General features: G+C 40.0%; 21 protein-coding genes and 2 long non-coding RNA genes across 35 annotated transcripts; 8 read left to right on the top strand and 15 right to left on the bottom strand.

The window, feature by feature from the left end:
- The first annotated feature begins 349 nt into the window (after positions 1-349).
- LOC133835321 (V-type proton ATPase catalytic subunit A) lies at positions 350-4,557 on the top strand. Its single transcript, XM_062265328.1, has 5 exons — positions 350-484; positions 1,884-1,984; positions 2,053-2,750; positions 2,813-3,790; positions 3,870-4,557. The coding sequence occupies exons 2-5, from the start codon at positions 1,909-1,911 to the stop codon at positions 3,960-3,962; spliced, it is 1,845 nt and encodes a 614-aa protein (XP_062121312.1). The 5' UTR covers positions 350-484; positions 1,884-1,908; the 3' UTR covers positions 3,963-4,557.
- A 565-nt stretch (positions 4,558-5,122) lies between these two features.
- LOC133835320 (V-type proton ATPase catalytic subunit A-like) lies at positions 5,123-7,676 on the top strand. Its single transcript, XM_062265327.1, has 2 exons — positions 5,123-6,373; positions 6,436-7,676. The coding sequence occupies exons 1-2, from the start codon at positions 5,252-5,254 to the stop codon at positions 7,519-7,521; spliced, it is 2,208 nt and encodes a 735-aa protein (XP_062121311.1). The 5' UTR covers positions 5,123-5,251; the 3' UTR covers positions 7,522-7,676.
- A 17,919-nt stretch (positions 7,677-25,595) lies between these two features.
- On the bottom strand, positions 25,596-34,345 carry LOC133835329 (protein YIPF5). Its single transcript, XM_062265338.1, has 6 exons — positions 34,142-34,345; positions 33,856-34,073; positions 33,752-33,786; positions 31,607-31,717; positions 31,259-31,443; positions 25,596-26,141 (listed from the first exon to the last, which is right to left on the bottom strand). The coding sequence occupies exons 1-6, from the start codon at positions 34,234-34,236 to the stop codon at positions 25,979-25,981; spliced, it is 807 nt and encodes a 268-aa protein (XP_062121322.1). The 5' UTR covers positions 34,237-34,345; the 3' UTR covers positions 25,596-25,978.
- Positions 34,346-35,316: 971 nt separating this feature from the next.
- On the bottom strand, positions 35,317-38,828 carry LOC133835323 (V-type proton ATPase catalytic subunit A). The gene is made up of 5 exons (XM_062265329.1): positions 38,713-38,828; positions 38,206-38,315; positions 36,585-37,282; positions 35,541-36,518; positions 35,317-35,481 (listed from the first exon to the last, which is right to left on the bottom strand). The coding sequence occupies exons 2-5, from the start codon at positions 38,279-38,281 to the stop codon at positions 35,389-35,391; spliced, it is 1,845 nt and encodes a 614-aa protein (XP_062121313.1). The 5' UTR covers positions 38,282-38,315; positions 38,713-38,828; the 3' UTR covers positions 35,317-35,388.
- A 460-nt stretch (positions 38,829-39,288) lies between these two features.
- On the top strand, positions 39,289-47,680 carry LOC133835318 (serine/threonine-protein kinase mTor). The gene is made up of 5 exons (XM_062265325.1): positions 39,289-39,884; positions 39,950-40,167; positions 40,227-40,802; positions 40,859-41,598; positions 41,785-47,680. Exons 1-5 carry the CDS (start codon positions 39,659-39,661, stop codon positions 47,435-47,437), a joined length of 7,413 nt encoding a protein of 2,470 aa, XP_062121309.1. The 5' UTR covers positions 39,289-39,658; the 3' UTR covers positions 47,438-47,680.
- A 452-nt stretch (positions 47,681-48,132) lies between these two features.
- Positions 48,133-54,231, bottom strand: LOC133835319 (ubiquitin conjugation factor E4 B). Its single transcript, XM_062265326.1, has 9 exons — positions 53,789-54,231; positions 52,794-53,070; positions 51,239-52,717; positions 50,567-51,138; positions 50,074-50,470; positions 49,897-50,009; positions 49,239-49,563; positions 48,836-49,178; positions 48,133-48,772 (listed from the first exon to the last, which is right to left on the bottom strand). Exons 2-9 carry the CDS (start codon positions 52,962-52,964, stop codon positions 48,498-48,500), a joined length of 3,675 nt encoding a protein of 1,224 aa, XP_062121310.1. The 5' UTR covers positions 52,965-53,070; positions 53,789-54,231; the 3' UTR covers positions 48,133-48,497.
- A 489-nt stretch (positions 54,232-54,720) lies between these two features.
- Positions 54,721-59,857, top strand: LOC133842313 (uncharacterized protein CG7065-like). Its single transcript, XM_062275367.1, has 2 exons — positions 54,721-56,811; positions 58,134-59,857. The coding sequence occupies exons 1-2, from the start codon at positions 54,792-54,794 to the stop codon at positions 59,687-59,689; spliced, it is 3,576 nt and encodes a 1,191-aa protein (XP_062131351.1). The 5' UTR covers positions 54,721-54,791; the 3' UTR covers positions 59,690-59,857.
- A 70-nt stretch (positions 59,858-59,927) lies between these two features.
- LOC133848037 (frataxin homolog, mitochondrial-like) lies at positions 59,928-60,341 on the bottom strand. Its single transcript, XM_062283406.1, is given in 4 exon segments — positions 59,928-60,042; positions 60,044-60,061; positions 60,063-60,121; positions 60,168-60,341. Coding segments are annotated over 4 exon segments (366 nt in total).
- Positions 60,342-60,538: 197 nt separating this feature from the next.
- Positions 60,539-61,600, bottom strand: LOC133846396 (uncharacterized). Its single transcript, XM_062281365.1, has 4 exons — positions 61,416-61,600; positions 61,139-61,353; positions 60,964-61,076; positions 60,539-60,903 (listed from the first exon to the last, which is right to left on the bottom strand). Exons 2-4 carry the CDS (start codon positions 61,351-61,353, stop codon positions 60,554-60,556), a joined length of 678 nt encoding a protein of 225 aa, XP_062137349.1. The 5' UTR covers positions 61,416-61,600; the 3' UTR covers positions 60,539-60,553.
- Positions 61,601-61,823: 223 nt separating this feature from the next.
- LOC133835335 (uncharacterized) lies at positions 61,824-63,108 on the bottom strand. 3 transcript variants are annotated; one of them, XR_009893545.1, is made up of 4 exons: positions 63,071-63,108; positions 62,526-62,602; positions 62,292-62,458; positions 61,824-62,213 (listed from the first exon to the last, which is right to left on the bottom strand). It is a non-coding gene; the product is annotated as an uncharacterized LOC133835335 (long non-coding RNA). The 3 variants fall into 3 exon arrangements; XR_009893546.1 differs by having other exon boundaries at positions 62,526-62,589; XR_009893544.1 differs by having other exon boundaries at positions 62,526-63,101.
- Positions 63,109-63,209: 101 nt separating this feature from the next.
- Positions 63,210-64,549, top strand: LOC133835327 (large ribosomal subunit protein bL28m). The gene is made up of 3 exons (XM_062265336.1): positions 63,210-63,385; positions 63,500-64,314; positions 64,374-64,549. Exons 1-3 carry the CDS (start codon positions 63,365-63,367, stop codon positions 64,438-64,440), a joined length of 903 nt encoding a protein of 300 aa, XP_062121320.1. The 5' UTR covers positions 63,210-63,364; the 3' UTR covers positions 64,441-64,549.
- Positions 63,816-66,473, bottom strand: LOC133835325 (GDP-mannose 4,6 dehydratase). The gene is made up of 3 exons (XM_062265334.1): positions 66,137-66,473; positions 65,571-66,006; positions 63,816-65,372 (listed from the first exon to the last, which is right to left on the bottom strand). Exons 1-3 carry the CDS (start codon positions 66,308-66,310, stop codon positions 64,792-64,794), a joined length of 1,191 nt encoding a protein of 396 aa, XP_062121318.1. The 5' UTR covers positions 66,311-66,473; the 3' UTR covers positions 63,816-64,791.
- A 119-nt stretch (positions 66,474-66,592) lies between these two features.
- On the top strand, positions 66,593-69,434 carry LOC133835324 (sorting nexin-32). Of its 3 annotated transcripts, XM_062265330.1 has the most exons (8): positions 66,593-66,722; positions 66,887-67,231; positions 67,291-67,412; positions 67,519-67,963; positions 68,022-68,204; positions 68,598-68,615; positions 68,824-68,933; positions 68,990-69,434. In XM_062265330.1, exons 1-8 carry the CDS (start codon positions 66,717-66,719, stop codon positions 69,081-69,083), a joined length of 1,323 nt encoding a protein of 440 aa, XP_062121314.1. In that variant the 5' UTR covers positions 66,593-66,716; the 3' UTR covers positions 69,084-69,434. The 3 variants fall into 3 exon arrangements, with proteins under 3 accessions (XP_062121314.1, XP_062121317.1, XP_062121315.1); XM_062265333.1 differs by lacking the exon at positions 68,598-68,615 and having other exon boundaries at positions 68,022-68,195; XM_062265331.1 differs by lacking the exon at positions 68,598-68,615 and having other exon boundaries at positions 66,594-66,722.
- A 53-nt stretch (positions 69,435-69,487) lies between these two features.
- LOC133835328 (uncharacterized) lies at positions 69,488-70,613 on the top strand. The gene is made up of 2 exons (XM_062265337.1): positions 69,488-69,859; positions 69,920-70,613. Exons 1-2 carry the CDS (start codon positions 69,641-69,643, stop codon positions 70,577-70,579), a joined length of 879 nt encoding a protein of 292 aa, XP_062121321.1. The 5' UTR covers positions 69,488-69,640; the 3' UTR covers positions 70,580-70,613.
- LOC133835331 (cytidine deaminase) lies at positions 70,602-71,488 on the bottom strand. The gene is made up of 2 exons (XM_062265342.1): positions 71,174-71,488; positions 70,602-71,109 (listed from the first exon to the last, which is right to left on the bottom strand). The coding sequence occupies exons 1-2, from the start codon at positions 71,319-71,321 to the stop codon at positions 70,679-70,681; spliced, it is 579 nt and encodes a 192-aa protein (XP_062121326.1). The 5' UTR covers positions 71,322-71,488; the 3' UTR covers positions 70,602-70,678.
- A 619-nt stretch (positions 71,489-72,107) lies between these two features.
- On the bottom strand, positions 72,108-73,285 carry LOC133835332 (cytidine deaminase). The gene is made up of 2 exons (XM_062265343.1): positions 72,724-73,285; positions 72,108-72,663 (listed from the first exon to the last, which is right to left on the bottom strand). Exons 1-2 carry the CDS (start codon positions 72,791-72,793, stop codon positions 72,230-72,232), a joined length of 504 nt encoding a protein of 167 aa, XP_062121327.1. The 5' UTR covers positions 72,794-73,285; the 3' UTR covers positions 72,108-72,229.
- Position 73,286: 1 nt separating this feature from the next.
- Positions 73,287-74,361, bottom strand: LOC133835333 (cytidine deaminase). Its single transcript, XM_062265344.1, has 3 exons — positions 74,119-74,361; positions 73,867-74,059; positions 73,287-73,516 (listed from the first exon to the last, which is right to left on the bottom strand). Exons 1-3 carry the CDS (start codon positions 74,180-74,182, stop codon positions 73,294-73,296), a joined length of 480 nt encoding a protein of 159 aa, XP_062121328.1. The 5' UTR covers positions 74,183-74,361; the 3' UTR covers positions 73,287-73,293.
- A 103-nt stretch (positions 74,362-74,464) lies between these two features.
- On the top strand, positions 74,465-75,311 carry LOC133835330 (transmembrane protein 222). 2 transcript variants are annotated; one of them, XM_062265341.1, is made up of 2 exons: positions 74,465-74,614; positions 74,681-75,311. In XM_062265341.1, the coding sequence occupies exon 2, from the start codon at positions 74,739-74,741 to the stop codon at positions 75,261-75,263; it is 525 nt and encodes a 174-aa protein (XP_062121325.1). In that variant the 5' UTR covers positions 74,465-74,614; positions 74,681-74,738; the 3' UTR covers positions 75,264-75,311. The 2 variants fall into 2 exon arrangements, with proteins under 2 accessions (XP_062121325.1, XP_062121323.1); XM_062265339.1 differs by having other exon boundaries at positions 74,512-75,311.
- LOC133848028 (RNA polymerase II transcriptional coactivator) lies at positions 75,307-76,181 on the bottom strand. Its single transcript, XM_062283397.1, has 3 exons — positions 76,169-76,181; positions 75,788-75,882; positions 75,307-75,731 (listed from the first exon to the last, which is right to left on the bottom strand). The coding sequence occupies exons 1-3, from the start codon at positions 76,179-76,181 to the stop codon at positions 75,450-75,452; spliced, it is 390 nt and encodes a 129-aa protein (XP_062139381.1). The 3' UTR covers positions 75,307-75,449.
- LOC133835326 (myb-like protein X) lies at positions 76,066-77,541 on the bottom strand. The gene is made up of 3 exons (XM_062265335.1): positions 76,505-77,541; positions 76,319-76,447; positions 76,066-76,244 (listed from the first exon to the last, which is right to left on the bottom strand). Exons 1-3 carry the CDS (start codon positions 77,390-77,392, stop codon positions 76,191-76,193), a joined length of 1,071 nt encoding a protein of 356 aa, XP_062121319.1. The 5' UTR covers positions 77,393-77,541; the 3' UTR covers positions 76,066-76,190.
- A 1,100-nt stretch (positions 77,542-78,641) lies between these two features.
- Positions 78,642-79,190, bottom strand: LOC133835334 (male-specific sperm protein Mst84Dd). Of its 2 annotated transcripts, none has more exons than XM_062265345.1 (2): positions 79,032-79,190; positions 78,642-78,973 (listed from the first exon to the last, which is right to left on the bottom strand). In XM_062265345.1, exon 2 carries the CDS (start codon positions 78,865-78,867, stop codon positions 78,694-78,696), a length of 174 nt encoding a protein of 57 aa, XP_062121329.1. In that variant the 5' UTR covers positions 78,868-78,973; positions 79,032-79,190; the 3' UTR covers positions 78,642-78,693. The 2 variants fall into 2 exon arrangements, with proteins under 2 accessions (XP_062121329.1, XP_062121330.1); XM_062265346.1 differs by having other exon boundaries at positions 78,642-78,976; positions 79,032-79,151.
- Positions 79,191-80,337: 1,147 nt separating this feature from the next.
- On the bottom strand, positions 80,338-131,419 carry LOC133834895 (uncharacterized). 7 transcript variants are annotated; one of them, XM_062264664.1, is made up of 7 exons: positions 130,079-131,418; positions 115,734-115,775; positions 91,143-92,906; positions 87,846-88,608; positions 86,530-87,272; positions 84,428-85,766; positions 80,338-83,564 (listed from the first exon to the last, which is right to left on the bottom strand). In XM_062264664.1, the coding sequence occupies exons 3-7, from the start codon at positions 92,840-92,842 to the stop codon at positions 81,414-81,416; spliced, it is 6,696 nt and encodes a 2,231-aa protein (XP_062120648.1). In that variant the 5' UTR covers positions 92,843-92,906; positions 115,734-115,775; positions 130,079-131,418; the 3' UTR covers positions 80,338-81,413. The 7 variants fall into 7 exon arrangements, with proteins under 7 accessions (XP_062120648.1, XP_062120650.1, XP_062120651.1 ...); XM_062264666.1 differs by having other exon boundaries at positions 86,530-87,260; XM_062264667.1 differs by having other exon boundaries at positions 84,986-85,766; positions 130,079-131,416.
- LOC133850617 (uncharacterized) lies at positions 97,338-100,846 on the bottom strand. Its single transcript, XR_009895671.1, has 2 exons — positions 98,632-100,846; positions 97,338-98,507 (listed from the first exon to the last, which is right to left on the bottom strand). It is a non-coding gene; the product is annotated as an uncharacterized LOC133850617 (long non-coding RNA).
- Positions 131,420-137,512: the final 6,093 nt, after the last annotated feature.

The following is a 137,512-nucleotide window of genomic DNA, read 5'->3' as shown; positions in this document are numbered from 1 at the left end:
CTGGATTAAAAGCTTGATGGTGACTTTAATTAAAAGACACTTTATTTAATATAATAAATAATAATACTAATTTAAATTAAATATATATTATTTGATTATAGGAAAATCTACGTGTGCCTGCCATAGAATAACCCCTACTTGCTCTCTTTTCGACTCCATCATCTAGATTTTTCACTCTGGCAACTCTCAAACAGCGCTGCGCTTCGATAGTGAAAGCTCTTGCTGGTTACGCACCGATAGCAGCTCACAACTCACATGCAAAGCTGCGAGCGAGCCAAAGCTTTGCGTTAAAGCTTACGCGCATATGTATTTGCGATCGTTGGATCCCCGTCGACTTCCATACACACACACATACACATACAAAACGATGTATTGGAACTTTTCGAAGTTCGAGCGACAACTTTGCTTACGCTAGTGCTCAGTCGGTTTTAGTTCTGTCGGAGTAAAGCAGCAACGTTCGCAAGTGGAACGTCAAGATAGAAACGTAAGCCCCAAAAGCAAACAAGAAAAAAAAATCAAACACACACACATAAGCGAACAGCGAAAAAAGTAATTTAGAAGCAGTTTTAAAATTTAATAATACTATAAAAAACCAAAGCGCAGGCTTACAACTTGATTAGGTGAAGCGGCGAAAGAAAGTGAAAAAACAAGAGATGGAGAAAAAAGCTTGCATTTTGCATGCGTATTAGATAATGAATGCAACACTGCAGAGCCAAAAGCAAACAGAGGAAAAAAACACATAACAACTGTACGACGAGAAAAAATTAAAGTGCTCATAAAAAAACACAGAAAAAATACGGAATGAAAAAACTACAATTTGTTGAGTGAAAAAATAGTTGCACAGTCAGCTGACCTTCCGCTCGCGCCCGCCCCAATCGTGGGTCTTGTGATCTTAAGCTTAATAAGTCTGCCCACCCCAAATTGACAATAGCAAATTTTTTTTAATTCGGTTTATTGTTGGAGCTGCTCAACATTAAAGCCGAATGCAAAATTCAATATGGTGGCGCACTTGTTGTAGTTAGTTCTGCATTTTTCCATTTGTCAGCTGACAACATGACAGTAGTCTTGTGATCAACGTCAAAAGCCAATTGTCAAATATTCGAGTTCGAAAAAGAGAGCGAGTGTGAGTGAGAGCGAGAGTGAGCAAACGTTCGTAGAGTTTGCTGAGCGCAGCTCAACGCTACACTCACTCTCCGCTCTCTGAAACTCTTACTCTCCCCTTAGTTAACTAGATAACAAAACTGGAATCGCCCGCATTTTTTTCTTTGCTGCTCGTTATTCGAATATACGAAATTAAAAGAAAGAAAAAAGAAAAGAAAATACGTCTAGCAACTGATAGTTATTGTGCAAACTGATTTAGGCTGGTAGAGTTTAGTTTTCTTAAACTTAGTTATTAGTACTCTTCTCTCCCTTTAATTAAAAGTTATCAATGTCATGGAAATCGCTTTTCGAACTCGCGCAAAGCTCTGTCACGTGAAATAAAAGCTCTGCTTATTAACTTTTATTCATTCAACTGGCATAATTTTGCTGAATAGTTAAAAAAAATACGAACACTCTGAATTACGTTGCTTGCAAACGAAATTAAGCAAAATTTAAAACAAAAAAAGTGTATATAGATATCTGTGTGTAATCAAATAAAAGTTAGTTTCTTAACCTATATGGGGGAGTTGCCAAACTATACTACTATTAGCAGCGTGCGCCTTACATTAACCTGTTGTCAGCTGACAGTGATAAGAAATTTTTCAACACATTCAAATGCGAGTATAAAGTGAAAACTCTTTAGTCCGAACTGAATATCTTATTAATAGTGCCCACTAAGCGGTTTTCACTGTATTTAACATAAAATAACCTTGTTTTAAACAATCCTCAATATTTTCTTACAGTTGTAGTGCCAAAATATAAAACAAAATGTCCAACTTGAAGCGTTTCGATGACGAGGAGCGTGAGTCCAAATATGGCCGCGTCTTCGCTGTGTCTGGCCCTGGTGAGTAACCATCAACACCGGCTCCTCAACTTCATCTTAGCTAACTATTTCGTCACTACTCCTCGCAGTCGTCACCGCCGAGGCTATGTCCGGCTCTGCTATGTACGAGCTGGTGCGTGTCGGCTACTATGAGCTGGTGGGTGAGATCATTCGTCTGGAAGGTGACATGGCCACCATTCAGGTGTACGAGGAAACCTCCGGTGTCACTGTCGGCGATCCCGTGCTGCGCACTGGCAAGCCTCTGTCCGTGGAGTTGGGTCCCGGTATTATGGGCAGCATTTTTGATGGTATCCAGCGTCCATTGAAGGACATTAACGAGCTCACCGAATCCATCTACATTCCCAAGGGTGTCAATGTGCCATCTCTGTCCCGTGTGGCCAGCTGGGAATTTAATCCCCTCAACGTTAAGGTCGGCTCTCACATCACCGGAGGTGATCTCTATGGTCTGGTCCATGAGAACACCCTGGTCAAGCACAAGATGATTGTCAACCCACGTGCCAAGGGTACAGTGCGTTACATTGCCCCCTCGGGCAACTACAAAGTCGATGATGTTGTCCTCGAGACTGAGTTCGATGGCGAGATCACCAAGCACACTATGTTGCAAGTGTGGCCCGTGCGTCAGCCACGTCCCGTCACCGAGAAGCTGCCCGCCAATCATCCCCTGTTGACCGGCCAGCGTGTGCTCGACTCTCTGTTCCCTTGTGTCCAGGGTGGTACCACCGCCATTCCCGGTGCCTTCGGTTGTGGCAAGACTGTCATCTCCCAGGTATGTCAGCCACCCTGTTGCCTCTATTTACAACTGTCACTCATTTCAAACACTTTTCACAGGCCCTGTCCAAGTACTCCAACTCCGATGTCATCATCTACGTCGGTTGCGGCGAGCGTGGTAATGAGATGTCTGAGGTATTGCGTGATTTCCCCGAGCTGTCTGTTGAAATCGATGGCGTCACTGAGTCCATCATGAAGCGTACCGCGCTGGTGGCCAACACCTCCAACATGCCTGTCGCTGCTCGTGAAGCTTCCATCTACACAGGTATCACGCTGTCCGAATACTTCCGTGATATGGGTTACAACGTCTCCATGATGGCTGATTCCACCTCCCGTTGGGCCGAAGCCTTGCGTGAAATTTCTGGTCGTCTCGCTGAAATGCCTGCCGATTCCGGTTACCCAGCCTATTTGGGTGCCCGTCTCGCCTCCTTCTACGAGCGTGCCGGTCGTGTCAAGTGCTTGGGTAACCCTGAGCGTGAGGGTTCCGTGTCCATTGTCGGTGCTGTGTCGCCACCTGGTGGTGATTTCTCTGATCCCGTCACCTCCGCCACTCTGGGTATTGTCCAGGTGTTCTGGGGTTTGGATAAGAAGCTGGCTCAGCGCAAACATTTCCCCTCCATCAACTGGCTCATCTCGTACTCGAAGTACATGCGTGCTCTGGATGATTTCTATGACAAGAACTTCCCCGAGTTTGTGCCCCTGCGTACCAAGGTCAAGGAGATCCTGCAGGAGGAAGAGGATCTTTCCGAAATCGTGCAGTTGGTCGGCAAGGCCTCGCTGGCTGAGACCGACAAGATCACCCTTGAGGTAGCCAAGCTGCTGAAGGATGATTTCTTGCAACAGAACTCCTACTCGTCGTACGATCGTTTCTGCCCCTTCTACAAGACCGTCGGCATGTTGAAGAACATCATCGACTTCTACGATATGGCTCGTCACTCTGTGGAGTCGACGGCTCAGTCCGAGAACAAGATCACCTGGAATGTCATCCGTGAGGCTATGGGCAACATTATGTACCAGCTGTCGTCCATGAAGTTCAAGGTATGTTTTCAATACTACTTGGGTTTTCTTCAGGCAGCAAACATTATATTATATATTTTTTCTTTAATTTACTTTCAAGGATCCCGTCAAGGATGGTGAGGCCAAGATCAAGGCTGACTTCGAGCAACTGCATGAAGATTTGCAGCAGGCCTTCAGAAATTTGGAGGATTAGAGCGCATTGGCCGTACTTTTACACCCTAATCTTATATTGTTATGTAGTTAACTTTTAAATATGGCAACAACAAAAACACGTTCATATTGCTGCGTACAGTTCCGTCAAAAATAATTCCGTGCAACAAAAGAAGATTCCACAAAAAAAAAAAAAAAATGAGTGAAAAAAATTTAACGAGAGAAAAAACAAGAATTGAAATGAAATTACTACTATTGTTAACATTCCTCTTCTAAAATAGCCTGCGAGCTGAAAACATTCCGGCCTGCGGTTGCTATACAACTTCTTTCCCATCTACTCCTTCAACCCCCAAATGGCCATGCTCAAAGAACAGCAACAACAACGTTATTAACGTCCTTCTATGTACTTCCATACACACATACACTCGCACAAACACACACACACACATACGCAAATACAAATGCATGCATAGTATTATTGTTTAATGAATGGAAATTCTTTTGTTTATTTGTGAAAAAAAGTCATATTTTCTCTTTGTTTATTTGTTTGTTTGTTAAACTTATGTAAATATTTAAAGTATGAAATATTAAATGTACGAATAAAGTGCAAACAACAAATACATTTAATGTAATTGAAAGTCAAATGGCTTTTCACTATTTCTCCTTCTAATCACACACACCTCCAAGACGAAGAGTGACCCTCCAACATCTTCCCCCATTCTGGACTCATACTTACGGATTGCCTGCAGCTGCAGTAATGAAAGTCAAGTTGTGCAAATATTCATCACGTGATAATGAGGAATTCAAATAAATGGCGAAAATAACTAATTAAATGGCTGCTCTCTCACCATCTTGAAATGAAAACTAAGAAACAATTAACAACAATAAATATGAATCGTGCAATGAAAACTATTAAATTTATAATTATTGTAGTAATTTCTTTGCACATTGTATCTCAAACCGTATAACTATGAGAATTCGTGATTGTATTGTTAATTCGTGATAAGAAAAAAACCGTTTTCTAGGAAGGAAACATAGGGAGAAGACTGCAATTTCATCTATTTGATCAATTTGCGTTACATAATATTATATACATATTATGTATTGCAACAAGTATCTTTTAATGGACAATTATGTCTACTTATTATGTAATTTTACAACTTTTTTGTATATCACCCAAAAAAATCAGGTAATATTTTTAAATTCTGACAACCAACATATATTCTTACTTTATATTTATATTCAATTTTCTTTTATAGGAAAACAACTATAATCACTTCGTGTAACTAAATTATTTGTCGTTGTCAATTGAAGAAGACACCAAATCGCATAATGGATAAACCCTTGTGTCAATGCTCAAATAAGAATTACTGTCGAAAGCATCAAACAAAACCAGAGAAGTCTGAAAAGGAGAAGGAAAAAGAAAAAGAAAAGGAAAGAGAACGAGAACGGGAAAGAGGGAAAGAAAAGGACAAGAAGGCGAAATCATCACTACTGGAAAAAAAGCCATCGATAAATATCAGGGAGAAAACGGAGGAACTGGAGTATGTCCCCACAATGCGACTGGATGGCACGACAAACACTTCCTTCATCAGTGACACTTCGATTCACACATCGGAACAAGCCATACAAGAATCCACGGTCAGGCTGCGTGAGACTTTCGAATCGAGGCGCTTGACCTCACGATCGGTGACATTAGTTGAGTCCCGAGATCCCGACTATCAAAAAGGTCGTGTGTTCGGTGTCTCTGGCCCTGTGGTCAATGCGGAGAAGATGGCCGGCTCTGCGATGTATGAGTTGGTGCGTGTGGGACACTTTCATCTGGTGGGCGAGATCATACGCTTGGAGGGCGATATGGCCACCATACAGGTGTATGAGGAAACCTCTGGCGTCAGCGTGGGCGATCCTGTCTATCAAACGGGAAAACCTCTATCCGTGGAGCTGGGTCCCGGCATCATGGGCAGCATTTTCGATGGTATTCAGCGACCATTGCGCGCAATTAACGAGCTGACCAATTCCATCTATGTACCCAAAGGCGTCGATGTGAAGAGTCTGTCGCGTACCACTGATTATCCATTTGAGCCGGCTAAGTTAAAAATCGGTGATCTCATCACTGGTGGTGATATCTATGGCTATGTGAAGGAGAATTGCATGGTGGAGCATCGCTTGATGCTTCAACCCCGTGCGCAGGGCAGAATCTCCTGGATTGCACCACCTGGCGATTACAATGTGGATGAAGTCGTTATCGAAACGGAATTCAACGACCACGTCACCACGCATTCCATGCTGCAGGTGTGGCCAGTGCGTAAAAGTCGTCCAGTTGTTGAGAAACTGCCCGGCGTGAATCCGCTGCTAACTGGCCAGCGTGTGCTCGACGCCTTTTTCCCCTGTGTCCAGGGTGGCACCACAGCCATTCCAGGTGCCTTTGGCTGCGGAAAAACTGTCATCTCCCAGGTGAGATTAGCTCTAGCTGCATCTGAACTTTTTAGCTAATCTTGTTTCTGTCTGCTTCCCAGACGTTATCAAAGTACTCAAATTCCGATGTTATCGTCTACGTTGGTTGCGGCGAACGTGGCAATGAGATGTCCGAGGTACTGCGTGATTTTCCCGAGCTTACCATCGAAATTAATGGTACCCAGGAGACGATCATGAAGCGCACAGCGCTGGTGGCTAATACCTCTAACATGCCGGTGGCTGCTCGAGAAGCTTCCATCTACACTGGCATCACGATATCCGAGTACTTTCGTGACATGGGCTACCACGTCTCTATGATGGCTGATTCCACCTCCCGTTGGGCTGAGGCATTGAGAGAGATCTCTGGCCGACTCGCTGAGATGCCTGCCGATGCCGGCTATCCCGCCTATCTGGGTGCTCGTCTTGCTTCCTTCTACGAGCGTGCTGGTCTCACCAAATGCCTGGGCAGCCCGGATCGCGAGGGATCCGTGTCGATTGTAGGTGCTGTGTCGCCTCCCGGTGGTGATTTCTCTGATCCCGTCACCTCTGCCACGCTGAGCATTGTGCAAGTGTTCTGGGGTCTCGACAAGAAGCTGGCGCAACGCAAGCACTTTCCCTCGGTCAATTGGCTGCAATCGTACTCCAAATATATCCGTGCTCTCGATAGCTACTACGAGGAGGAGAGTCCCGAGTTTGTAGAGCTGCGTGCCCTGGCCAAGCAGGTGCTGCAAGAGGAGGAGGACTTGGCCGAAATCGTGCAACTGGTGGGCAAAACATCACTCAATGAATCCGACAAGATTACGCTCGAGGTGGCGCGAATGCTGAAGGATGATTTCCTGCAGCAGAATTCATACAGCGTCTACGATTGCTTCTGTCCCTTCTACAAGACTGTGGGCATGCTGAAGAACATGATGGCGTTCTACACATCTGCCCTGCAGGCCGTGGAGCACACAGCTGGGCAGGAGGCTCACGTCACCTGGGGCCTTATCCGTGAACGCTGCGCCCAAGTGCTTTATGATTTGGGCACCATGAAATTCCTTAATCCCAAAGACGGCAAGCAAGCCGTTGAGGAGAAGCTGGACCAACTATATAATGTTGTTATCAAATCTCTACAGGATCTCGAAGAGAATGTTGCGTCTTACGTTTAATTAAATTTCATAGGCGCTAAGAATGTGATGCTCTCAGAAATCTATTGTAATAATTTAGTGTAACTTTTAGTGTATTATTGAAGTAATATTGTTCGGTATCCAAAAAGCAAATTAGGCTATAAATATTTATGTGTTTACTATTGATAATGTATGTAGTTGTTGCTTCTAGCCACATATAAATAACACATCGCTCAATAAGTCCCCGGCCTGACATAAAGGGGGGCAGTAGTAAGCAAACATCGATATTTTTTATGGATAGTGTCAATTATCATAAGCTCTGTGTAAAAATTTTACAACTCTGCGACCACGTGCTTTTAAGTTACAATTTTTAAAGTGAAACAACCTTTGAGTTTTTCTACAATATGGAAAAAAAGGGAATTTCGTGTCCTCATTAAACACTGTATTTTGATGGGAAAGAATACGGTAGAAGCCGAAATTTGGCTTGATAGGCATTACCCGGATTCTTCTCTAGGAAAATCAACCATTTAGGATTGGTATAATGAATTTAAACGTGGTCGTGTGGTCACCGAAGACGCTGAGCGTAGCGGACGCCCAAAAACAGCAGTTAGGCCAGAAAATTTCGCAAAAATATGAAAAATGGTATTGGCCGATCGCAAATTAAAATTAAAGGAGATAGCTGATGCCTCAAAGATATCAGAAGGCTGTTTGTTTACGATTTTGCATAAACATTTGGATACGAAAAAACTCTACTCAAAGTGGCTGCCGCGATTGTTAGCACCGGACCAATAGCAACAAAGTATCGATGCTTTCGAGGCGTGTTTAAGCATGTTGAAGCGCAAAAGAACCGATTTTTTTCGCCGTTACGTAACCATGGACGAAACATGGATACACTACAATACTCCAGAATCCAGTCGTCAATCTTCTGAGTGGGTGGTAGCCGGTGAAAGCCGTCCGAAGCGTCCCAAAACACAAATATCGTCGGGTAAGGTTATGGCGTCCATATTTTGGGATGCATATGGGATTTTGATTATAGACTACCTGGAGAAAGGTAAAACAATCAACAACGAATATTATATAAAGCTGTCAGATCGACTGGGCCAAGCGATTTAGAAAAAACGTCCACATATGGCAAAGAAGAAACCGCGGTTTCATCAGGATAATGCACCGTGTGACAAGTCTATGGCAAGAATGCTGAAATTAAGCGAATTGAGGTTCGAACTAGTGCCACACCCATCCTACTCTCCAGATTTGGCCCCCAGCGACTACTGGCTTTTTGCAGATCTCAAAAGCACCTCCAAGGCGAGATATCGATCAAATGAGGAGGTGATTGCCGATACTGAGGGCTATTTTGAGGGTAAAAGTTCATCCTTCTACAAAAATGTCATCGAAAGGTTGGAGAAGCGCTGGACTGACTGTATAGCCTTAGATGGAAACTAAATTGATGAATAAAAGTAAATTTTTAGAAAAAAATGTGTTTTTCCCTCTCAGGCCGGGAACTTATTGAGTGGTGTGTTAAAAAATGTTGCCTATCATAAAGGCGCAAAATACATTACATTTATTCGTTTTTTTATCCATAGCTCGATCAAATCCTTAAGGATATTTCTAGTACATACCGTTTTTTATTCAGGACATCATTCACTTTTGAATGTCATTTAATTATTTTAAAGTTACAAAAAAATGAATGTCAAAATTTTACAAGGGTATAGAAAAAATTCAAAAATGGCGGAAAATCTGCATTATCTCGGACATTTGAAGGACGATCGGGATGTCCTTTGGCGCAAGAATAGTCCTAGTCAATATAAACTGATTGGTGCATTCAAAAGGACGAAAGTCCTGCAAACAGCCGTGTTACAAGGACATTTTTCTATATAAAAAATAGCTATTATCTCGGCCGTATCCTGTCTGATCCTTGCGAGTCGTGTGTCAAACAAAAAATATTGATGAGGCCTATCATCCTGCCAAAGGACATTCAAATCGTCCTTCCCGTTATTGAGATATCCTACAATTTGTGATTTTCACATACTTCTCTTCGTTCTGAGACTGAAAAATTACGAGTGTTGGATTCGTAGATGACATCATGTTTTTTTGATGCCAATCGATAGAGTTGGTCCTTGTGATCCTAACAATGTGTGTCCTTTGAGAATGCGGCTGAAAATGGCCAAAATATAACTATTTTATTCACCTAAGTACTTTGTATGGGGGCCCCTAAAAGTATGCAATGCAATCGAAAAATGCTGACATAATTTTCGTCTTTTGGTCATAACTCTGCCAAATCCTTAAGGATCTGACAAGGACACATTTTTTTGAAATTAGGGTGACCAGAACTATCGATTGGCATTCAAGGATTTTAAGGATCTTTTAAAATAAAGGATTTTAAATTTTTGTAAGAGATCAGCATATCAAAAAAGGGCAAATTAAAGGACGATCGTGATGTCCTTTGGCATAAGGATACCTCTAATGAATACAAATTGACGGACATACTAAAAAGGACGAATATCCTGTAAACAGCTGAGTTAAAAGGACATTTTTAAAAACGACAAATATGGTATATCTCTGCCGAATCCTGTCCGATCCTTGAGAGTCCTGTGCCAACCGAAAGATAATTATGATGCCAATCATTATTAGCAATAGGTGTCCTTTGAATATGCGGCAGGATGTGGCCAAACTGACATTAATTTGGTATTGTATGTGTGCCCCTAAAAGTATGCAATAAAAAGAAATAATGATGTGGAGGATAAAATCCGTTGTTAATTTAAATTTCAAAAAGCGTTAATATAAAAACTCATTACTTAAATACTTTGTTGTAGTCCCTAAAGTACCAAAAAAGCCAATTCATGAAGTAAAATACCAGGCGACCATAAATCAGCAGCAAGCAGTAATACGGAAAGTCCAAAGCGCCACGTGCTCCCGCTCTGAGAGAATCGCGGAGTTCTCAGATGCTGCAGGGTGAATCCACTTACTAATTTATTATGTTGGCCTGGTGAGAAATCGTGCCCAAAAATTGTAATTTTCGTAAATTCTACCAGGCGCACAGAAGAGACTAGAAGGTAACTGTAGACAAATTCACTTGCGCCAAATTCTGACCAATCAGATGCAAGCTCTCACTCACTCCCTCTCTTAGGATCCACACTCAAATGGAAGCTTTCGTCGTCCCACTCTTAGGATCCACATAGAAGAGCACGCTCTCAGAAAAATTGACCTATGGCAGCAGAGCAAATTTGGCTGCATTTCTAGATCAATCCACTTGCTACTCTATTATGTTCGCCTGGTATTTCAGTTGCTCCACAAGGTTTTTTTGCAAGGAATCTCGTCGAGATTGTTGTTGTTTTTATTTGGAACGCATTGTAATCGATTAGCTGTCATTAAACAAGCGTTGTTCAGCTGAAATTAAATACTTACGCTGTTCTGATCCATATTGAATTGATATTATATGTATGTTGATCTTTTGTTAGATGTTTTTATTTTTCAAGAGTCGAAACAAAATTGTTTTGTTATACTTTATTTATTTATACAAAGTAAAATAATTTCTAATTCAACTTAAATTAATTTACGGTTATCTTCAATCAATTTTTCCGCTTCGCTTTGAGCTGCCAAGTCGTCGCGTCCGCTCATTAGCTTTTGCTTGCGAATGCAACACCGAATTGCAAAAGTGATTTTTGTTTTTTTGTTGCGTTGCAACTTCAACCGCATCCTTCCATTTGCATAAAAGTCTGAGAGATATTTAATCCTTTTTTGCCAAATGTTCGGCAAATTCGTTGGATAATTTTCGCCACGCCAGGCAAATGTCGACGAAAATTCGTTGATTTATACGAAAAGTTTGTTAATGCGCTCAAAAAAGCAGCAGAAGCAGCATCAGCAACAGCGGCAGCTTTGGCTTTAGCTTTAGCTATGGCTTTGGTTGAAACACGCCCCCGAAACTCAGCCACAATTTCCGTAGCGCACCGAAAATTTGCCAAACCGACGTCAACCCTGAAGCGAACAAAAATGCAGAGATCGATTTCGATTCAATTAGTGGAAATTAAATGTAAGTATACTCAGACACACACACATGCACATACATATATTTTTGTTGCAATGCATTCGTATTTGTACGTTTGACTTTGTCGATAAGCTGTGTGGTGGGAGGGTGACGCTGAGGGTGAGGGTGAGGGGCGAAAGGCATTGCGATGATTACATTTCCGCACTCAGCGCTCAGCTCGGCACCGCAGCCAAGTAACCAACTCAGCCATAAAATGAGCGCAGCAGCAGCAGCAGCAAAAAAAACCAATGACGACGACGACGACGATGAGAATCAAGCCAAAAATCAGTTCAATTGCAAATTGAACATCCCCTTACAACTTCCGTTTCCGCAAGAGAGCGAGAGAGATAGAGGGAGGGAGTAGGTCGCTCAGCTGCCATGACAAACGTGGCGTATGAGCAATGCACACTAATTGGCCGCCGTTCGATGCCGTTTGCCGTTTCGGTTGCCACTGTCAGTGGCATTTGCGAGCTGCCACCAGCCACCATACGAAAACTACCACACTGCCACCCGCACCCTCCCTCCGCCCCTGCGTCACCCACATAACCAGTCAACCACTCAGTTCAGCTGCCATTTTGAGTTGCCAGTTGGCAGCTTTTGGCTTAAAACCGGAGTTGCTGGCGTAATTCAGACCGGGTCGCAGGCAGGGTCACAGCCTCGGCTCAACTCGATGCAAAGTAGAGAGCGAGAGTTGAGATACCAAGAAGAAGAGAAGGAGTGAGAGAGTGAGAGAGAGAGGGTTATTGCATAATTTGAAGGGGTTAAGCCATTGAGCTTTAATGCAAAATTTCAATTGAACGTCAAACAGTCAATTCGCTTTAGCGGCGATAATCGTAAAAGGATAATGGCGCTAAAAGCGCATAAAAAGGCAGCCAAAAGGAGTCAGCACTCCCCATAGAATGAAACAGAAGGAAAAAGACTCACTTGCAGCCAGTAGCTAGCATGTGTGTGTGTGTGTGTGTGCGTGTGTTTGTTTGTGTTTGTGTTTGCGTGGCGTCTGTTATGGCCGCTGTTTGGCATAAGTGTGCACTCAATTAAAGGATATATTCGGGCGCTGGCTAACGGCCGCTTCATCTTTTTTGCCTGCCTAGATAAAGACTAGGCACATCACACACACACACATCTCTTGGGAGTGAGTGTCGAAAAAGATTGTGACAGAGCAGCACAACTCGTAAGCTGCTGGAGAGCAAATAAGGAAAATAAATAACATAGGATTGTAAGCAAAAAAAAAGAAAAACATAAACTATTTGCATAGTCGAAATTTAAATATCCTACCGAAAACATATCCTACAAAAAAGTAATCACATTAGAGTTATTTAATGTTCGAGACTTAGAAAACTTTATTGATGTTAAAACAGAATTAAAAAAAAGTTTCCTATAGATAAGCTTGTTCAATTTATGTTTAAAAGTTCAACACTAAATTGAAAAGTATTAAGACTTTTACTGCTGTTAATTCTCTTTACCTATAACTTAAACTACAATCAAGTCCAAACTTTTTGAAAGTTAACATAGTATTTTTAAGAATTATAAATGATTTCGATTTATGTTTATTTTAAGTATTTTATAAATGGCAGTTTTCAATAAAGTTGATTTTATTTGTGTTAAAAGAGTTCAACTGAATATTCAACTGAAAAGTTAAGATACTTCTAAGATTGTTAAAAATAAATATTTGAATATTATTTAGATTTGAAAAGAATTCAACTAAATGGAAGACTACAAAGTTGGCTAATAAATATTTGAGATGATAATTATTTGACCGCCAACTTTGCTGCTTTCCATTTAGTGCATTCAAGTGAAATTATCAAGGAAATTTATTGCAGTGTAGCAATGACAATAAAAGTCCTTTGCAGGCTGCATTGCAATAACTAAGAAGTGAACTCCCTCATATGTGACTGTTGACTGGTTTTCTTGGAGAGCTTGTCCCATGTATATTGTTGTTGTTTGGTGTTGCCGCAAGGCCAAATGGTTATCATAAGCAGACGTCAAGGACAAGAGCGTTAGCGTCTTTAGCTGCCATTTTGGGGGCAACTTAATTTGCAACTTATACGCAAAAGCCTTTTGATTCTGTTATTTTTCGAGCTGGCGCTGCAAAAGTCTTGATTCCCTCTCCCTCTCTACTTCAGTCTCTTTCTCTCACTCTGTCGCTTTGCATGTTGACCCATGTTGTTGTTGTTGTTTGTGCTTGATGACGATATGTCCTTTTACGCAGATTTATAACGCCTGCAGTTATTTGGCAAAGTTAAGCGAACCCTTTTCTTTATTTTTTCTCGTTTTTTGTTCTCTTCTTCTTTGGCGTTCTTAGGCCTGCTTTCTTACGCTTGGCTCTACTTAGTTTTGTATGCTCATTGTCCTTTTTAGCCACAGTTACAGCTCTGGTTCTTGTTTTGGTTCTGGCTTCGCTGCTCTTCTCGTTGTTGTTGTTGTTGTTTGATATACTTCTGATTAAGGGAATTTAAATTAAGCCTATGCAAATGCGCCTCCAGCTGTTTTTGTGTGCTCTGGTTGTTCCTTCTTATTGTTGCTCCTGTTGTCGCTTTCGCTGTTATTGCAACGCGCGTGTATCCTGTTTCAAGTGCTTCCCCTACCCTCTCTCTCTCTCTGTACGCTTTCTGTCTCAACATATTAACGCCACTTTACTGCTCTGACCGACATGACACGCCCACAAGCCCCAGCAACATATGCTTAAGAAACTATCATATTTTTATGAGTCTGCAATCGCATTAGACATTATTAGCTTTAATTCTCTGACACCATAAATGTTGTATGCATAAAGTACAATTCTTACAAAAATATATGAATATCTACGTATTCCACATTTAAAATTATTTATATAAGGCAGTAAAATTTTAGTTCAATTGCAGAATGCAATTTAAAGCTCTTGCAAAAATATGTTGAAAAACTCTTACAGTAAGAAGGTGTATAACTTCTTCTTTTAAACTTAACTTAAGAATATTTCTACTACCCAACATTAGTTAAAGCGTATTAAACACTAAACTATTCACAATAATATTGATTAATAAGTTAAAATTATAAACAAGTATGACTCAAAATTACAACTTACAAAATGTGTTCTATACAAATGTTTCACTAAATGAACATTTTTATGCATAAACATATCAGCATACATACTATATTTCAATGTGTAGTTAAGCGCACAGAAATAAAGACGTGTTAAACTTTTATCACCATCGAAATTTTCGAAAAATTGATCGAAAGTTTCACAGTGAAACTATGTGTATAAAATTAAATATTAACTTCCGCTGAAAAAAGGTTTTCATGCTTTTCAGCGCGAACTAAATGCATAATGAGTTTTAAAAAAAATGCTTCCAAGAGCTCAATTAACATATGAAACACTTATTAGAATACTAAAGTATTCGTAATCAATAATTTATATTGATGTATTGTACATGTACATATGATCTATACATATATGTATAACATATATATATCACATTACAATGCGAGTGTTTCCATAATAAAATACATAACTTTTTACATACATTCTCACCCACTAACAACACATATTCACAAATAATATTCACACACACGCTTCGTAACATATTCACACCATGCACACACACACACACACAGAACACACAGCCACACTCACACACCTACACACTGACTCCATTCAGAAAGTTTAACCATAAAAATTAGCTCGGTTGCCACTGTTGCTTTTGCTTGCGCCTCTTTGTGGCATGAGGCAAGTAGGTCCCATCGTGCCACAACACACAACTGGCCTATCCAAAGATGAAGCTGCCTCACAGCTTCAAATTCAAGCTTCATTCACTCATCGCGTCCCTTCATAGACTGTGCTGTCTGCTCGCCACGCAGATAATGAAATTGTTGAGCAGAGTACAACGAAAAAAAGAAAAGAAAAAAAAATTGAGAATGAAAACAGAGAAAAGTTTCGCGTTCTGTTCATCAGGCGAGGCAAACATTTTAAATACAAAAGGATATGCGTGGGCAGACGGCAATTCCCAGCACACAGAGCACTGAACACTGAGTGCTCCTCTCGGTCTCGGTCTCGGTCTTGGTCTTCGTCCTGTGCCGTCGATCCTTGCCGTCGCCTCGCCGCAGTGACATTGACGAAACGCTCGAAATTTACTGTACTCCACTCCAGCCGCATTCCTCCTTCTTCTTCTGCCCCCTCCCTCCTCATTCCCTTTGGTAGAAGTTCTTTTTATGCTTTGTTACTTTGCGGTTGCTTCTTCAGTTCGTTTTGCGTCCTGTGCTCGACGTTTCCCGGTTTTCGTCATTGTTGTGTTTACTTATCCCTGTCGAAAAATTTTTTGGCGAAAACTCATTGAAGCGCGCGTCCTTGATGCGGTACTAAGGGAGGAAGGGAGAAAGGATGGGAGGGAGAATGGAGTCTACGATTCTAGCGTGGGAGCGACTGCATTTAGTCAAAAGTGATTGAAAAGGCATTTTGTTATTATGCCAACTTAATGACAACGAAATTACAGCAAAAGCCAAGCCAACGACATCAACAACAGCAACAACAAGAACACCAACAATGGCTGAAAGAAGAAGAAGCAGAGGGAAAACAGCAACCCACGCGATGCTCAGCTAAATGAGTTTCAAATACTTTGAGACCAGCTAAAAGTTGTTCACCACTGCGTATACGTAACATGCGGCAATGAGTAAATAGATACATTTATCCCCCGTACATTTGAGGGCCATAGCTACACTACATTTATTAACAGATTCTTTCTTTCTCCTCCCTGCCATCAATCAATTTCCCAATAGTTGCAGCGAGTTTATTAAACTTTTTTATACACTTTTAATGACACGTTCGCAAAGTTTACATTGAATTACATTCCAATTACACCCACAAGTTCTACGCACATTACATTTAAATCCTTGTCTATTTTTAACTGCAGCAAATCCCCAAGAAGAAGCTGCCACCTACGCGTGTGGCAGGTACGACAACAATTAAATTGTTTACGTGCCTGCAAATTTATGAATGATTAGGAAAAGTTGTCGCGAGCATCTCGTTTGCTTTTGTCTCTCTCTCTCTCTCTCGATGGATAAGCTAATAAGAGCAGGAGTTTAAAACAGAAATAACAATGTGCAGCACAGTTGCTGCGGAATTTATTTAAATAAAAAGAAATGAAATGCAAGAGAAAATATAAAAGAAATCTCGAATATAGAAAAAACTGTCAAATATGTTTCATTTTGATGACACAATTTCAATCGTATGTGTATATGAGACGAAAATATAATGACGAAAATTCTGTATAATTACTAAGATGAATAAAAACTTTGAGTTGTCATCTTCGAGATGCAGAAACAGACTCAAATATAATAATTATAAGTTCCAATTAAATTTAAATGTAAAAGCTTCTACTATATATAATGATTAAGCTATATAACTAAAACATAAAAAATGCATTAAAAAGAGAAAAACATATTTGAACAACTATGTAATTATTTTCTCCCTTTGGAAGTAAAGTCAAATCAAAGCCAAAACACAATTATGCATAATTTATATGTCCAAGACCAAGTGTGAGTTTTCCGAGTGGAACTTTTCTGTGGAAAAGTAAGTGGGCAAGTAAGTCATTACGTTTTGTTTACTTCGACTGTCCTGCACACTGGCCTTAAACAAATACGAGCAGACAATAAATAAACATATTCAAAGCAAATTACACAATATTCCCTCACGTATTACATACAAGAATTGTGCTTTGCTATGCTAACCTATAAACCTGCCCCAAAGCTGGGAGAGCACGAGCACGAGGATGTTATCCGGTTGCGGAAGCGTTGTGCATAAGTGAGCATAAAGCAATTGCAGAAAGCTAACTACATGATCTAACAGCTTAAGCATAGCATATTATGCTGCTATAATGGGGTCTGGTCGGGTCTGGTCTGGGCAACAACACGACTCTGAACTGATTTGCCAAATCCCGACGAGACAGCAATAACACAGACTTTGGCATCGTTCGTGACGCTTTCAACGCGCGATGCCAAAAAGAGAGTTTCAATTATTAATGTTAAATAAAATGCAGTAGAGTGTCCGATGCACAAACACACACACACTGCTGACATGGGAATGCAAATGTAAATGCAAATACAAATACGAATGCAAGGAAATGCGATGGAAAATGACGATGGAGAGTCAGAGAGAGAGAGAGAGAGAGAGAGAGAGAGTTGCCTTACTGTGCACGTAGCCGAAAAGTATGCTATTGAAATATTTATGCACCGCTCGTTCACTCGTTTGCTTTGTTTGCCTGTCAGAGGAATGAGTGTGCTCAGCGTGTGTGTGTGTGTGTGCATGTGTGTTTGTGTGAGTGGCTGATTAAGCATTTGACATACATATTTCCTTGCAGCTAAGGCGAGTTCCAATCGTATTAGACATGCAAAAACAACACGTGCCAACACGCACACTCTGCCTCCCTGTCTCTCGCTCTCTCTCTCTTTCTCTCTGTCTGCTTGTTGTCTGTGTCGCATTTTCCTATTAGCAGCCAGTCGAGCAACAATTTGAAACAAAATATGCAAATGCAGCCAAGCGTATGAGCTATATAGACTAACTCCCCATTCATTCCTTCCTTGTCTCCTTGTTAACTGAATCTCCATCTCTCTCTCTCTCTCTCTCTCTCTTTCTCTGTATCTCTCACCCATTTTGCCGCATTGTTTTTCACTGTCTGTTTGTCGCTTGCCGCCTGAATGATTCGTAGCATTTGCCAGCCAAATTTATAGCACGTGCTGCAAAACTTTTCGGGCTAGAAAAAAAAGCGAATTTTCAAAATCAGAGAAGAAAACTCATTTTTACCCTTATCCTTATCTACAGTTGCCACAGCCAGTTGGCGATTGCAGGTCGCAAGTTTCACTCTGTGTGTAAGTGTGTGTGTGTGTTAGCAAAACTCTAACAAGAGAAATGTTATGTTGTCTTTTTAATTGAATTCGAAAGACCGCATAACTGAAATCGCAAAGCCAGCCAAAATCTTGGCCAGCAAAAAAAAAAAAAAAAAGAATAAACGAACTTCGACATTTCGAACATCTCTCGACCATTTTTTGGCCCCATTCGACAGGCAATAAAAATGTTGTAAAAATCGCAAAAAGTAATTTCAACAAGTAGAAAAGAGTTTAGCTAATCTGAGGTGACTTTTAAATACTCTTAGAGAATAAGTACAACTGCTATAAAAATATGAAAATATAGTTTTATGTTTACTAGGCCTATTATATATTTATGTTTCTTGACTTTATTAAAAAAAACAGATTAAATAAAATTTGAATTGCATAAATTAAGTAATTATCAAAATTTTATTTGATGAACTCTTCAAGCAAATCTATTCTGTATTAAAAAGATAATGTAACTAGTGTTTAGCAAAGATTCTTGAATGAAAATAAAATATTTTTAATCAGAAACTTATTTTAAAAGAATCCTACATGAAATTGCGCTGATAAGTTATTTAATTTATGTATGTATGTATTATGTATTTTCTATTTATTTCCCTACATAAATTTAAGCGCATAAGTAATTTAATTTAATATATATTTTTCTTTCATTTTTAGGTTTTTTATTAACATTCTACACAAATTTTTTGTAAGCCCCGTCTTATGAAATGCCTCTAATTAGTTTTAAACTTATTCTCAATTACTTTTCTTAGTCACCTTTATGACTTCACTTACTAAATTCCTATGTAAATTGTAATCTTAACTATCAGACCTTTCTCTTTTAATATTTTAGTATTTTTTACTATAGTTGTCATCTTTGTCGTCATAGCTGTCATACTCTTTCGTGGAGTGTATCTTCGGTGAGTGAGCAGCAGATTACATGCGATTGCCAGCGAGCGATAAGCGACTAGTAGTAGACCAGGTCGTCTTCAGCTGTCGTAGCCTGCGAATCCGTAACCCGCATTCACATTTCGCTATCCGCATCCGCATCAACATCGGCATCGACATCGACATCGACATCGGCAACTCTCAACTGGCAGCATCCGCATTCGGAGCGTCCGCCCGGTTGGCCGGCTCAATTAGTTGGCGCATTAAGGGGATCTCTGCAGCTGGGCGAGCCGAAGGAATTTATTGTGTTGCCCCGGCCGAGTTCGTGTTAGTTGTTAGACGCCGTTATCGCTGCAACCAGGCGCTGCTGTTCGACTCCCTTATCCCCCTGCGCCTTGAGTGCGTCCTGGTCTCGTAATTGACTTGTTGCCAAGTAATCGTTGCCTGTTAACTGCTGTTGTCAGGGGATTATCTACAGTTCAGTTGAAATCGACTTAGTGCCCTCCCCCCATCTCATCTCATCGTAATAAACTACAGCCGGGTCTGGCCTGGCCTGGCCACACTGGCGATAGCTGCTGGGAGGTGAGCTCATTGAAGTGCATGAAAAGTGAAAAACAATAAACATGCTTAGCACATTCTCCGACGCCAGCGTCAGAGTCAGAGTGAGAGTCAGCTACAGCTTCCAGTTTCCACAGCTTCCACAGCTTCCAACTTATCCTTAATTCGAGTGCTTTGTTTTGTTATTGCTGTTGCCTGCGAAATCCTGGCTAATTGGTTTTGCATATGTCGAGAGTCCTTCTCGCCAGCTCTCACCTGGCATCCAACTGCAAATGCCCTCAAGTGCAGCAGCAGCCGCTTCTACGCTCTATATCTGTTATACTATCTGACCCACTCTCAAACACACCGGAAGTAGGCAACAAGCGGCGTCCGCAGCAATCAACGCTCAGCGCGCTCAGCTCAGCGTTCTATTCGTTAGCTAACCCCTTAAGCGATGGTGGTCACTTTAAAGGCATTGCCATAAATGTTACATTCGGCTTTTAGCCGTACATTCACTCAAAACTGGAGCGTGCACAACTTGTGGCATGATGAATGCAGATGAGGCTAGCCAGCAATTTAGTTTGGCTTTTGAAAAGTCAGCGCGAGCAGACAGCTTATTTCAAACCATACGGTAAGCACCTATGCATGCCTTCCCTCGCACCTTTCTATCACTCCTTGCCCTCATCACATCACACATCCTCTGAAACCACCCATTTAATACAGGACAGCGCGTTGTAGCCTCTCTCGTACATCAACCGCACTTGTGGTCTGTCGACTTTGGCGCTCATCATAACTTGCATACCCTGTGAAAGCACAAAAAGCGTTGGGAGTTTGAAAACTCTTTAGTTATGCAAGGAAAAACTTTTGATAAAAGAGTTATCGAAACTATCGATAGAAGAGTTATCGAAATTATCGATAGTAGTACTATCGAATCCAGATTAGCGACAAACTATCGCTAGATAAGTTACCAATTTTACCGCTACTGTCCATTAAAAATAATCAAACAAGCTCTCAAACTATCGTTAAGAGAGTTATTGAAACGATAGTACTATCGATAAACAAAAGAAAAATATCGATATGTGTTAACGATTATATAGCTACTACTATCAAGGTAATCAAAGAAATGTTTTCTGAAGAGTTATCGAAACAATGAATAGAACAATCGACACTCACTTATGATACTATCGAAATCTCAGTTTTTATTTTATATTTATTAGTGATAACGAAGCTAATAACCAAGCGAGCTTTCATCACAATTCTAACAATTCTCTTGTAGACAAACTATTTAAAAAATTCCAATGCACTTTACAAAAAAAAATCAATTGATTATGATAAAAATATTTGGCATGCATAAAGCATTATTTATTTATTTTTTCTTTGCTAAAAAAAAAATCCATAATTAAATAGTGATAAGCATTTTACTGATTACAAATTGTTTGTGTATATTAAAAATGTAGGAGTGCCTGGGTATTGAAAGTAATAAATAAATGATAGCAACAAAACTCATTAATAAAAAAATGAGTGTTATCTGTCTTTCACTTTTCACCAAATAAAATGTTAACATTTCTTTTTACAGCTATCTTTTGTTTACATAATTGCAATTTCAATGGAAAGTGTAAGGTTCAAATTCAGTAAGAATTAAAAATGTGATAAATGACGAAAGAAATAAATAAATCTTGGTTTATGAAAGTCTTCTTTTTATATTTTTTGTTGACGTTCATTCATTCATTTATTCAGTTATAAATACGTACTTTAGTCTGCTTTATCTCTGACTGTTGCTCTTACAATTTCAAGCTGTTTTTGTTCAAGTCTTTCACTCTTTTCCTCTCCTATTCTACTACTGGTCTCTCTCAAATGGCAATTCATAAGTTTCGCATTGGAAGCAAGCTGCTTTCTTAACTATTTAAATCTTGTTTCTTACAAATAAGAAAAGCATCATTTGGAGCTTCGTGAAATGTATGCTCAGATCTTATTAATAGAATTTTCTGAATGATGTCAAAAGCAAACTTTGAAGTTGAGCTAAATTGGAGCTGGAACAAGGCCCAAGTAATATTAATATTATGAATATACATTTTGCTATGCTTTTTTTAATTTATTCTTTTGCATAGCACGTATTTAAAAGTCGATCATGTTTCGCCCACTGCTTTCTCACTTGTTTTACGTATTTATTTATTTATTTATTCACATTCACGTTTGCCTGATTAGCTTGACACTGAATCGCTATAATAACTACTTTCTATATAACCTTCTGCAAGTTTCAAGGTAAATTTTAAGTGGTCTTTTCGAGTGCTCGGCATGAATCTTGTTACAGCTTGTTATAAACCACCTTTTTACACTCTTCAGCGAAAGCAACACACAACCACACACACACACACACTTGTACACTTTCCTATAGAGCCTCACTTTTATGTCAGACACCGTTTTCAATGGGGTTTTCTCCCTTCGACTACTTAATGCGCTTTTAAGCGCGCTAATTAAAAATGTGGCAATTGCACGTTGCGTTTTTCCTATTACACAGCAAAGGCTCTGCTCCTCCCTTTTTACTCCTCCTCGACGCCTCTCCTCTGCCTCATCTCTCATGTCATTTATCCATAATGGCGTCAGGTTTTCCATTGCAAAATGGTGAAGGCGGAGACTGCGTAATTAACGCTTTCACTTTTGCCTCAGACGCAGCTGCTCCACCTACTCCTTCCCCTCTCCCTGCTCTCCCTCTTCTCACCGACAGGTACTCGGCAGCAGCTTTCGGTGGCTTCGGCGCTGCTTTACTTATAGTATATTGCATATATTTATATATTAAAATGCAGCGAACAGTCGAGCGTAAGCTGCGAAAAGAGCTAAAAATGTAATAACTCTTGTTGTGGCCACGCCCCAAATCCGGATGCTAACGCACCTCGAATAGAAGAGAGAGGGAGTTGGGGATGCGGAAACGCTCCTTTTTTTTGCCTGCGTTTATTTTGTTGTTAAGCTGCTTTTGTCCGCAGGTGTTACTATTGTTGGTTTAACGCTCTGCATTGAGCTTCGGCTTCGGCTTTGGCTTTGGCTTTGGATGGGCTTGGGCATTATGGCATACAATTTTATTTTATTTTTTTCGCCAAGTCCAAGCTGCTTATTAATTCAAAATTGAGCGTCGCTAATAAGCTTACCCGCCTCGCTATCAAAAAAGAAATCCCAACCAGTTTTGCCTGCTTTTTCCATTCGCTTTTCCTTTCTCTTATTCGCTCTTTCTTTATATGCTCTTGCCGCCTTAATTGTGCGCTAATTCTAATTATCAGCAACACATTCGAGATGCAGACTCCACTTTCCCTTCATCTCTCCCTCTCTCTCTCTCTCTCACACTCTCTCGTTACCATCTTCCATTTCACCAACGGCGGCTAACGAGTGTTTATTAATGCTGCTAATGGCGAGCTGCTGCCTTTGATGACGTCTCCTCATCCTCCTCCTTCTTCTCCGTCACCTCTGCCGATCTCCTCTTTATGCGCCTCCTCCTCCTCCTTTTCCTCATCGCTTACAAAATACGCGCGCGCTACGCAATTAGCACACAAATATTTCCGCATGTATTTCGTTCTTTTTATATTTCTGGTACCCATTTAAAAAGTACCGAAAAAAAGGGTATTATAAACTGGAGCAAGTGTTGGCTGACGAATGCCACACAAATGTATATACAAAAATGTTGGGAAAAAGTTAAATATGTCATTCATTATGTTTTTACAAAATAACTTCATTTACATTACAATATTTCAATAGCAACGATACAATTCATCAGTGCTAGTCAAAAACGGCATAAGTTCAAATTATTTTAAATGGTGTTCACTCTTATGAAACTTAGAGGCAACACATAAAACTTAAGTCTATTAATATATTAATTATTTTCATAAACACAAAGAATATATATTCAAGTAAATGTTCAACAGTATAAAGAAGAAAGCCAAAGTTGCTTTAGAATGCATACTATGGAATTTACGATTAAATATAATAATAACAAGTAATAAATTTTTAAGTTTTTACTATACTATGTATATATATATATACCATATTTTATCACTATGAAACTATATTTTTTTTACTATAAAACTTCGCAAATATGAAAAAGGTCATTCTCATTTTACAGGCAATCTCCTGTGTCGAGCAGATTTGTTTTTACACACACTCTCAAATATTTTTTTCTGCCTCTCAAGCGACCATAAAAATGCTCCAACCGAATTGTAGTAATTACAACAATTTGCATAAGCGGGCAACGTGCAGGCACAAGAGGCCAAGTGTGAGGGAGAGGGAGAGGGGTGGGAAGTGAGAGGGCAGCAAACGGAAATCAAAAAGCGCAAAGCACAAAAGTATGCTACGCATTTTGCAATTTATTCATGCAGACAAGGAGCGACGACAACAGCAACAGCAACAGCAACGGCAACGGGCAGTGAGAGCGACCCAAAAATAAAAAAATGCCGCTAATTATGTAATATGAAAATGTGACGACGACATCGTCAAGGACAAGGACACGAGTCCGGAGCGCAGACTAAGCTGGAATTATTTGCATATGGTAAGCAGAGATCTGAAGCAGACAGGACCCTTTCTTGTATTGTAAAATACCCTGGAATAAAAACTTGGGGCTGCATTTTGAAATGTAAAGACAATAAAGAATTGTTTTGCCAGATTCATGAAATCCCTAAGGATAGAATAGCCAACAGTTGTGTGAACAAAAAGTACTTTCCGGTGATCAACATTTACATTTAAATATGCATAAACATAGTGGAACATTTCCGGTATTTTTACTACAGGGTAGCGATAAGTCATGCATGTTTAACCAGCATTTTTACTTATTTGCCTCTTTTCTTTTTGGTCATTAACTAATTCAATTAACACTCTGCATACTTCAACATAAATGTGTGTGTATACGAGTCCATGAGAGGGACAAGTTAAGAGCTCTTTTGATACCCTGTAATCAATAATAAAGAAGGTTGACTTACCGCTGCAGAAATGTGTGCACACAGATCGTTTGTCCAGTTATTATATATACATATTATATATAGTAAAACAAATAAAAGAAACATAGATAGACTGTTGTACTATTCTTTAAATGTGAAAAGTTGCATGCAACAGAGTAAAATAACGAAAGTCAAGTAAATTATACTTAGAATTGCATAAATCGAAATCATATAACTTATCCAATCCTGAAATGGTTTATAAAATTGCTAAAGATCGTAAAAAATATCGAGTTTCTGTGGAGCCGCTAAAATTTTCGGGCGGAATCAATTCCGCCACCGATTTCTGGTACCCCTGAATATGTAATATGTTTTGAAAGTTATTAGCAACTGAAAAGATGTTATATATAATTCATTGGAAAAACTGCTATTTCTGTTAATTTAATAATAATTATACAATTTAATTATTGTTTAAAAAGACATTGTAAATAAAAGAAAAGAAAATAAAAAATATATATTTGTATTTGAATATCACAGTAAATATTGTTTCAACTTAATCTGTGAAAGAAGATATCCACACCTACATACCTTTCCATCACCCACTTGCAGGGCATTTCGCAATGAAGTTAAAAAATGTATTGGAAAATAAATTCATCATATGAACATCGTTAATGGAGAATCAGCTCTTATTGAACCACTTACAGGGTGCAATGTAATGTAAACATAATGCCACATAAACCAGCGACAAAAAAAAAAACGCAGAGCACAGGAAACGGAAACGCTTGCATAAAATTGCAATACGTGTTTATAGACATATGTATACAGAGTATGTGTATAGTTAAATATATGTACAGTTTTATTTATATATACATAGTTATTCCATCGATATTTACATTGGGCTGACAAAGTGAAAAACGCAATTTCAATTTGTTAACATTTTTATTTTTTCTTTGCTCAATCAAATTTATTACACGGCACCGAGGCTGAAAAACATATGAAAAACAAATTTGCAATCGGCGCTTATTTTCTTAAAATATTATCGTGTCTCTGGCAAACTGGTTGTGTGTGTGTTCGTTTGTGTGTGTGCAAGTCGTTGTGTGAGTGTGTGTGTGTGCAGGACAATTAAAATCATGCCACAATATTGCAGTACACACAGAGAAATACAATACAAAGAGGGGGGAGAGAGTGAGAGAGAGAGATACGGATATCTGGAGCCAGAGATAGACACACACACTCATACACAGAGCCAGTTGCCAGTCGATAAACGTGGTTGCCAGGGGCAGGCGGCAGGCGGCAGACGAGTCTAGTAAATGGTAATCAACGCAAATCCTCCATAGAGCACCGCACATGGATAGGCAATCAGCAGCTGTTGATGGTCCATGGAGAATGCCGTGGCGAATAGTTTCGATGCCGATATGGCGCACCACAGTATGGCGATGCCGCTCACAATTAGGCCGAGTGTGCCCCTAGATAACGCGATGGGGGGGAGAAAAAAAGCAGATAGAACAAAAATATACAACAACACAATTAGAAAGAGAGCGCACAGTTGAGTTGAGATGAGCAAGAGATGAACGAGAGAGAAGTGCAAAGTAAAGCAACGCCGCACTCAAAATCAATAAACAATGCATATGCATGAGTTGATGGGAAAGAGTATACGGCTGACTGAGTGTTTGCCATAAAAAATTGCACATGACTCTCTCGCTATCTCTTAGTATGAGTATGAGTATGAGTGTGTGTATTTTGTGAATGAATAAACAGTGCAAACAAAGACAGCAGGCGATGTGCAAAGGATGTGCAAACATAGTCCAACTAGAAAGCATCAAGTGCAACCTAGAGGCAGAGACAGAGACAGAGAGAGAACGAAAGACAAAGACTAAGACATAGAGAGACATAGAGAGAGAGAGAGAGAGAGAGAGAGAGCGAGAGAATGGAAATTGAAATATGCATCGGAGCTTATTGAGGGCTTAAAAAGATGAGAACGCAGCCTAAGCTCAATATGCGACAAAAACTGATTCCAAGTTTGTAACTATGATATTTTAATCGTTTCATCGCTAGCTAAACCTTATTACACAACATCGAGAAAAGAATAAAAAGGCAACATACTTTTCAAGGCACTTGGTTTAGTTCAAGTTTATGATACAGAATTCTCATTTGAAAATCTGAAATCTGTTTGGATTATGCTACGAGTCAGGAGTTTAATACCTATTAAATCATATACTACATAATACAAAGAAATCTATTAAATCTTATCTTATCTTGTCTTGTCTTGTATAATACATAGAAATTAATACAAAACATTTGATGAGGCAGGAGAAATTAAATCATAATTTTCATGCAATTTAAATTCAACTCACGCAGATGACACATAATTATCATTACGGTTATTGGGGCAACATATTTGAACCATTAAAATGCATTCGAATTAAAGGCACAACAGCTTTTGGGATATTAAAGCGCACTGCAATTAAATATATCATAGTATTTTTAAATACTGAATTATTACTCAAAAAGCTAACATACAAAATGAATCGTCTTTTTGATTTCCAAAATATTATAATTAAACAACCACAAGGTGACATTAAATAGTATATCAAATATATGTCAGTAAAACCTTAAAAATAAATGTCCATTTAAATATAGTATATAGTATTTTTTATACTGAATTATTACACATATTGCACTTAATCGAAAAAGCTAGCATAGAAAATAAATCGTCGTTTTGATTTCCAAAAAATGATAATTAAACAACCACAAAGTGACATTAAATAGTATATGAAATATATCTCAGTAAAACCTTAAAGCCTTAGCACCTAAGGAATTTCTAATTAATTTAAGAGAAGCACATCTACGTCAAACAATTTAAAGTCATTGTCCAGCTCGATTAATGATCTCCCAGCTAAACAGTAACTAAATTACAAAGAATTTTAATCAATTGTAATTAAGATTGATGTATACCTGATGATGAAAAAGCTGCACACACAATGTACACACAATCTATAAATAATTTTAAAACATTCAAAGTCGCCTAACAACAATCTTACACACACACACACATACATATGTACGTAGTGTGCACAATGCGGTTGCTAAGTTTAATGGATTGCCTTTTCTGTACAGAGAATTCTCTCTTTTTTTTTGTAGTTGTTTTCTGTTGTTTGTGGTCGAAGCGGATCAGCTGTCACCTGGTCCCAAAACGGTTGCCCAATTCGCTTTCATGTGCAGCCTGCTGACCTAACTGCCAAAGTTGACCCCCAACAAAAAGCTTTCCCTTTAAATTTCCCTGCTCCCCGTCTCTCCCCTCTCTCTATCGGTTTCTCTCCCACTCTCTGCTTCCCTCAATTGCTGTTGCTGTTGATTGTGTCAAGTGATTTCTGGCTTGGCTTAAACAGACTACCCAATGCTGCCTAAAACCAATCAAACCAATGCTGTGGGCGCACAGCCACGCCTCTTCCCCCACACCCACACATCAGTGCAAACACACACACACACACACAGACATACACTTGCAACTACACAACTGCTGTCTGTATAATTTTTGTGCACTTTTGCATCACCAAACAAACTCAATTAAAAAGTCTGTCTAAAAAAATCGCAAAAATATTTACTGTAAACTTGCCTGGCTACGGTCTGACTACTACTATATGAACATCGCACTGGCACATAGATATACACACACACATAAACACACACACACACACATGCAGAAACAAGCACAAAGTGCAGGCGTTTAAAACCAACAAATAAAAAATGCATGCAAACAGCCAACCAAATGGCAATTGGGCAGCTTCAACAGCAGTTGCACAAAAAAGGGAACTACAAAAAATACTATATGAACAGGCCGCAGAGGGGAAAGGGTGCTGCCGAGGGATGAGAGCGAGGGGGAGAAGAGGGGGCAGACAAAACGATGCTGGTGTCGAGTAAGCTACGGCAATAGTTGTTTTTCGTGCCAGCGCCAGTTGAAATTATGACGTGCCAGAGTTCTGGCCAAAAGGCTCGATAGAGTTGGACGTGCGGAGATTGTGGGCGACTACACGCCCTCTTCACCCTCTCTGCGTCCCCCGTTATACTCGACTCTTATACCCATTACCTATTGGAGTAGAAGGGTATTACAAATTAGTGGCATATAATGACATATTTTAGACGTAGGACTATGGCAATATACCAAATATACTCCTTAGTATATTTCAGTATTTTTGTGGTTTACTAGTTTTGTATACTTTAAGAATAATGCCACACTGTTGCGAAAATTTGTCGGTCTTTTTGTGGGAAGTTTTTTTTTTTTAGAATTTTCCTATTTCCCTTTCGCCCCTAAAATCTATACTTTACAGCTAAAGTCTTCAATTTGGGTATACATATTAATAACAATTATTTTGATTATTTCAGGAAATTTCGTTTCAATCGGATAGTAAAATAAACTTGATATATGTATATGTACATATAATAAAAGCTCAATACAGTTTAAACACCCTTAATGGTAATCTTTATTGAGCGTAGAGGCTCTTGCCGAACATTTTAGCTATGGCATTTGTAAATCTTCAGAAAATTATGCCTCTCTTGAGTAGACTAAAATCTTCTTCGGACAAACATGGATTAACGATCAGGAGAACCTTTTTTTTTCTTTTTAAATTTTGCAAGATAAAGTTTGTAATTTAATTTATTTGAACAGTCTCATTACAAAACTGCAATGTGAACGATCCAAGTTCTAAAAGTTGATTTAAAAGAGTTACGGGTATTTCCAAAGTTGAGCACTTTAGTCTATAGCTCCACTACTTGTTTTCTGTTTTAATTTTTTTTTTTTTTTGGCTGGTGCACGCAACATTTGCGTGATGCTCGGCAAAAGAATGAAGCAGCAGAGAGCAGCAAAATAAAACGTAGCGAACAAACTACCCAAACTACACACTCACACTCTCTCTCACACACACACACGTCCAGCAAGTGCTGAACACATATTTGAAAAGGAAAATACGTGGCCAACTGTGGGTATCCCATGCACCTCATCTCCACTCCCTTTCTCTTCACTTTTTAGTGTCTCCCATCATTTACTGTGTGGCCTTCTCTCGCTTCGCTCTGTCCAAAGTGGCGCGAAAATTAAACGGCACAACGTTTCGGCTCTTTTTTTTCCGCCACTGGACCCGGACACGGACATGGACAAACCGGAGACGCAAGCCGGAGTCGGAGTCAAAGCTGGACCCTTGGAGCACCGCTCGAAATTGTTGCCCCAGAGTACACTAAAAGCGCAAATTAAGTTGCCTATTTTTTATGCATCGTTGCAACGAAATTAAAAACCTATATGCCACACACAGTGTAGCGCACTCGCATGTAAGTGCTAGACATATAAAAATGTATATTTAAGTAAGATAAGCCAGAGCAGCGTCAACAGGAAACATAGAAGGGGCTTATTACTATCTACTCGTATATAACTAAAGAGTATTACACAGAGAACAATTGACACCTACTAATGATAAAGCAACTAAAGCTCAATGAAAAAACTGCATTTTTAAAGCCCAGCAAAGTTGCCACATCTGTGTGATGTGCAAGCAAAAAAAAAAAATCGCAACTGTATGGCAACCTCGAAACGTGATTGAAATGCGCCTGATTTGTAAACGTGATGGAAATGTTGAAACTCCCCAATGTTATGTATTGTATGCGAAGGAGTGCGGATAAAAAAATAACAACAGATGAAACTGTTTGGAATTCCAAATCCCGGAATCAGTTTCACAAGCAAATAAATAACACGCTCTTTAAAGCCATTACGAATTAAATACATATTTCAACATTATAACAAGTTTAAATGGAATTTTACACAAGTTGAAATGATATTTAACAGTTTCGCAGAAATCATTTAAATTACTCATGAGTGAAATTAAAGCAGTAAGAAATACTTGAAAAACTTTGACAAAAATCATAAGTGATTGTTTTCCATTAAGTATTGTTGGAAATTATATTATTTTGAAGCATTATATTGAACTATTTATGTTCCTTACAAATATAATAAAAATAAAATCAAAGCATTCAAATCTAGAAACCTAACCTGCTGTATATCTTAAGATAAATAAATATGTAATTTTCACATTTTTAATCTCACAAACTACAATCAAGGCACATAGCAAGCTTTAAGGAGCTTTTTTTCTGACACAAATTGAAGAACAACAAATTCTTTAGTGAACTCTACAAGATTCTAATCAATGCTTGGACACTTGGATTCAATTTGTCAACAATTGTTATAGTTGGGTTCGCAATCAAACTGAAAATAAGCAAGTCTAAACATCAAACAGAGAGCAAAGCGAAAAGAGACTGAGATAGAAAAGGAAATTCAATGAATGGAGAGAGAAAGAGAGAGAGAGGGTTAAGTAGTTGAACGTGCTGCAGTCGCAGCTGGACAGACTTAGGCAAAGTTTGTAATTACTGCTCCATACAATGCATTGGCAACTTTTCAATTAAAAACATAAATACAAATCGAGGGCATGGCGAGTGGGTGGGGTGGGCAATGAAAGAGTGGGCGAGTCGAGGCGAGGCGATGTTGATGTTGACTGTGGTTTGAAATGGCGTAAAAGCTAGCGAAGTTGTGTCAACAATTACTTACTGAATGGTGATTAAAATGTTGATGCCAGAAAGCACGACCATGGGCAACAGACAATAGCCGAGAACGGAGGCCACAGCGCCAAAGGTCACTTGAGAGCGAGTGACCATCATCGACAGCAGACAGTAGAAAAATATGCAGCCCATGACTCCAATGCCATAGATATACGAGAATGTAACTTTACCGCTCTGTGAAAGAGAATAGAGATGGTGGAAAAGATGTTACATACTGTTTGTATTTGTGTAATCCGCAAGCGTAAGAGTTAAATCACAAAAACAAAAAAAAAGAAAGGCGGAAGCATTATGCAATTAGAAAAAGTGGATAAGTTGTGTATTCCATATATGTACATACCAGGAGCAGAATGCCACCGAGTGCTAGACAAAAGACCAATGGGCCAGCCATGTCCGTATCCTGGAGTATTTGTTGGTCTGTGCCGCGCAAGGGATTAAGCACGGCTAAAGTCTGTGAGAAGCAAAAAAGAGAGAGAAAGAGAAAAACACACAACAGCAATGAGATTAAAATTATAACAACCGAGGGAGGAAGAGAATGGGTAGCGAGAGGAGTTTGAGGATCTACAACAACTACACAGCCATCATCATTCACAACCTGCGGCAGGACACGACACAATTCATTTGTTCGCTCAGCGGTCATAAAACTGAGCCACGAGTTTCTGCCACAATATTCCTACACTCACTCTCTCCCTTCCTTCCTCCTTCCTCCGTATGCGTGTTTTCACTCGCAGTACAATTTGAAAAATGGAAATTGATGATAAATGATATTGCTGACCAATGGGCAGCAACAGCAGCACGAATAGCAGGACACCAGAACAGCAGCCAACGTAGCTGTCAACATGTTTGACACACGAGAATTTAGACCAAGCCGGCCCAGAAATAAATGAAACAACACAGTCAGTCAGCATCACAACGAAACACAACGAAATAACCAAAAACAAAACAAAAACAATCGTCGATTACAGGCAACACATGTGCCCCCGTTGGGTTGTTGAATTGATCTCAAGCCAAACATAAAATCCTTTTCCGACTCAAACTCTTCAAATTTGTTTGCCTATTGTCAAAAGCACATTAATAACAAATGCCAACAAAGGAAATTCTATTATAAAATGGTGTAATCCACTTTTAAGAAAAAGATTAATTAATTGTACTTATAACATTTCAGGAAAGGAAATTCTATTATAAATTAATATCTGCCAGAAATTAACCACTCTTATTTTCCACAAAATCAAACTATCCTACCATCGATAGAGGCATAGAAATGTTTTCTTCTTTTTAATTTATGCATTTATGCTCAATTAAAAAAATAAGTATTAACAATTTCAGAAATGTGCGGGAAAACAAAAAATATGTATATAAAACCAATAAAAATAATTGCAGCACGTAGAAATTAAAACAATTATTTTACAAATGCAAAAATAATAATAAGATCTATGTACATATTTTCGCTTAAATCAGATTAAATTACTGGGCAAACAAAAAAACGCCAACGTGACACGATAAAAATATTATTTAACATTTAAGACCACTCGTGTGAGTAGAAAAAATATATGTTTTAATAATTATAAATTTATATAAACAGTTTTTAATTGGTTTTAATCCTGCAAACTAAGGTAGGCAACAGCTTAATTCGATTTGGTCACACTCTTCTATTTATTCTCCTGTTTTGTTGGGGGACTGAAGCAGGATTCGAATGCAGTACAATTTAATTAGTATTTCATTTAATTTTTATGATGGCACACAAACTCATTAACATTTTCATTTTTCAATTAACACAAACGTAATAAATTCCACAACAAGGGCAACAACTATAACAATAAAAACCAAAACAACAACATGAGAATACCGGAGAGAAATGAAGGGAAAAAATTACGCAAATTTTACAAAATGTACAAAAATACGAGAAAAGTTACATAGAGCGAGAGTGAGAAAAGTAGAAAGAGAGTGAGAGCAATGCGAAAGAAAAAGTTTAATTAAAAACACAAAAGTTGTTTTATTTATTTAAAACACACACAAAACGGCAAAAGGGCAATGAAAAAATATGTCTTCATTAACGACAAAACAACAAGTGCAACAATGCAAACGAGCAGAGAGAAAGTGGTGTCATAAAAATACAAAAAAAAAAAGATTGGAAATGCAAAATGGCGACCAGCAACAGCAGCATGCAATAAATACAAAGGGCGAAATGCAAAAACATTTAAATTTCAATTAAAACGCCAGCAGCAACAACAACGGCCAGCGGTTGAAAGTTGCACTGAGCCTAAAGTAAAGTGCACACTTCCCGTCTACCCTTTGACTTCCTCTCAACAACGCTACTGCCGCTGTGCACAGCAAATTAGAAAACAGAAGAAAACGGTAGATGGCGTAATTGCGAATGCAAATAAAAAGGAGAGGCAATCTCGAGGCGAGACCATCAAGAGGAGTTGCCACTTCATATAAATTGTGAGCTGTTGCCCTCAAGGGAAAGCAATTTGCTGCCACTTACCTTTTGGAAGATGTGATTTGGATTGATGCCCAGTTCTGGAACAACAACAGCATAGATTAGTCACATGTGTAAGACTGAGTGTATGTGTGCGTGTGTGAACTTACCTTCAAGCAGCGGTGGCTCATCATCAAATTCGTTGCCAGCGGCGCCGCTGCCGGCAGCGCCTGTTTGATTAAATGATTTATCCTGTCCATACGCATTGTCTGTGTATGCTGTGGGATCGTAAAAGCCGCCAAGCCCCTGATTTGGTGCGTTATTGTAGCCTGGTGCATCATAGTTTGGCGGCACCGAAGGCTGTGTGTTGTCAAAACTCTGGAAATTGCTGAAGCACAATTGGGGAAACGTAAACAAATTGGAATTTCTTGCGGTAAATTTTTTGTGTAGACTCACAGCTCTTGTCCAAACTCTGGCATATCAAAGTTGTAGCTCGAGTCGCCTGTTGGCCCGGAGGCATAGAAATCGTTGGGCCCACCAAACTGTGACATGTTTTAACACTTTAACACAATATATTTTTGTTTATAATATACAATTTATCTTTAAAATATAATGCAACACGTCAGCTGGGTGTCCGCAAGTCGGCGTGACCGAAAATTCTAATTTTGAAATATACTATTTAATATCAGGAAATAATTTAAACTGGTCACACTGAATTGCTCTTATTTGTCATTCACAGCGAAAAGTTAATAGCGCAGCTGTTAAGTGACTGTTAAGCTGTCAACTGACTGGGCGCGCAATTTAAAATTAAGGAAATGGTACTAAATTAAAAGTAGAGTTCTACTGTTGCATAAAAAGTATAGAAAAATAGTCATAACCAATAATTTTAATCAAATATTATAATTATGCAATAAAAGTACAAGAGTGTGCTAATGTTAACATTCATAATACATTTTATTTGTATAGCTCCATTTTGCAACACGCACAAAAGTTATTAGTTATAAGGTATATATGCATTTGGACTACGTAATTATTGCGTTGTAAAGGTCTATAATATATAATAATATTATGATTTTTTTTTTGGTTTTTGTTTCGTATTGTATTTTTTTTAACATGTTGTAACACGCAATGGCAAAAAACATGAAATAAATGTTAGTAGTTTTTGTAGTTACAGTTACGTAGAGAGAACACAATTAGATAACTTTTGACGAATTTTACGAAGAATCTTTTTGGTTTTTCCGTTTTTGGATTTTTTTTCTCATTTTACTAACAATAAAATAGCTGTGAATTATATTATTTATATCAACATAGACAGTATATATATGTATGTGTATTTGTGTGTCTGTGTCTCTATGTGTGTGTAGTGTTATTTATATGGCTGGACAACATCCACTTGCGTTATCGGCTAATTATTGTTCAACTTGTTTTTCCTAAAACTCAACTTCCTTTTCATTGTTTTTGTCTATACTCGTATTTGAATTATGAATCCATTCGTTTCATAGCAAGTCCTGCCTGACGCAACCGTTTCTCTAAAACTGTTTAACTTAAAAATAAAATTCTTTTCAAATATCTTATTATGCATTATGTATATATGACTAGCTTGATGGGGGAATTCGAATAATAACCTAAACTTTGGTTGCTTATTTCGTTTGGTTTTTTTTTGGTTTTGTTTTGGTAGTTGTAGTTTCTTTGGTATTTGTTGCTTAATCCTCCAGATTTCGGAAGGCCTGCTGCAGATCCTCATACAGCTGATCGTAGTCCGCTTTGATCTTTTGCTCACCATCTTTAACGGGGTCCTTGAAAAAAAGAAACTGTTTAATAAAACTCTTTTTCTATAGTAAATTCATTCTCCTACCTTGAACTTCATTGAGGAAAGCTGATACATAATGCCGCCCATTGATTCCCTGATGGTGTTCCATGTGATCTTGTTATCTGACTGAGCTGTCGATTCCACTGCATGACGTGCTGTTTCATAGAAAGCCAATATATTCCTCAGCATGCCAACAGTTTTGTAGAATGGACACACACGATCGTAGGGCGAGTAGGAATTCTGTTGTAGGAAATCATCCTTAAGCAGTTTGGCCACCTCAAGGGTCACCTTGTCTGTCTCGGCCAGCGATGCCTTGCCGACCAGTTGCACAATCTCAGACAGATCCTCCTCCTCCTGCAGAATCTCCTTGACCTTGGTACGCAGTGGCACGAATTCAGGGAAGTTCTTGTCGTAGTATTCATCGAGAGCGCGCATATATTTGGAATAGGAGATGAGCCAGTTGATGGAAGGGAAATGTTTGCGCTGCGCCAGCTTCTTGTCCAAACCCCAGAACACCTGGACAATACCCAGAGTGGCGGAGGTGACGGGATCAGAGAAATCACCACCAGGTGGCGACACAGCACCGACAATGGACACGGATCCCTCACGCTCAGGGTTACCCAAGCACTTGACGCGTCCAGCGCGCTCATAGAAGGTAGCCAAGCGAGCACCCAAATAGGCTGGATAACCCGAATCCGCAGGCATCTCAGCCAGACGACCAGAGATTTCACGCAAAGCTTCGGCCCAACGCGAGGTAGAATCCGCCATCATGGCCACGTTGTAACCCATATCACGGAAGTATTCGGAGAGCGTGATGCCAGTGTAGATGGAAGCCTCGCGAGCAGCGACAGGCATGTTGGAGGTGTTGGCCACCAGAGCTGTGCGCTTCATGATAGACTCAGTGACGCCATCAATTTCGCAGGTGAGCTCAGGGAAATCCCTGAGTACCTCAGACATTTCATTACCACGCTCGCCGCAACCGACATAGATGATGACATCGGAGTTGGAGTACTTGGATAGCGCCTAGAACGAATAGAGTGTGAGATATTCAAAGGGATTTAAAGAATTCTTGAGAGGAGCTAAACTCACCTGAGAGATGACAGTCTTGCCGCAGCCAAAAGCACCGGGAATGGCAGTGGTACCACCCTGGACGCAAGGGAACAGCGAGTCGAGCACACGCTGTCCTGTGAAGAGTGGATGATTGGCCGGCAGCTTCTCGGTGCAGGGACGTGGTTGTCGCACTGGCCACACCTGCAGCATAGTATGTTTGGTGATCTCGCCATCGAACTCCGTCTCGAGCACAACATCTTCCAGATTGTAGTTGCCTGCGGGGGCAATGTAACGCACTGTGCCCTTGGCACGCGGTGCCACAATCATACGCTGCTTGACCAGTGTATTCTCATGCACCACACCATACAGATCTCCGCCTGTGATGTGTGAGCCAACACGCACATTTAGTGGATTGAATTCCCACATCTCCTTGCGCGATAATGCAGGTGTATTGACACCCTTGGGTATATATATGGAACTGGTCATGATGCCAATGTCTCGCAATGGCCGCTGAATACCATCAAAGATGCTGCCCATAATACCAGGGCCCAGCTCAACTGAGAGAGGTTTGCCAGTGCGCAGCACCGGATCGCCGACAGTGACACCGGAGGTTTCCTCGTACACCTGAATGGTGGCCATGTCACCTTCCAGACGAATGATCTCACCCACCAGCTCATAGTAGCCGACACGCACCAGCTCGTACATAGCAGAGCCGGACATAGCCTCGGCGGTGACGACTGCGATGGGAAAGAGAGAGAAAAGGAGATAGAGATGTGAATGATATTTTGTTTCGTTTTCATTTATAATGTAAAGGACAATGGGTAATAGGGTTGAGTATTTACAGTAGCCATTGAGTTAGGTAAAAATAAAAGTTAAATTAAATGAGTTATTTTTTTCAATTCATCAGAAGACAATCTATAACTTATATAGAGAAATTGTATGTATATGTTTTAATGTTTTAGCTACTTTGCCCTCGGGTCTATTGTCTGCGCTATAAATAATTATGGCAGTATTTTTATAATTAGGTAATACATCGAACCCTTTTTTCAAAATAAGTGAATAACAAATTCCGACATTAGGTTTTCAATGTAAAATACTTCTAACATTAATTACATATCATCTGGTAAAATAATATAATTTCTACTGAATTAAATGAAATTCAAATGCAATGCATAATAATTATAATGGAAAAATCCATTCCATAATGTATATTTACTATATTAATTGTCTAGTTGGGGTTGATGATATGACGAATATTGTGCAATTTTGCTGTTGCTTAAGATGTGGGAGGATAGTGATAGATTGTTATATAGATAGTGCAATTGCAGAGATAGGTGTGATGACCCAGGCAAAGACCTATTATAAAATGATGGTATGACATAAAAGAAAAATGACTAAGCGCAACCCAATTTTATGTGATGGTCGGAAGGACTTGTAATGCACGTAAGCATGACGAAAGGAAGTGAGAAGTTCAGAAGAAGGATGTGCAAACACGATTTAATTCCTTTGTAAGGCATCAACGTTGTCTACAGTTGAAATACAATAGGGAACTTATAAATCAAACTGTGATAAGGGGAAGGTCACGAAAGAAGGACGACAATGACGTCTATTATTAAAGGTGATTATGATAATGATAATTATATTAAGTTGATATTCTCACCTGGACCAGAGACGGCGTAGACGCGACCATATTCGGATTCACGCTCCTCGTCTTTCATTTTCCTCAGGTTTGACATGTTTGAGTTGCGTTTTTCGGTTCAACTGCGTTAGCTAGAAGTTTTAAAAATGTAAAATCGATTTTTTCGTTATAAACAAAAACACACATATTTTTTTTTTATTATACACGCGAGAAAAACGTTGGCAAAAAAAAGGAAAACGAAAAACTAGATGGCGCTGTAGTGCAACAGCACAAGCAGCAGCCCCCAGTGAAAGCTTCTCAAACCCCCTCGTCACACGGCAGCCAAAAACGATCGATTTTTCCCACACACACAAATTCCCACACACTCGTTTTCCAAGTAATTCTTTTTCAATTGCATTTAAACAAATTCGCATTTCACTTTATTGTTTCAATTTGCGTGCATTTGAAACGTGCAGTTACTTGTTTTTCTGCAGCAACTAGAATAGTATATTTGTTTTTTCTTCTAGTTGGAAAATCACTTTTACTCACATTTGTTTTAGCTCTTATGAAAATTCTCAGCAGACTGAGTTTTCATTTTCATAGATTGGCAGCCCCAGCATACAGTTTTTTTCAATACCCGAGCACATCGATGATTTCACAATCGTTTTTCAACTAACAGTGGAATTTAACAGAGTTGTTTAATGTTATTAAAATAAATGTATGGGTAAAACAATTATTACAAAATAATACAAAATTGTTAATTTACAATTTTTTTATTCTTTTTTTTTGGTATTAGTAATAATCTCCCCATAATAAACCATTTTGTGATTGAGGTTTAGAGTACATGGGTCACTTTAAATATTGTGCTGTGATCGTTTAATGATAATTTGCTGAGGATTTCTTTTTCATTGGAATGATTAAATAAATAATAAAAATGTAACTGAAATATAGATTCCAGTTAATTAAATCGTAAAATATTTCCAAAATATATACACTGCTCTCTGCTCATGTATTTTACTCCACAGTGTAAACACGCCTCAGCTGTAGTACTATCGATATACCAGTTTGAATTATCGATATATGTGCTATCGGTAGCTACGGTGTTTGGTAAGTGTTTTTTCACATCTCTACTACCTTATCCGCTGCAAAACAAACTCTGAGCAAAACAGGGGGACACACGAAAAACAAAAAAAAACTACGTTTTGCGTGCCGAATAACGTTGTAATTAGTTGCATTTATTGTGATTCAGACGCGGGAGCGCAACGTGCAACATGTGAAAGTTAGCAAAACTGTGAAGCTGCGGTATATTGCGTCAAGTGGCACAGACAGAATTCAACTCTATTGCTGCTTCCCCCGCCCCCATCATAAAAATCCCGGGGCAAGCAAATTATAACCTCAAAATCGCACGAAACTGGACGCGGGGTGCAACCTGCATTGCACATCCCAAAGACAATCGTAAATCCTACAAATCCCCGCTTCCCCCCGCGCCATCACCATGTCAACCTCATCGATAGTGCAACAGTTTGTCAATGGACTCAAGTCCCGCAATCGCAATGTGCAGAACAAAGCGGCGCAGGATCTTTTCCTGTATGTTAAAACGGAGTTGCGTGAAATGTCGCAAGAGGAACTCGTGCAGTTCTTCGAGGACTTTGATCATCACATTTTCAACATGGTGAATGCCACAGACATCAACGAAAAGAAAGGTGGTGCCCTGGCCATGAGTAAGTGCATCATAAAAATCATTAAGCAAAACCCAGCTAAAACGTTGCTCGCTTACATTTTGTAGAGTGCTTAATTAGTGGCGATGGTCCTATCACACGCAAAGGCATTTCACCTTATCTGAATCGATTGCGTGATCTGCTGCTGATCAACGATGTGTCGGTCATGGAGATTGCGGCACGTTCGCTGGTCAAGCTGGCCAATATGCCCGGCTCCAAGGGCGCCGAGTCGTTTGACTTTGACATTAAGAAGGCCTTCGAGATGCTCAGCGGCGATCGACAAGAGGTAAACTTCCTTTTTATTTAGGAATTCCGTAAATTTAATATCTTTTTGTATCCTTGCAGTATCGCCGTCATGCTGCCGTCTTTATATTGCGTGAGCTGGCAATAGCGCTGCCCACGTACTTCTATCAGCAAATTTTGACCTTCTTTGAGCACATCTTCAACGCCATCTTCGATCCGAAGCCAGCGATACGTGAATCCGCTGGCGAAGCGCTGCGTGCCGCTTTAATTGTGACCGCACAGCGTGAAAACACCAAGCAATCAAGTGAACCACAATGGTATAAAATCTGCTACGACGAGGCGAGTAGCAGCTTCAACACGGATGTGGCAACGGGCAAGGAGCAAAAGGGCATGACACGCGATGATCGCATACATGGCGGACTTATTGTGTTCAATGAGCTGTTTCGTTGCGCCAATGCGGATTGGGAGCGTCGTTACAATCAGCTGAAGCAACTCTTTCCTAAGCCACAGCACAACAAGTTTCTAGAGTCCACTGGCAGTTCCAACTCGATGGGAAGTCAGCTAAACACAATTGTGCCGCGTTTAAAGGTGCCTTTTGTGGACAAACTGGGCAGCACACAAATGCATATGGATCACGGCGAGCAGAACAATGGCATGAACAGCAATAAGCTAAATAGCGTAAGAAAACTATAAAGATCATGATTATGTGAACTAATTTTAAATATTATTTTTAGCAAACGGTACTTGAATCAGCGTATGCTCGTGAAATCCTTAAGGAGCACTTCATCACCATCTGCGATAATGTACTGGAGCAACGCAACTCCAAATCGCCGTATGTGCAGCAAGCACTGCTGCAAATTCTGCCACGTTTGGCTGCCTTTAATCGCGAGGTTTTTGTCGAGCAATATCTAAAGACTTGTGTCGCCCATTTGATGTCCATATTGCGTGGCAAGGAGAAGGATCGCAATGTGGCCTACATCACCATTGGCTACATTGCTGTTGCTGTGCAGAGCGACATTGAACGGCATCTGAAAACGATAATGAGCAGCATCAAGCAAGCCTTGCCTGCCAAAGATTTGGCCATTAAACGAAAGCCACCCGTGGATGCTGCAATCTTTGCTTGCATCACCCTTCTGGCGCATGCCGTAAAGTCTCAGATTAAGGACGATGTGCGCGACATACTCGAGCAAATGTTTCACACGGGATTGTCGCCTGCGTTGACTGTGTGTCTGCGCGAGATGGCCGAGAATGTGCCGGAGGAGAAGCAAGCGATCACAGAGGGACTGATTAAAGTGCTGTACCAGGTGCTGATGAACAAACCGTCGGGAATCCCATATCCGGGCATGACACCCTTCAGCAGCCTGGATGCCTCGCAGACGCTGCAGCCGGCGGATAGCAATACCATTGTGCTGGCCCTCAAGACGCTGGGCACGTTCAACTTTGAGGAGCAAAATATGCTGGACTTTGTGCAACGGTGAGTGAGGAAGTTATCCTTGGGAAAAGGCTTTGAATTGGTATATTACAAAATAAAAGCAATAGTTCTCTTAATTTGTCTTATTTACAAGTCTCTTCATTAAAACAGTCTCCTATACTTATAGAATATCATTCATCACCAAATATTGAATATTAAAATAACATTTATTTTCCCTTCTTTGTGCAGCTGCGCCGATGTCTTCATTGTGCACGAGCAGCAGGAGATTCGCCTGGAAGCGGTGCAGACCTGTACTCGTCTTCTTAAGCTCGCCGTGCAGTCGGCGGAGAGCATGGAGAACTCGCGCACTTTAAGCGACACCGTTTCGCATGTAATCGAACGTCTGCTGACCGTCGCCATCACCGACATGGATTGCAGTGTCCGCATACGCATTTTGCGTTCGCTGGACGAGACTTTTGATGCCAAGTTGGCACAGCCGGAGTCGTTGAATGCACTCTTTATAACGCTGCACGACGAGATCTTTGAGATACGCGAACTGGCAATGGTCACTATTGGACGATTGTCCTCCATGAATCCCGCCTATGTGATGCCCAAGCTGCGCACCACAATGATTGAGCTGCTAACGGACCTCAAGTACTCGGGCATGAGTCGCAACAAGGAGCAGAGCGCTCGCATGTTGGATCATCTGGTCATTAGCACGCCGCGTCTCATCTCCTCGTACATGAATCCCATACTGAAAGCCCTCGTGCCCAAGCTGCACGAGCCTGAATCGAATCCGGGAGTTGTGTTAAATGTGCTGCGCACCATTGGCGATCTGGCCGAAGTCAATGGCGGCTCCAACGAGATGGAATTGTGGGCCGACGACTTGCTGTCCATTCTGCTCGAAATGCTGGGCGATGCGGGCAGTCCGGATAAGCGTGGCGTGGCGCTGTGGACGCTGGGACAATTGATCAGTGCCACAGGACGTGTGGTCAGTCCATATCATAAGTATCCGGTGTTGATTGACATCTTAATCAACTTCCTAAAAACGGAGCAACGTCGTTCGATTCGACGCGAAACAATACGCGTGCTGGGACTTCTAGGAGCCATGGATCCTTACAAGCACAAGATGAACAAGGGTTTGATTGACAGTCAGAAGGATAATGTATTGATTGCCTACTCTGATGGCAAATCGGACGAGAGTCAGGATATTTCTACTGCTGAATTGCTGGTGAATATGGGCAATGCACTCGATGAATATTACCCCGCTGTGGCCATTGCTGCCTTGATGCGCATTCTGCGAGATCCAACGCTAAGTAGACGCCACACTAGCGTTGTGCAGGCCGTCACCTTCATCTTCCACACGCTGGGCATAAAGTGTGTGCCATATTTGGCGCAAGTGTTGCCCAATCTGCTGGACAATGTTCGCACCGCGGACAACAATTTGAGAGAGTTTCTCTTCCAACAATTGGCCATTCTGGTGGCCTTTGTGAAGCTGCACATCATCAGCTACATGGATGACATATTCAAGCTGATCAAAGAGTTCTGGACCATTAATACGCCGCTGCATTCGACGCTCATCAATTTGATTGAACAGATTGCCGTTGCCTTGGGTTGCGAGTTCAGGGATTATCTCGCCCAACTTATTCCGCAAATATTGCGTGTTCTGCAACATGACAACTCCAAGGATCGCATGGTAACGCGACGTTTGCTGCAGGCACTGCAGAAATTCGGCAGCACCTTGGGCTACTATTTGCCACTGATTGTGCCGCCCATTGTCAAGTTGTTTGACTCGCCTTATGTGCCGCAGCAAGTTTCGCTGGTGGCCCTCGAAACAATCAACAATCTGGCTTGTCAGCTGGACTTCACGGACTTCTCTTCCCGAATTATACATCCTTTGGTGCGTGTGCTGGAAGCGGAGCCAGAGCTGCGGGATCAGGCAATGACAACGTTGCGCTCGCTGGTCAACCAGCTGGGCAAAAAGTATCTGGTGTTTGTGCCCATGGTGCAGCGCACCATACTCAAGCATCGCATTGTTGATCCCGAATATGAAACTCTGCTCACACGCATACAATCCAACAGCACGCTGCCCGATGCCTGTGGCATTGGCTTTGGCATTGGCGTCGACTTTAATCAACGCCAGTTGAACGAACCTTTTGTCATCGACAGCAACAATAGCAATAACCTTAAGGTGTCGACGACAGCACTGAGAACAGCTTGGCAAGTCACTCGACTGGTTTCTAAAGACGATTGGGTTGAGTGGTTGAAGCGTTTATCCATCGGTCTACTCAAGGAGTCGCCTTCGCATGCGTTGCGCGCCTGCTGTGTGCTGGCCCAGGATTATGATACGCTGTTGCGTGATCTCTTCAATGCCGCCTTCATTTCCTGCTGGACCGAGTTGTCGCCTGAGCACAAGCATGAGTTAACGCACTCCCTGATACAGGCGCTGCAGATCACCGACATGCCTGAGATTACACAAACCATACTCAATCTCGCCGAGTTCATGGAACACTGTGATCGGGATCCCATACCCATTGAGACACAGCTGCTTGGCACGCGTGCGATGGCTTGTCGTGCCTATGCCAAGGCGTTGCGCTACAAGGAGGAGGAGTTTGTGCTGCGCCAGGATGCGCACGTCTTTGAATCCTTGATTCTCATCAACAACAAGCTGCAGCAACGCGAGGCAGCCGAAGGTCTGCTGACCACCTATCGCAACACGGCCAACGAGCTGAATGTTCAGGGACGTTGGTACGAGAAGCTACACAACTGGGATCAAGCGTTGCGCCACTATCAATACAGTCTTAACCTAGACAAAGCAGATTTGGATGCACGTCTCGGTCACATGCGCTGTCTTGAGGCACTCGGTGATTGGTCCGAGCTGAGCACCGAGTGCAAACAAGAGTGGCCCAATTTCACCAAAGATGCGAAGGCGCGTGCAAGTCCTTTGGCTGCGGTGGCTGCCTGGGGTCTGCAGGATTGGGTGGGCATGCAGGAGTATGTGCTGTGCATTCCCAAGGACACACAGGATGGCAGCTACTATCGTGCAGTGCTCGCCGTGCACAACGATGACTACGAGACGGCGCAACGTTTGATCGACGAGACGCGTGATTTACTCGACACCGAGTTGACTTCGATGGCTGGCGAATCGTATGAACGTGCCTATGGTGCCATGGTCTGTGTGCAGATGCTGGCCGAACTGGAGGAGGTGATACAATATAAACTCATCCCAGAGCGAAGAGAACCCCTCAAGGCCATGTGGTGGAAGCGTCTGCAAGGCGGTCAACGGCTCGTGGAGGATTGGCGTCGCATCATCCAGGTGCATTCGTTGGTGGTGCAACCCCACGAGGATATACACACGTGGCTCAAGTATGCGAGTTTGTGCCGCAAGAGCGGTTCACTCTACCTCTCACACAAAACGCTTGTCATGCTGCTGGGCATTGATCCGCAGGTGGCGCCCAATGCACCTTTGCCCAGCGATCAACCGCAAGTGACTTATGCATATACCAAATATTTGGCTGCCTCATCGCAACTGCAGCTCGCCTACGATCAGCTGCGACACTTTATCGACACATATACCACACACCTGAGTTGCCTCCCCCCGGAGGCACTTAAACAGCAGGATCAGCGTTTGATGGCTCGCTGCTATCTGCGTCTTGCCACCTGGCAGAATAAGTTGAACGAACACAAACGCGATCCGGATGCTGTACAGGGCGCCTTGGAATCGTTTGAGAAGGCCACCAGTTATGATCCCAACTGGTACAAGGCGTGGCATCTGTGGGCGTACATGAACTTTAAGCAGATGCAACAGCCGCCCATCTCAACGGCAGCAGCAGCAACTCAACTTGGCGGCATCAACAGCAACAAGGACAACAGCAGCGACAATGTGATCATACAGCAATATGCTGTGCCCGCGGTTCAAGGTTTCTTCCGCTCCATCAGTCTTATCCATGGCAATTCGCTGCAGGATACGTTGCGTCTGTTGACTTTGTGGTTTGACTATGGCTACCATGCGGAGGTCTATGATGCACTCTTATCCGGCATGAAGCTTATTGAGATTAACACCTGGTTGCAGGTGATACCACAGTTGATAGCTCGCATCGATACGCATCGCAAGCTGGTCGGACAGTTGATACATCAGCTACTCATGGACATTGGCAAGAATCATCCGCAGGCGCTCGTCTATCCGCTGACTGTGGCCTCCAAGTCGGCGTCGCTGGCGCGCAAAAATGCTGCCTTCAAAATCTTGGATTCAATGCGCAAGCATTCGCCCACGCTCGTGGAACAGGCAGTCATGTGCAGTGAGGAGCTGATACGGGTAGCCATCTTGTGGCACGAACAGTGGCACGAGGGATTGGAGGAGGCATCCCGTCTGTACTTTGGCGATCGCAATGTGAAGGGCATGTTTGAGATTCTCGAACCGTTGCACGCCATGCTGGATCGAGGACCCCAAACTTTGAAGGAGACGAGCTTCTCGCAGGCTTATGGCCGGGAGCTGACCGAAGCGCACGAATGGACGCAACGTTATAAAACGTCTGCGGTGCTCATGGATTTGGATCGAGCCTGGGACATTTACTATCATGTGTTCCAAAAGATTTCGCGTCAACTGCCGCAGCTAACGTCGCTGGAGTTGCCGTATGTGTCGCCCAAGCTGATGACCTGCAAGGATTTGGAGTTGGCAGTGCCCGGTTCCTATAATCCCGGCCAGGAGCTGATACGCATCAGTCACATCAAGAACAATCTCCAGGTGATCACATCGAAGCAGCGACCACGAAAACTTTGCATACGCGGCAGCAATGGCAAGGACTACATGTATCTGCTGAAGGGACACGAAGATTTGCGACAGGACGAGCGTGTGATGCAGCTCTTCTCGTTGGTCAACACGCTGCTGCTCGACGATCCGGACACGTTCCGTCGCAATTTGGCCATACAGCGTTATGCTGTCATTCCTCTGAGCACGAATTCGGGTTTGATTGGCTGGGTGCCGCACTGTGATACGCTGCACACGTTGATCCGTGACTATAGGGACAAAAAGAAGGTGCCGCTGAATCAGGAACATCGCACCATGCTCAACTATGCGCCCGACTACGATCATCTGACGCTCATGCAGAAGGTGGAGGTCTTTGAGTACGCCTTGGGTCAAACGCAAGGCGACGATCTGGCCAAGTTGCTGTGGCTAAAATCCCCGTCGTCGGAACTGTGGTTCGAGCGACGCAACAATTACACACGCTCCCTTGCTGTCATGTCCATGGTGGGTTATATACTTGGTCTGGGTGATCGACATCCTTCGAATCTGATGTTGGATCGCATGAGCGGAAAAATCTTGCATATTGATTTCGGCGATTGCTTCGAGGTGGCGATGACGCGTGAAAAGTTCCCCGAGAAAATCCCATTCCGCCTGACGCGCATGCTCATCAAGGCCATGGAAGTGACCGGCATCGAGGGCACCTATCGGCGCACCTGCGAGAGCGTTATGCTTGTGCTACGACGCAACAAGGATTCGCTGATGGCGGTGCTCGAAGCCTTTGTTTATGATCCTCTGCTCAATTGGCGTCTGCTTGATGTGGAAAAGAAGGGCAACGATGCGACAGCGGCCACAACTGCAGCAGGCGCTAATGGTGCTAGTCTCAGCAATTCCGTGGAACAGGAACCGCTGCTCCAGGGCAATCCGATGGCCAAGTCAAAGACGTATGAGGCGCATGCTGGCTACAACACGAATGTCGCGGATGTTACGAGTAGCAAGGCGAGCTTGGTTATCCAGCGTGTGGATCGCAAATTGACGGGCACTGATTTCCAGACCAAGGATGGAGTAACCGAACAGCAGCAAGTGGAGCTGCTCATCCAGCAGGCGACGAACAATGAGAACCTCTGCCAGTGCTACATCGGTTGGTGTCCGTTCTGGTAAAAAGCCATTCTCAGCAACATCAACAAATAGAAACAAAACTAAACCCAGACTGAACTATACAAGAAACCACAATAGAGATGAATCAGAAGAAGTGGACGATGAGGAAAGAGGCAGCGGTTAAAGCTGCAACTACTAAATGCAGTTACAATTACAACTATAAATAAATAATATAAAGTAAAGTAAATGTATAATTTATATATTATATTAGAAATACGCTTTATTAAAACTTACTGTAAATTCCAATCAACTGCGTTTTGCTATCAAAATAAGGCGAGTGAAGTAAAGGTAAGTAAGGGAGCTCTACAATAATGTCTTACTAAACTAATGAATTCGAGAAAATTTTAATGTGAATAGAATTCGATTTCTTAAAATCAAGTTTAAAAAAATATTTTGGAAATCCTTTTTAACTGAAAAAATAATTCTTAGATAAAAAAAATGTTCCATTTTAATAATACTTTGGAAATTTTAAAATCAACTATGAAAACGAGAATTTTCCTTAATTGATAGTAATTCGCAAACATAGCTGATTACTCTATTATTTTTATTCATATAAAATAAATTTGAACAAAAGTTCGTAGAATTATTAACAAAATAGTATTATGAACAAATATCAATTCGAAATGATTTTTTCGTTCGAGAAAATGAATCAAGAACTTCGCTTGCTAGAAATAGATGACAAATAATAGAAATACAAATCATGTGTTGCAATTTAAATTGTATAGACCTTTAATATGTATATTTATATAAATTATTGCATAACGTAGTTCCAGATTGCGACTACCCCAGGCGGCAGGCAGGCAGGCGGGGTGGCAAGCATGCAGGAGCAGGGAGGAAGGAGACCGAAAGAGAAAAACTCTAGCTTATTTCTGCATACAGATAAATGATATTATATATAATAGATACATGTATTCATATACACATATTGATGTAAATCGTATAGATATATATATATATAATCAGTAGACACTAAGACTGGACATTAAACTATGAATGGGTTTCAATCATTATGATTATTTTTCTCTTTTCTTATATAGGCAGGATCGATCGATCGCGGCGACCTTTAGCTATTGTTATTCTGTCGCTTGCCACGCTGCTCCCTGCGCCAGGCATCGATGCGCTCCTTCAGCTCGATGTTTGGAATCAGCATATCTTCGGTGAGATGCTGCCGATTGAATGGATCTGTGCAGCTGTTAAGCAGATGGCGTGTGATGATCGCACGATCCATGACGGTGCCCGAGGGTAGCACAACGGGATCGGACATTAATGTATCCATTAGTGGATCCTTGAACTCATCGGGCGCATCGGCGCATTCATCCTCAGTCTGTTGATTGGAAACTACAGCGAACAAAATCAATCAATTAATTTAGAACTATAAATGAATAAATGCCAATGTCTTACCGTAAATCTCGTGAGCACGTTGTGTGAGCGCCTTAAAGCGTTCCACTTCGACGCCAGAGCGTAACGCTAGACGTTTAATGCGCGATGCGGCTTCATTGCAGATTTGCAGATCAAAAGAACGCTCATCGGCGGCCAAGGCCTGGGCGAATCTATCACAGTCCAAATGGAGATATATATCAAAGATTTGGGCCAACAAGCTGCGCGGCTCCCAACCATATTTGCTGGGATTCTTCACTTTCAAATCGTTGCACTTGGGGCCAGCTAATTGCTTAAGATTAAAGTTCAGCATCGAACTGAGACGATCCACGAGCTCGGCGCGCATAAAAGGCTCCTTGATGTCGCTCTGCAAGTACATACAAAATTAATAATACAAAACTAGCGTATTAATAAAAGCAAAACTCACCGTGAGATAGTGAAATAGATCGACAGTTTCGCGGGCAAGCGTTAGATAGGAACGGCACTGCCGCTCATCCGTCGCCAGCTGGGTGAGGCGACTCTGCTGCTGCTCGGCACTCATGCCGCTCCAGTTCTGCACATCGGACATAAGCTGTTGTGTTAAATGAATGCGCTTGAGATTCTCGAGGCATTCGTCCAGCAAGAATGTGGTATCGTTCATCAGCATATTAACGAACTTGACAAACTGATTGCCCTGTCGCGACTCACAGATGACGGCCTGGCGATGTATGGGATTCTCCCACATCGATTTGAACAGATGGCTAATGTGGTATCTAAAAGGAGAGAGATTAAACGATATTAGTTTGCTACGTTCTATAAAGTATTAAAAAAAGAAAGAATTAGTTGTTCATTATATTTAAATTTAAAATGGTATAATAATTATAAAATTCTAATTTTAAAATATTTAATGGGATACTTAAAACTAAAAAGCGTTCGTTTCAGGTGCTCGACTGTGAGATACCCGCTAAAATATACCAAAAGTTATATACGAAATTTTGATATAGTATCAAAGTATACTTTGAATGTAGTACTATCAAAACCTACCAAAATATAATACCCTTCTGCGCTCAATAAAAAATGTCAATACGATATTTTTATGAACTCACCTTATGGTAAACTTATCGTAAAACTCAGTGCTTTGGCCTGTGGTCTCCACATCCACATAGAAGCGCATTAGCGCGCTGACAAGCGCATTTTGTGCCAACTCATGATTCCACATCTGTTCAAAAATAAACAAAATTATAATATACCCCAAAATTGGCAATAGTTTACTGTTTACTTACCGCCGTATTCACCGAGTTGGCTGGCTTTAGGGAGAACACAAACATGACCTCAACTAATTTGGCCGTCACATACGGATTCTTGATGAGATGTGAGGCACAGACGCAGGTCAACAGCCATGTGATAATTGAATGATCGATGCCTTGTCGTATATCCACATTCGCATGCTGCATCGCAAACAATATGAACTCGGCAATATCATCAATATACCATTCGGGCAGTGCAGAAAATGCATCAGTCGGTTTCAGCTGCGACACCGGCAGCTTCGAGATGAAAGGTCCCTCGATGGGGCGACCCTCGAATTGGTAGAGCATAAACTCGCATACCGTCGAATAGAACTCGGTGCAGCGTTGCAGCAGTGCCGGATCAAGCAGTGTGATCTCGCTGCAGGTCTTTGAGCTGCAAACGACAAAAATGAACAGCCAAAAATTAATACATTTCCTCATTAAGTTATAAATTTGAGAAGCGCCGAGAAGGGCAGTTTCTTTTGCTTACCGATTGAGCTTGCGCAGCTGCTTTTCCCAGCGCTCCTTGAACTGATTGTTGCGATTGGCATAGCGCGAGTTGACCCAATGCGGTTTGGAGCGATCCAGTTCATCGATGAGCTTCTGAAGCTCCTTTATTGCGCGGACTTTTTGCCGATAGCGTTGAATGGCCGGCAAATAACCGAGATGATGAGCCTGCAGCGTGAGGAACCAACACTGCGTCTGGAAGTTCACATTCGACACTGGAGAAGCAAAATCACGGGCCAAAAAGCTCTTGTATTCCTCCTCACTAAACCGTATCTTCGTGTCCTGCTCAATGTTCACCAGCGAGTTGTTGAAATAATGGAAATTAGGATCGACACGATCCAGTTTGATTTTAACTGAAAGTTGCTGCAGCACACTCATCAGATTGATGACGAAACCATCGCGGGCGAGCAGTTTCTCATCGCTGGCAAACTGCACACGACGATCGTTGTGACGCAGGACTTGAGAGATATACTCCAAAGTCTTGGGCCGACTGCTGGCATTAACGCAGAGCGAATGGAAAACGGTGTGCATGTGAGTGCGCATCGAGTGTAGCTCCTAAAAAGGCAATGAAAGAATTAGAAATAAGTTAAAACAAGTGTTGACATGAAATTTGCTAACTGTAAACAGACAAACGGAATAATGAAGTGAGACTCACCCAACGTAGTCGCGATGTGGCCGCATCTTCGAGCTTGTTTTTTGTGCTGAACTCAGCAAACTTCACATTCTCTTCGGCGAATAACGAAACCGACAGAAAGGCACCCAAGAAACTGCACTTGACAATCTCGCGACCCGGAATCTTCGTGCACATATTGGGTATAAAGTTGAGCTGACGCGAAACCAAATCCGCAATGGGACGCACATTTCCCACCTTGATGACAATCAGACGCGACAACCATTCAATCTGTTGTGTATTAATCTTGGAGCTGCAAATGTTGCGCTGCATGCCCACAAATAAGCAGCGCAGCACCTGTCCAAAGATGGCATTAAACGCATCTGCATTTTGATAGGTTTCTGCCACCAAATCGATAAGAAATGTGTCGCTCACACGATCCAAATACATTAGCTCAACCAGCGTCGACTGATCCAGCTGCACATTGAGATTCTGATGAATCTTATCGGTCAGCACCAACACCACAACACGCATAATGCCATTAAAAGTCTGCGTGAGCACCTCTTGAGTGCGTGCTGTCTTCACCGGATCAGCACTCTTGCTGCGCTCCCATTCGCTCTGATAGTTCTGATAGCAACGCACCAGATGCAACATCACATTTTGCTTGGTTGTGAACACCAGATTGAAGGGCGACGGCACTGCACACGTTACACACGCATCACTTTGCGCTATCTCACTCTGGCTGGGCGTGGCACTTGCACTCGCCCGCTGTTGATCCTCCTCTGAATTGCTGCTGACGGCCACAGCATTTGCTAGTATCTCTTGCACTTCGGTATCATCGCTCTTGATCTTTTTCGCTGACGAAAACTCTTTGTCATCGCCGGCATTAGCATCGTTTAGGGTTGTGGCCCATGCTGCGGTCTCCACTCTTACCGACTCCTCCACTTCATCGTTGTAGAACTTAAACGCAGTTTCGAGCAGCACATTCGTCACAATAGACTCGAAATTGAAACGCAAGTGGGGATACAGCTCCAAGAAGCTCGCAGTCTGTGCACAAATAATGGAACCACTGCCAAACTCATTCCAAGTGGCGTTTAGCACACGTGACAGCATCTGCTCTAAGCGTTCATCTAACGTTTTAAGCGGTGCATTGGACGACGACTCCATGTTGACCACAACAGGTTGTGTGGCCAGTGTGTTGGACGCTACCTTTGGCACGCTGCAGACAGTTGCAATCGCAGCGGGCGCTGGTGCAGGTGCTGCAAGCATTTCCACATCGTGTATGGGTGTTGATGCCACCGATTTCATCTCGACATCAGCATCGGGTGCTTTGCTGGCCAAATCCGACCATGTTATATCGGTTTTATCGTCCACTGAGCTGCTGCTTGCCAGCGCCTCGCGCACCAAACGCGATTCTGTGGCTGCCACAACACGTTGTGGCGGCTTCTCAGCTGTCAGCGGAGCTGTGGCAATTGGATTGAGGACATTGCTGCGGGCCAAGGTGCGCAAACGTCGAGCGCGTATCTGCAATATCCAAACGACAGCTGTTAGACAATTCTACCAAGTATATATAATAGGTTTAAGGTTATAGATAGCTTGCCTCTTCGGCGGAGAGCTCAGTGACGACTGTTTGTGGCAGCTGCTGCTGTTGTTCTTCTTGTGTTGTTGTTGTCTCTACTGCTGCCGTTGTTGTGTTATCCACTTGGGGCTGCGACTGTGGCGATGTCTCCTGTTCATCCATAGGCTTTTGTGATGGCTCCTCTTCCGGCATAATGTCGCTTCTTAGCTAGTAATTTGTTTTTTTCACAAAATTCTCGTAGCTGTTTTCTTTTATTTTGGTTGCGTAGTTCTTCAGCTACTTCTCCCGGGTGAACGAACTAAACAAAGAGAGAGAGACACCAAGAGAGGGAGGAGAGTGAGTATTGCCACGCGCACTTAGCAAATAAACAAAAAAAGAAGAGTCCAGCGGTCAACGTCAAGTTCACAAGAAGACAATGATTCGTTGTCGTCTTCTTTGCTGCGCAGCATCTGCTGCCAAAGCGTGTTGCTATTGTTGTTGTTATTCCTTTGTGATCTATTTAATTAACTACGCACTACATGATTTCTGACCTATGACAAATATAAAAATGAAAAACTGCTGCTGCAGCGTTTGGACTATTTTTAGAGCGCTGCGATTTTGCTGATTGCAGTTTGAACGATATCAAAACAAGTGAGCGCGTCTATCGATAATAGCAGCGATAACCCTAAAGTGTTATTATAATTACAAAATAAATTCATTTCTTGAGAAATATTTTAAATATTTTTTTTTTACTAAGTTACAAAATTAGTCATTGAATTATCTTACTAGTGTTATTATTGACAAAACTAATCGCTTATCGATAGCCTCTATTTTTCCGTAATCCAAAATATTTAAACCCTTTGGCCAAAAAAAAACTAATTTAGCGCAACACCCACACACTATATATACATATATATAGAAAATGCGAAAATGTTAGCTGCGCATTTCCTTGGAAAATTGCTCACACAAAAACAACAAACAAACAGGGTGAAGTAAATACGCATTCAATTTGCTAAATTTGATTTTTCGTTGCTTACCTTTTTGAAGATTAGGGACTTTCACCTGACAGCAAAACTCATGAAAAACTGTTTGTTGTAATGCGTGCCAAAGTCTATTGCATTTTCGGGGTGGGGCGCAAAGGGGGAGCAGCGCCTTTGACAAAGTTTACCGTTGTTGGTGTCGTTGTTGTTGTTTAATAGTGATCGCAGCGATGGCCCTTGAAGAGGGTTGAGTGTAGGTTGACAGTGACACGCACAAAAATTTCTCTTTTGTTCTGACGACGACGGCACAATTTTTCGATTCGTTTATGCACAATTGACTAATTGATTATTTTTTTGTTCGCTAACAAATATTGCATTAGCTGTTGCAGGTGTGACAAATTGTTATTGGTGGCACACGTTAGCACACTGAGTTATTAAAATTATTTCTACTTTCAATTTTTTTTTAGACAGTGCGTCCCGTCAAACTAGAATTGTTGATGTTGTATCGATAACGATACGTCCAGCTATCGATGTCGCAACTCATGCAGGTTGCGTAAACAGCAGAATGGCAATTGGCGAGCAAATGATAAATCAAATTTATAACAACAAATAAACAATAAAACAAAAATTTAATAAATAATGATAGTCATTTTGCTGGATGTCACAGCTGTATTAGCATTTGTTATAATGTCCCGTTTTTACAGCACCAAAAATTTTGGTTCTCAGTTCTTTTCCGTTCAGTTCGAATGTTACGTTCGCCCCATGAAAAGCCCATAAGAAATAGCTCGGTTTTTCTACGTTTGCGAGCTACATGAAAGTATCGATAACAAACGTAGGAATATAGAACATACTTTTTAGGTAATCATGCGATATTTTATCGATGTCAAACCAAGCTCACCACTCAACAAACAGCTGATAACTAAGTGCGCCAAGGTATAAATATAGAAATAAGAAATGTATTTTATTTTTTAGAACAAATCTCCAGCAAACTCATTCACGAGAAAGCACTTAGAACCAAACTTAATTCTTGCAGATACGATTAGATTGATTGGACAAAATCATGAGCTATTTATCCGGCGAGCCAGTGCCGCCGGGTTTTGAGCATGAAATCGGTCGCACAGCTGTCATCCAGCAGCAGATTGAATCCTTTAACGATGGCCCCTTAATTGGCACCGAATACGTTGTGGAGCTGCATGAAAACGGTCAGATACGTCCCGATTATTTCTGTGTGCTGTGCAATACGTGCAACGATGTGCGCTCCATCTTCATACACTGGACCTCGGTGACGCATCGTATCAACTATCTGCGAATTCACTATCAAAAGGCCTTCGACCTGCTTCATCAGATGCGTTGCTCCTCTTGGAATTCCACAGAACAAGTGCTGAAGATCACCACAAAACTTGTGCAGATCATAGAGCAACAGCATGGCCGCAGCACTCAGATCCTGGCCATTGATGGCGACTATTTTCGTCGCTATCGCTCCATGATTTGTGCCAAGGTGCGTGATAAATACCATTACGATGAATGCTCTGGACCTGATTTCACCAAGGAGATGCTTCAGTTTATTAGCGACTCAAAGCCACCAATGGAATCACAGTCGATTGCTTTGGATGCAATCTCCAGCGACGACGATGAAGTGTATTTTACGCCCACGACGCCACAGCAACAACAGCAACTGAATGTGAAGAAGCCACGGAAGAAACAGGAGGAGCAACAGCCAGCATATCGTGCCGTGACAATGGCGTCAACAGTTGTGCCAACAGCAGAAGCATTGACAACAACTGCTGGTCTTAAGGCGTTTCCCACACCTAAAGAGCTGTCGATGCAGGCCTCACAGATTGCCCAGGAGCGCTACAAATGGGAGAAGTTTCGTCTTGTGCTCGAAAGGCAGCTGAAAGAATTGCGCGATGTGACCGACACTTATGAATCGTGTCCGGAGAAGCATCCCGACTATTCAGTAGAATGGAAACAATTTTGGAATCGCCGCTACAAGCAGCTGCAGGAGGAAAAGAAATGTGATCCGAATACCTATGACTATAAACCCGAATGGATCAGCTACTGGAAAGATCGACGTGTTGAGCTCTTCAATACTGCTGTCAATAAGGTCAAGAAGGAGCTGCAAGAGAAATTCCAGCTAGGCGATGAGGACGAAGACAACACCAAGTTGTTGATGGAACGCTACAAGATACGCGTGAATAGTCCAAAAGATGGCAATGACAATGCAGCCACCACGGCCACCACAACAGGCTCACAAGCTGCCACAACGCTTGGTGTGCGTCGCAAACCCCACTATCGTTCGTCAAGTAATCGTGCCGGCAACGGTTGCATGTCCAGCGAGTCCATCATTGACATTAGCGACGATGAACAGGAGCCGTCAGCGCCATCGGCCACACGACCGCACCGTCGACCGCCCTATGGACGCAGTTTGTCACGCTCCGAGTCACCGAAACGTGACCGACGCTTGGGCCGGGGACGCTCCCGGTCACGTTCACCGATGGCGTCGCGACGACGCTCGCGTTCCCGTTCGCGTTCATCGCATCGGCGCAACTCACGTTCGCCGTACAGCCGGAGTCGTGATCGTGATCATTATTATAGGAATAGGGATAGGGATAGATCGGCTAGCTATTCGCGTTCACGCAATTATGATGAGCCAATGGAGACATTTCGTGTGCTCGACTCGCGTGTATATCCCGAATACAGCGGACAACGCAAAGATTCACCCGCATCGCCGACAGCAGCCGCTGCAACTGCATCCAGCAAGGAGATTGAGGAAGAGCCCGATGGTCACATTACAGTGGTCACCGTATTGCGAATGCTCTCCGCACTCGAGGATCATTTGGGCAGCTTGGGACCGAAGGCGCTTAATATGCTGAGCAAGGCGCTGGCCATGGAGAAGATTAAACCGAATGCGGCCGATGATTTACTGCTGAATGAGGACAATTGTGTGTTCATGGAGACGATCAAGGAGAAGCTGAAGGGCATACTCTTTGCCCAAGTGCTCGATGATCCGCAAAAAGTGCGCATTGTGAAAAAGTTAATCAGCAACATTGCCACCGTCATCTTTCAAGTCACATCCAAGGGTAAGTTGAACAGCATTCGTTGTCGCACAGTTTTCAGGTTCCACATTAATCAGAAAATATAAGGTAAGTATTTAAAGTTGAAATGGGAATTGTCGGGAAACTGTTTTGGAAATGCTGTTCCTCGATTTCGATTTGTAGTGTCGCGTTGCCTATTTCGCTCACCTATAAGCGGCTATATTTAATAGAACAATCGGAACACATTTCTATCGGAAATACTTCTTCGTACGGTTTTCATTTCGTGTGTAAAAAGTTGAGAATGTTTTTAAATATCTATTCTTATTTCTTGGTGAGATTTGGAACATTTTTTTTAGATTTCTGGGAACAGTTTTTAAAATTTCATAATAAAACTGTGATCTAAAGTTAAGAGTTAAGGTTTTTATTAATCTTTATTTCAGAATTAATAAATTAGAATAAAACAGATTGCCCAAATATTTCGCAATTTTCTTCTCTTCTAAAATTAATATTAAGCACTAATACAACGTAACCAACAACTTATAACATTTCGTAATATATGAAGCAAATGATTTTTTAATTGTTTGCCGTACTTTCAGCAAAAAATGTATAAAGCGAAATTCAAATCTCTTAGATTTGATGATTCGTTAATATAAAACATTTATTAAATTTAATAATGATTTGGTTACGGGATCGAGAAAACAAAAAGGGAAAATGTTAAAGGATAGTTAAATGGTTCATTCCCTTGTAAAAGCTGTTTGTAATTTTTGTATATTCTAGTTAGAGCATAATGTCGATAATTGCACACTTAAAAAAGAGATTGCAATTATGTGTAATAAGAAATTTAATGAAAAATATGATATTTTATTTTTGTTATCCGAATAACTTAATAACGATTGAGCAGTAAACTATAACCTTATAAAATCGAGAAGCTTAACTGCCATTTTTATGAAAACGAAACTCGATTATACAATATTTGTTTAAGTTAAATTTAATCGCTTTTTTTTATAGTCAGAATCACAATTTGTTGCCTCTAAATGAATTCAATAATCCTCTTGTTGAACTTAAGTGCAATGCAGTTAAATTAAATTAAAAATGTACATCGCATTTTGTTTCTCAATGTGAAGTGTAAAAATTAAATGTGAAACAATTTAAATTTTACATAAAATCTTGTTTGGCGATTATCTCAGATGTGCAACTAAATGTGATGGCACTTATCGAAATTATGCTGTACACTTATTTTCCGTATGTGTAACAACAATTGTTGAATGCAACATTTAGCATAATTGGCTGAAATCGCTACCGCGCGAATCAAATTGAATTAATGACGCCTTTTTACTCGGCTCCCCCCAAAACGCGTTTGTTTGCAGATGTGAAGGAGACGGGTGCCCAAGCGGATGCCAGCAGCCACAATGGCGACCTGGCCAAGAAGAGTTTGAAGGACTATCAGCTGCCCTATGACAGACAATTGGTGTCCTCGAAGCTTGCCAATGCTCTGATTGTGAACGGTGTGGACGATATGAGTGTCGATGATATGAATCGTTTGCTACACTTCTTCACGCTGCTGGCGAAGACGCATCACACACGCCGTCAAACGGATCGCAGTCTCAATAGCAGCTTGAATTTTAGCGAAGCTGTTGCACGCTTGGGTTTGAAAACGTCGCTTGATTCGGAGGCAATTTGCAATCAGGATAACATTAATTTGAAAGCTCTGATCCAAGAGGTGGAAAATCATTTTGCTGCCAAGGACAATAGTAACGACCAGCTGCAGCATCAACCACAACAACAACAACAGCAGCAGCAACAGAACTGTGTTAACGAATCCAGCAATGGGATGGAATCGTTAACCGATTCCGATTTGCAAACATTGCTGCAGAATTTCAAATTTCTGTCCAAGGAGGATCAAGTGCATCTGGTCAGTCATCTGCGTAAGCTGGAGATCTTGGAGCCGGCGCGTGTCGAGCGTTTGCGCAAATACGTGAATATGGCCGAGCTGAGCAGCGATGGCGAATCCTGCAGTGATTATCTATTGCGTGTCGTGGCCAATGTGAGACCCGGTGCTGCCTCTGCGACTACAGTAAACTCGTTGGACGCAATGCGACGCAAGAGCAGCGACCAGCAGCTGGGAACATCAGCTGCAGCAGCAGCAAAAACAGATGCTAGCAAGTTACCGATGCGCAATTTTACGCTGGATGAAGATGACGAAGATGATGATTACGAATTTGGTGATCTGATCAAGAAGGCCAACGATACGCATGCCAATGGCCAAACGTCCACGTTGCTCAGCGGTAACAACAGCAACACCGATAACTCTAACAACATCGGCAGCAACAACAACAAGACATCGACAAGCGGCAGCAATCAAATTGGTGGATTGCCGTCGTCAGCAAATGCCTTGACTTTTAAGCCGGCGACGTCGGCAAAGATATCGCGCAAGGATACCGAAAATATCATTGCCAATCTGATGGGCAAGCTGACCAACAACAGCAGCCATGAGGCAAACAAGTCACAACAGCAGCAGCAACAGCAACAGCTGTCACAGCAATCATTTGGGAGCAATAAGCGTCTTTGTTTACCAGGTGGACGTTTCTATGACTTTGCTAGCAATCAGCAGCAGCAACAGTCGTTATCTCCTACCAGCAATCCAGCCAATTCTTATCAAAACATGCAACAGCAACAACAACAACAACTGCCCGGTGGCTACAGCATGAACAATTTCAATGCCTATGGACAGCAGCAAATGCAGCATGCGACTTATGGCGGTGCTGCAATTAATACCTGGGCCAATAATGGGGCATACAACAACATGCCACAGCAGCAGAACAACATGCCACAACAGCAACAGCAGCAGAACTACATGCCACAGCAACCGCCTTACACCAATAACAACAACAGCGGCAACAACATGTTTGGCGGACATCACTAATACTTAACTTGCAACTCTATCTATTTTAATATCTTTTTTTGTTTGCATAAATACAAAAGTATTGTTATGTTTTTTTCTAGCCGCAACTGGAACTGAATAAGCTAAATATCTGTGTATGATACTGAGTGAAATAAATGTTTGCATTTTTAATAAAGAACAGCAGCATTACTATAAACTATATATATTTTGTATATTGTATTTATATTGTTGCCGTGGAACAACTTTTCAGCTTTCAGCTTCAGTAAGGCAATTGCATAAAGTCTAACGGGTGCTTCTTAGGGATCATGCCAATCTTCAGCTGCAACAGTTGATGCAAAGATTCCCCGCTATGTTTGTAGATCCATTTACTCGCTTGTCGGGGAACTGAGCCAATCTGTTGGGAATTAGACGATTCATCACATAGATGCCTTGTGCCTGTCCCAGATTCCCATCCTACCAAATCATTTGCAATTATGTATATGATGTAACCGCTACATACATATGTGCCAATTAACTTGCTAGCGTTCTCTGTCAGCTCATCGAAGCAATCGGAGAATGTGTCTAACGTCTCGGCGCATACATTTTCATAGGTGACACTGTCCAGCTCGGCTGTGGCAGCCAGGAAGGAGTTTGACTCCCTTGTGGATTGGTCAAAAGCAAATCGCAATATCATTATATTCATTGGGATCGTATCCAACGATTTCCATAGCATTTCCTGAGCAGATTAGAACAGCAATTTATCGACAATAAATAATACAAATAGAAAGAATTTGTGTTTTGTTTAACGTATTTATTTTACAAAATAATATTTACAAAGTTATAATATTAACAAAATCATAATATTAACAAAATAAAAATATTTACAAATTCATTATATTTTCAAAATTATAATATTAACAAAATAGAAATATATAATTTGTAACATTGATCTTTATTTAATCCTCGTTTTTCCATTGCCTTGATTAATCGCTTCATTAATTGGAGACGAGCGTTGCGAAAGCGCTCACGAATAGCGGTTCTACTGTTTGCGTCCTTGACCATGAGACGCTCGAATTCAGGCATTCGTCGGCCTCTTCGTCTCTTTTTAGCTGGCGGCCCAGCTGAACCGCACGGTTCGAATGATTCGGATTCAGAAGATTCTGGGATTACGCTAGAATCCTCAGAATACGAATCAATCGAGTCGCTCAGTTCAGAAAAAGTCGGCATGAATCTATCCCACTTTCCTTCATCGGGATCTAAAAATGACAGTTTAAGACTTACTATTGAAGGTTGAGGACTTTGAAATCATAGCTTACCCATGCTGTCGAGGACGTATTCTTCCAAATTTATGGGCTTTTCCGCTGATAAAATCCTGTGCACCTTGGCAAAATGGTGCCACTGCGATGGACCTCGCTTCTTAATCTCATTTCTATTTGATAAACATATATCAGTCATTGGTGTATTTCAATGAATTTTATTTGTATAACTTACTTATATTTTTTGGTCAAATTGTCCAACTTGGTCTTGACGTCCTTCCACTCAACATTGAAGCCTGCCGCCAAAAACTTCTCACACATACGTTTATATATGTGTGGGTTTTCTTGGGCAGACCTCAATGCCGTCAAATTCTCCTCCCATAGCTCAAACAACATAGCCTCGTGGAAGGCACTCCACGATATTGCAGGCTTGCGAATTTTTTGGCTCATCTAAAAAATAAAAGATTTGCTTTAAAAAGCAAAATCCATTTTCTTTATTTCTACTTTCATACCTTGGCGCTGTTTGTCGATTGGTGAGCTTTTTTACCCTACTTCGAAATTTCTGTGTTAGGTATCGATAATTTCATGTAGGTCGTGAACGTAGAATTCATAGCCCATTTCCATTGCACCCAAAACCTCGGTTTTTTCCGTTAAGGTCGAATGTTACGTTTGCCCCATGTAAAAACCCATAAGAAAAAACGGTTTTTCTTCGTTTGCGAGCTACATGAAAGTATCGAAACGTAGGAATATCGAACACACTTTTGTGACGCCAAACTTGCGGAGCTACCCTGCAGTTCTGAGCGCTAGTTCGTTGCTGGTGAAATAAGCGCTTACCAGGAGCCAGTCACTACTTACAAAGTGGCGTCTAGCCATGCGTTTCTTAATTTCCGTTTTTGTATGAAATGTCCGTAAATAGGGTCAATCGCCACCGCCTCGATTACCACGAACTAGTGAAATAGTGCAACATATTAGGGTCAGTAAAATAAGTGCTTACATTAGACCCCATGGAACGGCCGGTAAAATAAGTGCTTACATGGGACCCCATGGAACGGCCGGTAAAATAAGTGCTTACATGGGACCCCATTGAAGGGTCAGTAAAATAAGTGCTTACATCGGACCCCATAGAGGGGTCGGCCATTATAAATTAAAAAAAATTTACAATTACAATTACAGTTTTTATTTAATTTTAATTTTTCTTTATTTTAATAAGACGGATACTTTTATTACTTTAAGGCAACTTGAGTTTTAAAATATCGTTTTTTTTTTTTGGAGCTGCAAGGCCTTTCTCAACTGGTCCTCAGTTATTGAATCTGGAAGTAAAGGATTAAAAGTCTTAATAGATTAAAGTGGATAATGATTTTTAAATAATTATCTTTTAAAATACTCACCGATCATAACACCAAAGAAATTGTCTTCTTTTTAGGCCGCATTCCCTGTCATTATTTCTATAACGTAGATTTTCTGTCATAATTTCCACTTCCTCTTCTTTAGGCACATTGTCGCTTTCCACTGTAGAACTATGCATTATACTAACTGCTTGATATTCTTTTATTATCTGCTTATTTAATATTTTACACATTAAACATATAATGCATACATAAATTATTTTTTAAGTAACTCACCAAATAATTGATCGCGGATCCGCTTTGCACTTCTCAACTCAAATGCTTGCAATAATTTCATCATCTAGGAAACACAGCTGCGTTTGAGTAAAAGAGTAGCACAAAATAAAACAAAGACGCGTAAACAAACAGCGATGTAAAGCATAATCGAAGTTTTCTCTTTAAACTTGTGTATACTTTTTCCACAAAATAACAAAAACAAAAGCGATGCTTTCCGTTATTTTGTACTTATGCTTTAATGCGCATATATTTATTAACTAGGTGGTTCGACGTTCGATTACTATAGGGTTAATCTAGTAAGTACCCATGTAGGGATCGACGAGGTAAGGACTTATCTAGGGCCAATCGCAAATTCGAGTCGACTAGGTGGTTCGACGTTCGATTACTATAGGGTCACTTTAGTAAGTACCCATGTAGTGATCGACGAGGTAAGGACTTATCTAGGGCCAATCGCAAATTCGAGTCGACTAGGTGGTTCGACGTTCGATTACTATAGGGTCACTTTAGTAAGTACCCATGTAGTGATCGGCGAGGTAAGCACTTACCCAGGGCAATCGACACCTCCAGAACTGCAGGGTATCTTGTCGTACATGGTAAATCAGCCTGAAAGTATGCAAAGTATTCGACGTTGCCAGCTTGTTTTAAATGTTGTCATTCACACTGTACGCTAGCAAGCGTCAGCTGTTTGTCAAACGAGAGGAAGACGAGAGCGCACCGTTGTTTTTTTAGTCTGGTCGAAACAAAAATTTATTAAAAAAAAAAGTATTTGAGAGCAGACTACATCAAAAAATCCATTTGTATAAAGTAAAAACTATCTATATCTGGTTACACTATAGAGCATGGCTCACGCTACATCGCAGGTAAGTGCTTTGAGAAGCGATAGGTGTTCCATCGATCCTCGTTTCTGTGACGCAATAGTTGTAAATTCATGGCAAACAACATTCTTCCTCGTTTTGTTTTTATGCTCTGTGCAGGGCGTCAAGTTGCTGAATGGCTTCAAGGCTCCCAGTCGCTTTGAGAAGGGTCTTGGTGCCCAGTTGCCCGATGCCTACAAGAAGTTCTGGCGCGAGTGGAAGCTGACGAAGCCTGCCGCCGTGCATTACATACCTAAGGAACGAGAATGGGAACGCGATGAAGTGACGCATGCGATTAAGCCAGTTCAGAGCATACCCCTGCCACTCATCGATCCACCTGAGTCACATCAGGGTATTTGGGGTGGTGAGGCGGTCATTAAAGGCTTTCAGAAGCGTCAACAGACCAAACGTCGTGTCCCGCATTTTTGGGTGCCAACATTGCAGCGTTCTGTAGTGCACAGCCTGGTACTGAACGAGTATATGTCAGTGGTGGTGACGCAGCGTACGTTGGAACAAATCCACGAATGTCATGGCTTTGATCATTATCTGCTCAAGAATTTGGCATGCGATCTGCGTTCAACTCTGGCACTGAGACTGAAGCGTGAAATCCTAAAGGCGCTGCAAAGCGGTTGCCCAGCTCTGGCAGCTGAACCTAAACTACAAGCGGAGGTGCTTAAGGAATATAGTCCGTATCTGGAATCGTACACAAGCGAAGAGATTGACTGGTATGGACATAGCTACCTCGAGGCCATTCGCAAGCTGCAGAATCAATTGCGTGCGGCGGAACAAGTTGTACCTCATAAGGTCGAGTTTCGCAGCAAGCTGATTGAACAGCTGCGCGAGGCAGGTATCAAAGAGGCGGGCAAACTGGAGACAAATGAGGCGCAGCCAAGTGCCGAGCACAAGGATGCGGACATCGAAGCACTGACAAAGCTGTAAGTAGCATTTTTTGTCCACAAATCACCCTAATAACGTTGCCGTTTTTGTTTTGCAGTGAAACGTCGCCCTCATCTTCCAGTTGGTTGTCCAAGATCAATCCGTTTGGCAAGAAGGAAACGTAGTGCATCCACGTTGACGCTTCTTTATACTGGTTATGTATATGTTGGAACTTCAAAAACACAATAAATGCAAATGGATGTCTCTCCACACTTACGAAAAATGATTTAAAAACTCTTCATTTATTATTTTATGTTAATTGAATCATCATTTATTGCATGTGTGTTTAGTTAGTTAAGTTAAAAAGACTACAAAATAACATGGAAGGTTTTAAGGAAATACCACACACAATGTTGACAAAAACAAAAAAGGAATGATTGCAAATCCCGTCGTATCCTACAAAATCCTATATGTATATAATTATAGTATATATTGTATAAATATTGTGCCAAAAGTTATGTCGTCATCTTCGCCCCTTATGCAATGGGATTCTTTTTCATCAACTCAATGTCGGCATCCATCATATCGCTAACTAGCTGCAGGAAACTAACCTTTGGTTGCCAGTTTAACTCTCGTCTAGCTTTTGATGCGTCGCCCAGCAACAGATCCACTTCAGTGGGTCGGAAATACTTTGGATTAATGCGCACGCGCACAATGTCCGAGTTGCGCTCGACGCCTACTTCCTCCACGCCCTTGCCACGCCACACAATCTCACGACCAATGTGCTTGAAGGCTGCCTCCACAAATTCACGCACACTATGCGTCTCCCCGGTGGCAATCACATAGTCCGCTGGGGTATCGCGCTGTAACATCATCCACATTGCTTCCACATAGTCGGCAGCATGGCCCCAATCGCGCTTCGAGTCCAGATTGCCTAACTCAAAGTATTCCATTTGGTTAAGTAAGATTTTGGCCACCGATCGTGTTATTTTGCGTGTCACAAAGTTTTCGCCACGTCGCGGACTCTCATGGTTGAAAAGGATGCCGTTGCAGGCAAACATGTTGTAGGCCTCTCGATAATTGATGACGATCCAGAAGCCATACATCTTGGCACAAGCTGGCAAAGATGATAAAATCGTTTATTCATAAAATGTTAGTTAATTTTAGTAGACTAAAAGATACCAAGTTATCTCTAGGTTGTTTTAAATTGACTACAAATTAATTATAAGTTTTGCTTCTTTCTATAAGGTAATGGTGCTCCATTCCAGTATCTATTCATTGTAAAAAAAAAATCTATTTTCCCAGAATTGCTTACCGTAAGGCGAACGTGGATAGAACGGCGTCTGTTCGTTTTGCGGCGTCTCCACTACCTTGCCATACAATTCTGACGTGGAAGCCTGATAAAATTTCACAGACTTCTCCATACCACAAGTGCGTATGGCGTCCAGGATGCGCAGAGTGCCAACGGCATCCACTTCCGCCGTGTATTCACTTAGATCGAACGAGACTTTCACATGCGATTGTGCGGCCAAGTTATAGATCTCGGTGGGCTTCACCATATTGATGATCTTGACCAAACTGCTACTATCCGTCATGTCTCCATAGTGCAGCTTCATTTTACCGCCTTTGTGTGCGGCAGGATCGGTGTACAAATGCTCAATGCGTGTCGTGTTGAAGGTGCTGGCTCGCCGTATAATGCCGTGCACCTCGTAGTCCTTTTTGAGCAGTAGCTCAGCGAGATATGAACCATCCTGCAAACAACGTAAACAACTTGTAATAACACGTAAGCGTTAAGCATAATGTGTATCGACAACTGATAAGAAACACAAGCCGGCTATGACTCATGAGATTAGGATTTTCAGGCAACAACCAACAACCCACCTGCCCTGTTATGCCCGTTATCAGCGCCACTTTGTCTCGTGATTTGCTGCCCACATCGCCTCCTTCTCCTCCTGCTCCAATGCCATTTAAATCCTTTGTGTTGCTGTTGTGATTACTGTTGTTGTTCTCTAGACGCGCTTGTTTGCTACCACTGGCATCGTCGTTTGTGGACATGTTAATTAAATGCACTACGCTGTAATACTATTTTACTTTTTATTGATAGGCCGTTTTGTGTGTTTTTTTGGTGCCAACGTTGTATAAACAACTTTTTTCTTTCTTCTCTTCAATCAACTGTGTAGCGGGAAAAGTTGCCACCCGCATGAAAACTATAATGTTGTTGATAAGGTAACGCACGCCAAAGAATGCCGCTTTGTCGGCAACATGCCGTGCATACGTCACAGATGAGTGAGCTCTCTAATGCACCTACCTTGTATAAGCGCTGATTCATGACTGTGGCGGTTTGCATTGAGTTGATCTGGCAACGTTCTGCTCAACTCGACACGGAGAGAAATACACAAAACGCAGGGAGACCAGTTGAATTGAAGTTTTAATTGTTTATTAAAAAATAAGAGTAGACAAAATGATGGTGAGTATAAGCATAATTAATTAATAATAATTAATGCTTGTAAGCAGGCAGTAAAATTCATCATTTAAGGAGAGTAAAACAAAGAACTCGCTGCTTATCAGTAAAATGGGCGTAATTAGAATGTGTATATGATAAATTTTTTAATTGCATTGTTTGCAATTTAGGACGGTATGGATGAGTCAAGCAGCCCCTTGGCTAACAATGGCACCATGGAAATCTCATCTCCAAATCCATTAGCACCGACAACGACAACAAATGGCAGCGGAACAGCAACTTCGCCAGACAGCTCATCATCAGCCCCAGCGACGCCAGCGGCATTGGGAGAAAATGCGCTGCATGTGGAGATCTCAGATGCGTTGAGCGAGAAGGAGAAGGTCAAGTTCACGGTCCACACACGCACAACGCTGCCCGGGTTCTCGAAGAAGGACAACAATGTGGTGCGACAACATGAGGAATTTGTTTGGCTGCACGATCGCATCGAAGAGAACGAAGACTATGCGGGTTATATTGTAAGTGGGCCATTATAAATAATTATTTATGACTATTAAAAAATAACAATCAATTGTAGATTCCGCCATGTCCCCCGCGTCCGGACTTTGATGCATCGCGCGAGAAATTGCAGCGCTTAGGCGAAGGAGAGGGAAACATGACCAAAGAGGAGTTCAAAAAAATGAAATCGGAATTGGAAGCGTAAGTTACAAAAATACAAAAATAATAATTTAACATCTTGAAGGGGTGTCATAATTATTTATTTTAAATTTTTCCTTTAATATATTTTTATTACTCTGGCTTACAGCGAGTATTTGGCAACATTCAAAAAAACCGTTGCCATGCACGAAGTATTCTTGCGTCGACTTGCCAGTCATCCAGTGTTTCGCATCGATAATCATCTGAAGGTATTCCTGGAATACGATCAGGATTTGTGCGCTAAACCTCGCAAGAAGATGGCCATTTTTGGTGGCTTTGTGAAGTCGCTGGGCAAAACAACAGATGAAATACTGTTGAGCGCTACAGTGCGTGATGTCAATGATTTCTTTGAGAATGAATTGCAGTTCCTTACTGAGTACCATGGTCATTTGCGTGAGGCTGCCTCACGCACTGAGAAGATGACACAGCGTCACAAAGATGTGGGAGACTCACATCAAAAGATATCAAATGCCTTGACACAGCTCTCAACAACTGAGAAGGGCAACGTCGAAACCTTTGTGGCTAAGGCTGCTGAAGTATTTGAACGCATCAAGGTAGGTCAATGAATTTAACAATACCAAATGTTCGCTAATTGCCCAATAAATTTTACAGAATCTGGAGACACGTGTGGCCAGCGATCAGGATCTGAAACTGGGCGATACTCTGCGCTATTATCAACGTGACAGCGATGCAGCGAAGGCGTTGTTGATTCGCCGCCTTCGCTGCTTGGCAGCCTATGAGACGGCCAATCGCAACTTGGAGAAGGCGCGATCCAAGAACAAAGATGTACATGCGGTAAAGCTTATTAGGATAGAGAGTAGCTGCATTTAATATTTCAATTTGATTTTGATTCTCTTATGCTCACGGTGCTTGGCAGCAAATTCTAATCCAATATCTTCATGCAGACAATAACTCTAAAATATCTCACATATGTCCGATAATTTAACCAAATTCTTTAGAGTTATTGCCTAATGGATACTAAGACTTCGGTGTGCCGAGGATTACTTTTTTGCTTTTGTATTATCTATTTCTGATTTGAAAAAATGGAATGGATGATGTGGCATTTATTTAATTCAAATTTCCAACCACTTTTCACAACTTCACATTGCTCTTTCTCTCGCATTTCTCTCTCTCTTTCGTTGTGTCTCTTCTGTGCGTTTGTGGTTGTTCTTGTCTTCCGCTGAGCAGCCTTTGGAGGTGCAAGAGGTATTTGGCATTTATGGTTAACATTAAATTGGTCATCTTAGCATCTAGTATTGTGTAATCTCTTAATCCCAAAACAATCACAAAATACTTGTAGTTAAACGAGTTGCAATTGTCGCATGTTACACACAAATAATCTTAGCATGCCTTTGCTATGTCTTGACTCGATTTTGTGCAGAAATTTATACTAATTTATGGTTCTATTATTCAGGCTGAAACTGCACAGGCGGAGGCTTGCGAGAAGTTCGAATCTATGTCCGCTTGCGGAAAGGAGGAACTGATTGGCTTCCGCAATCGACGTGTTGCTGCCTTTAAAAAGAGGTAAGAGCTTTGAAGTATTTTAAGCACTTTGATTAATAATGTTATTCATTTTACAGTCTCGTTGAGCTCTCGGAGCTGGAGATTAAGCATGCCAAAAACCAATACGACTATTTGCGCCAATCGCTTTTGGCCCTCAAGGAAATTGCCTGAGAAAGCGAGGATGTTGTTGATGTTGACTTGGTATTATCGCCTGCACCTTGTTTACATACCATATGTTAGCCAAGCGCCCCCAAGGAGTAAATCAATTTGGTTATTGCTAAGCAAACAGTTTTATTATCATTACTAATCTACAAAATATCATTTATATATACAAACATATGAGCTATCGCATCGCATTTGTATTTTATACGCATGCAGTTTATGATTACCGAATATGAATTTGTTTGTGAAACAAATCGCTTATAATGTATACATTGTATAACGTGCATTCCTTTATCAAAACTTTACTATTGTACAAGCATTGCAAAATATATATAAAATGGAAAAACTATATACAAACAAGCTGATTGAAAGTTGTCAATAAATTGTGGAACACAGCTCTGTTGCTAATGCCATATGTTGTCAGGACAACTAGCAACAAGTAACGCTCTCAAAATTTATTTACATACCAACCGTATAGATTCTTAATTTAAATTTTCGTTGCATTTTAACTAGTTTTATATAGTGTATATATAGTTGTAATTTTCGATTTAAATAGTTGTGAAATCATGGATGAGTTTGGTTGCTTCGATGCCAAGAAGCCGGCAGGACCTCGTTTGCCGGATTGGCGTACATCAACCTATCGCGGACATCGACACATTACGGACACACGGCAGGGCAATAAACTGAGTGCTCCAGTCGAGTGCACCAACAAAGGTGTCTATGTCCGTGATAAGTTGATGCACGACAAGCAGCTATCCGAAGTGGCCGACAATTATACCTGGAAGGTGAGCAGCTCACTCAATTGGTGTTCTTGTATTCTTACTAACACATTTTCCTTTTTGCAGTACTGTGATCCGTTTATCTTACGGAATCCCTCGCTCAACATGAAGACGCAGTTTATGAAGCGCTTCGAGGAGGGCAACTTGCGTTTTGTTAAGCGAAAAATCAAACCAATGACCAGCGTCAGCCAGGACACTTATACGCACACTGAGCTGCCGTTTGAAGCCGATCCACTGCCCATACAAATGCCCACACCGGTGGAGACCACCAAAGTCACCATCGATCGCTCGAAGCCAAGTTATACTAAGTATTTGGACCCAGGCGCAACTACATACAATCTGTCCTATGTGCACATGTCACCGCAGGATGTACAGGCCAGCATTGCTGTTCACGACAACATTACCTTTTGGAACTGGTCACAGCATGCGCCTGCTGTGGTTCCGGTTGCGCGTGAAGCGGATGAGATAATGTGCGATGAGACTGCCGCAAAGGATTGCACTAAACGTCGCTTGGAGTATCAGTGTCAGATCGCACGTGTGCCGCACACTGGCTTGATCACCGAGGTGCAGGCCAACTACTTGGATCCCAAGTTGAACAAGGAGTACATCGAGTACGATACGACGGATGTGAAGCCTCTGTTGGTCCATGAGGCAGTGACGCCATTTGCTACACTTAGCGAGTATGATGTCTATGGCTCTGGGCAACCAGTTATTAAATATGTTTAAAATATTCGATTAAAAAGTCCAATTCAATATTTAATATTATCTTTTTATTATTTCCTGGTCCCAATTTTATCACAATATCGCATACATTTCACAAATTTTTTATTTGAACACTGTGAAGCTATGTGGTAACAGATGATAGATGGAGGTGACCAGCACCTCGTCGTCATCATTGAATGCGGGCACCTTGCTGCTCACCTCCGGTGCCTGGCCAATGTAGATGGGTATATCCGATTTGGCAAACTCATTGATGAACTGCCGACAAACGCCGCATGGTGTGGTGAAGCCAGACTCATGATAAGCAACCACGGCGCCAGCATCGTAGCACTTGAAACCCTCACTGATGCCCTTCACCAGAGCTGTGCGTTCGGCACAGCTGCCGGGTGTCAAGGCAACATTCTCAATGTTGCAGCCGGTGAAGACGCGACCACATTTGGTGCGAAAGGCGGCGCCCACCTTGAACTTGCTATACGGCGCATAGGCATTGCACCTGGCATTCAAAGCATCCTCCAGAAGTTCCCGACCGCAGTTGTCTATCAAAAATAAAGAATTATTAGAGAAATAAAATACTTGTGTATATTTTGTTCAGCCATTAACCTAGATCAGCAAACCGTATGGTATACTCTGGTGATTTGATGGGATGCGGAAGCTTGAGTGATTCCGTTATGGAATATCGTCCATCTTGGGGTCCTTGACGCTTGTCCACTTCTGTCTGCAGCTCTTGCAGCTGTTCCATGTAGTTCATCAATCTCTTGTATGTTTTGCGCTTAGACACCTCCTTCTGGAGATCATCCAGGCGTTTTATGCATTTTTTTCAGTTCTTTACGCTTTTGTAGCATTTTTCTAAAATTAACTTGAAATTTTTCAGCTCGCCTAGCTTGTGTGCCTAAACAACAATAAATCAATGCAGATCAAGATGTATTTGTGCCCAAAACATTCATTTTTTATTGACAACAAACTAATCGACTGCTGTGCGCTCATCATATCTGATTAATATATGATTAACTCATTCCATCGGGTCATTAATCCAGTCACCAACAAATAGATTAGATTTTCCCTGTTGCAGTAATGTGATAAGCTTTGATAACACACTTTAACAAAAATGAATAATGAAAATACAAATAATTTCCATTTCATTTGCGGGAATTGTTCGTTGAGTTACTATAACTTAAGTTTCCAACTCAGATAAGAATCCATTATATATAGCAACATGCACTTTAAAAGCCTTCATCACAATTCTCGGAAATTTGAGAAATGTTATTGATTGCACAAGTCCAGAGAAGTTAGCGATTCAGACTTCAGCATTCGTCCATCCATTATATATTGCAACACGTACTTTATAGGTTTGCATCATAATTCTCGGAAATTTGAGAAATGTTATTGATTGCACAAGCCCAGAGTATACGATGATAGCGATTCAGACTGCAGCATTCGTATGATTAATATCATGCATTTTTTACGTGTGAAATTCGAAAAATCCACTTTTAACGATTGCATAACAGTCTATTTCATAATTTCAAAAAGAAAGCCATTTTGTTAGCTAGTGTAGTAGATTGTTTTTTTTTTGGTTTTAATATTTGTAGTTGGTCACTGTAATACACAAAAACATATAATGACAGCTATGGAAAAACCTTGAAATTCTTGTTTGTCGTCCTAATACGTGTGGAAACTGTTTGGCAATAGATTAAATATGGATGTGCAGAGCACAGGATCATCATCGACAAACGGCTCCGTCGGCGAACGCTCCTCGATGGCTCTGGCTATATAGATGGGTACATCGGTGTTGCCCGCAAACTCGCGTATAAACTGCCGACAGACGCCACACGGTGAGGTGAACACATCGGGTGCATAAGCTACAACAGCGCCTGTGGAGAATTTTTGATAGCCCTCACTAACGGCCTTGGTAAGAGCGGTACGTTCAGCACAAGCTGTTGGTGTAAAGGCGGCATTCTCAACGTTGCAACCGTTAAAGATTATATCGCTGGGTGTGGCACGAAAGGCGGCGCCAACCTTAAAATTAGAATAGGGCGTGTAGGCGCGCTGGCGCACAGCATGAGCACTCAACAGCAGCTCCTTGACAGTTGCATCTGCGTGGTAAACGTGGCAAAATAAAGAATGTGTATATTTATTTTGGTTAGTTGACATACCTAGGGAACCGTAGTTGGCGACCGTTTCTTTAATTTCGGGCTGTGCAAAGCCTTTGAGCAGATGCGTCATATTTCAAATATATTGAACTAAATGATCCAATCCAGTAGCGAAGAATATGTTGTTATTTATAATCAAGAACGTGTAGAACGAATAGAAAAAATTGTGCGTGCGGTTCCGTGTGTTGCTGCCCCGAGCGTCCAACGGCAAATGGACAGTATTTGCTGACGGTCAGTTGTGGGCTCGACTATATAGACCTTATATTATGTGGCAAAAATAAACATTGGTCGAGAGCAGAGCGCCGCAATTCGGCTAGCAGCTGTGTGACGACTGTGGCTGATAACGCTTCCGCTCAAAAAAAGAGCGTCAAATATAATGAAAATAGACATAGGAGACTAACAATTACATACAAATATACGTATACGTTTTGTAGTATGTACACATGACAACAAATCGGGGGTTGTTTAACAGAGTTGGCCAACATCGAAATGGGGTATTCACACAGTTAATTGTATATTGCACATTATGGTTGTTGTTCTTGTTGTTGTTGTTGTTGTTGCTGCTGCTGCTGCTTATTTGCCATTGTGAAACGTGAAACCATTTGGCAGCAACTGCAACACACTGGTGCACAGCACACGCAAAGGCAAGTTACTCGGCTTGGCCGCATACAGCGGTATGTCCTTGCCAGCTGTGACGAACTCGGCCAAAAACTGGCGGCAGACGCCACAGGGTGTTGTGAAGCCGGTGTCCTGCTGGGCAACCACGGCGCAGGCCACAAAATCGCGTTTGCCTTCGCTGCAACAACAATGTAAAAATAAGCAAGAATTAAAAATTGAAAAAGTGGTTTGCGGTATTTTGCATACATTTTATATACTATTTCATTTTAAAAGTAAATAAATAAAATTATTTATTCCGCTCATAGTGATTAATTATAAATTATTAAATTCTGATCTCAAAATATTTAATATCAATTATTATTTGATTTTTTTTAGTTTTGTTTTGCTCAAAAATATACATGTTAGACTAAAGGCAATTAAATTATTAAATCATTATTCTGAGTAAAGTAGATAATAATTAAATTCCATTTAATTCTTATAATATTCATTATAATAACGGGTCACTATCTCATCAAGGACTCTGCTTACCTGATGGCCTTCACAGCCGCCGTTCTCTCGGCGCAGATGCTGGCAGCGTAGGCGCCATTTTCGATGTTGCAGCCTGTGTAGATGGCGCCATCGCTGGTGCGTAGAGCAGCGCCCACTGCAAAATTGCTGTACGGACAATATGCATTATTTCTAGCCTCGTTGGCGGCTCTAATCAGCTCTTGTATGGATGAATCTGCAAAGCAATCTATTTAAAACGACATGTAACGGCATTATTTATTGTCGTTCGCTTACCCAAAGTGTCAAACTCACGGACATTTGTTTCATCTCTTGCTCCATTTATAAATACCTGCGTCATTGCTCTATTTTCTAAAACCGTCTAATTGTGTCGCTCGCTTGCTATTAGCACATAGAAGTTGTGTACGATTTGACCTCTGTAAGGTGGCTTTGCGCAAAACGTATGCAATCATTATCAATCGACCTTCGATTCCCCAATATAACCGTTGAACGTTATAAACGCAGCAGCTGCGGTTTATGTGACGTCATTTTTTTCGCTACTCACGCAGTAAGTTGTACTCGCTTTTTCCGTTATAGGAAATAGTAACTGTAATGCCAAACAGCTGTTTGCAGAGACATTTCAGAAGCTATCGATATGTGTATGTATCGATAGACCATCAGTTTGTAAACAAAAAAAGTGGCATGTATGTGTGAGATTTTCCTCCAACGTTGTTATCTAGTTATAATCTGATAAATCGGAAAAATTTGGAGTAGACGCATATTGTGTGATTTAGTGAGTCGTTGTGCTAGTTGCGGTTTGTCTTACCCTTCCATTTAATATGTCGTCGTCAACATCCAGAAATCAACAGCAGCAACCACATCAAGAACAATCATCAACAGAGGACGTCGATGTTGAGATGGGTTCTAGAGGAGATTGTGTGCGTGAACGGCTGCCACCCATTGACTTTGACTTGGATCATTATCCATACTGCATTGTGTGGACACCGATACCCGTGTTAACCTGGATATTGCCATTCATTGGACACATGGGCATCTGCATGGCCAATGGTGTTATACGTGACTTTGCAGGTCCCTATGTAGTCACCGAGGATAACATGGCCTTTGGGCGTCCCACACGTTACTTGCGCCTGCATCCTAAGTACGTTCAGGGCGGATCCGATGCCTGGGACGAGGGTGTATCCAAAGCATCCGTTCTGTATGGCACACGCATGCACAATTTGTTTTGTGACAACTGTCATTCACATGTGGCGACAGCGCTCTGTAATATGCATTATAAGGACAGCAGTAGGTGGAACATGATAATTTTGTGCTTCTGGATGTTTGCATGCGGTCGATTTGTGGGCATTTATGGCTTTGTTAAAACCTGGCTGCCGTTCGCAATCCTGCTAACAGCTGTCATTCTATTGGCCGTATACTTTTAATCTTATTGCTATTTCGACTAATTAAAAACAATTATTATCAAACTTCAATGTGTGAACATGATTAATGTTTATTTCTACGTAGATAAGTATGGTTTGTTGTTGGAGTGTTTGTTTAATAGAAGGAAACGATTAGTATGGTTGAGTCACGTTTGTTTTGGGTTTTTTGAGGTTTATGTTGGTCTCTCTTTATTGTTCAAGAGCGCGCGTTACTTCGTCGGCAACAGCGAGTAACTTGCGCCACTGAGAAGCAGACAGCGATATACCCTTCTTTCCGGGCAGCACTTTGCCATCTTTTTCGTAGTGTTCGCGTATGTCAACCATCTTCCGACCACGGAATTCGTTAATGCGCACCTGGCGCATACCCTCTAGTGTCCAGTTGGTTGCGCCTTCGCCATCAGCAGAAGCGGAGTCGCCACCATTTGATTTGGCGCCTTCCTTGGCTTTCTTACTTGGCGGCGGAACATTGCGCTGCAAATTGACCTTCATTAGTACCATTTGTGGCACCAAAATCGTATGCTACTTACATCGTCTGGTCCACTATCGCTGTCGGATGAAGAACTTTGTTTTTTTCTTGCTGATTCTTGGCATTTTTTCTTATTCTGTTGCAAAATGGCGCAAACTTAAACGATATTTTGGGCACCGGTAAAGGAGTGTAACCAGATACAAAAATACTAAAATATTCGTTAAAACGACTATGGCATATACCAAATTTCAAATTGCAAAAACAAGTTTTTTTTTTACCAATTAGCGAATAAAATCCCAACGATAGCCAGCTGATATATCGATTAATGCTTAGACGATATATTTTTGTTACTTTTGTTCAACAAAGGAAAATCATTTACTTCATATTACAAAAATTGTTACAATTAATTGCGGAACCTAATAATTAAAGACCTAAAAGCTACAATGTGTGTACATTATTTATTACTAGAAATCCGTATAACGCTGACGCAGGCTCTGGCGCTTAGCAACGTGATGCATCTGCAATAAATATACAGAGAATATTTAGCAATAGCTACGTAAAACACATTTTTATAAATGAAAGTTTAGCTTACTAAACGTTGCTGACGCCGCTCACGATTCTGCTCGTACAGCTTTAAGAGCGTTGGACACATGCACCGAATGAACTCCTCCGATTCCCAAGATAATCCCCCTTGATTCTCAAAGCGCAATAGAAATTCAACCTGTGAAATTATAGAATATTATTACCTATATAATTAACTCATTATGACAATACTTGCCTTGCCCGCCTTAGTTTCCTTGCCTAAAATGCGTTCAATGCCATTTTCTGGTTTACAATTCTTATAAAAATCTATTTCACTGTCCTCGTCATCATTGTCCTCATGACGTTCATCTTCGTCCCCCTCGATCATCTTCTCCTGTTCAAGTTGTGACGCCTCCTTTGTATTCAATTCGCCATTTTGCTCGACGCGTCGCACGAATGTTAACGGATGCTGCTTTAAATAATCTTCCGCCTCGGCAATTGTCTTGGCCAAATTGAATTCCTCTTCCTCCTCCTCTTCATCTTCTGCTGCAGCTTCGTTTTCTCCTCCGTCCGCATTTTGCTCATCTTCTGTCACATCCATTTCCATCCCATCACAGCCCAGATTGGCGCCATCGCCACCATGGTTTTGTGAGGATTTCCATTTCTTTTTTACACGATTGTTGCCGCCATCGCTTTCCTTAGCATCCGGATGGAAATGTACTTTCTTTAACCGATCTCCACTTGGTTCTTCCTCTTGCACCTCCTCCTGTTCGTTGCTTGATGCTGATGCTGTGGTCACCTCATCGCTGCCAGTTTCCTCAGCCAGCTTTGTTTCTTTGAGGTTCTGCGATATTAGTTTTACTTTCGTTTCAAATGCAGCACTTGCTGCTGTTGTTGTTGCTGTTGTCGTTATGTTGTTGTTGTTATTATTAGCTTTTACACTTTCGCCACTTTGCGTTGATGGCCCAACTTGATCATCCTCTTGCTGCACTGTAGCGGAATCTCTGCTGCAATTGTCGGGCTCCGTTGTTATGTTCGTTGCTGTTGTTGTTGTTGCTGTGGTCTCGACCATGACGCACTTGCGTTGCATTGATTTGTCCAGGGAATCACTGCCACCAGAGTCATCGTTGGACTTGGTATCCATGTGTGGTTGGCAGGCAGGTGGCAGGCAAAGCGCGTCCTAACAAAAAAAATTTTTGTACAGCAAAATAACAAATCAGTTAAGTGAGGAGCAATCTCTGATAATTGCCATTCCGATAGAAGACGAGGCCTCGATATTTCACATATATTATCAAAACACTGTGGTGCTGCCAACTTGCTTTATAATCATCGATAGATATTATTTTTGAGGTAAACAATGCAAAGTTTTTTGTGACACAAAAACCTTTTAAGAATGAAATGACATATTTTAAGTGACTTCTAGATTTTTAAATAATCCGTAGAAATGGTGTATCAGATGCACACATTTTTTTTTGCATTACGTTCACATTACAGTACTGGTTCCAAACGAATAGGAATCGATTAAAAATCCAATCGAATCCAGTTTAACTTGGCGGTCTGATTAGCATTGCTGATTTTTTTTATAAATTGTTTAGTTTGTTTTAAATTGTAAAAATATAAAAAACGCGTTGTTTTATAGTGTTCCATGTAATTGTGCATTCGCATTCGTGCGCATTTTTCGAAAATGTAAGTTTTGATAATGTTTGTTTCGGGTGAAGCGCCATTTTTTCGCGCGTCAACTAACCGCGCCGTTTTCCAAGTAGATTTTTAGGCAGATGAATTTTTTCAAGTGAATTTTTTTTTATATTTTTTTAAGTGTGCAATTAAGTAAAGTGAAGTGTATTAAAGGCAAGTGTAATAAGTGAAAGTGCAATTTGTTGCTTATTCACACTTCCATAAAGTGTGATTTGTTTTTAAAAATTTGTTCTTTGGTGTATGTGTAGTTGCTATTTGTTCCTTAATCACGCGCCTATAAAGCGCGTAAATTCAGCATTTGATTTCCTTTTTTTATATGTGAATGTGTAGTTGCTATGGGCAAGTGTTTTAAGTGTATTAAGTGCAAGTGTATTTAGTGTGCGTTTATAAAAATCATCATTGCATATTCGCTGTCGCCTTGCCCATTGGAGCACTCTTTTGCAACGGTAAGTCTTTTTCTGCTTCGGCAGCCATTTTTCCTTGTTGGTATATTAAGTATATTTGAAGAACGCATTAAATACCAGTTTTAAAAATGAATAGCTGGAATATAGGAAACTAACCACAGTTCCACAATTGGAAATACTTCAGCTAATTGGACATTTTGAAGTAGGCAGACATTACATTATTGAGCTGGTTTATTTTTGTTCATATTGCGGCATTTTTTTATTGAATATTGTTATAAAATCACTCTCAGTTAGTTAGTTTTTTATTTTCCTTAGTTTCTTTCTAAGCCAGTCACTTTTTGTTAGTTTAGCATGATCCACAACGAGGTCCGCCGCAACATCCGCGATATGGCGGACAGCAAGGGGAACAGCTTGTGCGGCAACATGGGCTCGCTGCACATCCTGTCCAACAATTAAAACAGAAATTTGTGCACTGAATAGAGGCGGGCGAACCGCAGCAGCCACCTGGATAACAACACATTGCGAGGGCTTACGGAAAAAGGTTAAACGGTTCAAAAGAAGAAACGGAAGAATTTATTACACGCTTCCAATTCTGTGATTTGTGTGTTCGCACTTGTTGCCTGGAACTGCTATAGGAATTTATTATTATTCAACAATTATGAGTTGCTCGAATATTAAATTTACCTAAAGCTCCGATAGATTTAAAATATTGGCAAACAAATTTTTAAGTGTTTACACTACACAGACTAAAACAGGAATAAATTGTTGTATATCATAGACTGAATGAATATTTATGTTTGAATAATGCGTCGCTTGCTTAAAATTAGAAATTGGTGCTTTTAAAGCTTCTTTAAGTGAAATAGTAACGGTTTTTTTTGGTATTGAAAGTTCTTATACGTATAAGATATCTCATACTTACGCTTCGCTTGGCCACAATAAAGTTCTTATAAAAAGTTCTTATATACGACAACGAAAAATCTCTTATATTGTTTTCATTTCCTGAGCACAATGAAGTTCTTATACGAATAATCTTATAAGAATGTTCGTATGCGAATGTGTCGCTCTGAAAAAAATCTTATACGAATGATATTTGGTAAATTAAATCTCTTCTAAGTAGAATGATCAAACAATAATAGTTTGATGGCACAATGAGATATGCTAAGTTGAATACCCAGCAATAAGTTATTGGATGGATTTTTAAACTTTTGAAACATATTGAATATAGTAAAAAATTTAATTTATCTGTTTTGTGGGTATGTCTGGAATAATTTCTCTATTATTTAATCGAAAATTCTACCACTTAAGAAAAAACACATTTGCTGATAATTACAAAGTTTTTTAATTGAGAAAATATGCTTAATTTGAATACATAAATTTTTGTTTGACCATTGCGTGCAATGATCACAATTTAGTACAGTTTCGTAATTCCCATTTCTCATTAGTTAAACTAATAGTTTTTGTTTCTGTTTTGGTTGTTCTTCTAAAATCTGAGCCAAACTAGTTTGTTGTTGTTTTTGATTATTGTTGTTCTTTTGTTTAGTCAAATGCAATTGTAATACATATGCAATTAGTTGAATTACAAAGGTCAAAGGGCAGAGAAGCTGTAAAAGTGTAAATGCAAATTGTTGTGTATTTTTTACATTTTATTATTTGATGTTTTTTTAACAATTGTTTGTTTCTTTTGTACATTTTCATTGTTTAAATTTATGCCGTAAATGTGTATATGTGTGTGTGTGTGTATATATATTTATATGTACACCAATACATATGTGCGAAGTAAACAAAAACTAAGTTATTTACATTATTTACTGTTATAGACTATTTAAATGTATAGTATGTATATAGATATAGATATATTATATATATGTAGATACATGCGTACTATATGTATATGTATTTGTATATGTATATGTATATCAAAGGCGGTTGCGGTTGAATATCATAATTCAATTAAGTTTCTGTATACATCATTTCATCATGATCTTCATCATTATTTGTTTGTTGCTGTATTTTCTTCTTTTATTTTATTTTTTTTTTGCTTGTCTGCTTGTTTCTTGGTTTTATTATTTTAAACTATTTAAATATGGCCCCGCTATTCCACATGTGTGTTCTTTTCTTTTGCTTACAGTTTATGATAACATTTTATTCGCAGCTACACTCTGCTACAAAAGTAAGAAACAATAAACAATCAGAAAAAAAAAAAACAATCGATTTTAAAACAAAAGCCATTTAATGCATAATTAAACTATAACTACAAGTTAATTACTTAATTACTTAAATAACAATATGCGCTGTTGCTGTTTTCTTATTTTCTTTTTTTTTGTTTGTTTATTGTACAAAAATCATATATTTTTGCAAATATTGCAAATTATTATACAGATTTCATTTCCATTTTTTTGATACCAATTCTACACATATTTCTTGCATTTCTCTTCTTTAAATTTAGTTTATATATATTCATTTTTTTTGTTTGTTTAATAATAATCACAGTTCCCATTCAAAAACAAATTGTTTGTTGCAAGACAAAATTTGGAATTTGTTTTTCTTTTTTTCTCTCTTCTTAAGTTTTGATTTCTATGAAACTTTCTTTTTGTGTGGTCAGATTAACTAGAGTTTAAACCGATTTTGTTTTGTTTTTTTTTTTTCTTTTTAAATATATATATATATATAGTTTTGATTCATTTTTATGTTGCTTACGTGCTAAAAATATAAATTAAAGAGTAAAATATACTTTTGCACCGCTCCAAAAATGAAATAAGATATTAGTATTTAAGGATAACAAGAATTAACAGTTGATATTCGCATCGATATCCACTGGTTAGAAGCTTAATTACTTAACTTTAATGTTACAATTGAAAGTGCAGGAACATGTTCCAACTGTGTGTGTGTGTGTGTGTTAGTAACAATTAAATAATAATAATTGGTGCTTAAACAACAAAATAAAATACTTGCTAACTGTTTACCCCAACAAAACAACAAAACAAATTAACAATGTCGCAAAAAAATACAAATTAACATAAATTGTAATTAACTTTAGTTGATTATTCTAAATAGATATAGTCGCCTTTACTTTCTGTATATGACTTTGCCCGTCTTGGCATTGACCAGTATCATTTTGTCCGTCGTTGTCTCCACTGCATTTGGTGATGTGCCAGGCTCTGCGATCGCTGTCGCTGTCGCAGTCGCTGTCGATGTTGCATTGCCCCTCAAGCTGCGACGTCGCAGCCGATCGCTAATGTTCTCGCCACGCTGTGTGGCCGTTGATTCTTCCTCCGGAGATGGCTTCACGCTCAGCTCGCCATCGGTTTTGTAGAGGATCAGCTTGGTGCAAGGTTTCTTTGCCTCCGGCTGTTCCTTTTTATCCTCCACCTCCGCCTCCTCATCCTCTTCGTCAGCTTCTTGTGGATGTTGCACATTCGCATTTACCACATTGTCCTCGTTGTTGTTGTGCTCCGGCTGCTTGGCTTCCGATGCCTCAAGCTGCTCTGCCTCTGGCTCTTCTTGTTCCACACTAATCTCCAGCTTGTCGTAGCACGTGTAGAACTCCACGGATTTGAGTTTCTCGCTGGCATTGAAGTGCACAGCGATGTGCTCCTCCAACTCGGCCTCATCCAAGGCATTGTAATCGCAGTGAGCACATTGTTGTGCCTCCTCATCGGGTGCATTGATGCACGCATGCTTCTGCAGATGCTGCTGCAGTAGCTCATGTTGCTCCGTCTCGAAGGGACAATGCTGGCAGCGTTGTGGCGCCGGTGCCGATTGTGGCATGTCCACGGAGCCCGCCTCGCTGCTGCAGCCATCGGCAGCCAGATCACTGGTGGCCACAGATGCGCTGGTCGAGGGCGTCGAGCTGCTCTGTCGCTCCTCATCCTCCTCGGCCTCTTGGGCCTTCGGTGGTGTTTGCTCCCGCACAATTGCGCCGCCCGACTCGAGTTGCTTCTTCAGCAGCGAATTCTGGCTATCGAAATTAGTCGTGGTTGTCGTCGATTGACGCAACAGTTGAGCGCCCAGCTCATTGTCCACCACCCAAATGGTTTCGGGACCGGAGATTTGCAGCAATTTGGGTGCCGGATACATGACATCCTCTTTGCAATTTCTGTACAATTCCTGGCACTTTTCCTGGTAGTGCGACATGTGGACCGCTCGATGCAGTTGCAGCAAAGTTTCAGCGCTGGCGCGATACTCGCAATAGGCACAAATGTGCACCTCATCCGACTCGAGTTCGTTGGGCGCATGCTCAGCCAGATGCTGCTCCAGCTCCAGCTTTGCGTTCCGCTCATCGTTGTGATGCTTTTGCGCAAAGCGCGCCGGACACCGTGGACAGTAGCTGATGAGCTTGTATTGATATTCCGGCGGCAATTCGGTCGTGGCCTGTTCCTCCTCCAGCTGCAACTGACTCAAATCGATGGCCAGCGGCAACTGTGGCAACTGTTTGGTTGCCGCTGCCCGTTGCAACGCCATGGTAAAGTCCAGACCCAGGGAATTGCCTGCGGCTGTTGCTGTGGCAGTTGTGGCTGCTCCGAGTTGTTGCTGATGCACGCTGCGCATGTGGCTGCTGAGATGTTGCTTCTTGGCGCAGACGAAAGTGCACAGGCGACACTCGTATTGCGTCGGTTTGTGCAACGAGACGTGATAGTTCATCTGGGATTTGCTCTCCGAGATGTACGGACACACCGGGCACTTTTGTTGCTTGGACTTGGTGTTGTTGTTGTTGCTGTTGTTGCTGGGTAACTCTTGTTGATTGTGGATTGCAGTGGCAACAGTTGCTGCTGCCGTTGTTGTTGCTGTGGATGACGATGGGAGACGTGTGATTTCAATTTGATCATTCTGCTGTAGTTGCAACAACTCTTCGACGCTGCCGCTGTTAACCGCTGCCTTGCAGGCCGCAGCCCAATAAGCGGCAGCTGTCTGAATGTCCTGCTGTGTGGTTGCCGCATTTACCACAGCTGCAGCGCTGGCCGAGAGTGGCGAATGCAACAGTTGCTCCAGCTGTTTGCTGCTCAACAAGGCGCTGATGTTGTTGCTTGATTTGTTGCTGTTGTTGTTATTATTGTAGTTGTTGTTGTTGTTATTGGTGGTGGTGCTGAGGAGGTGGGATTGGGACTCGTTGGTGGCGCCAGCGCCCTGTGGACGGTAAATGGGCGGGGCATTGCTGCCAGAGCTGCGCTCAAGGGTCTCGATCCGAATATCCCCGGAATGCTTTAAGCGACAATGCCGCTGTGAGAAAAAGAGAAAGAAAATGCATTTTCTATTAGCATGCAGTCTTTATTTTTATTGTCAATGTATTGATGTGTGTGTGTGTGTGTATGTATGTGTGTGTGTGTGTTGGGGGGGACAAACCCATCGAAACACCCGCACCATTTTGAATGAGTTCTTGATCGATTTTACCCATTTTTAAATGGGGGTTTTGTTAGCATCGAATCGAATTATAAATGCATTTTTACATTAGTTGCGAGAGCAAGCAAAATAAATAAATATATGTATATATGAAAAAAATACTGTCACCAACATAATGATTTCTTATAGCTAAACATTATCGTAATCGTAGTCGATATATTTTGTATATAAAGCAAGACCAGACACCACACATGTAAACATTTAGCATTAGGTTTGGTTTAAAAATAAAAAAAAACAAATTGTTGTTTGCATATTTACCAGCGTTACTTAGAGTAGGGACTACAGACAAAGATGATATTGGTTTGATGTGTGAGAGACAAACAAAGGACGCTGCTCTGGACTAATGAAAGAAATGTGAAATTGGCTTGAAGCTAACTCGGCAGAAATATTAGAATATCATTACTATAGCTTAATCCACGATTAAAACGAAGACAAATCTAGCTGAATCTCAAGATAAATTTCTAGAAGCTTTCAACAGCTTTAAAGCTTCACCTTGATTAATATTTCTACTCTAATTTTTAACAGCTTTTTTCGTGTTGTTGTTATGCGGACGAAACTCTTTGCGCATTGCTTTTTTTTTGTTGTTGGCGGGGAATTTTTTCATTTTGGCGGGGGGAAGAGACTCGTTTTGCGATTGGGACAAAACACAAACTGTGTGTGTAGAAATGGAATTAGACAAATACCTGAATTACATGCTTCCAATTGGACACCTGATGGCAGTGGCCACAACGATATGGCGACGGATCGCGACGATCCGTATCGTTCATCGTTAACAGACTGGGACTACCTGGACTATGGCTATGGAAACGTTGTGACGCCGTCGTCGACGACGTCGGTTGCCCGGTCATCGTTTGTGGCGGCGACGAGTGCGGCGACTGTGATGCTGATGACGACGCCGATGCAGCCGATGTTGACGCAGACGATGTTGATGATAGACACGACGAGGAGGAGGCTGGCGTTGGCGTTGTTGTTGTTGTTGGTGTTGCCGTTGATTTGAGATTAATAGTAGTAGAATGTAAGGAGGCATGGTTTAGACCCGTTGCCATCAGATAGATGCCATCACCGGCGATGATTTGATTTTGATGGGAATGATTATCGGATGGATTGTGATTGGATGGGTTGTTGTTGTTGTTATTGTTTGTACCCAGTGTATGAACCAAAGACTTAGCACCAGTAGTAGTAGTAGTAGTAGTAGTAGTAGTAGTTGGAAAAGTAGAAATAGGAGTAGGAGTGGTAGTTACTGGCAAAGGCGATGTAGTTGTGGTTGTGGTGGAGGTGCTTTGTTGTTGTTGTTGTAGTTGCTGTTGCTGTTGTGCAGCAGCACTCGCTGTGGATGAGGATGTGCTCTTCTTATCCAGCCGGCTGCTGCTGCCGTTATATCCGCTACCCATAACCACATTTGTATTAGCATTAGAATTAGCAGGAGCACCATAATGATGACCATGTCGTGTACGCGGTGATGTTAGCAGATCTTGCAAGGATCGAGCTGTGCTTGAGTTCGAATTGTTTTGGTTGCTGGTGATTGTGGGCGACGTCAGACTGTCGGCACTTGCCTCATTTTGACTCGCTTTCTGCTCACCGTGCTCTAATATGGAGGCGGCATTTGCTTTTGGCGATGCTGTCGACGTTGTTGTTGTGGTTGCTGCTGCTATCGTCTTGCCACCAGCTAGAGCTAAAGCGAGACCACTCAAAGCACTCGCATTCGGTGTCGGTGAATGCTGTGATGCCTCTTGAATGGCACGCTGCAGCAAACCAGCTGGTATCAGGGAATGTTGTTGTTGGCCATTGTTGCCACCACCAGCAGCAGCAGCAGCAACTTGGTTGCCCGATGTGGGCGATGGCTGCTGCGATAGGCACATGGCGGCAAATACTTTATTCATATAGAGCTGTTGATTGGAGCTAACCGAGACCTGCAATGGTGTTGTGCTGCTGCTGTTACCTGTGACAGCATTCGATTTGGGGTAACTCGACTCCTGATAATGGATTTTGACATGCGCCAGCACCGCGTCACGATTGTGATGTCTGCAATGATGAGGGAATATAATTAGTTTGGAAATTATAAACTTCTGCAAATTTGGTTGCAGTCAATCTTAAAAGTTTTCATTGGATGACATTCTGGCATATTTTGAATTATATGGTATATTTTAAATACATATAATATTGTAGTATATAGATATATTCCAAATATGACCTGCGCTATGTGACAGTCTGAATTTTTTGTACTCCATTGTATATTTTAAATATACTTTATTTTATATATAATATAATATACCTAAGACAGCATGCGGTGTATTTTGCAGTATATTATTTCGGTATACGGTATTATTTATTGTATATTTAAATATAATACTATATCGATATACCAAATGCAGAATGCGGTATATTTTGCAGTATTTTTTTCAGTATATTATTTCGGTATATTTTAAGAATAATACCTTTGGTTGCTAATCTGGCTTTTTATACTTGGTGGTATATTTAAAATATAATAGTATATCGATATACCAAATGTATCATGCGGTATATTTTGTAGTATTTTTTCAGTATATTATTTTGGTATACTTTAAGAATAATACCTTTGATAATATGGCTTTTTTGTACTTTATTATACCAAATATACTTTGCGGTATATTTTAAAAGTATATTTTTAGTATATTTGGATTTGGTATATTTTAAAAATACTCTCATTTATATACTCTCTATATTTGGATTTGGTATATTTTAAAAATACTCTCACAGTCGAGCATACTCGACTGCATTATTCATACTTATTTTGAGTTCAACCCACCTAAAGTTGCACTTGCGGCATCTGTAGAAGGTCTTCTTCTCGCTGCCCTCCTGATGCACCTCAGTAATGAGATCATCGCTGGGCTTGCCCGGTGGCTGCTGATGTGAACGCTTCACTGGCGAAATGGTTACCGAAGGCGTGATCATGGTGGAGTGATGTTGCTCCTGCTGCTGTTGCTGTTGATGCTGCTGCTTGGCCATCGCGGCATTCATCATCGTTGCCAGCAATGGTAAACGAATCAGATTATCCGCCAGCTGAGCGTCGTCCAGTGCATTGTTGACTTTGTTGGGCGACACCGGCTCCAAAGTGATGTCATGAGCAGCGCCAACGCCCACCTTTTGATAGTCCTTCAAGAAGGCCAACGATGCCACCTGATTGGGGGTCATTTCACCGGATTTCATAAGCTTCGGATCGCCATCCTCTTCGGTCACCTTCATTAGTGTAATGTACTTGTTGTACTTGGTGTAATTGCGTCGTCCCGTCTCATCGTTCATCAGCACCTTGGCCGTCTTATGCGATGGATCACGAATGGTCTTTAGCCTGATGTGCTTGGTGATGTCCCAGCGCCAATTGGAGCGATACGAGCAGAGCGAGCACTCGAAGGGTTTCTTGTTCAGATGGCCAACGATGTGGACGTGGAAGCGCGATGCTGTCGATGCCCAGAAACTGCAGTGTGGACACTTGTAGACCTTCTTCAGTGATGAGTTGGCTGCTTCTTCTTCGGGCGTCATCTTTTTGGTTACCTGCAGTGCATGAGAGAGTCAAATTTCATTTTGACGCATTTGTCGTGCGTAGGTTGCAAGTGTGTGAGTGTTTTGTTTGGGTGGTGTATGTGTATACAGAGAGAAAAACTATTTTGAAAATGTCTTGTAAGCTTCAAAGAAAAATTACTTTTTCAAACAATTAATATCATTCTTGGCAAAGCAAATGTTTTATTACATTTAACAAATTGATGGGCATATATAAAACTTCTATTTAAGAAACAAAGAAAATTGTATGAAGTATTAAAAAAGTGTGACCAAATTTGAAAAGTCAATGTATTAAAAAATTCTTAAAAATATATTCTTGCTTTTGAGACACAATTTAAATACAATGAGCTTTAATTTGGCTAACAGTTTTTAATTAAGGTAATGGGAATATATTCTTAATATCATAATATAAACTGTAGACAAATCTTCTAAAAATGTTACTATTGACATTAAAGCATTTTAGCGTTGATTGAATTCTGGCTTTAAAAACGATTTTTCCGTCTGTGTGTTTGTGCATGTGTGGAATGAACTTAGTTGCCTTGTTGGTTGTCCGGCTTCATTACTTACCTCACCATAACCAGGCGCTGTTTCCACGCCATAATAGCTGTTCTCCTCATTGCTGGCCGCTTGACTAATCGGGGATTTGGTCAACAGATTGGACTTATCCTGCTGCACCACAGCGGCGGCAATTTCCTTGGCCGCCTTGTTCCAAATGCAGACACGTTGCTGTTGCACCGCCGCCTGTTGTTGCAACGTGTGCGCATCCACACGACGCTCGACACTTTCCCCAGAATTCGAATCGTACATCTCGTTGGCACAGCGAATGGCTTCGGCACATTGCGAGAGATGATGCAACAGATCTGTGGACGATTTGCAACGATGTCGACAGTGCTGACAGCGAGTGGAGCCCGAAACGCTCAAGTTCAAGGCCGAATGCGACTGACGATCATCGTCATCCTCATCGATCTCCAGGCGATCATCGGCATCATCTTCGTGCAGCGCTGCATCGTCATCCTCGATAACAACCGCCGACGATTGACAGCTTTTGGCGTGTATTATGGATTCCGAGAGATATTTGGCCACATAGCCACACTGACACACCAGATTATCGTGCTGTGCTCCCGTCTTCAGTTTGTCAAAGAATGAACCGCCCTTTTTGGCCAGCAGACTGCGCGACGAAGCCTGCGATGTGATCGTGGTGGCAGGCGACAGTTGGGGCACATCCGATTTGTCGAGCATCTCGGAGATTTGCTTCTCGTTGAAAAACATGGAGGCGATCTCGGTGAGAGAGCTGCGACTGGCATTCATATCCTTGGAAAGGTTCAGCACGCTTTTTCAAAAGTAGTGGAAGAAATTGTTATGATTAGTTGTGGTATAGAAGATGACAAAACTTATCAAAGCTTTAGTATGTTGTCAGTTATGGCTATTTTATTTTATTGCTCGACTAAACTTGTTGTCAGATACTGATCCAGATTCTGAGGAAGCTATTTTCGCATTCAAAGTGTTTATTACGAATTTGTATTAAAAAGCTTTCTGAAAGTTTGGAGAGAAAAACTTCTTTTGTATGTTTTACAAATTTTAAAAATGTTTTTAGAATGTTTTACCTAATTTATTTTATTGCATGACCAAGCTTGTTTTTATATTATGATTCTCGTTTCTGAGGATAATCTTTTGGCATTTTTATTGAAAAGGAAGTCTTCACAAAATAGAAAACTGTTTCTAAAAGTACGAGTATGTTGGTCAAGGCGAGATTTCTTTTGCGTGAGTTTAAAAGAATGTTTCCAGAATGTTATACCATATTGACCTCTGAGAATTTAAGATAAGTTTGTTGCATTTTTCTTATATTTTCTTTTATTGCACTTTGAAAGTGAAGCTCACGCATTTCTATTGTTTAATCTTTTCGGTAACAGTTGTACTCTATGGTAGATTTAAAATATAGAGCTATATCGATGTACCAAATATAAAATTTCGTATATTTTTGGTATATTTGTAGATATAGTTTTATAGTTTTTTTATTTGTTTTTAAATGATAATAATATATATGCAATATTATTGTTCTTTTTGAATTTCATTTTCGGTAAAAGTTGATATATTTTGTACTCTATGGTATATTTAAAACAGGGGTGCTCAAATTCGTCTTATGGCAGTGCGTTTACTAACACAGACACAAGAAAACGTGTACATATGTAGCGGCGCTTTTGTGTTGGGGCGCAGCTGTGCACTGAGAGAAATTACGATTCTATTTTGTGTTTACATCCAGAACTACGAAGCATATTTCGCATTATATTCACATTTAAAGTTTTTGGTAAAAAAAAGTGCTCTCCAATTCATCACTCATTTTTCTAACCCACCAAAAAATTTAACATAACGCTTACGATGGTCGACCACGAAATAAATCAAAACCCAACCCAGACAGAAGAATAAGTTCCAGTGCATGTGCTCGAGAAAAAAACAAAAACAAAATACATTGCGGTCAGCGAAGCGTGACGACGGAAAGAGATGGAATGGAGAAACAAGCAAAATTGTTTTTGTTTCGCATGCAAATCGAAGCCCATATGCACGGTGCGTATGGGCGTACTAGCCATAAGCACAGAGCATCTACAAAAACAAAAGTGCACTCAGTGCACATTGGGATGAAATGCCTTTATTTTGGCCATAACCGTAATTTTAAAGCTAGAAACTTGAAACTTGGAGAATTTGCTGCTTATATTATTTGTGAATTTCGGATTTTTTTTTTTTTTTTTTTTTTTTTTTTTTTTAGTTTTTATTTTTTATTTTTTTTGTTTTTAATCACCTCTAAATCGTTTTCCGGAAAATCATTTGGAATTACCCAGTCAAAAGAGGCCTTGACATTGCGATTTGAATCCAGCCAAATTTTTAGTTAGTCACCCCGACGAAGAGAAACCTTGCTTGTATCTATTGAAATATTTAACCCCCCCGCAAATTCCCGCAAATTAATTAAATGCTACCTGAATATACACATAATAACTCATACTACCACATAAGTTGTTATTTGTTGTCTGTTGTTTTTGCTAGATATGCTCCACGAAACACAAATATTTTAAGGTTAGAACCAACAAAACTAATGCTTACGTATTTCATTAAAAACATGACAACACAAAAACAAATATAATTAAAAACTTATACAAATATTTTCTACATACCATGAAGAACATTTTCCAATTTAAGGTATTTTAATAAGTCAAACTGTTTAAAAATACGACAACGCCAAAATTAAGAAATTTTACTAGTCAGCAAGCTTGCACGCACAACGTGGCAAGAACAGCTGACTTTAAACAGCTGGTGCAAGACGAAGGCTGCGCAATAAAATTCAAAAAAAATATTTTCGATGTCTAGGGACATTTCTAAGCTTGAAATAATTGCAACATTATTGATATATTAACATGAACTTTTTAGGTTTTTGCCAAAATAAAGGCATTTCATCCCAATGTGCAGTGTATAGGCGTTGAGCATCCCTGATTTAAAATGTAGAGCTATATCGATATACCAAATACAGAATTTGGTATATTTTTGCGGGTTATTTTTGGTATATTTGTAGATATAGTTTAATAGTTTTTTAAATTGTTTTTAAATAATAATAATATATATGCAATATTGTTGTTATTTTTGAATTTCATTTTCGGTAAAAGTTGATATATTTTGTACTCTATGGTATATAATATTTAAAATGTAGAGCTATAATCGATATACCAAATATAAAATTTAGTATATTTTCGGAATATTTGAAGATACGGTTTTATATATGCAATATTGTTGTTCTTTTTGAATTTCATTTTCATAATTCAATTTCTGTTTCATCACTATCACTATTAATCCCTTATTCCCTCACTCCCCAATACTTACTCCTTGGGACTCTTGTTGATGGGAATCAGATTGGGCATGGGTCGCTTGGCCCGTGGCGTCGTGGTGCCCACGCTGGATGTGTCCGATGAGCAGCCGCCCTTCTGCGACAGATCTGTGGGCTCCTCATCCTCCTCGTACTTGCTGCGCTTGCCATAATGCTCCTCCCCACCGCTCAACGCACCGCCATCGCCATCCTCGAGATCATCGTCCAAGTTATTGTTGTTATACTGATCCTCCAACTCGGCCGAATCGCTGAGGAAATCATCGCACATTTCACTCGCACCGACTTTGTTCTGTCGTCGCGGCCAAATGGAGCCCGCATTGCCCACTGGGGGCACATGATGATTCATCTCGTGCACTGTGAGCGACTGTTTAATGTCCGCAGTGAAATCGCAGGCGGCACACTTGAAGGCGCCGGCTCCGCCATGATTCTTCATATGCCTGTCGAGATTCCATTTGTAGGGTGTGCGAAAATCGCAAGTAACGCACTTGATCATCGGCATCGAATGGTACTTCACATGCTTGCTAAAGCGCGCCTTGATGTGCGTCACATAGCTGCACTTGTCGCACCGGAAGAACTTCGTCTTGCCGTGCTCCTCCAGCTCATGGGCCCGCAACTGGGTGCGATACAGCGTGGTGAACTCGCAGGCGCTGCACTTGAGCAGGCGATTCTGTGGCTCCTCGCCACCCGACGACAAGGCGGCCTGCTGTGGAGGCGTGGCTGAGCCGCTGGGCGAGGGAGTTGGTGGCTCCGCGGGCGAGGATTGACGCTCGAAACTGTCGCGTGCATCGAGATCCCGCAATGTTGCCTGCAATTGTCGCTCATAGTTGGACACAAGTTCCATTTGTTGCTCGCGTTGCAATTCTTCGCGTTGTCGCTGTTTGTACGCTTCGATGTCGCGTTGCAACTTCTGCTCCTGCAGCTGCAACTCACGCTTCACCTGCTCCAACGTGGGCATATCGGGCACCGCAATGGCCACCGCCTGACCACCCATAACCCCCACGCTCTCCTCCAGCCGTCGCTTGCGTGCCTCGCGACTCATGCCGCGCTTGCCACGCGCCTGCCCGTGACCACTGGGAATGCCATCGGTGCATCCGTGCACCATCTTCATGTGGCGCACCAGCTTCTGGAAGTGGCGGGAGGCGTACAAACACAGCTTGCACTTGTTGATCACAATCTTCTCGCCGTGCACGTCGCGCAGATGCGTCAAATGGTAGCGCGGATTCTGTGTGAAGTAGGCGCAATGGTTGCAGCTGTAGTTGCGCTTGATTTTGCACTGTGGCAGCCCCTCCTCCTTGGCATCCAGCGAGAGTCCGCCATGCTGTTGTTGTTGCTGCTGTTGCTGTTGCTGCTGCTGCACGCTATTGACAACCGCTGCGGCTGCTGCCACCGCCTGTTGTTGCTGCTGTTGCAGCAATTGTTGCAAGCGATAACGCTCCAGTTGCTGTTCCAATGCGCTGGTTGTCACCGCTGTTGGCGATGTGGATGCCACGTTGCCCAACGGTGGCGTTGTGTTGTTGCTGTTACCGCTATGGTTGCTGTTGTTGCTAGTGTTGCTAGTGTTGCTTGTGTTGCTGTTGTTGTTGTGGTTGTTACTGGTTGCATTGTGTCCCTGCTCCATGTACAGCTGATTGCCACTGACAACGCTGCGCACAATGAGCGTATCGCCAGAACGTTGCACCATCGAGGGCAGGTCCATGTTGCCACACTTACTGTGTGTGCACTCTCTTTCAGAATTCTTGCTGCACTTTCTTAGTGTTTAACTGCAAGTAGAGAAGGCAAAAGTTCGGGTTAGACTTGTGTTGAGCAAGCTGGCATTTAAAATGTGAAGTTTGTTGTGAATATTTCATTAGATTACTAAACGTGTTTTAAGCTTAGCTTTTGTTTTAAATATTTAGAAGGTAGCCATTTAAATTAACTTAAGATTTCACTAAGAAATGAATTTAAAGATTATTCTGAATTGATAAATATTCATTAAATTTGCACATTTTGTTGTGGATACGCGTTCATTACATCTACTTTTTTTCAATGATTATAGGCGTCACTTTTATGAAAATCTCTTTAAATAAAAACTTCACTTTTAACTATATTTAATGATTGTGGTATATGGAAAAATATTCTCTGACTTTGCAACAAATAATTCAATTTATTATTTGACTACTAAAAGTGTATGAAAAATCCGTTTTAATTGAAAGAAAAGTTTACTTTAAATGGATTTTTAAATAATATCTTAAATAGACAAATACAAAATTTATTGTGGGTTTACATTTATTTTGCATATTTTTTAGGCAATTATTTTAGAAAAATTTAGTTAAATGAAATATTCAAGTGTATTGAAAGATTCTTTTTAATAGATAAATATTCGTTGAGTTTGCAACTATTGTTACGCATTTAAATATATTATTCGGCTACTAAAAGTGTATGAAGTTTAAGAGCAATGAATATGTATTCGACATTTAACATATTTATCGAAAATCTAATTGAATGAAAAATCTACATTTAAATGGGCTTAAAGAATATTTTTAATAGACAAATATTCTCACAATTTGCAACTGTTATTGTAGATAACAATTTATTATTAAATTACTACAAGTGTTTGAATTTTGTTTTGTATATTTATTCGACATTTACTTGACAATAATCTAGTTATATGAAAACTTAATTTATAAATGTATTTAAATATAATTTCTCAATTTGCTAAATCTGATTGATTAAATTAAATTTGTTTAAATATGTTAGAAGTTTATTTTTGATTTGCAATATTTCTTTTGTAGTTCTTTGGCAGCGCTGCAATTAAAGCAAATTCCTTCTCTAAATGATTGCAAAAATGTATGTGAAACAGTTGAAAATTCTATGAAATAGTTATTTAAAGTTTAAGGAATGTCTTTGGCAAATAGTGCTAAACGATTTATATGACATTTGAAATGTGTTAAATAAATAACTTTAATTTTCTTTACACTTTTTCGACTGCTTTCGCACTTTCGCATTTTTAAAAGCCATTCCTGTGTGCAGCATTTCAGTTGCAGCAGCAACATGTATATAAAAAAGAAAACCTATTTCTTCTTTCAAAGGCATCAAAAAGTACTTAAAACAGCAGAAATCTTTATAAAAATTCTGTTTCCCTTTCTCACTCGATTCGCGGGTTGCTTTTACACTTTGATGCGTTTGCATGAAAATGTATTTTTCTCTGTTTTTTAAATGAGTTTTCTCACTGAGAGAGAGAGAGAGCGCATAAAATTTCGCATTAATACTTAAAGCTGCCTTAAATGCAGATTTTGGCACAATGCAGACTCATTAGGGATACGCGTGTATTTTACACTTGTACTCTGAGAGTATGTAAGTGTGTGAGAGAGTGTGTGTGTGTGTGTGTTTGTCGAGCTCATAAATATTTCAACGCTTAATGTTCCGGCACATCGGAATAACAACAACAAAAGGCCAAACGAATGATCAGAGCAGAGAAGAGAAGAGAAAAGTGAGGGGATTGATTTTTGTTGTTGTTGTTGTTGTTGTTCTGTTGTGTGTCAGATTCGCGCCTTGGCATAAGCCCGAAAAAGGATATTAAAATGAAATGTTTGTGTCGCTTTTAATGTCGCCGCTGTCCGAGGCCTCAGACATAGTTGACAATGATTCAGGCATAAAAACGGAAAACTGAAGCTGACAACTCGCAACTGGAAACTGGATGCTAGCGGAAAAATAAATTGTGAAAAGCCATGTAAATTTGAGAGAGAGAGAGAGAGAGAGAAACACAGTGCCACAAATCTCTAGGGTGTATGTAGTAGTTGTTGTTGTATGTTTGTGTATGTGTGTGGGTTGCCTTTGCTGTCCCAAATGTGTTACACAAATCCATTTTAGGGCTAATTGGAGTTGCTTGGGCGCCGCCGGAAATACCCGAATGCCGATGCTTACACATAAATAACCGGAAAAAGGGAAAGCTGTGTGAGAGCATTAAGGATGTGGCCGAAGGTCAACGCTGCCACAGAGACAGGAAGTGAACTGACAATTCAATGTACAAGTTTTTCAAAACATTTTTTGCCAGCTCGCATGTAAAGTACCTCAAACTCCTTTGAGTGTGTTTTCCCTTTTCTCCACACAAAACTGTCGTCTGTTAAGCGGTTTTCATACACATAACGCAAAAATTAAATAAAATGTGCGACTAATGCGAGCTCCCAAGCGCAGTCTTAAGCGCTCGACAAAGCCGCAATTATGTTGCTGATTTCAAGCAAAAATAAAATGAAAGCGAGCTTGAGATGGAGAGTGAAAAGGAAGGATATATAAATACACATGGTAAAGAGAAAACATTTCGACAATTCAACAATGTTACTCGTTTGACATTTTCTGCCACAAGCTTAGTCTCGAGTACTTCTCTGTGCGTTATCATTGTCAAGATGAGCTCATTAACTCACTCACGCTTCAGCTGGTGACTGGCAAAGAGCATCAGTTAAATTACCTAAAAAAAAAAGTAAATGATACATTTTCTTCATTTGCATATGTTGTGTGGAAACCTGAAACTCGTTAACATAAAGTTGCAACTTTTAACTACAATCATTGGCTCATTAGTTGTCTTGTTGTGCACAATTTTATGGCAATTAAAATCAACATAAATTGTATATTCTAGTTTGCCGGCGTATTTATTTGTTTTATCAATATGTTTTATGTCGATTTAATGAGAATTTGCATACGAATTGCATGAACATTTTTCTGGATTTAAATTTTTCTGTATTGAAATTATTTTGTTAAATTCTGTGTACAAAAAATTGGAAATATTTACATTATTTATTGTTTATTTATATTATTATTTATAGTTTTTATCATATTATATTATTCATATTTATTTTCCTTACTTTCTGAAGCACAAATGTAATTATTTATATTATTTTCTATTTACATACATAATTTATATTTATTTGGCTTATTTTCTAAAGCACAAGTGTTAAAAAAAAAGTTTTCTTAAATTCGATGTACTACGAATTTGAATTATTTTGTAAAGTTTTTATTATTTTATATTAAGATTTATTAAGCTTATTTAGCTTTTATGTATGATTATTATTATTTTATATGATTTATATTTATTTAGCTTACATTTTGAAAACAAAGGTTGAAATTTATTTGTTAAATTCTGAATACAAAGAATTGGAATTATTTATATTGACAATTTTTGTATTTCGATATACTTATTTGGCCTAATTTTGAAAGCACAAATGTTGGAATACGTTTGTTAAATGTTGATAACAATAATTTAGAAATTAGCTATATTGTTTATTATTTTATTCAATTTATTTTTATTTAGCTTAGTGCAGTCAAAAATATTTATGTCTTTTTTTCTTCAGTTATGAATATTATGATTTTATATTATTTATATTTATTTAGCTTATTGTGCAAAAATATTAGATAATTTTCCAATAAATTTGATTCCACACTCAACTAGTTTTTCTCCTGACTTTCATTGAATTTGCAATATTATTTTTAACGACGCTGCACAAAGAACGCGAACAATTTTTATGAAGCACGCATTATCGCGTTCAGCGTCACTGTTTAGCACTTCTAAGAGCGAAAGAAACGAAAACGAAAAAAGCATAAAAGAATGATGGGGACTAAGGGGGGCAAAGGGGCAACATATCCTTTAGCATTGTTGACGTCGAGCCTTAGACCCATTTAAAATATGCTTATTACGCGTAGACGACGTCGTCGTCGTCTTCCTGCTTATTTGCTTTTGTTTACACTTGTTTTTGTTGTTCTTGCGAGAGCAAATACTTGCAACACACACACAACACACACATATAGATGAACCCACGCATAGACGCAGCAGCCGAAGCAGTTTTTGTGGTGCTTTGAAATTTTAATTTTTCACGCGGCGCTTAAAAGTATGCTAAGAAAAAAAGCAACTAAGGGTGTCAGTGAGAGTGTGAGTGTGAGTGTGAGAGTGGAAACATTAACACGCACTTGGCTTGGCGACAACATCCTGCCGCGCTGTCTCTGCCTCTGCAACAGTGACTCAAGTTGCCTTTGTTTGTTTCTCTGTCTGTCTGTCTCTGTCTCTTTCTTGTCGCCTTGCACGGACTTAATTAATCTTGCCGTGGGCTTAGCACGTCCTCCTGTGTGTCCTGTGTGTGTGTCCTGTGTTTCGTTTCGTTTCGGTTCGTGTTACTTAATTTTTTCTTGTCTGCCGTTCATCCTTTTCCCTTTTTTTTCGGTGCTTCGGTGTTTCGGTGTTGACTGTTGCCTGCTGCTCTGATAATGAGCCAGCAAAAGAAGAGCGGACAGCACAGACGCCTTTTTGATTGATGGGCGTGGCGTGGCTTGCAGGGGGGGGAGGGATTTACTTATCCGGTGACTTTTGCATTCAATTTGAAGAAATTTCGAAAATGAAATTTTCATTAAATTTGCCGACAATTTATGCAAATTAAATGTTTGGTTTGAAAACATTTTTGTTGCCGAAATTAGCAAAAGTCTTTAAAACAAAAGCGCAAAATTACCACAAGCATAAAAACTGCGGCGTTGTTTCGTCCTGTTTCATTTCCCCTTTTTGCACTTGTTGTTTGGTCACTTTTTGAATGGGATTGGGAAAAGGGGAGTTGCATCCTCTGCCGCCTGACTGCGTCGGCTGCCTGCTGGCATGAAATTAAAAATGTGTAGCTACAAATTAACTGCAATGGCAACGGTTGTAAATATAAACTGCGAGAACAGTTTGCAACTGCACTGAAAACGGAGAAACGTAGAAATTTCCAAGTTAAATACACGACAACTCGCTACCTTTTTTATTTTGTGTTGCTTTGTGTTGTGTCCCTTTTCAGTTTACGCAATTTCCCAGCTTTTTATATGTGCGCCACTCATCAGTGCCACATGCGGTATGCAACTGAGGCAAAGGTTAAATTGCAACTTCAGTTGCACAAAATGTTTATTTATCATCAGCGAAAATGTTTACAAAATGTTTCCAGGATATTCAATCATGGCTTTCCTTTTATTTTCCTACCTATTATATTCATCATCATCAATACACTTTTTGTACAAATACGCAACAATGACTTTTTCATAGTCTACTTTTGGGAGGCTTGAAGAAAAGTTAGAAATTCGAATCAAATCGAAAACTAATATGGCATTTGAAGTATAATATTTCCATTTTGATTAATAAACTCATTTCATGCTTATGGTCTGCCACATTTTATACCAATTGTGTTAGATTTGCAGCGCCAATTCGCCATTCGACATTTCCAAACTTTCCGAAGTCAAAGTAGCTTTCTTCGCATTTTTATTTCTTTTTTTTTTTTTTTTTTTTTGGTCCACACTCGGGGGGAAAACTTTGTGCACAGCGAATACGAATTGGAAGTGAATTGTCGAGAGAGGAGGGAAGTGCGCATTTCTATTGCCTGCAAATAAATCGCAGCCAAAGTCAAAGTTTATTTCGCATTTTTTAAATGAAATAAAGATTTGTCACGTAGACATTCAGATAGTCACAACGAAAGAAAGAAAGACGCACACACACATACGCACTTTGTGCAAGTAAGTTGTTGCTAAATGGAAACAGAGTTTCCACACAGTTTTCCATTCACACACAAAATGTTATCTTCGTATTTGTTTTTTTTTTGTATTTTTGTATTTTGTTTTAGAAATGTTAGAAATGTTTTGCCTGCTTTGATTTTCGTTGGTTTTTTCGTCAGTTTAATTTAGAAACATGCTTGGAAATTGAAATTTTTGCGCCGCGCTTGGACACTTTGGCATTTTGGTTTCAAACTTGTGCCCTCCTCGTAATGGCCTCGTCATCACGTTCCTTGCTTAAGAGCTTCCCTCAACTCTCAACTCTCACTCTCAGTCTCTCTGTTTCTCTGTCTCTCGCAGTTTGCTTTCGGACAAACTTTTGGGCGGAAGTTGTGCGCTTAACTTCCGTTTCTGATTAAACTTTAATGGGTATTGTCCATTTTTTTTGGTCATGGCAAAGTTCACTTCCAGTTGGGAGTTTGTTAAAATTTTGTTTCACTTATTTTTTTGCTGCTGTTGTTTATAATGCATATTAAAAGTGCAATTAAAATACAAAACTTGCGAGCAGTGTTGCTTGCTTTACACCCCCAACGTTGTTCTGGCCACATTAACATATGGTAGCATATGTTGGCCAGTTCATGAAGTTGATAATGACGATGATGATGATGATGACGATTCACCTGCTGTGCTATCATGAATAGCAACTGCACGACGTCTTTGGCTAAAAAGAAGCGACAAAGTCGTCGTGGCCATTATTCATACGCCATGTGGGCCCAACGGCAAAAAAGTCACTAACTTAATTAACACACACACACACATAGAAAGCTGTAGTCGTAGGTAAAAGGACTCGTCAACATATGCCGTAAAGTTGGCAGCTGGATAGTTTGGCTGTTACAAACGCATTTTGGCTGACGGGCACAATTCACAATAAAAAAAAAAACCAACAAGCCACCGCTAACAACACCACTGCACAAGCAAGCAAAAAACACACAAACAATAGCAACAATAACAAAACAGCACTACAACTACTACAAATGTCCGGCACAGCAGCAGCAGCAGCATCAGCCCCAGCAGCATTGTTATTGCAGGGCGGCCACAAGATGCAGGCAACAACAACAACAACAACAACAACAACAACAACAAGAAGAACAGCAAAATTGCGCCCGCATGCAAATTAACAGGCAACAACAACAAGAAGAACAGCAGCAGCGTCAGTAGCAGCGACGCTAATGCGCTGCTTTTGTATTGTCTGCACCCACACATGCATATGGCAGCAGCAGCAGCAGCAGCAGCAGCATCATCATACAATGCCTTCGGCAGTTCACTCACTCACTCACACTTCTATTCGGCATTCGCCTTCGCCGTCGCAGTCGCTCTCATACATATATGTAGACGCTCACCCGTGGTGACTGTCGCCGCTTTTAACATGCACAAGAATTGCTGGCTTTGTTTCAAGCAGCGGCAACAACAACAACCACACGAAGAAGAATTGTAATGTCTAGCGCTCTCTCCACACACGCACTCACTCTCTCTTTTGCTCACTCTCTGTTTCTCTTGCCTCTTTCCTTATCCACTGTTCGTTTGGTTGATAACTTTTGCTTTTCTGCCGTCACACAACGAAACGCTCTTGTGGTCCAACAACAACTGAAAGCAGCAGCCGAAAAGAAGTGGCCGCCATGGTGATTTCACTGTTTGCTGCTGCTGCTGATGCTGCTGCTGTTAGTTGTCCTCTTTGACAGCAGCAGCAGCTGCTGTTGGTAAATTGCAGAGGATGCTATGCTTAATGTAATGTTAAATGGCAAGCGTCGCTCTCTTAAAACTTAACAGCTGCTGTTCGGCCACTGTTAATGCTGCCAACAGCAGCTGTTAAGCGGCGCTGTTAACTGCATGTAACTTCTTAATTGCGCAATGTTAGGTGATAATTTGACTTGAAATAATCGTAAAATATTTATGAACAATTTCGTAATTTATTGCCAAATTTAAGATTTCCTCTTTTACTATTAAATTGCCGTCGATTTACATCTATATCGTTGTATTCGTCTCGGATTTGATAGTACATATTCCATTATTCATTGAGCTGCTCAGCTGCTCAGCTGTCAACGCAAAAGCACATTTTAATTTGACATTCTTTGGCGCATTTACCGTACTTAATTTGCTAACCAAGCGGCAAAAAGAGGATCCACTTGATAAATGTTGAGTTCAAGCACCCTTAACACGCTTCTAGACGAAGCCAAGGGCTATTCCAAAAAAACACGAGGCGAAAAAAAATAAAAGAAACCGCAACGGCGAATGACTGAAAAGTGTGGCAAGCAACGGGCATAAAGTTGGATTCGTGTCCTCTTTCAACGCAATCAACACAAATGCTACTTAAAAATTTATTTGCAACACGCACGAGACTAACTTACAGGGTCCAGAAAATAAGCAAGCGAAGGGCAAAGGAGGAGGAGGAGGGGCAGGTTGTTAGAGAGATACCCGCATATATCCGAGACTGAGGCGTCGCAAAGCACAAACACTTAGCACACACACACACACAGACACGCAGGCAAAAAAGGACAATCAACATTTTAACACTTTAGAGGCGAAGCCGTGAAATAAGCGTCTGTCTGTCTCTGTGTGTGTGAGAGAGACAAGGAAAGGGACTGAAATGGAAGGGTTTGGTGAATGGCCGCTTGAAAAATGTGTTGTGGTCATGCATTTTTATACGTTTTAGTCTGGCCAAAGGACATGCGGACCGTCTGGTAGGGACATTGGTCCAGGACATGGTCAGCACATGGCCAGGAAGCAGGCAACATACACACACACACACGCATGCACACATAAACACTTGACATTCTCGGACTGTCAAAAGAAGCAAAGCTGCTGCCTATACAAGAGATGATGCCATGTGTGAGGGCTGTTTGCGTGTGTGTGTGTGTGCGGCTGCTTAGTTATTTGATATATTTACTTGGTTCGCTCTCTCACCAGCCGAAAATCAAAAATGCTAAAACGAAAAAAAAAGAAAGAAGAGTAAAGGGAAAAGTCGTGGAATTGATTCTCGCCTCGGATTTTAATAGCAATTAGGTGGCACGTGAGCTGTTGTTGGGCAAGGAACGTGACGGGGAGTGTGTAGCAAATATTGACCATGGACACGAGTTAAGTTTTTAGCCAAATCTTTGCGGGCAACTTCTGACGTGTGTAACCCGACATGAAAGTTTTCTAATCAAACACTTGGTCCACAGTTGACGGCGGTGAAAACTATGCTATACTTTTCATAGCTCACATGTCTGCATGTGTGTGTGTGCTTTGGCAACCACTGCCAAAGCTCAACTTGTTTGTTTGCTTGTTGCTTCACTTGGGCAACTGCAATGCGCCTTTTCACTCAACCTCGTCCCGTCTCGTCCCTTGACTGTGTCTGGTAAATGAAGCCGCTCGATTTGGCCACAGCAAAGTTGTTCGAGTGCAACATGTGAGGCGAGTAGTACATGAGCTGCTGCTGCTCTCTATTCACAACATACGAGGACCTTCTGCTATTCCCTTGCCACATCAATGTATCTACAACATACGTATAAGTGTGTGTGTGTGTGAGTGTTGAAGTGGGGGCATAAGTGTTCTTTGGCCACAGGATGCAGCGTAATGAAGCTGCACAAATTCACACTGAAATTGGTTGCAGCACTTTGCCCAGGTTGTGATTGCTTTAACTGGGATTACAATTTCTTATTGGATGTTCAAGTATCCAACGAATCTGAGAATGAGAATGAGTATCGAACATGAGATGAAGTTCTAATTGCTCAATTGCTCATTCAGTTTTATTATTAATGCAAATTTTGCATACTTCAAAAGGCTAAAGTGCTGTAATTATTATTTTTTACGAGCTAGTCACATATTTTGTTAAGCCTTGAATTGAGTAAGAAATATATTTATGTGAAATATTTTTTGTATTCAAATTGATTGCCTTAAATAACGAGCAGAGCTTAGATCAACAAATTATTGATCTTTTAACAATTTATTAAAGCTCAAGTGTGATACTGCAAATTGATAAGTTAAGAAATTTATGTGTTGGCATACAAAACTGATTCAATCCTTTTCAATTTGTTGTGCTCACACTGGATTTGCGGTTTAGCGTTTTGGCACAGTTGAAGATGTTTGTGTGTGTGTGTGTGTGTGTGTGTGTGTAGCATTGATTAATTTTACTCAAGGTTCTCTTTGGTTATTGGGTGTAATAAATGCACTTGAAAGACGCAGTCAAAGCCACAAAAGCCATGAACGGCACTTCATCAAACGAATGAACAAGTTGCTGTTGCCAGGTAACCAACACACATATACATCTATACACACACACACACACACACACACACATCTATTCACACACATATAGTATAAGTAAAAACTTAGAAGTTTTGAGATTTGTTGGTGGGCGACGTCCTTGTAAGGCACGTTCACAGTTATAAAAGCATATAAAATTTCCTATTTAACTTCCGGCATGCTTCACACACACACACACACACGCACACACGTATGTGGATACTGTCAAAGCACCTTAGAGAGAGAGGGAAGCCGAGAATGTCGTACTGCGCTGCTGACATGGAAAGTCTAAAGAAAACATATCCGTGACAAAGTGAAGTAAACCACCTGCAGGTGCAACCAACAATAATAATACTTTTAGTAGTTGATTTTTTTACACTCTCTCTCTCTAGCTTAGGTCTCTTTCTGTCTCTCTCTTTCTTGCTGCTAACTTATTTACCAACTTTGCTTTAGCTTTGTGCGCGCGTCGCAAATGGAATAAAGCGAAGCAGCAGCAGCAACAGCAGAAAAATTGAATTCAGCTGCAGGTGGCAACTTTGGTGGCAACGCACATAGCTCTGCGCTAAGACAGGATGTGTGACAAGAGAGAGAGAGAGAGAGAGAGAGCGAGAGACGCCTTGACAGCCACAGGATTTAGCGGTCCCCAGTCTCTTTGCCGCGCGGTGCTTTAATATTTCATAAGCTCACTTTGACTAGCTGCCAGCAACACGAACTCAACGAACTCGACATTGACTTTGCCATGGAAGAACCTTTTATGCAAGTATGTTGAAAAATGAAAACGAAATACACAATTTAAATACGGTTGCGGCCAATTTAATTATGCAAGAGCTAAAGAAGCGTTTCATGCTTTCAAGTGCTGCTGCCGCCGCCTCCAGCTCCCAAAACAGCTGCAATATTAATCGCCAAGGCTGAGATATGGCGGCGCTTTTATAGCTAGACTTTGCTCCAAATAGAACGCTGTAAATCTAAGTGATTGTAAAGGCAGCTTTGATTGAACAAGTTGCGGTTTTAGTCAACGAAAATGTATTACAAGTTCATAGTTCATAACTATTTCTTCATTTTTGATAGATCGTTATAATTATATAAGACATTAAAGGCAGCTTTGGTTAAAATAGTTGTGGCTGTTGCTTATAAAAACAAGGAAAAAAGGATCAGTCGAGTGTGCTTGACTGTAGGATACTCGCTATCCATTTTTAATGAAAGCAAAATAGTAAGGTATTAATTTTAAAATATACCAAATTAGTATACCACAAAAGTACTGTAAATATACCAAATGTTGAGATATTAATTTTAAATTATACCAAATTATTATACCGAATAAAATACTACACATGTGCTAAATGTTATATTTGGTATATTGGTATAGTACTATAATCAAAATATACCATAGAGTTCAAAATATACCAAATTGTCAGGGTATAATTAATTAAACTTTGGTTAGCATTCGTTAATCTTTCTGTATTCCTTTTTGTTACGAGATATTTCATTACTTTGCCATAAATAAAACGTTTTCAATATACGTAATTTAAACTATTATTTATAATTGCTGTTTCTAAAATTTATTACTGCTTTTGATTTCATTTTTGGTTCATCTATATTTCTTTATATTCCCTACAATGTATTTCTTCTCAAATTTAAACTTGTTCATCTTTTACCTTGCCAAGATTTCAACACAAAATGTTGACAACCTTTAAGCAATTGTTTGTTACACTTGCTGCCACATTCCGTGGCCCAATTTCACAGCTGAGTCCGCACAGAACGCGATTTTGACAAACCCCTTTTTATCAGACTTGATCAAAAGGCAAATAGGAACAAAAAAAACAGAAAAAGAGAAAAAGAGAAAAACGTCTGGTTGTCTGTGCAGTGCTTTGACTACGTGACACAGCAACCACTCAAAGGACCTCAAAGGACACACGTGCCATGGAGGAAATTGTGTCAGTTATATACAAAATACGAAACGAAGTCAAGCCAAGCATTTCTTATTTATGATTTCGGGCTCGCTGATTTTTAACTGTACAGGTGGCGGCAGCAAAAAGTGAGCTATAAATCGACAGACGGCTAGAGGCGTTGCCCAAAAAAAAGTGCTTGCAAATTGGTAATTGGTTTTGCTTATTTCTCGTTTTTTGCATAGTTGTGGCAGCAAAACATAAATGCAATTTACGGCTTTGAGGCGGCACAATCGACGCGTGGCATCGCCGCATCGTGGCGCTCGTAAATAACAATAAACAAAACACAAAAAAAACCGAACTCGACTGGCAAAATATTTAATAAACAAAACTTGCGCTAATCATTAAATTATGATTAATGTGCCGACAACTTTGGCAGCCAGCCGAAGGCCCCCGCAATTCCTCACCCCCTTCCCTTTGCTCGCCTTCTAACTGGAATATCACCAAAAACGTGCAACACCCAGCGAACGTGCCCCGACGACTTGTCGTCGCACATAGACACACAGTGTGAAAAAGTCCTTGAGTTCTGAGTTGTGTTCAGTTTAAGATATGCTTCGGCATGTCCAAAGCCTGAACATGATGATTGATGTATGAGCATTGCGATAAAGCTGAAGGGAAAAAGAATTGAAAATTGATTGAATTGGGGAGTTGAAGAAAGCAGCAGCAAGCATAACAGATGGCAAATGCTTTCAATGCACATTCGATTTTACAATTGTTGTACACAAGCAAGCTGCAGTTCTTCACTTCTACTTATTGTATTCTCAACAGAAATGTATCTTTTGTGAAAAGTAAATGTTATTCAGAAGTAAAGAATTTTCAACATGTTGTCTTCACTTTAAAGAACACATTTTTTGTTCATTTTAATTGAACAATTAATAGACATAATAAAAGTTAATTTCAACTGGTTCAACACATTCATATGACGTAAAGTCGAAGCTTATTACTAGTTGATGTTTCAACTGGCATTTCAACACGCTTGATGGTAAAGTAACTAAGTGAAATATGCGACAAGTTATTATATGAGCATGCATAACACGCAACGATAAACATTAAATGCACAGAGAGAGAGAAAATAAATATATATAGAGAGAGAGTGAGATGGACTGAGAATGAGAACATTTTTGCTTGAGTGCTCGACAGATGCAAATGGCGACTGTGTTTGTGATTGTTTCTCGCGAGTTTGACATTGGCTTCATTTGTCGCAGCACGAAGGCTTGATGAAGGTGCAGAGAGTGAGGAGAGACTGTAGTTGAGGTCGCCTCATCATTCGCCATTCGTCGTTGGCAAGCAAAGTCAGTCAGTTAACTAATTGATAATCAAACAGTCAACCGAGGAGCTAAATGCACTTGACAACTCGCCAGTTGTCCAGCTGTAGTCTCGGAGAGTCTCTAATTAGACGCTTTGTTTTGTAAGGTCAACAGCAACGGCAACGGCAACGTTAACGTTAACGTTGCGTATGCGCAATGTGCAAATAAGGCAAAGTCAATGCGTAAATTGCGCATACGCAACGTTGCCACAACCACAGCTGCTGTTGCTGCAAGTTCAAGTGCATTACGTATACGCATTACGCATACGCATACGCATATCAATTATGCAAGCCACTCTACAAAAACTATAATAAAATGCAATTTATTTGTACCACATATATATTATTTTTATGTGTTGTACATATCTTTTGCATCAATCGGCTGACTGGCTGCTGTGGCCCTGGCAACGTTTAGCAAAATTGCAATTGGTTCAAGATCAGCCATGCAAACGTTTTGGTTTTCTATTGCGTGTTGAGGCCGCCGCTTGCCTTGTGACAATTGATTTTCGCTGCCAGCAAAAGAGCGAGAGCGAGAGCAAGAACAGCAAAGAGTGGGAGTGGGAGGGGGGCGAAAGAGAGGGAGGCAACTTTGTGGTCAACTCAATTGCGATATTGAGTCATAATTTATTCTTGCAAAATGCTGCCTTATCAGACTTCTGAGCGACTGAGTCATTTGAGTCGTTGTTGTTTAGCATTGCAACTGCATTGCAAATGCGGTTGCACTTGGCTGCAGCATTCGAATCTTGTGGCCACAGAAGACAGCCAGAGATAGAGATAGAGAGGTTGAGAGAGGTAAACGTTGAGGTGTCGATGAGTGCACACAACGAGGCTGCTCAAGCTCAAGCTCTGTCTCTCTCTTTCTTTCGCACTATCACTAAACTAGCTCTGATGTGTTGCTGTCTCACTCGCGCAATCGCTAATTTATCGCTGCCTCTTTCAGTCATTGCAATTTTCAGGGTCGTCGTTGCAACAAATCTAAGTTTGTGCATCTAAATCAACACACAAGTTATCTGTGTGTGTGTGTCTGTATGTGTGTGTGGATAGTATAAGAGTGTATGCTAGGCACATACACAAAACAGATTGAGTATGCTGTGCACATGGCTACATGGTGTGTTCTTCTGACTTTGAAAAGTGCTTTGAATGACAGCTGCTGTTGCTTTTGTCGCTGCTGCGTACTGTACTGCACTGTGCATTGATAAAGCTAAGGCAATGTTAATCAGAATTATAATTCCTATTGCAATTTAATGCGGTTTCGCATTACAAATTTAATAAGAACGCGAGCTAGAATTTACAAATTCAAGCATTCTGGCATTAAGTGGCTTTCAAATTAACAAAATAGTGGGAAATGTTTTATGAAATATAGTGGGAAATATTTTAACAAAATGCTTCCCACTATTTTATATATTTAATTATATTTTAATACAACATTTCTCACTATAATAATTAAAGGTAAAACAGTGGGAAATGTTTTATTAAAAATAGTGGGAAATATATTGATATGTTTTATTTTATATATTTATTAATATTTAAACACAACATTTCCCATTATAATAATCAAATGTAAAAGATTGGGAAATGTTTTATTGAAAGAGTTACCACTATTTTACTTATTTTCAATGTTTTAATACATCATTTCCCACTATAATAATTAAAACCAAAAAATTAAATATAAATTCGAGTTTCTGTTTTCAACTTATCCTTGATGCAAATTTGTTATAAATAATGTAAAGTTTACTACAAAATTTCCCACTATAAAAATGTACAGCAGAAATGTAATATAATTTCATACTTAAATTTACAAATAATCTTTAATGAAGTGCAAATCTGTTATAAATAATATAAATTAAGCACTAGCATAAAGTGGCTGACAAGTAAATGGTATGTTATATTAAAAGATTTCCCACTATAGTTATTAAAATAACAAACTTTGCCCGCCATTGCAGTATTAATATGCAAATTAGCTTTAATTAAGTGCAAATTTGAGTGCCACATTCGTCAGGCCATGTTTATTATTATTTTTTCTAACACACACTCATTTATTTCATTCATGACATTTTTTTAAAGCAGTTTTGTTGCGTCAAATGCATTAATAGTGCACAGTGGCGCCGCCTGGCGGTCATCAGCTGCGGTCGCAGTCGAGACAGACTTTTAATTTCATTTTGTGGCAAACGTTTGATTAATGGTTAAGAGTTATGCTCAACCCCTCACTTATCGCTGACTCTTTTTTCATCTCGTTTTCTTTCGTTCTTCTACGAAAATGCTATTAATTTTCATAAGTAAATGAAAATTGATGTGCGTACACCGGCTCAGCAATACTTTATGCTATATATAAAGTATGTATGTATATACTATATATAAAATGAGAGCGAAGCAAAAGAGAAATAAGTAAAGTTTGTGGACGCCTGTGGAGTAAAGTGCACTTGGCAAAAGTTGAATTTGTATGGCTCCTTCAACATAATATTATATGAAGCAGCAGCAGCTGCTGCTGTTGTTGGTTCAGGACTTTTACCAAACTGTTGAAAACACCTGAATTGTGGATTTCTGTGCAGCTTTTAATTGAAATGTGCCAACCAGATTTATCCAGAGAGTAAAATGCTAATATTTGCACTAGTTTATTAAATAAAAGCATTAAAGAAAGATTTTTGAGACAGATTTATTTGCATTTAGCAAATAATTTTCATTTTTAAATTGTGGATAATAACGAGCAAACTAATCTTCTAATGATTCAACGGAAATTGTACAAGAAAAAATGCAACGCACAACATGTTGCATGCTTGCGTGCACATCAAACATGTATGAGATCAAACAGCGTTTCATCCATGGCGTCCAGCGTCGTTGTCCCCCCCCTCCCCACACATCAGACCAAAACACGCCATTGTGTCCAATGCCAATCAAACATGTGCACGAACTTGACTTTCAATGTAAAGCGAACAAGGCGAAAGCGATGCTGACGTCGACGTCGCTGTTGACGTCGCGGCGTCGCGGCGTCGACTTTGCCGCTAGCTGTGATCGGCGACAACGTCGCGGTTGCAGCAATAACCTTGACCCGGTTCTTGAAATTGCAATGGCAACAGCAGCGGCAGCAGCAGCGGCAGCAGCAGCGGCTGCAGTTGTCACTTGTGCAACATTTTAAGAGAGGCTGCCAAACAGGTTTTCGGCTGCCGGCGTCGCTCAGCTGGATACGAGTAAAGAGAGAGAAGAAGAAGATGAAGAGAGCGCGCACAGATCGAAGCTTGTTTCGGGCTGCGCATGCGCAAAATTACATATGAAATACAATTCAATTGCCGACTCGCTCGCACCTGCTGCACAAGACTTGGCACTCGCAATTGGACTTGGACTTGGTTCGCTTTGGTGAATTGGCAATTAGCACAGCACAGCGCAGCGCTGTCGTTGTCGTTGTCATTTTTTATGCTCATATTTACATTGCACGCACACGCATTATTAACTATTTTATTATTGATGTCTTAATGTGGCAACAGCGATGGTCAACTGGCGACACACACACACACACTGACACACACATGGCATTGAACGTGGCTTGTTTGGCAAAACGGCGACCGCGAGAGAAGGAGAGAGAGATAGAGACTTGAGACTTGGTTGGCTGACGTCAACTTGTATACCATATATACTCGTATTGGCCGACGTTGCCTGGAGAAGGTCGAGGTTAATTAAGTTGTCTTTGGCCGTGCATGGCGACCTTGTTTGCCATCATGTCTCTGTGTCTCTGTCTCGGTCTCAGTCGCTGCAACTTGCTGCAATCTTGACATTTTGGCTTCCCTTACACTCTCTCTCTCTCTGTGTCTGTCTGGCTTAATGCATTATTAATTGTTGCAAATTAATGCAAACTCTCTCGCTCGCAAGTTAATTGCTTTAAAATTTTATTAAAATTCAATTAGGTTTGCGGGTGCTGCCTGTTTGCCTATTTGCCTCCTGCCTTCGTGCTTTTCTTTCCTGCCTATCATCTCCCAGCAGGCGAAAGGTTTTCAACTGGGGCAGCTGCCTGCGGTTGGTTGACTGTGCAACGGGGCATGCTATTTGGTTAAGTTGAAATGCCAGCACATTCGGATTCATTTCTCTCTCTCTCTGTGGATGTGGAGTCCTCGTTTTGCACTCCACACTCAATTCCCCAGTTGTCACGTCGCGTAGTAGCATATTTCGTATTAAATTTGCTGCTAGCAAACGTGAGTCTGTTTTTATTTGTTGCTGTTGCTGTTGCTGGTTGCACGAATGACAGCTTTGCAATTTAGTTGCAAATTGGCAGTGAGTGCAGTTGAAAGCGACTGCCAACAGTCGACAAGTTTGCCACAAGGTACTTTTGCCATTGCCCCCCAAAATGAATGGAATCAATGTGCAACGTTGTGTCTTCTTTTGGGGTGCATTGAAAGAGGCAACAAGGCTGCTTTTCAGTGGGCAGACATGTGGCATCGAAACTAATGATCTAGCAAAAATGGCAAGTCAATTTCAGAAGGGTAAATAGATAGCTTTATTGATAAGGGAATAGCTTAAGCTATCTGAATTTGCAGAATTGAAAGAAAATACTTTTTAAAGAAATACTTTTGCAAGGGCAAAAACACATAGGGATCTTAGTTGCTTGACAATCTGGTATATTTTGTACTCTATGGTATATTTTGAATGTAACACTACATAAATATACCAAAATTCAGTATTCGTCAGAATTTTTAGTATTTTTGCGGTATATTTATTTAGTATATTTGTAAAAATAGTATTGTATGAATACATACAAGTGGCGTTTGGCATAATTTTAGTATTTATATTTTATTATATTTATTTAGTATATTTTTAAAATATTATCTACATACATACATACAATAATGTACAATTACCTTTGGCATAATTTTAGTATTTTTGTGGTATATTTATTTAGTATATTTTTAAAATAGTATTGTATGCATACATACAATTACCTTTGGCATAATTTTAGTATTTTTGTGGTATATTTATTTAGTATATTTTAAAATAAATATGTATATAAATCAATATTTTGCTTTTATTCTTTCTTGTTTAATCCTATTTATTAAAAATCTTTAAAAGTGAGTTTAAATTCAATTTTTGACAATAGTTTTCTTACACTTTAACTCGAATACCACCTCAAATTAATCATATTTAATGCAATTAATAGTTTCATTGATAACCAATTCACTTAAGAGCACAAAATACGTTTACTCAGTTAAATATTAAAGCGTTTCTTTGCAACAAATTTGCAAAGAGTTTCCACTTTGACCCCGCTTCGCACGCCTAGCGCAATATTTTCCCCGAAAAGCGAGAGAGAGAGAGCGACAGCAGAAATCGCCACAAAAGTATGCCACAAAATGGGCAACAAGTGCGAAGACCGCAAAGAATAAGCATCAAAAGGGCAACGAGTGCTTTACATAATAATAAAAAACAAAACCCAAAGAGAAAACGATGAAAATACTGAGCTCAGCTGCTGCTATTTGCTTAATTAAATGCGCAAAGCGTGGGCGTGGCGGGGCTCCCCCCCCAAAAAAAAAGAAAAAGACAACGAAACTCGCAAAAAAAAATAAAGAAAAGAAAGGAAAATTCAACGGTCAGATAGCGTGCGCTTAAAATAATCAAGCGAAAAATAAGAAGAAATGTTAATAAAAAGAGGGGGAGTGGAGATAAGGAGATGAATGAACAAATGGAAAGGCGAAAAGTTGTTGCTTGTATTTGATTTCGAGGCATTTATAAGAAAAGCAGAAGGATAACAAGCAGCAACAGCAACAGCAACAACAACAGAGAAAGGAAAGGCAAACAGAAGCCACACAACGAGCGAATTCGCTCTGCTTCTCTGTTCGAGTAAAGAAATCAAGAAATAATAAAACGCAAAACTTGCACCATTACCAGCAACAGCAACAACAACAAAAGCAGCAACAACAACAACAAGATGAACAGGTAACAACATCAGCATTTGCAGGTAAATCATTAGGGGCCGTCGACTAAGCTGTAATTAATGAGCAACTGGAACATCGTCAAGCCGACGCCAAGCAAATTAACTTGAACTGCTCCGAGTCGAGGGTTTCTCTGAGGAGAAGCGGGAGGGGAGGGAGCAGGGCATAAAGGGGGCTGCCAAGGGGTAACATCGAGGTGCGCTGTTTGGGGTCGTCTCTCGGCAAAAGGTTCGCACAACTTGTGCTCTGCTGCGAGTTCAAGTGCAATTAAAGTAACGTCAAAATTTTGCTTGTAATCATCTCATCTTATTCCTCGATCTTTTCCTTTCATAAAATATAAAAACAGCTGCCATAAGAAGGGGAGCCGTGAAGGACGCTCGGCAAAGCGTGTTGCTTTAATTAGGTAAACTACAAAATATTGAAATAAAGTAAGGGAATTGCTTTTGATCGATTGCGGTTACTATTAAACTTGATATTCCTTGCTATATACCATTCGATACCTTTTAAGGTACATTCTGAAACTATGCAGAAATTAAAAACATGGAATTTACATTTTTAATTAAAAACACAAACTATGCAGATTTATTATTTTATTACAAATATTCGATATCTTTAAGAAAGTTGAGTGAAGTAGTTTATTGGCTTCAATAAATGTAAATGTTTTAGAGCCTTAAAAGTCGTTTTTGATAAGTAAATGTGGAGACTATTCAGACAACTTTTACATATATTTAAGAAAATCGAGTGTAAGCTTTTGCTTACCTTCATTTGGCATTCATTGGCTGCATGTAATTTATATTAAACAATTAACTTAAAGCCTTTGACATGGCTATTAAGAACTTAACTTCATTTACATAAAAATGTCTTTATAAATATGAACTTGAAGAATTTAGAATGAAAAATTATCTGAATCTATTTATTCCAAAGATTTATATCACTAACATAGTCATGTCTTTTACGAACTTAATTTAGCATTTATTAACTGCATTTAATTTATTCTAAAGCAAAATATTAAAGTATTTGACTTGTTGAATAAATGCTAAATGTTTTCAAAGCTCGATTGCTTTAAGAAAATTGAGTAAACTTAATACTTTATTTTTTCTTAGTTCGCATTTCGCATTCATTGGCTGCATTTAATTTACTTTACAACAGAAAAATCTTAAAGCGTTTGACAAGGCTATTGATAGCATGTTTATTAACTGCAAACGACACCGGCTGCCAACTTTTGTTTGCCACTTTAATGTGCCATTGACAGCAGCAGCTCTTGGGGTCATATTGTTCTATGGCCTGGCAAATGGGAATCTCTTCTCGTTGTTGTTGTTGTTGTTGTTGCGGTGGCAAAAGTTTAGGCGAGTTAATTATTAAGTAGATACACGAATTTATTGCAGACTCTCTGCCACAGGACGAAGCGCCACTTTTGTGTGTGTGCTTTGAGGTGTAAACGTGCGGATTAAGTGTCTATGTCTGTCAGGCAGAGAAAGCAAAAGAATGAGAGCGAAAGAGAGCGAGACAGTTGTATAGAGATAGAGATGGATATCAATGAAAGGAGGTTGAAATTTACGCTTCGCTTGATATTTGGCCAAAACAAAACTTGGCTAATTTTGTTGCTAGTTGTTGTTTTGAATTCGACGCTCCTCCAAGTCATCTCCCTCAGGTGAGCATTGAAAAATTGATGAGATTTTCGTTGTGGCTGGGAAGTAAGTTTTCGTGTGCAACCTCTGCCACGCCACTTGAGCTCTTTAAAGCCATCTCGAAATGTGGAAAATGCGAGGAAACGAGTTTTGGGAGAGAATGAATGAAAACCGCAAGCGGATATAAAATGTTATTTGCGTTGCAGCAGCAGCAGCAGCAAGTTTAGAGGAAAGACTTTGATGCCATAAAAAAAGAAACGCAAAAAAGACAAGCCAGATGAAAAACAGATAAAAAGACAAACAGCACAGGCGAAAGAACTTTTGCCGAGTAGAAAGAAACACATAAAAAAAAGTGCTCGAAGAAGTGCATTCATATTCATGCAAGAAGGAAGAAAGAAGCAGCAACAAAAAGAAGAAAAAAAAAAAGGTAGCCGGACATGAATCTATAACGAATCTGAAAGCCATATTGATTGTGTGTATGTGTGTGTGTGGCATGCGGCATGCGGCATGTGGCAAGGGAATGGCTATAAAGTATGCAATAAGAGTTGGGAAAAGCGTTGCACAGGAAATCAAACTTCAGTTTGATTGACTTTGCAGCTGGACATACTGAACAGGACATGCAGCAGAGCACAGGATACGTAAGCCGATTTGTGGCACTCACACACACACAGACACACACAGACAGAGACATAACGAAATGTCGCCGCCATTTGCGTTTTTAATTGAATTTCCTGGTTGAATCGCATTCTCTTTGTCGTTGACTGAATGGTGTTTTTATTGTTGCTGTTGTTGTCTCTGGCAAACCAATGAAAAGGAGGCAATTTGAGCGGCAGTCAACTGAGGGCAAGCATAGAATGAGTAAAACAACAGCAACACACACAAACACACACACACTTAGACTGAGGCACATGCTACACACAGGCAAAGGCAAATGAATATCAATGAACTGTCATAAAACAGGACTCAACATATGTGCGAGGCAGCAGATGAGTTCATGAAGCATTTGTGGGCAGAACAATGAGAGAGGGAGGGAGAGAGAGAGTTGTGAAAGGCGTGGGCGTGGGTGTTGGTAAGCTGGAGGCGTATAGACAAGAGGCGACGACGTCACTGCCACTGACAGTGGCTGACACGTAGGCAAACATTTAAGCGCCCAACAACAAAAACAATGGCCATAGTTCACACTTGGAACAAAGCAATACACACACACTCACACACACACAGTGATAGGTATTTATCTATATATATATATACTATATATGTATGTATGTTAAACCCTTGTTTGAGTTTTGGGGTCACTTTTCACTGTCAATGACATGTGATTTCAACTAATGACAGTTTAGGGGCGTTCTCTCTGCTCTCGCTCTTTCTCTCTCTCTATCTCTCTCTCTCGCATCGAGATCAACAATAATAACACAAACAACAACTCGAACATGAACTCGAACAACTCAAGAGCACACTTTAAGCCCTTTTGGCACAGCCAAACTTGAAATTTAATGAAATTTCCATGTAGACGACAAGTTTTTATGCATATATCTGTACAACATGACGTATGATTAATTTAAGCATTTCCTTGTCTGTTTAACTTTATCAAGTTCACACACACACACTCTGTTATTTACTTTGGCATGAAAAATCTTTTGAGCTCTTTGCACATATGAAATTTTTCGTTATTTTTCTCACTTGGAAAATTGTTATTTGAGTTGTTTGGCAGTCGCCACAGCCACAGCAACAGCCACAGCAACAACCACCAAACACACACGCTCAACACCACTTGAGCTTATTGTGGTGTCAATATGTATTTTTGATTAGCTATTTAAGAGTCGGGTTCGTCTCCTTCCCTTTCCCTTTTCCTTTCTCTCTCTTGCTCTGTCTGTTTGTCAGTTTGGGTAACAATTTGTAAGCTCGTTTTGTTTTGGAGGGAAAGAAGAAGGAAAAGGAAAAATCGCGTCTTTTGGCTGCCACACAAAAAGTTTAAATTGTCTGTGCACATTTACTTTTAATGAGTTTTCGCTTGTTCATTCCAAAATGTTTATTAAGCTCAACTTACCAATAGATAAACTGTGTCTGTCATTGGCCCTGAACATGTCAGCTGAAATGAGAAAGTAAAAGCTAGATCAATATGATGTATATGATATGAATTTTTTTCAATGGTTAAAGTAGTAGCGATATAAATGCGAAGTTTGGCTCTTAAATTTTGGTTATAACTATGATCAAGTGTGCCAAAGTTTTGTTTAACTCAAGTGTATTGCAAAAACGGCTGCTGCAGTGACGCGTTATTTGATTAGGTTGACAATATGGTATATTTTGAACGTAATAGTATATTGATATATCAAATACAACATTTATTATGGTATATTGTGAGCGTAATAGTATATAAATATACCAAATATAACACTTGGTATATTTTTATTATTATTTTTCGGTTTATTATACCTAATAGTATATCGATATATCAAATATAACACCTTTTATATGTCAGTATTTTTTGATATATTAATTTGTTATATTTTAATAATAATACTGCACTGTTTTGCTTTTATTAAAAATGGGTATCGGGTATCTCACAGTCGAGGACACTTCACGAGAGCTTTCTTACATGTTGTTTAATAATACATCTATTTAAGATAATTGTCTTAATTTAGTATTTTTTTATCTACATTATTTACAAGATTTCATTTTATATTCAGAATATTTTCTGTGTGCGCTGAAGTCTTGCTAGTTTATGCCCAATTCTCAATACAAACAACTAAATTGGTAAGTAACATTCCGCTTATTTAAATTATTTCTGCTTATAAGTACAACTTCAATTGTATACAAAATCGTGGCAAATGTAGATAGAGTATTTAGGTGCTGCATCAAATTTAGCCTCGATCTGCAGCGCAATTTCGATAATCAAACGAGTGTCAAATCAAAGCAAATTGACAAGCACTTAATGCCAATGCCACATCTGTGTGCTGCACGGTGTGTTTTGTATGATGTCCTGTTTCCACTCTCTCTCTCTCTCTCTATCAATCGCCTGCTCATTGCTGCATTAAGCACTTTACAGCTGACATTCACAAACACACACACACACTCTCATATAACATACTATCAGAGACAGTTATTGCACAGGCGGCTGTAATGTCGAATCACTTTGACCCCAAAAAAAAAAAGAAACCCCAGCAGCGCATTCAGCGCATTGATTGATTGATGAATGTGTGAGCGGATAGAGCAGCATTGAGTTGTCTATCAAACACACAAATACTAGCACAGACAATAGCGCATTATCTATGAGTTGTCATCGCTTTGCATAGCATACTTTTCAGCGCTGGGTGGACAAGCTGAAATTTGTTAAGTACGATTCGCTTTTTTGGCCAACCAACTAATTGGCAGTCGCTGGCAATTTGCATGCGACAAGACAATAAGCCAAGTCGGCCAACATAATAATCGTAATAATGCTGAGCAGAGGCAGAGGCCATAAAAAGCCATCAGCCATCAGGCAACGTCAGAGTTGCATATGCGCAGAGTCTCCAAAAACACAATTGACAATGCGGCAAACAAAAGCGGAACTGGTTTGGGGTGAAAGGAATTTGGCTAAAACCAGATAGAACGGCAGCAAGTCAAGGCGGCCTCAAGTGCCGCCTTTTGTCTCAGCTGTCTGGGCTGTCTTTCTCCCTCTCCCTTTCCCTCTCCCATGCTGATGCTGTCCCTTTCGGTTAACGATAATGGTTGTGTCTTGGCAAACAATTGGCTTTTGTTGTTGCGTCGCCGCAGGATGCACACAGAACTCCCCCGCACTGTGGCCTAATTAGCAAAAGGGCACAAACTGTTAAATTTGTGTGGGTGTGTGTGTCTGCAATGCTACAAATGTATTCAGTATTCAGTATATTCAGTATATATATGCGCGAGTATTTACATAATGCGAGTCGACTTGAATTTATCACGTATACGACGCAGCTTACGATGAAGATTGCCACAAGAAACGACCGCAAACGATAACTAAAAATGTAATTTTGGCATTAAATGCGCGCTTGGCGCACATAAAATAACCTTGATTAGAAAACTCAAATGCGCGCTCTGCCAAAATAACACACACATACACAAAAAGAAGGAGGCGGAAACAGCTTCGCCACGTGGCCACATATATCAGACGACCTAAGCTTAAAACGACTTTGCCCTGTGCTATATATCAGTGTACACCTGTGCCAAAAAGGTGGCCACGAGCCCCGAGAATGTGCGACCCCAGCCTAAGACTAGCAAGGATGCCAGGATGCGAGGCTGCGAGGACGTTGCCAGCCAACAGCATCCCTCATGATGTGAGTTGGCATGACTCATTCGGATGGCCTTAAAGCTGAGCACAGAATAGCACAAAATAAAACAAAATAGCACAAAGAAAATGAAGAGAAGATTACGCGATTGCATGACGTGAAATACTATAGGCGAAATTTATCGCAAAAATTAATTAAAAATTAAAATGACGCCCCGATTTATGACTATTCGATGAGGTGGAAATTGTTTGGCTAATTTATGCGCCAAATCTTTTACGAATTTCCGCACACACACTTCAATAACATATTTCTGCAAGATTTTCTTACGAACAATTTCCATGGGGCATTCAACAAGCTCTGAACTCCTTTTAGAAATTCCTCAGCATTAACTATGGCATAGTTTGGGGTAAAAGTTGTAAACTTTGTTGATAAAAATAGTTTTCGTTTTTTTTTTTTATCTTTTAGCAGTAAGCTCTATTGAATTCAGAGTATTTCTAGCTAAAAATGCCGACAGTATTCAAAGAAGGAAAAAAAAACATTGTAAAAAGTTGTACGTTTGGCGTCTTTTACAACTTGAAGCAAACAAGAATATAAAAAAAAGGAAAACAGCGTGTTGGCCCTTCGGCTGCTTGCACAACAAGGCAAAACAGTGTGCGTTGTGTGGATGTGTGTGTGTGTGTATCAATTATGTGCCGGTGTCTGTGTGTGTGTGTGTGTGTCGTTTAGTTTTTATGCGAGAGGACAAGGCCAAAGGGCCAGGCGAAAGGCGAATGGCGAGGCTCAGGCAAATTCCCGCAGACATCGGACTAATCAACGAAATTGCTGCAGCCTTTTAGGCGCACACGTTCAACATATGGCGGCCATAACCTTAACCTGCTCTTCTTTATTTCTTGTTTGCTGCTGCTGCTTGTTGTTCGACACTTTGTTTTGTATGTGGATGATTGATGAGATTGGCAGCATATGGAAAGCGTTTTACCCAATTCCCTTGTTATGCTTACGCCCAATAATAGGAAAAAATCTGCAAGCAAAAAAATAAAAAGGAAACTCAACGCAAAGTTGAAGCAACTACAACAGCAACGAAATATGCAAAAAGGAACAATTGGCAAACAAAAGTTCAGTCGTGCAGCAACGATGAACTATGCAGCAGCTGCAACGAAAACTACGAAAATAAAGTGGCATATTTATAGAAATTGTGCGCAAATAGTGTTAAGCAAGTGCAGCCGATGCAGTGGAAAGTTACAAGTGCCACAGACAGGAAACAAGAGACTGGATAATCAACTGAAGCTGACGAGCAATATGAAAATGCGCTTGCCAGGCTAAAGTAGTTTATTCCTAGAGAATTGAATACGTTGTTAACAAAATCCTCAAAGCGTATGCTGAATTAGATTTATACACTTTAAATATCTACCATTATTTGCCAAATTACAGACTACATTTTAGCACTTTTTTTTATCATTTAATTGAACTAAACTATTCTCTTAATATCGACTAAAAGAAAGAAGAACAAAAAAGCATAGAATAGAGAAAACAAATTGATTCATTTCAAGATTTAATGATGAGCAATTAGAAGAAGCTTCAGATTGGAAAGAGCTGCTAAAAATTCCTGAAGAAAAAAGTCTGTAATAATTTCAATTACTGATATAATTTATAATTTAAAGATTACTTTTAAATTAATTATATAATTTGATTCTACTAAAAAGCCTTTCAATGGATATTGTCTATAACAGTTAAAACTTAAAGCATTTAATATGGAAAATAAATTGAATCAATTTATAATTTAATAAAGAGTAATCAGCAGGTGAAGCAGTTATAAATCACTTACAAAACCTGTATTAATGAATAGAAAGTAAATATGCTGGCTGCTTTAACAATAGAATTGTATTGTATTGCAAATCTTGCCGTGTGTTCTCTTCGTAAAATAACCGATTGTATAGAACATTTAGCCTTTTGTAAGAAAAGTTCAAATTATAGTTTAGCATCGTTAACAACTCGCTGAAGCTGATGGCTGACAAATGATTGTGTTTAGCTGTTGCTCTTTGAAGTGACTCGTGAACAATATGCATGAATATAAGTACGAATACGAGTACTCGTACAAGTATTCGGGACACTTGAAGAGCCACTTCGCAGTGACAAATAACAGGCAAAGAATTAGACGAGTATCATATTATAATCAAGCCACCACAGAACGCAGCTTGAGAAATATTCCCTTGTGTTGTCATTAGAAGGGCGTGCTTGACAACAGCCATTGTACGAGTGTATTCACATGAGTGTGAGTATGAGTATGAGTATGAGTACTCATGTACAGTGTTCACAATATGTTGTGGGTGTCTCTGGGTGTAAGTATAAGTATAAGTATAAGTGCCAGCCATAGTCCTATATTCAAAACACGCAACACTTGTCATCAGCAGGCGCCGGCAATCATTCACACACCAACACACTCACACACACATACGTACACTAACACATGCTTACAGTGAGACACGCATAAACAATAAACAGCTGCCTGCGAGTGTTCGAGAGTTGTTTGGTTGCTTTTGCCTTTTGGGTTTTTGTTTGCCGCCATCATTAAACTGTCGCCATGCAGCGTCACTCAATTGTTGAGCCTGCATGCCCTGTAGGTAGCGCTGCTAAAGGGTGTGATAAGCTTGTGGAAGTAGAGAGTAAAATGAAAGTCTGGTATATTTGATATTCTATGGTATATTTTAAATGTAATAATGTATATTTTCTACTCTACGGTATATTTTGAATACAAATGATTTTTCGATATAATTTAGTATTTTTTCAACTTGCACAAAAAAAGAGTAAAACTAAAATCTGGTATATAATTAATGTAATAATTTTTTGGTATATTTTAGTATTTTCCAAATTTAACAAGACAGAATAAAAGTAAAATCTGGCTTATATATGGAATGTAATATGTTTTCGGTTTATTTTTAGTATTTTTACAGCATATTATTTTGGTATATTTTGAAAATAATACTATTTTAATACTATTGAAAATAGGTAGTCTGTATTTTTGTTTATTTAAATATATTTTCATTGTTTTTAATAGGTATCTCTTAGTCACGCACTCCCCATGCAACAGTTTTTTCTCATTTGTCTCCGTTTTTTTTTGCGTTGTTTTGAAGCCATTCATTTGCGATAGGATTTGAGTTTAAGTTGCCTACTTTGCTAGCATTTTGGCACGTATCCTTGTCGAGCTTTATGTGCTGCCTGCCTTCCCCCCAGCCCCCTCTTCTGACACATTACTTTCAGCCACACACCCCAAGGGAGAGAACGGAGCCTTGTGCCTTGTACTTTGTGCGTTTTGCAGTTGCTGCTTATTCACGCTTTCACACCTGCAAAATGACTTTGATGACAGTTTAAGCCCGCTCGCAAATTGATCTGGGGTAATAGCCTGTGGCCTGGCCTAGAGCACACACACACACTCCCATACACATACATATTATACTCTTGAATGTGCGTGTGTGTGTGAGGTGCACTTGACTTAATTGAATCATTGATTGAAATGCCTTTATTTATTTTATTTTGGGGTAGCTGGTCGTAAAATGGGCAATAAATTTGAAAAATTCGCATGAAATGAATAACATTTAAATAAAATGAAATTTGATATTTTAAAGCTACACAATTGAGTTAGTTTGAATAGCATTTAGTTGGAATTTTTGTTGCATTTGGTTTAACTAATCTCGAGTAAATAAACAGTCAAAAACTAAGAGCAGAATGAGGTGGATTTGGGTGTGAAGCAGTATTCGCAACATTCATCAATTATCAAGTGAAAAGAGCACAGAGAATAGAACGCAAAAGCAATAAATCTAAACAAGGCCTCGAGGGAGTTGGCAGATCTACAAGCTGGCTTTCCAAATAGGACAAGATACGAGCCGAATAGCGAGAGCACGATACAGATACAGATACAAAGAGAGAGCGAGGGCAGATTAAATTATGTGAATGTGTGTGGGCATAAAAGATTCATTCGCATTCACATTTCTGTTGCATAACCAAGTGAATGGACAATGTATGTTGCGCTCGGATTCGGTCTAGGATAACTACGATAGCTGACACATAGATAGATACATAGATAGATGGATAGTTGGATAGCAAGAGGCAAGAGATGCTCAGATACTTCCATGAGAGAAATCGCTGCACACCAACTTGAGCACGTGAGTTGTGATAGTGACTTTTTTGCCACGCCCAGGCTTATAAAAATCTGTGGTGTGAAAAGTGGGCGTGTGTGGAGGGGGTGTGGCCGCTACATTTGTATGTGTGTGTGGCGTAAGAAAACACAAAAATTTAAGGCAAAACAAAGTGGCAACAAAGTTTGCACAGTGTACACTTTTCTTGCGCTACTTTTGCACTTTTAGTTTGACAACGCAGCAGCATGCAAGCGGTATCTATGTGTGTGTGTGGGTGTGGATGTGTGTGGCAGAGACAAAGGCAACATTGAGGCAGAGACAGAGACAGAGGCGAAAAGCTGCGACGGCGGAAAAGTCATTGATTGCACAAGCTAAATGGAAACAAGGCAGAAGGAGACGCTGCTAGAGAGGATTCTGCCAACAAATTTGTGGGCAGAGCGGAAGAAGGCGACTTAGTGTGGGCGTGGCAGAGTGTGGGGGATAAGGGATTCAAACTGAAAGGCGTTCAGCTGGCAAACATAAGTCGCACACTCAAATCAATGGCATTGACAGTCGTCGGCTGGCATTGTGTGTCCCGAATGAATGCTGCCACGATGCCAGGGCAAAAGAAAGCCGTAAGGGAAAAGAAAGGAGGAGAAACAGTAGCAAAAGCAGATGCAGATGGAGATGGAGGAAGCGAAGCTAAAGCTGGGAAGGGCCAACATGGCAATTGTATTCATTTGACTTGGCAACCAATTGTTGCAAGTGCCAATTGTTGTAATGGAAATTCGCAGCAGCAGCAGGCGTCATCAAATAAGATGACAAAAGCTGAAAGAGATAGAGCAAGAGAGAGAGAGAGAGAGGGAAAGAGCACTACATGAAAGCTTAAATGGACCAATTTCAATTGCAAATATTCAATTAGAAATCAAACTTAAAGATTTCCTTTTTGCTGCTGCTGTCAGCTTGAAATAATTCAATATTTATGTATGGAGCACGATATGTGAGGAAACAAATGGAATTAAATGCGATTTACTAAATGAAGGAAATTGCCAGAGTTTTAAATTCACAACAGCTTGAAATTATGTGACTTTAAGGATATCTATTGCAAAGTGAAAAGGTGAAGAGACTTATCTTCGTTGAGATTCAAAAATGTAATAAATATTTATAGTCAAGATATTGCTTCAAATATGTTGCTTTGATTTAACATATTATGTATTTATACTGAGTTATTTCTGTATTGATATTTTATACATAAATTGTAGTAAATTTTTGCAATTGAATGTAGAACATTTTGCAACCTTCTTAGCCAGTTCTTGCTGTATTGTGATTGTAGTTTATTGACAACTGTGCAAATATTCATTTGCTTGTTGCTAAAACAATATTCCAATGGCAAAACTTGTGTGCACACATCCATCTATCTCAATTGAGAAATCAATTGCAATGCCAATGTTTGCTTTAGGCAGTATTCACTGTATTTGTTGTATTAGCTGCTGCACTATAATACATCTTCAATTTGTGTACACATTCCATTTGTTTTCTTATTGCTTTCAACTCTGTATGTGTGTGTGTGTGTGTTTGTGTAAACGGAAAGCAACAAAATGGGGGGGGGGAACAACAACAAAATTGTGACTAATAGAGAAGAAAACGTGCAGCGGCCGTCGCGACGTTTGCTCAGATAAAAGCAACAACAACAATAACAAATAAAAACGAAAATTAAATAAATACATAAATAAATGCGAGAGTAAAGTGAACGAAAAGAAAAATAAAATAAAAACGAACTCAGCGAAGAAATTGTGTTGCGATTGCGATTGCAAGTGCAAGGAATGCGAGGGGAGGAGAGGGGAGTTAATTCAGGAAGCGGGGTGCGGAGTGCTGTGGTGCAGTGTTACAGCCGCTGAAGACGTGACAGCGTAAATGGCGGTCAAAACTGTTCCGAGAGTGCCTTATTTGTGTTTGCAATAATTGCCAGCGATTGTGTGTGTGTGTGTGCTTGTGTGTGCAACAAATTTTCAAGGATTGCAATTACAACAAAACCACAATGCGAGTCAAGCAAATAAGCAAGCAAAAAAAAAGCTGCCAGACAACAGCAGCAGCAACAACAAGAAAGATAAAAACTACCTTGGCCCAGAATTGAGGCGCATAAATACAACGCACCTATAAACATTGCCTGCCTATGCGTCTGTGTGTGTCTGTGTGGGTGTGTCCATCTGCAGTTGTGTGTGTGTGTGTGTGTTCATGTATTGGCAGCAGATATCGAGCGCATTGAGCGCACTGCAACAACAACAACAACAACAGCAACAACGACTGCAGCAATAACAAGCAACAATAAATGACGACAACGTTGCTGTCGCTGCCGCTGCTGGCGTCGCCGTCGACGTTGCCGTTGCTGCCCATGAAGAAAAAGTGGGGAATAGGAGAGAGAGAGAGAGAAAAGTGCCTTCAATGCTTAAGTCGTTTGTCGCCAAAGCTGCACACTGATGCCAAAGCAATTTGCATGCAAAATAATTTAAAACTTTTATAAGAAAACCAACAAAATGTTACTAAATAATAAAAGTTCTTAAATAAAAAACGTGTATATCAAATATAAGATAATATTACTAAATAAAACAAATACACAAATATAAAAAAAATCTGACTTGAAAAGTAAAAAAGTAGAAGTATAATCTTGTTTAAAGATTTTCTCGATTTTAAAAATAATATCTTGAAAAAAGATTTATATGTTGATTAAATCTTAAATCAAGATTTATATACTAAATTTGATAATGATTTTAAGATTAAAATCTTACTTGAAAAGAAGATTGCAAATCTTGGTTTAAGAACTTTTCGATTTTAAATAAATATTTTGAAATAAGATCCTAAGTCAAGATTTAATGTTTAATTGGCATTTTTAGATATAATTTTAAATTGAAATCTTCAAGAATGTTTTCTTTACATTGAAAATGTTGACTTAAGATGTTTTTGATTTAAAAAAAAAACAACAGCAACTTTTAAAAAAGAAATACAAAAATTTTGCGAAAAATATAAAATATTTAAGAAATAAACAAGTTTAAGACATTAACATTGATAAATCACAGTAAAACAAAATTATAGATTCATAAGAATCGCAGCTTTTAAGCCAAAATTCTCTTTTAGCGTCAGTTAGCACCTAAAAAGAATAATAACTGCAGCGCAGTTTAGTCAAGCAGATTGAGACTTGAGAGTGACGTGTATTCTCTGAATACTTTAAATATACATATATACTATATAAAAATCATTGTTCCATATATGGCGTGTAGCCTATTTCATAATTTTGCATAATTTCGAACAAGTCACATACGTTTTTCATCGAATTTGAAATTAATCACTTAGAATGTACAGTATAGAAATTTATAATTGCAGCCCCTACACTTCTTCTTTTTTGTTGTTCTTTGTTCAAGAATAGTGGAATTTTTTAGTGACTTAGTCATTGAAATGTGTCTTTCCAGAATAAACACGCAGTTGTCACAGAAATGACCAAGGCTAATTAAATGCGCTGCATTAAAGAAAATATTTGTAGTATGAGAAAAAAGTGTCTTCTATTTTATGGTATAAAAATTTCCTTATAACATTGCAATTCATGTGAGTTCTTTGCTCTTTGTTACAGCTAATCAAAAGAGTCTCTGTGCTGTAATTGTAAGCTGTCAGGTGATTTGCAGTGCACACTTTTGAAATTGGAGAATTTTCGTGTTGTGATTTGCTCGCTGGGATTTTATTTGGTTCCCCGATTCGCACGTCCCACTGCAGTGTGCAGAATGTCAGGCAGGCAGTTAGTCAGTCAGTCAGTGTTGACTGCAAGCGGCACTAAATGAGGCAAACACAATGTGCACAAAGTGCACAACCCAAGACGTGACCAAGTCGCAGACGTCGTTTAACGGAGCGTATGCGCAATATGCTCACAATTGGTCACCAGCCAGTCAACTAGCAAGCAGTGTTCATATCTTTGCGTCGTCCAAGACGTGTTCGATGACTCAAGAAACGATGAAAAAAGTGACGGACAAAAGAGTGACTGACTGACGGTGTGTTCGTTGTTCGTTGTTATTTCTTGCTTATCAGTGCCAAAGTTTGTCCATGCCAAGGCAGAGTAAACATGACCATAACTGAGTGCCATCCGCTGGATGTAACTGAAACTGAAACTGGCAACAACCTGGCAACAAAACTGACACTGGCATCCATGAGCGCCAAACACGATAAGCAGGCAGCCAGGCAGCCAGGCAGCTAGGCAGCAATGTGGGCCAGGCCAAAAGCAAAGGGAATTGATCGTTGAACACGTTTTTCAATTCCGAGACACAGCAAAAAAGACAATGAAAACGAACAAAATTTTTGCTGAAATGTGTTGCGGTATCTTTGATACTCATATTCACACTCATACTCACACTCACACACTCATATGCTTATTACATATTCTTGGCCGCCTTTTGCTGTACACAAAGTGGAGCAGCGCAAGAACTGAACTGAAAATGAATACAATTAAAATTATTTATTAGTGCGCTGGCTCGAGGATGCCAGCTTCAAGTACAGAGGAGGCTGCAAAATTGGCCTCAACAGTAGCCAAAAAGAATGAAAACAAATTCGAAAGATGGCAACAGCAACAGCAAAAGCAACAGCAAAAGCAAAACCAACAACAGGCGGCATATTTGGCCATGCCTTTTTGGCCAGTTGCCAGCTACTTTTGTTGGTGGCTGCTTCCCAACAACAACAACAACAAAAGAGAGTTGTTGTTGCCATCTCCTCAACCTCGGCCAAGTTGGCTTTGGACTAAAGCTTATTTATGTGCGTTGGCTGCAAAATATGGCGCACAATTTTTGTGTTGTTTGCTTATTTACTGCAGTCTCTGCCCATAAAGAGGCGGCGCGGCGGCAACTTAATTGGGTGGGTGGCAAGCCAAACCAAACCGAAATGCAATACAATATTTTTGTGTGCTGCATATTTCTGATAATTATATTTCGTTATGCTAATAAGCAAAAGACGCAAAGGAAGCGATCGAATGGCGTGAAGTACTAAGCTAAATAAAATTGGCAAATGCACTGAAAATATTTGTTGAGCTAGTTAAAAGATTTTTCAAATTCCTTGTAATCATAAAAATGTATTGACTTTGACACCTCTGAATATATCACGCAAATGTTAAAGCGTTATCAATTAACAGCGACAAGCGCTGCTAATAACAGCTGCCAAACACAAGGCTTAACATGGCATGTTAAAGTTAACAGTTGACATTGCTTATCATGTTAGTGCGCTGTTAAATCAATGACAAGACAAGCAAACTTGTTGAAGCAGTGAAAAGTGAAGATCGAAAGATATTTAATAACTGTGTTTGCACATGATAAAAGTCTCTGTTGTTTAATTAACCTAGATTAGAATAGAGGGCAAGCAGCAGCAGCAGCAACTGAATTTTGCCTTCCCTGCAGGCAATTTCAGAATCATTTTGCTTATCAACAATGTTGAGCCAAAAAAAAAAAGTAAAATAAATAAAAATTTGTTTCAACATTGTGCTGAACGCAATGATAAAGCATGTCATTGAACTCAACAGTGCATTCGGCTTATCAGCAACCTGTTTGAAGGGGATTCTAAATTGCCAAAAATAAGAGAGCACACACAAATTTGTTGTTGTTAGTTGATGTGATAAGAGAGAGAGAGAGAAGCGTGGGAAACTGCAACAAAGGTATTCGAACTTGCCACACTCACGAGTCGAATGTGAATAAACTCGTGAATGCTGCCTTTTGCCATAATTTACTTTGATGTATTACCCGCATCGGGATCTGTCTGAGAGGCTGAGTAAGAGAATCCCCCCCAGATTGGATAATTAAATGCGCTCCAAGCGCATTTTGCCTCTTCCGAAATTAATTAAGGAATTGTCACATCAATCAGTCGCCCACTTGGCGGTGACGTTACTTCTTCACATTTGCACATTTTTTTTGTTTTCTGCTGAAGCTTTTGTCGTTTTTGTTGAATTTCTTCGTTCAAGAATTTTAAATAAACAAATAAAATGCAGAAAATAGATTTACGAGTGTCGCAAATTTATGACAGATGTAAAAATTGTCAGCGCTTTTTATGGCCAACAGCATTACTGACGCTTGACTGAAGTCTGAAGAACAAACGGAACGAACAAGTCAACTGACTGAATGTCGGAATGACTGACCACCAGCTGGCCATATCCATAGCCCTGACTGACTGCCACTCAGCTTTTTGAGTTCTACATTGTTATAAACCACCTCAAGACCATTCTCCTCTGCTCTCCGTCAAGTCCGTAAAGTTTAAAACACTTGCGTTGATAATGAGAAAAGTTCTTTTTTTTTTATTCTTCGTTGTACAATTCTTTTCATTATTTGTGTTGTTTTCTTTGTGTTGTGCGAGGGGCTGCAGCTCAGCTCAACGGACGACAAGACAAAAGTCTTGGTTCCACTGCTCTGATGATGACGATGATTACGATGATCCTTGGGCTTGTAATGAGATATGCCAAAGCACTTTTGCTAAGCAGCATTTTACGAGAGTACGAATACGAATTCTATACTATATATACAAGTATATACATATGTCTGCATATATATCTAAAATGTATTTTGTAGCTTTCTTTGTTGCCCACAACACACACAGGTGTGTCCCACTCTCCTTTTTCTTTTTGTGTTCTTATTGTTGTGTATTTTATTCTTTTCCTTGGAAAAGGCGATTCACAACTAGAGACGCGCTGTCTGCTGTCTCGCATTACAGACAACTTCGAAATACGTTTCGAGTTGTATTTAAAATTAAATTTGTTTAAAAATAAAATTTGCAAAAATTCTAAAATTCAGCAATTTAAAATACTGATTTCTATGTAAAAATTCTAAAATAAATTTCAGTATTTTAAAATACTGATTTCTATATAAAAATTCTAAAATAAATTTGAGTATTTTAAAATACTGATTTGCACATAACAATTCTAAAATAAATTTCAGTATTTTAAAATACTGCTTTCTTTATAAAAATTCTAAAATAAATTTCAGTATTTTAAAATACTACTTGTTATATAAAAATACTAAACATTTCAGTATTTTAAAATACTGCTTTCTTTATAAAAATTCTAAAATAAATTTCACTGTTTTAAAATACTGATTTATATATTAAAATTCTAAAATAATTTTCAGTATTTTAAAATACTGCTTTCTATATAAATTTCAGTATTTGAAAATACTGGTTTCCATATAGAATGTGAAAAATAAACAATTTCCTCATATACTCCACTATCTTTATCATCCACTGCAGCGCACCTTCTGCGTATACGTAATAACGTATACTTAATTTGGCAAATAGTGTTATTAAGTACTTTCGCAAACACACTTTACAAGCAGCAGCACAAAAATAACAACGCACTCAAGTTGTAAATTTACGAACCTTTTGCACAAGTTATTCCCAAGGGCCCCAAAAATCGACGAACGTATCCAAAAATTATTCCGAAAATGCAGCGCACATGAGAAACTTTTGTATGTTTTTTTTTGGTCTACGCAAAGAATTGAAGAACTTCACACTCTTGACTGCAAAAACGTATATAAGTGTGTATCTATGTGAGTTTTTGCAAGTGTTTTGGTGTATGTAAGTATCCAAGAGATGCGCGAAAAAAGGGAAAACAAAACAACACCAAAAGAACCCAAAAATAGCGACGACAAAAATGCGGCAGAAAATTGCAGCAAAATTAATAATAGTTCTTTTGTTTATGTTTCAACTTGAAGTGTACTCGTGTGTGTGCGTGTGTCTGTGTGTGACATTTAAGTTTGTGTTAGTGTTGTGAATATTTAGACATTTCCTTTCAGTTTGTATGTTTGTTTGTTTTTGTATTTACGCAAAACAATTTGCATATTACAATACACTTCACTTTGGCACATTGATCAATAATAATATTATTCGTATTTTGGCGTAAATTATTATTGTTATTTTTACTTTTGTCGACGCACAATAAAGTCTGTAAAAAATGTAGCAAACAAAAAGAAAATGTTTTGCTACTTTTTATTTTTAGCGTCGGCCAATGAAACGAAAATTTTTTCACTCACATGTGGAAAATGCCGCTGCACGCACTTTTATTTTATTTTATTTCTGAGGTTTTTTTTTTTTATTTCCAATTTGTTGCAAGCGTTGCTGGTGTTGCAGTTGCAGTAGTTGCTGGTGATGATGTTGCCGCAGTTGTTGTTGTTGTTGTTGTTGTTGTTGTTGTTGCTGTTGTTGCTTGTCACTTTCGAGTTTTTACCCTTTGCGTTTTTTGTGGGTATTTTTATATATTTGTGGTAGAGAGAAGGAAAAACTCGACGCGTGTTTCGTTATTATTTTTGTATTTTGTATTTTGTATTTAGTATGTTGGTGTTATTTTGTTTTGGTCCGTTTTATTTTTAGCGTTAGATTCTCTGCGGTCAGCGATTTAAAAATAACAACAGCAGCTCCGCATGGATTGCACTTTACTTGGACATGGATTTTAAAGCTGCTGTGCGATGATTGAATCTTGCAAAAACTCGCGCCACTTTAATTAAATTAAAATTATTTTATTTGTTGTATTTTGTTGCAACTTGCACTTGGTATTTCAAAATTTATTTATTTATTTTTTTTTTTGTAATTTTTGTGGACACAACACATGTGGCTTTTAGCTCGAATTTGTTGTTTTGTTTTATCAGCGTTCACACTTTATTTATATTTATTTGATTAAATTTTTGTATCAGTTGCAATTTGCATTTGAGAACTGAGAAATGAGTTTTGAGTTGTAGTTGCAGTTGTTGGAAGTTACAGTTCAATATTGCGATGTCTTGAACTCAACCAAAAAACGGCGTCTGCGTTGGTGAGTTGTTGTTGTTGTTGTAGTTGCTGTTATATTATTTTGGTGTTTTTTGGTCTTTGTCCAATTTACCGCTCCGGCGTTCTACTCACTTCGATGAGCATCTTGTAACTATTTTCAAAAAGCGCACGAACGCAGCTGCAGAGCGACGACGGCGCTGCGGAGCGCACAAAAATCAAACCAGCAGCAGCAGCAGCGGCCAGACAAACGAAACCGAAACCGAAACAGAAAACAGAGACCGAGACCGAGACCACCACAATAACAACAACAAACAGCAGCAGCAGCAGCAGCCAGCGACAACGCCAACTCAAGAACAACACACAACAACAGCAATGCCGCCAGCCGCAGCAGCAGCAGCAGAAGCAACAGCAGTCGCAGTCGCAGTCGTCGTCATGCGAGTTGAGAGCAACCACCAAGAGAGCCAACACATCGAACGAGAGAGAGAGCGAGAGAGAACCCGTACAATTCAAAGTTTAAGAGAGTGCTTGTGCTTTTGTAAACGCAGGCCACAAGAAAGAAACACAAAAATAATAAAAACAACAACACGAAGCGTAGCATCCGCGTGCTGCGTTGTTGGGCTACTGAAGAACTGAAGCACTGGCCAGCGAGCCAGCCAGCCAGCCGAACCGACCAGCAGCAGTAACAGCAGCAGCAGCCGAAGCCGAAGTCGCGACGACTCGATGCCATCAACTGTAATACGATTCGTGTACGAACCGATGACCGACGAAGCTTCGTGCGCGGGCGAAGAGCGCCACGATTACTTAAGCAGTGACTAACTAAACTGCTAACAGTGTGTGTGCTGCGGAGCGCACGAGCCAAACACAGCAGCGCATGGTTAAGCCCAAGCCAAGCCCCATATAACGAGCACACTCAGTCTGTCTGAGTGTCTCAGCTCTGTTGCTGTTGATTTGGTCTGTCTGTTATGCATTAACAGCGCACTGTATTGCATTTGGTCCATATGTCGGGTTAGACGTGATTTTAATGCCACATTTAATTAGCTGGAATGGTCTTTGATAATATAGTACTTTGTAATAGCTTAACATTATTTGATGGGGTCAAGAAACAAAAAAAAAAAAGAAAAAAAAAACAACAAAAATACAAGTAGCAAACAAAATGGCCGCAAGCGAATTTTGCTCATTAAAGTCATCTCAGTAGCAGCAACAACAACAATAACAACTACAACAACAGATGCTGAAGCATTTACAATGATGAAGCCTGCGACAGCCAACAATGCAAACTTAAGTACAATAAGCGCTTATTAAATGTGCTGAATGCGAATAAACTTTTAGCTAAATAGAAAATGGCGACAGCAAGGACGAGAAACAATGAACGTAAAATTTCGCGCTGCGGAAGCCAACGTCGAGCGCTGCTTCGCCAATGCCACTTGGGAGCCGTCAGTCACCCACAAATAGTGGAAGCTGCGCTGCCCCACGCCTCCACACAATCTGTTGCCCCCTTTGGCAGGCCCATCAAAGATTTTGCATGGCGTGGCAGAAACAAAGCGAGCGCAAAATAAGAGAGAAAGGGTGAGAGAGAGAGGGGGAGGGAGAGCAAAGTAGTTGTATTTTGGGCCAAGCTGATTGGGTTTTTCCCGCTAGTAAACTGTCTGTAAGTTTTCCCCCAAAAGTTATGAATTGTTCAAGCGCAAAGGGGATAAAAGTCTACTAACACATTTTTCGGGGGCAAATGTTGAAATTGTAAAATGAGAAATTAAGTTCTAATGCATAAATCAGTTGTCTCTCACTCTTTGTGGTGTCAACTTCCCTCTGTCGCCTCGACCTGACTCACTTGTCATATTGATTAATGAGCTTTGGGCAACTGCACATTGCTTGGCACTTAGCACGTGCTGCCAGGAGACCAAAACTCCAAAACTCCATCGCCATCGCCGTCGCCATCGCCATCGATGTGGCCATCGTCGCCGACAGGTACCAAGGACACCAACAACCACAAAACAGACGCCTGCCTGATGTGGCCACAAAAGTTATTTATGGGCGCCTCAGTATGCAATTTGTTGTGGTCAACAAATCGGCATACAAATCGCGACCAGAGAGTCCAAGACCATACCAGAGAGATCATTAGAGAACCAGAATGAGATGGAATGAGATCCGCAACACATAACAAACACAAACAAGAGGAATGGCAGCGACTTCTACTCACCTAAGTTGTTTGATTAGTCACGTCCAAGGAATGTCAAAAAGAGGATGCTCCTTCTGCTCGACAAGCACCCCAAAAGGTGAGGTCCAGCCAGCCTCAGTCGCAGTGGAGCAAAAAGAAAAAAAAACAAGCCACAGCACAAAAAAATGTGCCCCTTCAAATGCGCTAAAAGCGGCCAAGAAATCAGCTTAAGCCAAATGGCGTTAATCCATGAATTATTGCCTAAAAGCATGCCAAAGCGCATTAAGTTTTTGACTTTGGTTCTTTTTGGCCACAGCACACCACGCAAAGCAGGTAAACAGACGGACAGATAGACAGACAGACGGACAGACAGACGGACGGACAGCAACAGTGTCAGATGGCGACAGACAGCCGCAGGACAACACGGACAACAATCACAATAACAACAGGTAGTACAAGCATTAAAGATATATAAACAAACAACACACTTTTGATACTCTTTAAAAAGCTTTAGAAGTATTCTAGAAATATTCAAAAAATACAATAAGTTAACATTCAAAAGAATTCAATTTAATATTGTAGTTGAAATTATATATTTAAATATCATGAGCCTAAACATAACAAATGAAATCTTTAAAATTAAAATTCTTGCAAATCAACAATGTGTTTTATTAATAAAAAGCCCGCTCTCATAATTCTACTTTGCTTGTTTTGAAATCTTTGTTAACCTAAACCAAAACCTTTTTCGCACAAAGTTTTCGCCAACTTTCTGGTTCAAGTTGCCGCGCACCTAAATCAACCTTTAGCAAACCAATTTTGTTGTAAAGTGTATCATTAAGGCGCTTTCAATGTAGTCCAAAGAATTTTCATGGAATTCGTGGGTTTAATTCTTAATTATGAACTAGAAAATAAGCATCTTAAGTATTTTATACCTTTACAGAGCTTAATGAGAGAAATTTGTTGTAGAAATTGAAATTAATTTAAGGAAGGAAATGATGAAATTCTTAAACATTTGCTTGAGCAAAGATGACTCCAACATAATGCTCATAGTTAGGGCAATTTGACAATAACAAGCAAAACAGCTAAAACATTAGTAATGTCCATGAAAGTGCCAATGAATAACACGAAACATACATTTGCCTTGCATTTGTATCTGTATCTCAACAACCCAAAAGCAAAAACAAAAGCAAAAACAATTTAACAGCAAGAAGGCAAAACAAAATAAGCCAAGTTTTTGACCGCACCCAAGTGGGGAGAGAAACAGAGAGAGAGAGAGAGAGAGATAGACTGAGAGCGTGAGGGAGACCCAGCTCAATAAGGCAGATATCCATATACTTATATTTACGGTCAACATCTTTGTGTGTGTGTGTGTGTCGCGAGCTCTTTTTTTTATGAGTATTGACATTATAATCAACGCCGTTTTCAATTTCAGCGAACCCCCAAAAAAGGTGCATCCCAAAGCAACACCAAAAAAACCTAAAAAACGAGAAGGAATTGAAAAAAAACACACACAAAAAAAAACAAAAGCACAACGAAAAAGAAACGTAAAAAGTTCTGTTTGATTTTTGTTGTTCATTTTTATCTTTCAGCCACTTTTCGGGTCGCACAGCAAAAAATATGTAAATTATGACTGCAAAAAGAAATAAATAAAAAACAAACTACAATATATGCAAGTTTGTGAGTGTGTGTGTGGGTGTTGTATCTATGTGTGTGTGTGTGTGTGTGTGAATGTATGTGTGCTTGTGTGGCATGCGTCAGTCACCTGCGGTATTTCATTTTCGTTGATGGTTTCGTTTTTATTGCTCCGCTGCGCCTTTGCTGTTATCCCTCGACAGCTGAAGAGCTGAAGAGCTCGATCCTCTGCATGCTCTGCATAGTTTTGAACTTGAGCTTTTACCCATATCCCTATGGATTAGTGCTGACGGCAAAAAACACACGACATGCTCCAGTTAGTTATTGTTACACGCTGCAACTTCCAACCAAATTCATCCAGACTACAGCAGCAGCTCAACCTCAAAGGGGGAGGAGGGGGAGTTGCCAACGGAAGCTGATTAAATGTGTGGGAAGAAGCGAGTGCATATGAAATTCTTGTTCTTTATGCACATTTTATTGATTATGAATATGTATTCCTTTAAATATTTTAAATAGACTGCAGAATATTTCGGATATACTAAGAAATAGTTATGGTATATTTATAGGTTAATAATAATACTAAATATAATGAATAGAAAATTTGACAAATAAAAGGAAAGTAAAAAAGGAGAGAAAGAGAAAGACAAAAAAAAGTAAATAACAAAGTCAAGTGTGCTCGACTGTATGATACCCGGTAACCATTTTGAATAAAAGCAAAACAGTGCGGTATTATTCTTAAAGTGTATCAAATAATATACCTCAAAAATACTATAATATACCGAAGGTCATATTTGATATATAGTTGAAGCACTACATTTGAAATATACCATAGAGGTCCAAATATACCAAATAAAATAAATACGTAACGAGTTTCTTTATTTTTTCACAATATTTATTAAAAAGAATAGATAAATAGTGCATAGGACATAATACATGGTGGGAGCTATAAAGTTGAAGTATTTTAAGCTATTTTCATGGAATTCATGATATTGATTTCAGACACAAATTTTTATAATAAAATTTTAATAAAATTCTTGAACCAAAGTTGGTGAATACTTTTTGCAAGGCCAAAAATTGACTCTTCTATAAATACTTGAATATGTTTAAAGACTTACATTTTATTAAGATGCTTTATGATATTTTATTTACCTTAGTTTAAAATAATTCAAAGTGTAATATGCGAAATCTCTAATGAAATTAAATAATTTTTTTCTTTTTAGGTAAGTTGAAGAATGAATCATACTCTATGCTTCCTAACACAAAAGTTGAAGTGTTCTAACATTTCTATAGAAGAATGTTGAAGAGTGCTTAAGTAAGTTTGGAAAATAATAGATAACTTGAAGAGGGGTTTAACAATGCGTCACAAGCGTGTTTATGTGTAAAAACGAGGCATGAAAAGAGAGCAGACGTTGGCGTTCATTTGCATGTTTGTTTTTTTTGGGCGTGCTATCAGCTGGCGAGAAATAAGAAACAAGAAGCTCGTCTCGTTTTGGCACCGATATCTAATGGCATTTGAGTCGTGTGTGGTGCATGAAAAATGCTGTTGGGTTGACTTGAATTACAGTAGCCAAACAATCAAAGAGGTACAACTACGTTTGTATGAATGTAAATGAATATGTTTGCAAGTGCAGATAGAACAGCGAGTATTCGAACTCGTTTTTGTTGGAGTGTTGGGTGTCAATGCTCATATTTAATGCTTAGCTGAGTTTCTGCACTCCTGCCACATTGGGGCACAACACTCATCTGTCAACGAATGGATTCCACCAGTCGATGTCGATGTGTGCATTAAATGTCAATAACCATAACTTAATTCATTTGGATTTGGTTTGTCTTTCACATGGCTGCCGTTATCCGACTCGAACTGTGTTTGCATTGCCCACAAAGGTCAACTCTGGGTGACAGTCGCCTCGCCTCGCCTCTCCTCCCCTTCCACTTTTACTTGCTTCTCTCGTTCCTAGATACCTCGCTATCGGAGCGACAAACACATTGAAATTGAATAAGCACTGCAATGGACACAAAAATATTGACTTCGGGTGTAGTTTTTGGGTGCATCATAAATCAAACTGATTGTCAGCATAGACGAGAGAGAGAGACAGAGAGAGAACACGACAAAAGGGAAAATTTTCAGAGAGAGAGAGAGTGAAACGTGAGTGCGAAAGAACTTTTCGGTCGAGTTATTGATTGCAGTATTAAGCTAATTGCCCGGAGAATTATAAAGCGATTCTGGAAGCAATTAGCCAAATAGTTGCAATCGAATTTCCGGCTAACTCGCTTGATGTGCTCTGTTAGCTGCTGGCAGCCATTAAAAGTATTTCCTGTTTGTCTTTTGTCTCATGCAGCACAAAAAGTACCGAAGAGAAAATGGAGTAAAGTTGCGCTTAGTGATTTCCGGTGTGACAAATCCTTGGAGGAAAGTAAATATATTTGAAATTTAAAGAAGTTGCACACTTTAATAGGCAACATTTCAAGTTAGATGTTTTCCATTGCCAAATATATAGTTTATTAACTGGTTCTCTTTCCTTTCCTTTTTTCACATTATGCTCTTTTATAGTAGAGTAATGTGGAAAATAAATATATTTGAAATTGAAAGAAATTGCAGACTTTACTAGGCAACATTTCAAGTTAGATGTTTCCACTTGCCAAATATATGATTTATTAACTGCTTCATTTAGTCTTCCCACATTATGCATTTTTCTAGTAAAGTCATATGGAAAGTTTGAAATTCAAAGAAGACTTTAATAACATTGCAAGTTAGATGTTTATATTTACCATTATTTAAAATGTACTTCATTACATTAAAAACCTCATTATTCATCAGTACTTTGATTTAATAAGCTGCCAAATGTCCAAATATTTCTAATATTCAAATGAAGCTGCCAAAACAGTGTTTATTTAAAGGCATTAAATCAAACACATT

This window comes from Drosophila sulfurigaster, chromosome 2L, assembly GCF_023558435.1.
Source record: "Drosophila sulfurigaster albostrigata strain 15112-1811.04 chromosome 2L, ASM2355843v2, whole genome shotgun sequence".
Lineage (NCBI taxonomy): Eukaryota > Metazoa > Arthropoda > Insecta > Diptera > Drosophilidae > Drosophila > Drosophila sulfurigaster.
Note: the sequence above shows the minus strand (reverse complement) of the source record. Positions and strands in the feature narration are given on the sequence as shown.

Excerpts from the sequence above, each read along its gene's own strand:
- LOC133835321 (XM_062265328.1), top strand. The coding sequence starts at position 1,909 with ATGTCCAACTTGAAGCGTTTCGATGACGAGGAGCGTGAGTCCAAATAT. Across the intron at positions 1,985-2,052 it reads CTTCGCTGTGTCTGGCCCTG|TCGTCACCGCCGAGGCTATG; the intron begins GTGAGTAACCAT and ends TACTCCTCGCAG. Across the intron at positions 2,751-2,812 it reads GCAAGACTGTCATCTCCCAG|GCCCTGTCCAAGTACTCCAA; the intron begins GTATGTCAGCCA and ends CACTTTTCACAG.
- LOC133835320 (XM_062265327.1), top strand. The coding sequence starts at position 5,252 with ATGGATAAACCCTTGTGTCAATGCTCAAATAAGAATTACTGTCGAAAG. Across the intron at positions 6,374-6,435 it reads GAAAAACTGTCATCTCCCAG|ACGTTATCAAAGTACTCAAA; the intron begins GTGAGATTAGCT and ends TCTGCTTCCCAG.
- LOC133835329 (XM_062265338.1), bottom strand. The coding sequence starts at position 34,236 with ATGTCACAGTTTGGTGGGCCCAACGATTTCTATGCCTCCGGGCCAACA. Across the intron at positions 31,718-33,751 it reads CAAATCACATCTTCCAAAAG|ACTTTAGCCGTGCTTAATCC; the intron begins GTAAGTGGCAGC and ends TGCTTCTCACAG. Across the intron at positions 26,142-31,258 it reads AACATTTTAATCACCATTCA|GGGCACACTCGGCCTAATTG; the intron begins GTAAGTAATTGT and ends CGCGTTATCTAG.
- LOC133835323 (XM_062265329.1), bottom strand. The coding sequence starts at position 38,281 with ATGTCAAACCTGAGGAAAATGAAAGACGAGGAGCGTGAATCCGAATAT. Across the intron at positions 37,283-38,205 it reads CTACGCCGTCTCTGGTCCAG|TCGTCACCGCCGAGGCTATG; the intron begins GTGAGAATATCA and ends TTCCCATCGCAG. Across the intron at positions 36,519-36,584 it reads GCAAGACTGTCATCTCTCAG|GCGCTATCCAAGTACTCCAA; the intron begins GTGAGTTTAGCT and ends TATTCGTTCTAG.
- LOC133835318 (XM_062265325.1), top strand. The coding sequence starts at position 39,659 with ATGTCAACCTCATCGATAGTGCAACAGTTTGTCAATGGACTCAAGTCC. Across the intron at positions 39,885-39,949 it reads AGGTGGTGCCCTGGCCATGA|AGTGCTTAATTAGTGGCGAT; the intron begins GTAAGTGCATCA and ends TACATTTTGTAG. Across the intron at positions 40,803-40,858 it reads ACAGCAATAAGCTAAATAGC|CAAACGGTACTTGAATCAGC; the intron begins GTAAGAAAACTA and ends TATTATTTTTAG.
- LOC133835319 (XM_062265326.1), bottom strand. The coding sequence starts at position 52,964 with ATGCCGGAAGAGGAGCCATCACAAAAGCCTATGGATGAACAGGAGACA. Across the intron at positions 50,471-50,566 it reads CAGCTGCGCAAGCTCAATCG|CTCAAAGACCTGCAGCGAGA; the intron begins GTAAGCAAAAGA and ends TGTCGTTTGCAG. Across the intron at positions 49,179-49,238 it reads ATCTATTTCACTATCTCACG|AGCGACATCAAGGAGCCTTT; the intron begins GTGAGTTTTGCT and ends ATGTACTTGCAG.
- LOC133842313 (XM_062275367.1), top strand. The coding sequence starts at position 54,792 with ATGAGCTATTTATCCGGCGAGCCAGTGCCGCCGGGTTTTGAGCATGAA. Across the intron at positions 56,812-58,133 it reads CTTTCAAGTCACATCCAAGG|ATGTGAAGGAGACGGGTGCC; the intron begins GTAAGTTGAACA and ends GTTTGTTTGCAG.
- LOC133846396 (XM_062281365.1), bottom strand. The coding sequence starts at position 61,353 with ATGAGCCAAAAAATTCGCAAGCCTGCAATATCGTGGAGTGCCTTCCAC. Across the intron at positions 61,077-61,138 it reads AATTTGACCAAAAAATATAA|AAATGAGATTAAGAAGCGAG; the intron begins GTAAGTTATACA and ends TTTATCAAATAG. Across the intron at positions 60,904-60,963 it reads ATACGTCCTCGACAGCATGG|ATCCCGATGAAGGAAAGTGG; the intron begins GTAAGCTATGAT and ends TGTCATTTTTAG.
- LOC133835327 (XM_062265336.1), top strand. The coding sequence starts at position 63,365 with ATGGCTCACGCTACATCGCAG. Across the intron at positions 63,386-63,499 it reads TGGCTCACGCTACATCGCAG|GGCGTCAAGTTGCTGAATGG; the intron begins GTAAGTGCTTTG and ends TGCTCTGTGCAG. Across the intron at positions 64,315-64,373 it reads ATCGAAGCACTGACAAAGCT|TGAAACGTCGCCCTCATCTT; the intron begins GTAAGTAGCATT and ends TTTGTTTTGCAG.
- LOC133835325 (XM_062265334.1), bottom strand. The coding sequence starts at position 66,310 with ATGTCCACAAACGACGATGCCAGTGGTAGCAAACAAGCGCGTCTAGAG. Across the intron at positions 66,007-66,136 it reads TAACGGGCATAACAGGGCAG|GATGGTTCATATCTCGCTGA; the intron begins GTGGGTTGTTGG and ends CGTTGTTTGCAG. Across the intron at positions 65,373-65,570 it reads CTATCCACGTTCGCCTTACG|CTTGTGCCAAGATGTATGGC; the intron begins GTAAGCAATTCT and ends CATCTTTGCCAG.
- LOC133835324 (XM_062265330.1), top strand. Across the intron at positions 67,413-67,518 it reads ATGAAATCGGAATTGGAAGC|CGAGTATTTGGCAACATTCA; the intron begins GTAAGTTACAAA and ends TCTGGCTTACAG. Across the intron at positions 68,934-68,989 it reads GTTGCTGCCTTTAAAAAGAG|TCTCGTTGAGCTCTCGGAGC; the intron begins GTAAGAGCTTTG and ends TTCATTTTACAG.
- LOC133835328 (XM_062265337.1), top strand. The coding sequence starts at position 69,641 with ATGGATGAGTTTGGTTGCTTCGATGCCAAGAAGCCGGCAGGACCTCGT. Across the intron at positions 69,860-69,919 it reads CCGACAATTATACCTGGAAG|TACTGTGATCCGTTTATCTT; the intron begins GTGAGCAGCTCA and ends TCCTTTTTGCAG.
- LOC133835331 (XM_062265342.1), bottom strand. The coding sequence starts at position 71,321 with ATGAACTACATGGAACAGCTGCAAGAGCTGCAGACAGAAGTGGACAAG. Across the intron at positions 71,110-71,173 it reads CATACGGTTTGCTGATCTAG|ACAACTGCGGTCGGGAACTT; the intron begins GTTAATGGCTGA and ends TATTTTTGATAG.
- LOC133835332 (XM_062265343.1), bottom strand. The coding sequence starts at position 72,793 with ATGACGCATCTGCTCAAAGGCTTTGCACAGCCCGAAATTAAAGAAACG. Across the intron at positions 72,664-72,723 it reads CGCCAACTACGGTTCCCTAG|ATGCAACTGTCAAGGAGCTG; the intron begins GTATGTCAACTA and ends TTTACCACGCAG.
- LOC133835333 (XM_062265344.1), bottom strand. The coding sequence starts at position 74,182 with ATGACGCAGGTATTTATAAATGGAGCAAGAGATGAAACAAATGTCCGT. Across the intron at positions 74,060-74,118 it reads CCGTGAGTTTGACACTTTGG|ATTCATCCATACAAGAGCTG; the intron begins GTAAGCGAACGA and ends ATTGCTTTGCAG. Across the intron at positions 73,517-73,866 it reads GCGGCTGTGAAGGCCATCAG|CGAAGGCAAACGCGATTTTG; the intron begins GTAAGCAGAGTC and ends TTGTTGTTGCAG.
- LOC133835330 (XM_062265339.1), top strand. The coding sequence starts at position 74,661 with ATGTCGTCGTCAACATCCAGAAATCAACAGCAGCAACCACATCAAGAA.
- LOC133848028 (XM_062283397.1), bottom strand. Across the intron at positions 75,732-75,787 it reads GCGATAGTGGACCAGACGAT|CGCAATGTTCCGCCGCCAAG; the intron begins GTAAGTAGCATA and ends GTCAATTTGCAG.
- LOC133835326 (XM_062265335.1), bottom strand. The coding sequence starts at position 77,392 with ATGGATACCAAGTCCAACGATGACTCTGGTGGCAGTGATTCCCTGGAC. Across the intron at positions 76,448-76,504 it reads AGGAAACTAAGGCGGGCAAG|GTTGAATTTCTATTGCGCTT; the intron begins GCAAGTATTGTC and ends ATAATTTCACAG. Across the intron at positions 76,245-76,318 it reads AGCGGCGTCAGCAACGTTTA|ATGCATCACGTTGCTAAGCG; the intron begins GTAAGCTAAACT and ends TATTTATTGCAG.
- LOC133835334 (XM_062265345.1), bottom strand. The coding sequence starts at position 78,867 with ATGTGTTGTTATCCAGGTGGCTGCTGCGGTTCGCCCGCCTCTATTCAG.
- LOC133834895 (XM_062264664.1), bottom strand. The coding sequence starts at position 92,842 with ATGGACCTGCCCTCGATGGTGCAACGTTCTGGCGATACGCTCATTGTG. Across the intron at positions 85,767-86,529 it reads TGCCGCAAGTGCAACTTTAG|ACATCACAATCGTGACGCGG; the intron begins GTGGGTTGAACT and ends TCATCATTGCAG. Across the intron at positions 83,565-84,427 it reads ATTGGAAGCATGTAATTCAG|CGGCATTGTCGCTTAAAGCA; the intron begins GTATTTGTCTAA and ends TTTTTCTCACAG.